At 46.4% G+C, this 144,179-nt stretch overlaps 2 protein-coding genes across 4 annotated transcripts; both read left to right on the top strand.

Annotated features, from left to right (window-relative positions):
* Window positions 1-1,257: 1,257 nt before the first annotated feature.
* LOC106564131 (uncharacterized) lies at window positions 1,258-32,634 on the top strand. 2 transcript variants are annotated; one of them, XM_014130146.3, is made up of 7 exons: window positions 1,258-1,675; window positions 17,972-18,191; window positions 21,566-22,491; window positions 25,638-25,722; window positions 25,909-26,924; window positions 28,574-28,820; window positions 29,023-32,634. In XM_014130146.3, the coding sequence occupies exons 1-7, from the start codon at window positions 1,667-1,669 to the stop codon at window positions 30,735-30,737; spliced, it is 4,218 nt and encodes a 1,405-aa protein (XP_013985621.3). In that variant the 5' UTR covers window positions 1,258-1,666; the 3' UTR covers window positions 30,738-32,634. The 2 variants fall into 2 exon arrangements, with proteins under 2 accessions (XP_013985621.3, XP_013985620.3); XM_014130145.3 differs by having other exon boundaries at window positions 25,614-25,722.
* Window positions 32,635-48,466: 15,832 nt separating this feature from the next.
* LOC106564132 (lysosomal alpha-glucosidase) lies at window positions 48,467-132,808 on the top strand. Of its 2 annotated transcripts, none has more exons than XR_014379587.1 (21): window positions 48,467-48,649; window positions 49,253-49,342; window positions 51,925-52,476; window positions 52,834-52,979; window positions 71,673-71,838; window positions 102,807-102,909; window positions 103,109-103,228; window positions 103,314-103,432; window positions 103,539-103,670; window positions 106,349-106,459; window positions 109,446-109,559; window positions 109,689-109,773; window positions 110,051-110,168; window positions 111,795-111,928; window positions 112,954-113,105; window positions 113,205-113,353; window positions 114,040-114,181; window positions 115,828-115,926; window positions 116,512-116,645; window positions 125,630-125,776; window positions 128,727-132,808. XR_014379587.1 is itself a non-coding variant. In XM_082958561.1 (21 exons), the coding sequence occupies exons 1-21, from the start codon at window positions 48,482-48,484 to the stop codon at window positions 128,787-128,789; spliced, it is 3,075 nt and encodes a 1,024-aa protein (XP_082814687.1). In that variant the 5' UTR covers window positions 48,467-48,481; the 3' UTR covers window positions 128,790-132,808. The 2 variants fall into 2 exon arrangements, 1 of the variants encoding a protein (XP_082814687.1); XM_082958561.1 differs by having other exon boundaries at window positions 116,512-116,676.
* The last annotated feature ends 11,371 nt before the right edge of the window (window positions 132,809-144,179 follow it).

Here is a 144,179-nt window from a genome sequence, read left to right as displayed (position 1 = left end):
TAATCTAATGTTTTGCTTTCGCTGTAAAGCCTTTTTGAAATCGGACAGTGTGGTTAGATAAAGGAGAGTCTTGTCTTTAAAATGGTGTAAAATAGTCATATGTTTGAAAAATTGAAGTTTTTGTATTTTTGAGGAATTTGTAATTCGCGCCACGCCTATCATTGGATATTGGAGCAGGTGTTCCGCTAGCGGAACGTCTAGATGTAAGAGGTTTAAGTTGTTGCGAGTTGTTAGGACACGTTACATCCCCGCAACTTTAAGAAAAAAAACACTATAAATCCGCGTTGTCTCAAGATGGCTATGCATATTCATGAAATGGGGCATAGCATCTCTCCCCATTGAATAACGGCGGTTGACGTCAACAACCCTCATTGAATATTCAGAACTGGATTACAATAATGAGATGTATCCACCAATCCAAAGAAAGGATAGACCGAAGCTTGACAGCCCGCGGTGCCGCTTTTGTGGACAACGAATCCCAACAGAGAGACATGTACTGTATCCTGTCAGTATATCCATAATCTTTGCTGTCGCTTTCACAGCAATTTCAATCCAGGAAGTAAATTCTAAGGCCCACCCACCAAAACAGGCTTCAGAAAATGTGTTTCATGGTCCAGGAAGCGGAACCGAAAAATTAAGACCATTAATTGATAATTGTATTAAGACTAAGAATTTGTGATCTACAACTTGTAAAAGTTGTTACTACTCGTTGCTTTTCTCCACTAGCGTTGCGTGAGAAGGGTTGGCTAAACCTCGCCAGAAGTATATTACTGGGATTTACAATACACTACTAATAATAATTTATTAAACTTCTATAGGGTTTTTCATAGAATCCCAAAACGCTTCAAAAACAACAACAACAAACTTGACAAGCAATATATCATGACAGGTCGACGAATATCGGCCAAGTCTTTGAACGCTGCATCCTCCGAAGAGGAGAGGGTCAGTTGATGGTTTGAACGGAGGGAGTGGTCAGAGGACGGTAAATGACGGTGATGGAATCCGCTGATAATCTTGTCGAGGGCAAGTCAGGGAAGCAGCCTGAGTCATGTAGCCACTGGACATCTCCTCTTCCACTCTGTGTATTACCCATTTAGGTGATGCCTCAGGAGCAGTCAACTCAGTATTATTATAATAACATTATTTGGATTAAGAAATTAAAATATACATTTTGTAAAACACCACTGCAGTGTGCTCCTGAACTGGTGGTGGCGGTATAGAGTCCACAACAGAAGATAATCCGGTCCGGAAATTAGACCGGAAGCAGAAAGACACTGATGTAGCTAGCCAGAAGCCTGGATTAGCTGTTCACGTAATTTTGTGGAAAATTCGTAAAATATCACAATGATATGGTTGAAAGATATGCTGTGACGTTGCCAAACTCGAACTGTAAACACGGAGCAGGCAATATTTCCAACGACTATTTTTATAATCGGGTTTAGCAAAGCAGTTAGCTAGCTTCCTGCTTGCTGTTACCCTAGCTAGCTAACCTTTGTCAAATTGTAATGGCAAGTGCTACTAGTAGCCAGGCTATTTAATTCGCTAGCTAACGCTCGGACCTCGTGGTGAACATTTAATTTCAGAGGAAGGACGTGGACGATTTCAGAAATTCATTTTCCGCTACAGCATTTAGCTACCTGCTTCAACAATTCCTGAAGGATTCAAGATGGATGAGGTGAGAACCATGACTTTGGTTGCTAGCAAACGAAACGTTCTCTAGCTAGCTAGTTGCGTCCCGTTTCTCCACCCTTTTCCCAAAGTGTGCACTCCCAGATTTAAAACAAGCATCGGATTGGTGTTAGCACAGTAGTAGTGGCTAGATGGAGATAGCTAGCGTTAGCTATCAGTAGCGGGGATTGATCTTGTGTAATCCAAATACACGTCGGCAGTATAGTAGCTAGCCTTTAGCATTCTCCACTCTTCTCCCGACATCTACTTGGTTTACACACGAACACGACCATTCCCCGCTGAGCTATTAGTTCTTTTTGAGGTCGGTTCGATTCAGAAAAATAAACTCTTTTCGGTTTCGATTATTGGGGTTGAATGCACAGGATTTTACTAATAATTAAAGTCCCATGATGGTAGTGAATGCCAGTTACAGCGTTTCACCTATTAAGCATTCATTTACTCTAATAAAATATGTCAGTTGTGTATATTACATGTTTTATTTTATGTCTTTCATTTCATGCCAAGTGATCTTATCAGAGCTGCTGCCCGACAATCACTATTTTGTAGTATTTAAAGTAAATAGGGAAAGGGGGTTACCTAGTCAGTTGTACAACTGAATGCCTTCACTGAAATGTGTCTTCTACATTTAACCCAACCCCTCTGAATCAGAGAGGTGCAGGGGGCTGCCTTAATCAACATCCACCATGTCAGGGTAGAAAGACAGATTTTTACCTTGTCAACTCAGGGATTCGATTCAGCAATCTTTCGGTTACTGGCCCAAAGCTCTAACCACAAGGCTACCTGCCTCCCCAAGCAACTATCAATCACTTAGATCATGCATTTTCAGGTAGAGAGAGCTCTCAAATCTTGCTGTAGCAGGCATAAAAGAAACACAGACCAGACAAATGGATGCACAATAGATTATGGTCATTGTAGTTTAGTGCATAAAATGTGGTAATTATGTAGAATATTAGCTTGTTGGAAACGACAACCCCCTACTACATCTCACAGTTCAGGCTGGATCTGGTGTATCTAGAGAAACTGCACGGTGCTCATTGAGCTCACAGAAAGAAATGAAACGTTGGTCCATTAGTTGTTTTAAAAATGAAGAATAACAGACATTTTGGTGAATTGCTCAGTACTAGTGGAATGCCTTGTTATTGGCGTTGGTTGGTCTACAGATCTCTCCCTGACCTAGCTAGGTTACTAAACTCAACTCCATGGTGAAGGAAGTTTCTGAAGAACTCCACCAATGGAGTTGAGCAGAGACCGGGCTTTGTGGAATTCAGCTCCCATGCCCTGAACCAGATCTAACTGGTCTCTGATTGTGTTGGTGGGGGAATAGAGATGTCTAAAGATTGCAGCGTCGTTGTATCTGTCTCATTAAGGCGTCTCTGAGCGCACGGGCAGCGCCATTGAGGCCATCTCCATTTTGAATTAGTCAATTTACTGCTACTTCTATGAGTTGGTAAACAAACTGAAAGGGTGCATACTGCCACCTGGCGCGTGTTATTTGAACAGACATGACGCCACGGTTGGCCTGCAGTTATGGTATGTTTGCTAATGAGTATAATTAATTGGCAGGTCCTTCCTGCCTACCTGGATATAATTATGTGATCCTTCTTTAAACCATAGGAAGTCCCACCCAGTTGACTACTTTCAAATTGTAAAATCAATCAAATGTATTTATAAAGCCATTTTTACATCGGCTGATGTCGCAAAGTGCTGTACAGAAACCCAGCCTAAAACCCCAAACAGCAAGCAATGCAGATGTAGAAGCACAGTGGCTAGGAAAACTCCCTAGAAAGGCAGGAACCACGGAAGAAACGTGGAGAGGAACCAGGCTATGAGGGGTGGCCAGTCCTCTTCTGGCTGTGCCGGGTGGAGATTATAACAGTACATGGCTAAGATGTTCAAACGTTCATAGATGACCAGCAGGGTCAAATAATAATAATCACAGTGGTTGTAGAGGGTGCAACAGGTCAGCACCTCAGGAGTAAATGTCAGTTGGCTTTTCAGAGAGGTCCCCAGAGAGAAGAAATTGAGTGAGAATTAGAGGGAGCGTGCTTAAATTCACACAGGACACTGGATAAGACAAGAGAATTACACCAGACTGACCCTAGTCTCTCAGCACGTAGACTATTACAGCATAAATACTGTAGGCTGAGACAGGAGCGATCGGGAGACACTGTGGCCCTGTCCGACAATACCCCCCAGACAGGGCCAACCAGGCAGGATATAACCCCACCCACTTTGCCAAAGCACAGCCCCCACACCACTAGATATCTTCAACCACCAACTTACCACCCTGAGACAAGGCTGAGTATAGCCCACGAAGATCTGCCCCATGGCACAAACCCGAGGGGGGGGGGGGGCAACCTGGACGGGAAGAACACGTCAGTGACTCAATCCACTCAAGTGACGCACCCTTCCTAGGGACGACATGGAAGAGCGCCAGTGACTCAGCCCCCGTAATAGTGTAAGAGGCAGACAATCCCAGTGGAGAGAAGGGAACCGGCCAGGCAGAGACAGCAAGGGCGGTTCGTGGCTCCAGAGCCTTTCCGTTCACCTTCACACTCCTGGGCCAGACTACACTCAATCATAGGACCTACTGAAGAGATGAGTCTTCAGTAAAGACTTAAAGGTTGAGACTGAGTCTGCGTCTCTCACATGGGTAGGAGGACCATTCCATAAAAATTGAGCTCTATAGGAGAAAGCCCAGCTGTTCTAGGGACAATAAGAAATATAAATTCTAGGGACAATAAGGAGTCCTGCGTCTTGTGACCGTAGCGTACGTGTAGGTATGTACCGCAGGACCAAATCAGAAAGATAGGTAGGAGCAAGCCCATGTAATGCTTTATCCGGGTAGCCAGAAAGTAGAGCATTGCAGTAGTCTAGTCTAGAAGTGACAGAAGCATGGATACATTTTTCTGCATAAGTTTTGGACAGAAAGTTTCTGATTTTTGCAAAGTTACGTAGATGGAAAAAGCTGTCCTTGAAACAGTCTTGATATGTTAGTCAAAAGAGAGATCAGGGTCCAGAGTAACGCAGAGGTCCTTCAGTTTTATTTGAGACGACTGTACAACCATCAAGATTAATTGTCAGATTCAACAGAAGATCTTTTTGTTTCTTGGGACCTAGAACAAGCATCTCTGTGTTGTCCGAGTTTAAAAGTAGAAAGTTTGCAGCCGTCCACTTCCTTATGTCTGAAACACAGGCTTCCAGCGAGGGCAATTTTGGGGCTTCACCATGTTTCATCTAAATGTACAGCTGTGTGTCATCCGCATAGCAGTGAAAGTTAACATTGTTTCCGAATGACATCGCCAAGAGGTAAAATATATAGTGGTCCTAAATGGAACCTTAAGGAACACCGAAATTTACAGTTGATTTGTCAGAGGACAAACCATTCACAGAGACAAACTGATATCTTTCTGACAGATAAGATCTAAACCAGGCCAGAATTTTTCCGTGGAGACCAATTTGGGTTTCCGATCTCTCCAAAAGAATGTGGTGATCGATAGGATGATCGACAAGCAGTCTTCGATACTGCACGGTACTGTCTTTCCAAGCTAATCGGAAGACTTCCAGTTTGGTGTAGCGCCATTTCCGTTCCAATTATCTGCGAACTTGCTTCAGGGCTCTGGTATTTTTTGTATACCAGGCAGCTAGTTTCTTATGACAAATGTTTTTTGTTTTTAGGTGTGCCTAGGGTATTACGCAAGGTTACATTTAGTTCCTCAGGTGGATAACTGATTTTTGTACTCTGACATCCTTGGGTAGGTGGAGGGAGTCTGGAAGGGCATCTAGGAATCTGGGTTGTCTGAGAATTTATAGCACGGCTTTTAATGATCCTTGGTTGGGGTCTGAGCAGATTATTTGTTGCGATTGCAAAATGTAATAAAATGGTGGTCCGATAGTCCAGGATTATGAGAAAAAAACATTAAGATCCATAACATTTATTCCACTGGACAAAACTAGGTCCAGACTATGACTATGGCAGTGAGTAGGTCCAGAGACATGTTGGACAAAACCCACTGAGTCGATGATGACTCCGAAAGCCTTTTGGAGTGGGTCTGTGGACTTTTCCATATGAATATTAAAGTCAGACAGTTTACTTTGGGAACGCTTTTCATCCAGACGTCAAAATACTGCCCCCTAGCCCAAAGAGGTTAATGCGTCAGGATGCGTCGATTCGGCTGGCGCCTACCTCGGCTAACCAACGACTCACATACTCCCTTTAAAAGACCTAAACTTGAAAAACGAGAAAAAAGCGGCACTAGTACTGTTTGTCCATTTTTAGACGCTGTAGCCAATATACACTTACTCAAAATAGTCCAAATTAATCTAAGATGACTCAAGAAATATGTCATAAATTGACGTTTTTGCCGAAGAGATCTTAGTCGTGCAAAAATTAGATGTTTGGTGTACTTTCGGTTATTTTAAAACAAAATCCTCTCCGAAATATCGCAATTTTTGAAACAAGCCATAGAAAGTTGGTTGCAATTTCAGTTTAATACACCAGAAAAGACAGAAGAAATAACACAACACATTTTATGGTTAAACTCAAATATACTAATTGATTAAAGAAATAAAATAAAAAAGTATTTTTTTTTGAAAAGGTATAATCTTTGTAAATTATATCATACGTAGGACTGGTGGAGTTATGTCACACATGCAGCTAGAGGTGAAACGGTATGAAAACTCCGTATCACGATTATAGTGACCAAAATTATCACGGTTATCAGGATTGTCAGTATTATCAGGGTATTGTTAAGATGGGCTGGACATTTTCAAAAATGACTGATACACTGAAATAATTTCAAGTTTTATACTGAAAACCAACAAACAACAAATAAAATTAGCAGCACTATGCACTTTTTTGTGTGCATAAACATTAAAATAATATCATTAACATTAAAGATGGCACCATGTGGCCATGAAAAGTCAGTTTCCTTATGTAAGCAAATCAAATGTGCATATAAAAGCAACAAGTAAAGCAATGTGCATGTAAGAACAATACAACCATATGTAAACACAGCCAATGTGCAGGTGTTGACATTAAAATAACACAATATGTAAACAAATCAAATGAACAGCACTGATTGTATGTCCGTTCTCTCCTTCATAAAGAAACAAGGTGCTGCTGGTCTAACATCCTATATGTATGTTCTCTCCTTCATAAAGAAGCAATGTGCTGCTGGCCTAACATCCTGTATGTCCGTTCTCTCCTTCATAAAGAAACAATGTGCTGCTGGCCTAACATCCTGTATGTATGTTCTCTCCTTCATAAAGAAACAAGGTGCTGCTGGCCTAACATCCTGTATGTATGTTCTCTCCTTCATAAAGAAACAAGGTGCTGCTGGCCTAACATCCTGTATGTATGTTCTCTCCTTCATAAAGAAACAAGGTGCTGCTGGTCTAACATCCTGTATGTATGTTCTCTCCTTCATAAAGAAACAAGGTGCTGCTGGTCTAACATCCTGTATGTATGTTCTCTCCTTCATAAAGAAACAAGGTGCTGCTGGCCTAACATCCTGTATGTATGTTCTCTCCTTCATAAAGAAACAAGGTGCTGCTGGCCTAACATCCTGTATGTATGTTCTCTCCTTCATAAAGAAACAAGGTGCTGCTGGCCTAACATCCTGTATGTATGTTCTCTCCTTCATAAAGAAACAAGGTGCTGCTGGCCTAACATCCTGTATGTATGTTCTCTCCTTCATAAAGAAACAATGTGCTGCTGGTCTAACATCCTGTATGTATGTTCTCTCCTTCATAAAGAAACAAGGTGCTGCTGGCCTAACATCCTGTATGTATGCATCTTTGTTCACTTGAGATTTAAATGAAAAAATGTCAGCATATTTACTTTGTCTGGTTTTAAGTAGTGATCTGCGAGGGGAGACAATGTGCCCGCTGGCACTGAACACTCTCTGATGGCACACTTGGTTGTTGGGGTGCACAAAAGCTACCTGGCAACCTTGGCAAGGCGAGGCAGCTCTGATACATGGCCCCTCCACAACACCAGTGGATCCTCTTCTGTTGTAATGGGTGGGGCCCCTCCACAACACCAGTGGATCCTCTTCTGCTGTAATGGATGGGGCCCCTCACCACACCAGTGGATCCTCTTCTGCTGGAATGGATGGGGCCCCTCCACCACACCAGTGGATCCTCTTCTGCTGGACTGGGTGGGGCCCCTCCACCACACCAGTGGATCCTCTTCTGCTGTAATGGTTGGGGCCCCTCACCACACCAGTGGCTCCTCTTCTGCTGTAATGGGTGGCAGAGACAGGTAGACCTTGATCTCTTCTTTCACTCTGTCTTCTGAGGAGGTCGGAATCTGACCCTCTTCACCTCTCTGCTGCCTTGTTGAGGTAATCCTTCTCAGCAACTCAGCCAGGCCTTTCCCCTCCGATGCTGCTGTGTTGGTGGTGGAGGTGCTGCTGGTGCTTTGTGGTTGTTCCCCGACTTGTGCAGTTGCCAGCTTCAAGGCCTCCTGGACACAGCTGTCCTTTTGCAGCCTCAGCCTCATCTATAAAGCTCCTTTTGAAGCATGGGTCAATGAAACAAGGCATGTGCATGACTCTTTGCCTTCTCGGTGTATCTGTTAAGGTCTTCTCTTATTTCCCTTTTCATCTCCTTGGTCAGGGATGGCTCCGTATCCTTTTCCACCAGAACATCACGGGTGATGTGGTCCAGGACAGGCTTGATGACTGACAGTGTCACTCTTGTCTCTGAGGCAATTGCATCTGTAAACTTGCTCAGAGGTTCAAGAAGCTGGCACAGTTGCTCCATGACACTTATGTCGGCATCCTTGGGCATCAGATGCCATGTTCCTCTTTCTCCAGCCAGTGTCGCACAGACCGGCTGCTGTTGGCTGAGGAAACGCTCAAGCATCTTGTGTGTAGATCCCCATCGGGTCACCACATCATGGATCAGAGCCTTCTGTGGCCTGTTGAGGGCAGCTTGCTTTTCTCTCAGTTCTCTCCTTCTCTTCCAGCTCCGTGAGAAGCCTTGGACCAGATGACGACAGGCCTTGACTGCTGTGTCAACTCTCTGAATTTTCAGAGCCTTTGAGATGGCCAGGTTCAAATGATGGCCAAAGCACCCAAGCCACAGATCTGGGAACTCTTCAAAAGCCTTGATCATGTTCGTTGCATTGTCTGGTTATGCAGACCAGATCTTTCTTGTTGATTCCCCCACTTTTCCAGCATATTCTCAAAAAACTGTGATTTTTTGTGAGCTGAGTGATCTTCTGGGAAGAATTGTTTCCAGGCAGTTTGATTCCTGTTGCCAGTCTGGGGTGAGGTAATGGATAGTGAAGCTGATGTAGGGTTGACCACCTCCGCTTTCACTGGTCCAGAGGTCAGTAGTTGCAGCGAACCATGTGCCTTGTTGCATGTTCTTCAGACAAGGTGACCATCTTCGATTAAGTTTCCTTCAGTGGTCTTGTAAAACCCAAAATACAACCGCAGTTCAGATTTGGTCCTCTTAGAAGGCTGAAAAATCTCCCAAGCCTTCCGCCAGGTTTTCAAACCAAACCCACGTTGCATGCTGCGCCTGCATCAGACTGTTGACAACTTTGGTTGATGTTGGACGGTATTTACCATGAGTTTTTCAAACCGCGGTAATCAAACACGGTTTTAATGATAATATACATTTGAAACGATAATACTAACCTTCGGGCATTTTTCCATGGTTTATCGTAAACCGGTAACCGTTTTATCCCTACATGCTGCTAACAAAAATATATGGCAATGTCTGCTCTACCCAAAATCACAACCAAATAATTGTAGCATTACCGCAACAATGGAAGAGGCAAGTGGAAGGGGGATTAGTAAGGAACTTATCTGTCGGCCCTGCATTAAAGAACTTAAATGGTTAAAGAAAATTGTAGTAAATAAAGTATACCAGTTTCATTTAAGGACCAAAAATTGACAGCTGTGCCATGTAGATTGCAAAATAGTTGGGAAGAGATTTTTGATGTACCAATTCCATAGCACATGGTTTATGAACTGAAACGCAAAACGACGTTAGATTCAAAACTTTACATTTTTCAATTTAAATTATTATACAGAATTCTTGCAACCAATAGAATGTTAAAGTGCATTCGGCAAGTATTCAGACCGCTGGACCTTTTCCACATTTTGTTACATTACAGCCTTATTTTAAAATGTATGAAATCATTTTTTCCCCTCATCAATCTACACAAAATATCCCATAATGACAAAGCAAAAACAAGTTTTTCAAAATGTTTGCTAAATTATTAAAAATACAACCATCCCAGCTGTGCAGATTTTGAGACGGAGACAAAATCATTAGATCATTTGTTTTGGTACTGTCCATATGTAGCTTGTTTTTGGTCACAGGTTCAGGAATGGCTGAAGAATTGCAACATTTACCTGGAGCTAACTCTGCAAATAGCATTGCTGGGTGATTTGAAAAGTCATAGTCAATTGATCAATAATATAATAATACTTTTAACAAAAATGTTTCTTTAATTTACAATCTGTAACTATGAGAATATAAAGGTTTAGAACTTTTGTGAAACAACACAGTTGAAAAATATATAGCGAATAGAAATCAAAAACTGGATGGTGTTAAGAGATAGATGGGAGGGGTTGAGCTGAAGGGTGGGATGAAAAACAAGACAACTAATGTAAGATATACTGTCAAATGTATATACCATGTATAAGCTGGAAGTGGAAGCCTAAGTGTTGTCCATTAGTTTACTCCAATTAGGGGAGGGGTGGTAGCGTTAGGGGAGGAGTGGCAGGGGAGGAGTGGCAGGGTTAGGAGAGGGGTGGTAGGGTTAGGGGAGGGGTGGTAGGGTTAGGAGAGGGCTGGTAGGGTTAGGGGAGGGGTGGTAGTGTTAGGAGAGGGGTGGCAGTGTTAGGAGAGGGGTGGCAGTGTTAGGGGAGGGGTGGCAGGGTTAGGAGAGGGGTGGTAGGGTTAGGAGAGGGGTGGCAGGGTTAGGAGAGGGGTGGCAGGGTTAGGGGAGGGGTGGCAGGGTTAGGGGAGGGGTGGTAGGGTTAGGAGAGGGGTGGTAGTGTTAGGAGAGGGGAGGTAGGGTTAGGAGAGGGGTGGTAGTGTTAGGAGAAAATAGTGAAGGAACATATATATACAAATATACACACACACACAGTACCAGTCAACAGTTTGGAGACACTTACTCATTTTTTTTCTTTATTTTTACTATTTTCTACATTGTAGAATAATAGTGAAGACATCAAAACTATGAAATAACACATGGAGTCACGTAGTAACTAAAAAAAGTGTTAAATAAATCAACATGTTTTAGATTCTTCAAAGTAGCCACCCTTTGCCTTGACAGCTTTGCACACTCTTGGCATTCTCTCAACCAGCTTCACCTGGAATGCTTTTCCAACATTCTTGAAGGAGTTCCCACATATGCTGAGCACTTGTTGGCTGCTTTTCCTTCACTCTGTGGTCCAACTCATCCCAAACCATCTCAATTGGGTTGAGGTCGGATGATTGGGGAGGCCAGGTCATCTGATGCAGCACTCCATCACTCTCCTTCTTGGTCAAATAGCCCTTACACAGCCTAGATTAGTTGGGTCATTGTCCTGTTGGAATAAAACTGATAGTCCCACTAAGCTCAAACCAGATGGGATGGCGTATCGCTGCAGAATGCTGTGGTAGCCATGCTGGTTAAGTGTGCCTTGAATTCTAAATAAATCACCAACAGTGTCACCAGTAAAGCATCCTCACACCATCACACCTCCTCCTCCATGCTTCACGTGGGAACCAGCCATGCAGAGATCACCTGTTCACCTACTCTGCATTTCACAAAGACATGGCGGTTGGAACCAAAAATCTCCAATTTGGACTCCAGACCAAAGGATAGATTTTTACCGGTCTAATGTCCATTGCTCATGTTTGTTGGCCCATGGAAGTCTCTTCTTATTATTGGTGTCTTTTAGTAGTGGGTTCTTTGCAGCAATTCGACCTTGAAGGTCTGATTCACGCAGTCTCCTCTGAACAATTAATGTTGATGTGTCTGTTACTTGAACTCTGTGAAGCATTTATTTGGGCTGTAATTTCTGAGGCAGTTAACTCTAATAAACTTATTATCTGCAGCAGAGGTAATTCTGGGTCTTCCTTTTCCCATGAGAGCCAGTTAAATCATATTAATGCGTTAAGAAGGAAAGAATTTTCCCAAATTAACTTTTAACAAATTGAAATGCATTCCAGGTGACTACCTCATGAAGCTGGTTGAGAGAATGCCTGGAGTGTGCAAAGGGTGGCTCCTTTGAAGAATCTCAAATATGAAATGTATTTACATTTGTTTAACACTTATTTTGGTTACTACATGATTCCATGTGTTATTTCATAGTTTTGATGTCTTCACTATTATTCTACAATGTAGAAAATAGTATAAATAAAGAAACCCTTGAATGAGTAGGTGTGTGTCATCTTTTGACTGGTACTGTGTGCGTATATATATTTACAAAAATATATATATTTACAAAAATATATATATATATATATTTACAAAAAAAAAATATATATATATATTTACAAAACAATATATATATTTACAAAAAAATATGATGGATTGGAAATGCAGACAATTCCATTAATTGAAGCTACAGTCTATCAATATTAAAGCTGATCTACACCCTATAATAACATTGTAACATGTTTGGTGCAGTATTTCTAAATGAAAATATTTCAACCAAGTCCTTACTGTTGTCCAATCACCGACAAAGGGGCGTAGACTTCGGCCACTGAATCAGGCCTAGAGAAAGAAGTGTTGTGCCCGAACAGCCGGGGGAAAATCCCATCATAATATATGCATGACGAACTCTTCCCAACTGTTTCGGCGGAGAAGCATTTAGACAACCCTATATAATATTGCACTAAATCATAGATTTGGCACATCATTGTACATGTTACACATCAGACAGTAGCCTACAATTAGCAAAATAGAAATTGATTGAAGATGATATGTATTTCAATGTGAGTTCTAGACCTATGTAGCCTAGACTCTGAGTCTTTTACTGCAGTCATCTCGGTTTTCATTTGAAGTTTGTTTTTATTCTTCACTTGTTTATAATAGGTGCGAAGTGGATGGCAACTTTGTAGGCCTATTTGAAGTCAATGTTGTTCTGAAGTTACTGGCGGTCAGAGAGACAGATGAACATCTTGATTCTATATTTAGGGGAGATCTATGTATATATATACTGCTCAAAAAAATAAAGGGAACACTTAAACAACACATCCTAGATCTGAATGAAAGAAATAATCTTATTAAATACTTTTTTCTTTGCATAGTTGAATGTGCTGACAACAAAATCACACAAAAATAATCAATGGAAATCCAATTTATCAACCCATGGAGGTCTGGATTTGGAGTCACACTCAAAATTAAAGTGGAAAACCACACTACAGGCTGATCCAACTTTGATGTAATGTCCTTAAAACAAGTCAAAATGAGGCTCAGTAGTGTGTGTGGCCTCCACGTGCTTGTATGACCTCCCTACAACGCATGGGCATGCTCCTGATGAGGTGGCAGATGGTCTCCTGAGAGATCTCCTCCCAGACCTGGACTAAAGCATCCGCCAACTCCTGGACAGTCTGTGGTGCAACGTGGCATTGGTGGATGGAGCGAGACATGATGTCCCAGATGTGCTCAATTGGTTCAGGTCTGGGGAATGGGCGGGCCAGTCCATAGCATCAATGCCTTCCTCTTGCAGGAACTGCTGACACACTCCAGCCACATGAGGTCTAGCATTGTCTTGCATTAGGAGGAACCCAGGGCCAACCGCACCAGCATATGGTCTCACAAGGGGTCTGAGGATCTCATCTCGGTACCGAATGGCAGTCAGGCTACCTCTGGCGAGCACATGGAGGGCTGTGCGGCCCCCCAAAGAAATGCCACCCCACATCATGACTGACCCACCGCCAAACCGGTCATGCTGGAGGATGTTGCAGGCAGCAGAACGTTCTCCACGGCGTCTCCAGACTCTGTCACGTCTGTCACGTGCTCAGTGTGAACCTGCTTTCATCTGTGACGAGCACAGGGCACCAGTGGCGAATTTGCCAATCTTGGTGTTCTCTGGCAAATGCCAAACGTCCTGCACGGTGTTGGGCTGTAAGCACAACCCCCACCTGTGGGCGTCGGGCCCTCATACCTCCCTCATGGAGTCTGTTTCTGACCGTTTGAGTAGACACATGCACATTTGTGGCCTGCTGGAGATCATTTTGCAGGGCTCTGGCAGTGATTCTCCTGCTCCTCCTTGCATAAAGGCAGACGTAGCTGTCCTGCTGCTGGGTTGTTGCCCTCCTACGGCCTCCTCCACGTCTCATGATGTACTGGCCTGTCTCCTGGTAGCGCCTCCATGCTCTGGACACTACGCTGACAGACACAGCAAACCTTCTTGCCACAGCTCGCATTGATGTGCCATCCTGGATGAGCTGCACTACCTGAGCCACTTGTGTGGGTTGTAGACTCCGTCTCATGCTACCACTAGAGTGAAAGCACCGCCAGCATTCAAAAGTGACCAAAACATCAGCCAGGAAGCATAGGAACTGAGAAGTGGTCTGTGGTCACCACCTGCTGAACCACTCCTTTATTGGGGGTGTCTTGCTAATTGCCTATAATTTCCACCTGTTGTCTATTCCATTTGCACAACAGCATGTGAAATGTATTGTCAATCAGTGTTGCTTCCTAAGTGGACAGTATGATTTCACAGAAGTGTGATTGACTTGGAGTTACATTGTGTTGTTTAAGTGTTCCCTTTATTTTTTTGAGCAGTGTATATAAAAAAGCATTAACGACGTACTTAGCTGTTCTGTGAGTGGTCTTAGGCAGTTAGTAAATAAGAAGCATTTTCAAGTGCAACTGAGAAACGGCTCAGAGATTTATTGATGCTCCTAAGAAGGTTCTAGTGACGTATTTAGTCCTACAGTGATGCTCCAGAGCTTTTGTTTAATATCAGCAAGTAGTTTTGAATGTAGTGTTCACGAGCCAAAACGAGGCCCCCCTGAAAATTGTGCACAATTGTGTAATACGTTGTACATAAAAATAAATCAATTCATAATATGATACAAATCCAATTCGTTCAATATGTTACACATTTGTGAGTGCTTAAGATCACGGACTGCATCTTCAAGGCACTGTTGGGAAACTGGGCCCAGGGGGAAAGAACAGTGTTGGCTGTGAAGGGAAAAGAACAGTGTTGGCTGTAATGATGTCTGTGAAGGGAAAAGAACAGTGTTGGCTGTAATGATGTCTGTGAAGGGAAAAGAACAGTGTTGGTTGTAATGATGTCTGTGAAGGGAAAAGAACAGTGTTGGTTGTAATGATGTCTGTGAAGGGAAAAGATCAGTGTTGGCTGTAATGATGTCTGTGAAGGGAAAATAACAGTTGGTTGTTTTACAGTAACGTCTTTCGTTGTAATATCAAAGGGACGTGTTAGTTTCACCATTTTTAAGGATTCCATCTTTATTGTCAGGGCCTGTAGTCATAAAGAGTCTTTATTGTCAGGGCCTGTAGTCATAGAGTCTTTATTGTCAGGGCCTGTAGTCATAAAGAGTCTTTATTGTCAGGGCCTGTAGTCATAAAGAGTCTTTATTGTCAGGGCCTGTAGTCATAAAGAGTATTTATTGTCAGGGCCTGTAGTCATAAAGAGTCTTTATTGTCAGGGCCTGTAGTCATAGAGAGTCTTTATTGTCAGGGCCTGTAGTCATAGAGTCTTTATTGTCAGGGCCTGTAGTCATAAAGAGCCTTTATTGTCAGGGCCTGTAGTCATAAAGAGTCTTTATTGTCAGGGCCTGTAGTCATAGAGTCTTTATTGTCAGGGCCTGTAGTCATAAAGAGTCTTTATTGTCAGGGCCTGTAGTCATAAAGAGTCTTTATTGTCAGGGCCTGTAGTCATAAAGAGTCTTTATTGTCAGGGCCTGTAGTCATAAAGAGTCTTTATTGTCAGGGCCTGTAGTCATAAAGAGTCTTTATTGTCAGGGCCTGTAGTCATAGAGTCTTTATTGTCAGGGCCTGTAGTCATAAAGAGTCTTTATTGTCAGGGCCTGTAGTCATAAAGAGTCTTTATTGTCAGGGCCTGTAGTCATAGAGAGTCTTTATTGTCAGGGCCTGTAGTCATAGAGTCTTTATTGTCAGGGCCTGTAGTCATAAAGAGTCTTTATTGTCAGGGCCTGTAGTCATAGAGTCTTTATTGTCAGGGCCTGTAGTCATAAAGAGTCTTTATTGTCACGGCCTATAGTCATAAAGAGTCTTTATTGTCAGGGCCTGTAGTCATAAAGAGTCTTTATTGTCAGGGCCTGTAGTCATAAAGAGTCTTTATTGTCAGGGCCTGTAGTCATAAAGAGTCTTTATTGTCAGGGCCTGTAGTCATAGAGAGTCTTTATTGTCAGGGCCTGTAGTCATAAAGAGTCTTTATTGTCAGGGCCTGTAGTCATAAAGAGTATTTATTGTCAGGGCCTGTAGTCATAAAGAGTCTTTATTGTCAGGGCCTGTAGTCATAGAGAGTCTTTATTGTCAGGGCCTGTAGTCATAGAGTCTTTATTGTCAGGGCCTGTAGTCATAAAGAGCCTTTATTGTCAGGGCCTGTAGTCATAAAGAGTCTTTATTGTCAGGGCCTGTAGTCATAGAGTCTTTATTGTCAGGGCCTGTAGTCATAAAGAGTCTTTATTGTCAGGGCCTGTAGTCATAAAGAGTCTTTATTGTCAGGGCCTGTAGTCATAAAGAGTCTTTATTGTCAGGGCCTGTAGTCATAAAGAGTATTTATAAAGAGTCTTTATTGTCAGGGCCTGTAGTCATAGAGTCTTTATTGTCAGGGCCTGTAGTCATAAAGAGTCTTTATTGTCAGGGCCTGTAGTCATAAAGAGTCTTTATCAGCACTCCTACTGCTGAGAGGTTTTATGAAACACAACCAAACTGATCCTAGATCAGCACTCCTACTGCTGAGAGGTTTTATGAAACACGACCAAACTGATCCTAGATCAGCACTCCTACTGCTGAGAGGTTTTATGAAACACGACCAAACTGATCCTAGATCAGCACTCCTACTGCTGAGAGGTTTTATGAAACACGACCAAACTGATCCTAGATCAGCACTCCAACTGCTGAGAGGTTTTATGAAACACGACCAAACTGATCCTAGATCAGCACTCCTACTGCTGAGAGGTTTTATGAAACACGACCAAACTGATCCTAGATCAGCACTCCTACTGCTGAGAGGTTTTATGAAACACGACCAAACTGATCCTAGATCAGCACTCCAACTGCTGAGAGGTTTTATGAAACACGACCAAACTGATCCTAGATCAGCACTCCTACTGCTGAGAGGTTTTATGAAACACAACCAAACTGATCCTAGATCAGCACTCCTACTGCTGAGAGGTTTTATGAAACACGACCAAACTGATCCTAGATCAGCACTCCTACTGCTGAGAGGTTTTATGAAACACGACCAAACTGATCCTAGATCAGCACTCCTACTGCTGAGAGGTTTTATGAAACACAACCAAACTGATCCTAGATCAGCACTCCTACTGCTGAGAGGTTTTATGAACACGGAACCCTGATCAGGTGGCTGCGGTGCAGGACGGTAATAAGAGACTGAACTGGACAGAAGAGTTTCTGGCAGCTCACTTACATCAATGCAAATCTGTCTTTCATGTACCAAGCTAATAATAATGTGGGTGGGGGGGGGTGATTATCTGTCCTGTTTCACACATGTACAAGTATGTATTAGTACACATGTACCAGTATGTATTAATACACGTGTAAATTGGAAATGTGTTTATTTTTTTGTGTGTGCATATTCCTACTCTCCCTGAGACTCCCTGAGGGAATAGGGTCAAGGGTCACCGTAGAATCCCTTTCAGACAGGCTTGTACTTGTAAACCTACAGCAGGCGAATGTGTGTGAATAGGGTCAAGGGTCACTGTAGAATATCTTTCAGACAGGCTTGTACTTGTAAACCTACAGCAGGCTAGTGTGTGAATAGGGTCAAGGGTCACTGTAGAATATCTTTCAGACAGGCTTGTACTTGTAAACCTACAGCAGGCTAGTGTGTGAATAGGGTCATGGGTCACTGTAGAATATCTTTCAGACAGGCTTGTAAACCCACAGCAGGCTAGTGTGTGAATAGGGTCAAGGGTCACTGTAGAATATCTTTCAGACAGGCTTGTAAACCCACAGCAGGCTAATGTGTCAGAAGAATGTGGTCCTTAAATGATGATGTCGTTTTTTAACTGACAACTGGCACTGGCTGTTTATGTTTGTGATTTAAATACAGTTTGATTTGATTCTGTATTCTAGGACTTTGGTGGGCCGTCCCCATCCTGCTCCACTGAACCCCAACCAACACTGTCACTAGGTCCTGACGGTAACCACGGTGACCGGGACTACACACCGCAGGGGCAGGAGATTGGTTACCCTGGAGGCCTTGACAGCTTCAGTGAAATACCTAGATTTAACATCGTAGTCAAAGAGGAGGAGGAGGAAGAAGATTTAGAGGAGTGGAGTTTTAATTATACAGGTAAGTAGCCGACTGAATGTTAACTAGAAATAAAATGGTTCTCTCAAGAGGACAGTTCAATTTGATGGGTCTTTTAAGATGGAATCCTCATTAGGGGAAACAGATCCACTGTTTGCCTCAGACACTTTGTTATTTTATTATGTTTTGTGTGGTATTTTTGGTTGTTGTTGCCGTATCTGCTGTTCTGTCACCCATGCAATGATGTGTGAGGAGGAAAATAACTGTTGGTTGTAGTGAGGAAAATAACAGTGTTGGTTTTAATGAGGAAAATAACAGTGTTGGTTTTAATGAGGAAAATAACAGTGTTGGTTGTAATGAGCTCTGAGGGGAGAAATAACAGTGTTGGTTGTAATGAGGTCTGAGGGGAGAAATAACAGTGTTGGTTGTAATGAGGTCTGAGGGGAGAAATAACAGTGTTGGTTGTAATGAGGTCTGAGGGGAGAAATAACAGTGTTGGTTGTAATGAGGTCTGAGGGGAGAAATAACAGTGTTGGTTGTAATGAGGTCTGAGGGGAGAAATAACAGTGTTGGTTGTAATGAGGTCTGAGGGGAGAAATAACAGTGTTGGTTGTAATGACGTCTGAGGGGGAAGAACAGTGTTGGTTGTTTACAGTAATGTCTTTCTTGTAATATTAAAGGGACGTGTTAGTTTCACCATTAAAGATTCCAGCTTTATTGTCCCATGTGGGCAATTTAATTAGCCTGGTCCCGGACCTGCTTTCCTTGTTGCCGGGGCGATTTTAATTCCACATGATGCCAACTTTCATCAACACGTCTCCTTCGCCACTAGGGGGCGATAAAGTTCTAGTCAGACACATCCAACTTTTGTTTTAAAGATGACAGATTTATTTATTTACTACCGAGCAATGAAAATGTGCGTGGTATCAAAGGAAGTTGCCGCATGAAGCCATTTTGTTTCCTGAAGTGCTGTAGCCTGTAGCACCCTGCTCCTCTAGCAGATCAGCTGCTGGACCATCAAACCACAGTTGGAAAGAGGGAGATCTAGAAAGTTTAATAGGCAAAACTAAGTTAGCAAAACAGTTTACATGAAAATATAGTTAATAATATTACATTTGAAATAAAATTCCTAAAATAAATGTTGGCCTATTTTAAATGGTTTTGATGGTTATTTTATTTTCATGATGGTCTTTCCGTCACAGCCCCCTACCTACAGCCTCCTACCCACAACCCCCTACCTACAGCCTCCTACCCACAACCCTCTACCCACAGCCCCATACCTACAGCCTCCTACCCACAACCCCCTACCTACAGCCTCCTACCCACAACCCTCTACCCACAGCCCCATAACTACAGCCTCCTACCCACAACCCTCTACCTACAGCCCCATACCTACAGCCTCCTACCTACAGCCTCCTACCCACAACCCCCTACCTACAGCCCCTACCTACAGCCTCCTACCTACAGCCCCCTACCTACAGCCTTCTACCCACAACCCCCTACCTACAGCCTCCTACCTACAGCCCCCTACCTACAGCCTCCTACCCACAACCCCCTACCTACAGCCTCCTACCCACAACTCCCTCCCTACAGCCCCTACCTACAGCCTCCTACCTACAGCCCCCTACCTACAGCCTCCTACCTACAGCCCCTACCTACAGCCTCCTACCTACAGCCCCTACCTACAGCCTCCTACCTACAGCCTCCTACCTACAGCCTCCTACCCACAACCCCCTACCTACAGCCCCTACCTACAGCCCCCTACCTACAGCCTTCTACCCACAGCTCCCTACCCACAGCCTCCTACCCACCCCCTACCCATAGCCTCCTACCCATAGCCTCCTACCCACAGCACCCTACCCACAGCTCCCTACCCACAACCCCCTACCCATAGCCTCCTACCCATAGCCGCCTACCCATAGCCTCCTACCCACAGCCTCCTACCCACACTCCGCTACCCACAACCACCTACCCATAGCCTCCTACCCACAGCCCCCTACCCACACTCCCCTACCCACACTCCCCTACCCACAACCCCCTACCCACAGCCTCTACCCACAACCCCCTACCCACAGCCCCTACCCACACTACCCTACACACAGCCTCCTACCCACACCCCCCTACCCACACCCCCCTACCCACAGCATCTTACCCACCACCCCTACCCACAGCCTCTACCCACAGCCCCTACCCACACTTCCCTACACACAGCCTCCTACCTACAGTGCCCTACCCACAGCCTCCTACCCACAACCACCTACCCATAGCCTCCTACCCACAGCCCCCTACCCACACTCCCCTACCCACACTCCCCTACCCACAACCCCCTACCCACAGCCTCTACCCACAACCCCCTACCCACAGCCCCTACCCACACTACCCTACACACAGCCTCCTACCCACACCTCCCTACCCACAGCCTCCTACCCACAGCCCCCTACCCACAGCTCCCTACCCACAGCCCTACCCACAACCTCCTACCCACAGCCCCTACCCACAGCCTCCTACCCACAGCCACCTACCCACAGCTACCTACCCACAGCCGCCTACCCACAACCCCCTACCCACAACCCTCTACCCACAACCCCCTACCCACTGCCCCTACCCACAGCCCCCTACCCACAGCCTCCTACCTACAGCCCCCTACCCACAGCTCCCTACCCACAGCCCCCTACCCACAACCTCCTACCCACAGCCCCTACCCACAGCCTCCTACCCACAGCCACCTACCCACAGCCCCCTACACACAGCCTCCTACCCACAACCCCCTACCCACAGCCCCCTACCCACAACCCTCTACCCACAACCCCCTACCCACAGCCTCTACCCATAGCCTCCTACCCACAGCCCCTACCCACAACCCCCTACCCACAGCCACTTACCCACAGCCCCTACCCACAGCCTCCTAAGCACAGCCCTCTACCCATAACCCCCTACCCACAACCCCCTACCCACAGCCTCTACCCATAGCCTCCTACCCACAACCCCCTACCCACAGCCCCCTACCCTCAACCCCCTACCCACAGCCTCTACCCATAGCCTCCTACCCACAGCCCCTACCCACAACCCCCTACCCACAGCTCCCTACCCACAACACCCTACCCACACCCTCTACCCACAGCCCCCTACCCACAGCCTCCTACCTACAGACCCCTACCCACAGCTCCCTACCCACAGCCTCTACCCACAGATGGTCAATACTTTTAATCCCACTGAGGATACTTTAATGCCCCTCGGGGAGATGATTTATTAGTTTAATACATGAACATAGAGCGTTACAGTAGATTATGATACCCTAGTTCCTGTATAGTGCACTACCCTTGACCAGGGTCCAGGTCAAAAGTAGTGCACTATATAGGAAATAGGGTGGCATCTGGGACGCACCATAACTTGTTTTATCCTTACTGTTGTAACAGGAGAGAGTCCAAACCCCAGCTCTAGTGATGAGGCATCAGCAGAACAACACCAGGAGAATCACACAGCTAAGAAGACCTTTTACTGCTGCCCGGAGTGTGGGAAAGAGTTTCCTCACCCATCAAAACTACAGAGACATCTGAGAACACACACAGGAGAGAAACCATATCCTTGCTCTGTGTGCGGGAAGAGATTCAGTGATACAGGGACCCTCAAAACACATGAGAGGTTGCACACAGGAGAGAAACCGTACACCTGCCCAGAAAAGGACTGTTGGAAGAGGTTTGTCAGCCAAGGAGAGTTAAAACTACACCATCGGACACACACCGGAGAGAAACCTTGCCACTGCTCTGTGTGTGGGAAGAGTTTCTCACGTATGTGGCACTTGAAGGTCCACATGATGACGCACGCCGGAGAGAAGCAGAGACTCAGCATGAAGAAACCTTTCCCATGCTCTGAGTGTGAGAGGGGCTGCAACTCTGCAGCAGAGCTCAAGATGCACCAGAGGATGCACACTGGGGAGAGACCTTACCAGTGTTCCACCTGCAAAAAGACCTTTGTTTTCCCAAGCTCTCTAACGAGACATGAACAATCCCATATAAGCGAAGCGAATAGTACCGCCAAGCCGTACAGCTGCTCAGAATGCGGGAAGGAATTCACTCAGCCATGGACCTTAAAGATACACATGCGCCAGCACACCGGAGAGAAACCGTACCACTGCTCTCAATGCGAGAAGAGGTTCTCATCATCGTCACTCCTTAAAAGACACCAGAGGGTTCACACCGGAGAGAAACCATTCCAGTGCTCCGACTGCGGGAAGAGTTTCTCCTCGTCAGCGAATAGAACTAGTCACCGTCGTCGTATCCATGAAGGTATACAGGGTGGGTCACAGCAGCAGGAGGCGTCTGCTGTGGATGGTACCAATAAGGTAGGTTTATATGGTGTATCCAGTGCAATTTTGTATTTATTTTCTTTCTTAAAAAGGTTTTTCTAGAAATCCGTGTTGGTGGATTCCAGATTTCCTGCTTATTTTCTTCTGATTCCAGGAATCTTCCAACCTGTATTTCTGGAAAACCTGGGAATTTTTAAGAAAGTTACTGGAATTTTGCACCCTTAAACCAGTCATTAACCTGTCTGGGCTAGGGGGCAGTATTTTCAAGTCCGGATAAAAAACGATCCCGATTTAAACTGGTTACTACTCTTGCCCAAAAACGAGAATATGCATATTATTAGTCGATTTGGATAGAAAACACTCTAAAGTTTCTAAAACTGTTTGAATGGTGTCTGTGAGTATAACAGAACTCATATGGCAGGCAAAAACCTGAGAAGATTCCATGCAGGAAGTGACCTGTCTGACAATTTGTAGTCCTTCTGTTGCATCTCTATCGAAATTACAGCATCTGTGCTGTTACGTGACACTTTCTAAGGCTTCCATTGGCTCTCTAAAGCCTTCAGAAAGCGGATTGACGCGTCTCCTGTCTCTGGGCAGATAACAGGAGCAGAGTTTGTCAGTGGTCTGCCTGGGGACAGAGAGACTGGAGATGCGCGTTCACGAGACCTCGCCATTTTTTTCTTTCCCTCTTTGAATGAATACAACGTTGTCCGGTTGGAATATTATCGCTATTTTACGAGAAAAATAGCATACAAATTGATTTTAAACAGCGTTTGACATGCTTCTAAGTACGGTAATGGAATATTTTGAAATTATTTGTCACGAAATGCGCTCGCGCATTACCCTTTGGATAGTGACCTGAACGCACGAACAAAACGGAGGTATTTGGATATAACTATGGATTATTTGGAACCAAAACAACATTTGTTGTTGAAGTAGAAGTCCTGGGAGTGCATTCTGACGAAGAACAGCAAAGGTAATCCAATTTTTCTAATAGTAATTCTGAGTTTAGGTTCCCTCGACGTTGGCGGGTGTCTGAATTGCTAGCCTGTGATGGCTGAGCTATGTACTCAGAATATTGCAAAATGTGCTTTCGCCGAAAAGCTATTTTAAAATCTGACATAACGGTTGCATAAAGGAGTTCTGTATCTATAATTCTTAAAATAATGTATGTATTTTGTCAACGTTTATGATGAGTAATTTAGTAAATTCACCGGAAGTTTTCGGTGGGTATGCTAGTTCTGAACATCACATGCTAATGTAAAAAGCTGGTTTTTGATATAAATATGAACTTGATTGAACAAAACATGCATGTATTGTATAACATAATGTCCTAGGAGTGTCATCTGATGAAGATCATCAAAGGTTAGTGCTGCATTTAGCTGTGGTTTTGGGTGCTTGCTTTGAAAATGGCTGTGTGATTATTTTTGGCTGGGTACTCTCCTGACATAATCTAATGTTTTGCTTTCACTGTAAAGACTTTTTGAAATCGGACAATGTGGTTGGATTAACGAAAGTCTTATCTTTCAAATGGTGTAAAATAGTCATATGTTTGAGAAATTGAAGTTATAGCATTTTTGAGGTATTTGTATTCGCGCCACGCGATTCCACTGGCTGTTGAATAGAGTGGGACGCTAACGTCCCACCTAGCCCAGAGAGGTTAACTTCTCTAGGGTATGTGGGACAGTATCATCCCACCTCGCCAACAGCCAGTGAAATTGCAGAGCGCCAAATTCAAAACAACAAAAATCTCATAATTCAAATTTCTCACACATACAAGTATTATACACCATTTTAAAGATAATCTTCTCATTAATCCAACCACACTGTCCGATTTCAAAAAGGCTTTACGGCGAAAGCATAGCAGTAGATTATGTTAGGACAGCACCTAGACAAGAAAAACCACACAGCCATTTGCCAAGCAAGAAGAGGCGTCACAAAAAACAGAAATACAGCTAAAATGAATCACTAACCTTTGATGATCTTCATCAGATGGCACTCATAGGACTTCATGTTACACAATACATGTATGTTTTGCTCAATAAAGTTCATATTTATATCCAAAAACCCCATTTTACATAGGCGTGTAATGTTCAGAAATGTTTTGCCTCCCAAAACGTCCGGTGAATGAGCACATCAATTTACAGAAATACTCATCATAAACGTTGATAAAATATTCAACTGTTATTCAAAGAATTATAGATACACTTCTCCTTAATGCAACCGCTGCGTCAGATTTCAAAAAAGCTTTACAGTGAAAGCAAACTTTGCAATAATCTGAGTACGGCGCTCAGTCACAAAACCAAACCAGCCATTTTGTGGAGTCAACAAAACTCAGAAATAGCATTATAAATATTCACTTACCTTTGATGATCTTCATCGGAATGCACTCCCAGGAATCCCAGTTCCACAATAAATGTTCATTTGTTTCGATAAAGTCCATCCTTTATGTCCAAATACCTCAATTTTGTTAGCGCGTTCAGTCGAGTAATCCAAATCCACTGTGCTCACGCAGTGAGTTCAGACGAAAAGTCAAAAAAGTTATATTACAGTTCGTAGAAACATGTCAAATGATGTAGAGAATCAATCTTTAGGATGTTTTTATCATAAATCTTCCATAATATTCCAACCGGACAATTCCAATGTCTTCAGAAAAGAAAAGGAACACAGCTAAGGCTCACGTGAGCGCGCGCCTCATCTGACTCCAGGACCTCTTATTCTCTCCCCATTCACAGTAGAAGCATGAAACAATGTTCTAAAGACTGTTGACATCTAGTGGAAGCCTAAGGAAGTGCAATATGACCCCCACACATTGGATCGGGAATCACTTGAAAATCTACAAACCTCAGATTTCCACACTTCCTGGTTGGATCTTTTCTCAGGTTTTTGCCTGCCATATGAGTTCTGTTATACTCACAGACATCATTCAAACAGTTTTAGAAACTCCAGAGTGTTTTCTATCCAAATCTACTAATAATATTCATATCTTAGCTTCTGGGACTGAGTAGCAGGCAGTTTACTCTGGGCACCTTCTTCATCCGGACATCAAAATACTGCCCCCTACCCAAGAGAGGTTAAGGCCCTTACAACAATATAACTAAGATTAATGCTGCTGTTGACATATTATATTGAATGAGTTGTCTGATTATTAATCCTAGGCTTGTGTTGACCAAAACGACCAGGTTGAACCCACAGCTGTAGAGGAGTCTGGTTTCAGTCTAGTACTGGATGTCAAAGTAAAAGAAGAGGAGGAAGATCCTGCTTTTGGTGAGTTCAAAGGTTAATTTGTTAAGGTATGGGTTAGCCTACACATGCGAGTTTACATTATTTTAGGAAATATAAATATATTGTGTATTTCCAATTACCCAAATTAAGAAACATCTATATTATTGACAGTCTCAAATCTTCACATATTTAAGGTGCTTACTTATCCATACTACCTCTTTACCACAGCAGAGAGACCTGACCATTGCTCTGACAGTGAGGAGAGTCCCTCTACATTAGGTGAACCTGACCAACACCAGGAGAACAACAAAGCTCTGGGCCCTCACATCTGTTCAACGTGTGGAAAAGAACTATCCAGCTCCTATAAACTAATGCTACACCAGAGAACACACACAGGAGAGAAGCCTTACGAGTGTATGGTGTGTGGGAAGGGCTTCTCCCAAGCCGCAAACCTGAAGACGCACCAGAAAGTGCACAGTGGAGAGAAACCGTACCCCTGCTCTGACTGTGGGAGCAGATTTACTCACATGGGAGACTTGAAGAGACACCAGTTGTTGCACTCGGGTGAGAAACCTTATAGCTGCCCCGAGTGCGGGAAGAGTTTTTCTCAGTTGGCGCACCTGAAATCTCACCAGCAGACACACACAGGGGAGAAACCTTTCCTCTGCGCTCACTGTGAAAAGACTTTCTCCACTGCGGCCAAGCTGAAGAACCATGAGAGAGTGCACACCGGCGAGAGACCTTACTGCTGCTCCTACTGCCCCAAGCGCTTTGCTCTATCTGGGACACTGGTGAAGCATGAACGACTCCACACCGGAGAAACACCGTACCAATGTGGAGAATGCGGTAAGGGATTTGCTCAACTGGTGTCCTTGAAGATACATGCCCAATCACACACTGGAGTCAACTTCTACAACTGTTTCCATTGTGACCAGAGCTTCTCCACTTCAACCAAGCTGAAGGAACATCAGAGAATCCACACTGGGGAGAACCTCTACCAATGCACCGAATGTGGGAAGAGTTTCACTATCGAGTCAAAGCTGCTGAAACACCAGAGAGTTCACACTGGAGAGAAACCGTACCAGTGCTCCAGTTGTGGAATGAGGTTCTCGCTCTCTGAGAACCTACTGAGACACCAGCGTAACTCTTCAGGGATCTGTGGGGCTGTGAGCCTTAATCAGGCTACTGGGAGTGGGATTCTACTTCTACAAGATGCTGCTGTCTTCCAGAATATACTGGTCAAGGTCGGTGGAAGTTATTATCCTATCAACCAAACATTTGTCCAAGTTGCAGCTAATCTTTTGTCCTTCATATAGGGCCAATCTTTCACCTTTAAATCTAAAGGCCCATATCCCAGACACAGATGAAGACTAGCCCTGGAGTAAGCATTAGCCTAGTGGTTAGAGCCTAGTGGTTAGAGCCTGGTGGTTAGAGCCTGGTGGTTAGAGCCTGGTGGTTAGAGCCTGGTGGTTAGAGGCTAGTGGTTAGAGCCTAGTGGTTAGAGCGTTGGGCCAGTAACCAAAAGTTTGCTGGATCAAATCTCTGAGCTGACAAGGTAAAAATCTGCCGTCTGCCCCTGAACAAGGCAGTTAACCCACTGTTCCCGGTAGGCTGTCATTTTAAGTAAGAATTTGTTCTTAACTGACTTGCCTAGTTAAATAAAGGTTAAATAAAATAAAACATTTACAAACATTCTCAATGCAGGACTGTGGTGCAGCAGGGCCAAGCCTGGATACCAGCTGAGCGTGGTCCCCTTAACGAAGGTGTGGCTAGTCCTGTCCTGCAGCTTTTGGCTAGTCCTGTTGACTTGATGGTTTTGTTAACTCAATTTTAAAGTGTGACCCTGTAGAGCTCTGGAAAAGCCAAGATTTAATCAGCCTTTTATCTTAATAAAAGCCAGTCTGTTTGCATCCCGCTGTCTCCTTCACCTTTGAGTCTCATTGACTCTGCCCGGCCCCCTAGACAGTGTGAAACCACTTGCACTGTCACAAGAACACAGAAGTTTAATCTGTATTCTGGTAAAGTGACTCCAATGTCTTATCATTCTGGTGGCCAGGGCCTAAAATGAACATCAACCATCTGCCAAATGCGGGTAGATTTTGGCTAAATGTCTTTTTCACAAGCCACGTTGGCGGGTGGTCAGGGCTTCACAGTGCCAGCATTTCACTTGCTTTTGTGAATATAAATAGTCAAGTATGATCACATTTATAGTCAGGTATGATCACATTTATAGTCAGGTATGATCACATTTATAGTCAGGTATGAAAAGGAAATGCTGCAGTAGCTGTTTTCGAAGTATTGCTGCCGTTTTGTTTCTTAAATGGAAAATGAATCGCACAAAGTCCAAGAACTGCGACTAATATAGCCTATCCCACCTCTTGCTGCAACACTGCGGGCTGTGCGCACGTGAAGAGCTGAGTAAAATATTCATTTTTAGAAGCGCTGCGCACAGGTTAAAAAGTTGGTCTAATTTACTTGAAAAGTCTACTGAAGTGTAACTTTGTCCTTGTGTTTCTTGGCTATTTACATGATTTTGTTCACAAGCTAGTTTGGTTTTTCAATGTTTGAGTTTCAACCGCCAGGGAAGAGAAGGTAGCACTTCTACTAGTCAGACTCAATCTCACAGGCACAAACATGACTCGAGTCCCGTTACCACGGTAACCCACAGCCCTTAAAGGGGTCACAAAAAAGTGAGTAATAAATGTATTGTTTTTGAAACGTTACGAAGCACATCTGTTTTTGTGTGTTTTGTTGGTGTCATTTAAGCAGAAAATAACTAATTTAGCTGGTAAATTCTTTTTGTGGCTGGTGGACCAAAAATAACATTTTAAGGCAATTTGAACCATTTTAATTGTTTTTCTCCATCCTAAATAAATGTTTATTTTCTCACCAGGCTGGGCACAAACCCACAGAGTCCCTGCCTTCTGACCAGAGCCATAGTGAAGCCTCCACTCAAACTGCTGGGATGACTGTTAACGTTAAAGAGGAGGACCGAACACTTGGACTGAAGATTAAAACTGAAGAACTGGAGGAGGAAGAAGAGGAGGAAGAAGAGGAGGAGGAGGAAGAAGAGGAGGAGGAATTTGTTGGGCTGATTAATTCTGATGGAGAAGAAATGGACTGGGATCCTTCTCTTCTTGGTAAGTTGAGATGAGTTTGTGAGTCGGATAAGTTTCCCAAAATGCCCAGGTTTTTCAGAAATCCTGGTTGGAAGATTCCCGGAATCAGGAGGTAATAAACAGGAAATCCGGAATACTCCAGCCAGGATATCAGGAAAGCCTGGGAATTTTCTCTTGACTTGTCTGCTGCTTTGTTTAACCCGTTCCAAATTTTTTCACGCAGGATATAATCCCAATCAGAGTTCTGACATTGAAGAGAGTCCCTCTACATCAGGAGTACCTGAACATCACCAGGAGAATCACACCGCTAAGAGCTCTCACTGCTGTTCAGTGTGTGGAAAAGACTGCCAAAAATTATCGGCACTACAAAAACACATGAGAATTCATACAGGAGAGAAGCCTTACCCCTGTACTTTGTGTGGAAACCAATTCCGTGAGAAAGGACACCTGAAAGCACACCTGAAAACACACACTGGAGAGAAACCTTACCACTGCCCGACCTGTGGGATGAAGTTTGCCCATTTGGGTGCCATGAAAATACACCTGCTGACACACACTGGAGAGAAACCTTACCCCTGCTCTGTGTGTGGGAAGAGTTTTACCCAATCATCACGTTTGACGCAACATTTCCGGACGCACACAGGAGAGAAACCTTACTCCTGCTCTGTATGCAGGAAGACTTTTGCAAGACCAGCAGACCTTAAAGTACACCACAGAGATCACACAGGTGAGAAACCTTACAGCTGCGCTGAATGTGGCCAGAGCTTCACCAGTTCCCACAACCTATGGAAACATCAGAAGACCCATCTACCACCTGGACTACCACTACCTGTTGAGTTTGACAACCACAACCAAACACCTGAGATGAATGCTAAAAACGAGGGACTGGAGGAGGAAGATGAGGAGGAATTTGGTGTCCTGATCAATTCTGATGGAGAAGAAGTTGGATTGGACTTGGATCCTCCTCGTCTCAATCGTCTGAGTTGTGAGGAAGAGGAGAGTCCGTCAACATCAGGAGAAACTGAACAACACCAGGTGAACCACAATACAGCTCTGAGGTACAGCTGCCATGTGTGTGGGAAGCAGTTCAACCACAAAGGACATCTGCGAAGACACGAGAGTGTACATTCAGTTGAAAAACCTTATGGTTGCTCAGACTGCGACAAGATGTTCGGTTCCACCATAGCTCTGAATAGACACAAGAAGTTACACAGAGAAGAGAAACCTCACACTTGCACAGTGTGTGGGAAAGGTTTCGTTCAACTGTCACGTCTGAAGGAACACTACCCGACACACTCGGGAGAGAAACCACACTGCTGCTCTGTGTGTGGGAAGCGCTTCACTACTGCGTCGTACCTCAAAACACACAGCAAAGTCCACCTGGGGGAGAGTCCTTATACCTGTAACATATGTAGGAGAGATTGCCAGAAGTTGTCCGCATTCAAGTTACACATGAGGATCCACACAGGAGAGAAGCCTTTCAGTTGCTCTGTGTGCGAGAAGCAGTTCACTCAGAAAAGACATCTGCAAGACCACCAGAAAGTACACACTGGAGAGAAACCGTACCCCTGCCCCCACTGTGACAAGCGGTTCAGCTTCTCCTCAGCCTTGAAAAGACACCAGCAGTTACACACAGGAGAAAAACCCCACTGCTGCTTTGTGTGTGGGAATAGTTTCTCTCAAGCAGGGCGCCTGAAAGAACACCTACGGACGCACTCGGGAGAGAGACCTTTCTCCTGCTCTGTCTGTGAGAAAACCTTCAGAAAAGCTTCTGAACTCACGATACACATCAGATCTCATACAGGAGAAAGACCGTACAGCTGTGCTGAATGTGGTAAGAGCTTCACCAGTTCTATGAAGCTGGGACGACACAAGAAGATCCATCAGAACACAAACACTGAAGAGGATCTGACTAAAGATGTGAAGAGGATTCCATGAGTATTGATGATGATGAAGAAGTGGAGGCTCCCTCCGCTGTTAGTGGATGCTAGTAGGGTGAAGAGGAGGAGGAGGAGCCTCTACAGTTAGTGGATGCTAGTAGGGTGAGGAGGAGGAGCCTCTACAGTTAGTGGATGCTAGTAGGGTGAAGAGGAGGAGGAGGAGCCTCTACAGTTAGTGGATGCTAGTAGGGTGAAGAGGAGGAGCCTCTACAGTTAGTGGATGCTAATAGGATGAAGAGGAAAAGGAGGAGCCTCTACAGTTAGTGGATGCTAGTAGGGTGGAGAGGAGGAGGAGGAGCCTCTACAGTTAGTGGATGCTAGTAGGGTGGAGAAGGGTGAAGAGGAAGAGGAGGAGCCTCTACAGTTAGTGGATGCTAGTAGGGTGGAGAAGGGTGAAGAGGAAGAGGAGGAGCCTCTACAGTTAGTGGATGCTAGTAGGGTGGAGAAGGGTGAAGAGGAGGAGCCTCTACAGTTAGTGGATGCTAGTAGGGTGGAGAAGGGTGAAGAGGAAGAGGAGGAGCCTCTACAGTTAGTGGATGCTAGTAGGGTGGAGAAGGGTGAAGAGGAAGAGGAGGAGCCTCTACAGTTAGTGGATGCTAGTAGGGTGGAGAAGGGTGAAGAGGAAGAGGAGGAGCCTCTACAGTTAGTGGATGCTAGTAGGGTGGAGAAGGGTGAAGAGGAAGAGGAGGAGCCTCTACAGTTAGTGGATGCTAGTAGGGTGGAGAAGGGTGAAGAGGAAGAGGAGGAGCCTCTACAGTTAGTGGATGCTAGTAGGGTGGAGAAGAGGAAGAGGAGGAGCCTCTACAGTTAGTGGATGCTAGTAGGGTGGAGAAGGGTGAAGAGGAAGAGGAGGAGCCTCTACAGTTAGTGGATGCTAGTAGGGTGGAGAAGAGGAAGAGGAGGAGCCTCTACAGTTAGTGGATGCTAGTAGGGTGGAGAAGGGTGAAGAGGAAGAGGAGGAGCCTCTACAGTTAGTGGATGCTAGTAGGGTGGAGAAGAGGAAGAGGAGGAGCCTCTACAGTTAGTGGATGCTAGTAGGGTGGAGAAGGGTGAAGAGGAAGAGGAGGAGCCTCTACAGTTAGTGGATGCTAGTAGGGTGGAGAAGGGTGATGATTGAGAGTGCCGCCTGATGACCATTGGTCTCCTAACGAGGTGCCGGTTTAGACTGGGAATGATGAACAATGATGACCTCATAATGTACAAAAATATATCTGCACACTGATGCATGTTTCCAAGAATTGTATTTTATTTTAAGTGAGCAAAGTTTTTGTGAAAGGTTAATGGTTTCGAGGTTAAGCCAATTTGTATCAAATACATTTAAACTCTAAAAAAAGCATGAAAAGGTGCATAAAGACAGCAGACTGAACAGTATAAAGCAGATAAACAACATACTGATACACAAGTCAATCAATCCAACGTAAGAAATGACAGCAAACTAGCTGGTGGTATCTATAAGCATTTTAATAAAAGTGATCAATGTTCTTTCTATTTTAGTAAGGTTCAGTCATGTGATAATATGCTAATTATGCAACAATCCAAATAGTAGGTTTGTAGTCCATAGAATAGCTCTTCTTCCCTGTTCTTTACACTTACAATAACTTGTCTTTTAATATCAATGTTCATAATCTTAGCAAACGATGTTAGTTATTTTAGAAAGTCGAGATTGTTCAGAGTAGGATATTGCTGAAAGAAGGTGTGTGTGTGTGTGTGTGTGTGTGTGTGTGTGTGTGTGTGTGTGTGTGTGTGTGTGTGTGGACAATCATTTCAGAATGAGGTGTTTGTGGAATATTGATATGGATAGTATGTCATAATCATGTTACCTGATGTCATAATCATGTAACGTGATGTCATAATCATGTTACGTGAACAATGTAAATAAAAGTATAGATAGTGAATGTGCTAGTCCTTTCATTGTCCAGAGTCAGCACGTGTTGTTAATGACATTTACATTATGGCATGCCACTATTACAACACCTCTCAACATATGTGTTTCTGGTTTTAGTGGAGAGGATCTGGCCTGGTACAACCACCCAGAGGTCTCGGGAGCTTGCATTCTGATTCGCTACAGTGGTAATCAGTCTGGAAATGCCATGTGCAGGTGGCGTCATCCTGCGTCATGCTTCCGGGGTCCTGTCCCCACCTAATCTTTTTTTGAATGGGCTTTGACAATTCTATCATCAAATTTGTGAAAGATTATAAACTTGGTGGTATATTGGCCATATACCACACCCCCTCGGGCTTTATTGCTTTAATATACCAAGGCTGTCAGCCAATCAGCATTGAGATTATATTCTTGTTTGTGGATGAATGTACTTCTCCCAGATGCATTTGATGATGTTTTTATAATGAAAACCATTCAAAACTCCTACGAAGGTGAATAGACTACAAGGCTACTTCCTGGAAAACGACAGATCACTTTCATACCGTATACACAAGGCTAGCATTGGAAGGGCGAGAAGTGTGGGGGATGATCAAGAGGATGAGTGGGGTCAGAAGGGATAGGATCCCGTGTTGACGAGTGGGAGGATATGGCAGTAACAGATGAGGAAGCGGAGACGATGGCTAAAGCGTTTCTCCTCTGTCAGAAGGAGAGAGAGAACGAGAGGGGAGCACCCTACTATGGCAGAGATGAAGAGGGCAATAGGCAAGGCTGGGTTCATTTTTTTGTACCTTTTATTTTTGACAGGGAGTCGAAGCTGAGACCAAGGTATCTTTCCCAGATGAGCCCTGGATAGCACCACAATACACATCAACACAGCTACACATTTCAAATACACGTTGTTATACACAACAATACATGAAAAGCAAAACGCAAATCATAAAAAACAGCCAGTCTTCAGTAACAAGGTCACCTAGCAACCGTCTGAAATACCTTCGAGGCATTAGGAGAGGCATCAGACAAGCCAGTTGTCTCTTGGGTCAACTTCACCTGAGCAGGATGAGCTGTGCTATGTCCTGTTGGCCCGTTTCCGTGACGAGGCGCTGGATAATGTCATGGAGTCCGTACTGGAACGAGGGAGTAGTGGTGCCAATCCAGAAGCCAGGGGAGCAGCCAACGAGGGCATCAAGCTATCGGCCAGTAGCCCTAATCATCGTGTTTAAGGTAGATTACAGAGAGGCAAACCAACTTTCTGGAGAGTTGGGGGGTTAGTATAGCCACAGAATTGAAGGGGAACTACGGGTCCCAGTGGTCTGCCTAGAAGCAGAGGTCAGGAAGGCCCAGGTGAAGAAGGGGAAGGTTGTGGCTGTCTTTGTTTGATGTGGAGATGGCGTGTGATATGGTCTGAAAGGAGGGGTTGCTAATCAAGCTTGATCTGTTGTAGCTAGAAGGAAGAACGTACAAGTGGATAAAGGTCAGGGTGGGGAAGTCTCTCTCGAGCAGCTACATAGTGGATAAAGGTCGGGGTGGGGAAGTCTCTATCGAGCAGCTACATAGTGGATAAAGGTCAGGGTGGGGAAGTCTCTATCGAGCAGCTACATAGTGGATAAAGGTCAGGGTGGGGAAGTCTCTATCGAGCAGCTACATAGTGGATAAAGGTCAGGGTGGGGAAGTCTATCGAGCAGCTACATAGTGGATAAAGGTCAGGGTGGGGAAGTCTCTATCGAGCAGCTACATAGTGGATAAAGGTCAGGGTGGGGAAGTCTAACGAGCAGCTACATAGTGGATAAAGGTCAGGGTGGGGAAGTCTAACGAGCAGCTACATAGTGGATAAAGGTCAGGGTGGGGAAGTCTATCGAGCAGCTACATAGTGGATAAAGGTCAGGGTGGGGAAGTCTCTATCGAGCAGCTACATAGTGGATAAAGGTCAGGGTGGGGAAGTCTCTATCGAGCAGCTACATAGTGGATAAAGGTCAGGGTGGGGAAGTCTCTATCGAGCAGCTACATAGTGGATAAAGGTCAGGGTGGGGAAGTCTCTATCGAGCAGCTACATAGTGGATAAAGGTCAGGGTGGGGAAGTCTAACGAGCAGCTACATAGTGGATAAAGGTCAGGGTGGGGAAGTCTCTATCGAGCAGCTACATAGTGGATAAAGGTCAGGGTGGGGAAGTCTCTATCGAGCAGCTACATAGTGGATAAAGGTCAGGGTGGGGAAGTCTCTATCGAGCAGCTACATAGTGGATAAAGGTCAGGTTGGGGAAGTCTCTATCGAGCAGCTACATAGTGGATAAAGGTCAGGGTGGGGAAGTCTAACGAGCAGCTACATAGTGGATAAAGGTCAGGGTGGGGAAGTCTAACGAGCAGCTACATAGTGGATAAAGGTCAGGGTGGGGAAGTCTAACGAGCAGCTACATAGTGGATAAAGGTCAGGGTGGGGAAGTCTCTATCGAGCAGCTACATAGTGGATAAAGGTCAGGGTGGGGAAGTCTCTATCGAGCAGCTACATAGTGGATAAAGGTCAGGGTGGGGAAGTCTCTATCGAGCAGCTACATAGTGGATAAAGGTCAGGGTGGGGAAGTCTCTATCGAGCAGCTACATAGTGGATAAAGGTCAGGGTGGGGAAGTCTCTATCGAGCAGCTACATAGTGGATAAAGGTCAGGGTGGGGAAGTCTAACGAGCAGCTACATAGTGGATAAAGGTCAGGGTGGGGAAGTCTAACGAGCAGCTACATAGTGGATAAAGGTCAGGGTGGGGAAGTCTCTCGAGCAGCTACATAGTGGATAAAGGTCAGGGTGGGGAAGTCTCTATCGAGCAGCTACATAGTGGATAAAGGTCAGGGTGGGGAAGTCTCTATCGAGCAGCTACATAGTGGATAAAGGTCAGGGTGGGGAAGTCTCTATCGAGCAGCTACATAGTGGATAAAGGTCAGGGTGGGGAAGTCTAACGAGCAGCTACATAGTGGATAAAGGTCAGGGTGGGGAAGTCTCTATCGAGCAGCTACATAGTGGATAAAGGTCAGGGTGGGGAAGTCTCTCGAGCAGCTACATAGTGGATAAAGGTCAGGGTGGGGAAGTCTCTATCGAGCAGCTACATAGTGGATAAAGGTCAGGGTGGGGAAGTCTCTATCGAGCAGCTACATAGTGGATAAAGGTCAGGGTGGGGAAGTCTCTATCGAGCAGCTACATAGTGGATAAAGGTCAGGGTGGGGAAGTCTCTCGAGCAGCTACATAGTGGATAAAGGTCAGGGTGGGGAAGTCTCTATCGAGCAGCTACATAGTGGATAAAGGTCAGGGTGGGGAAGTCTCTATCGAGCAGCTACATAGTGGATAAAGATCAGGGTGGGGAAGTCTCTATCGAGCAGCTACATAGTGGATAAAGGTCAGGGTGGGGAAGTCTCTATCGAGCAGCTACATAGTGGATAAAGGTCAGGGTGGGGAAGTCTCTATCGAGCAGCTACATAGTGGATAAAGGTCAGGGTGGGGAAGTCTAACGAGCAGCTACATAGTGGATAAAGGTCAGGGTGGGGAAGTCTCTAACGAGCAGCTACATAGTGGATAAAGGTCAGGGTGGGGAAGTCTCTATCGAGCAGCTACATAGTGGATAAAGGTCAGGGTGGGGAAGTCTCTATCGAGCAGCTACATAGTGGATAAAGGTCAGGGTGGGGAAGTCTCTATCGAGCAGCTACATAGTGGATAAAGGTCAGGGTGGGGAAGTCTCTATCGAGCAGCTACATAGTGGATAAAGGTCAGGTTGGGGAAGTCTCTATCGAGCAGCTACATAGTGGATAAAGGTCAGGGAAGTCTCTCTCGAGCAGCTACATAGTGGATAAAGGTCAGGTTGGGGAAGTCTCTATCGAGCAGCTACATAGTAGATAAAGGTCAGGGTGGGGAAGTCTAACGAGCAGCTACATAGTGGATAAAGGTCAGGGTGGGGAAGTCTATCGAGCAGCTACATAGTGGATAAAGGTCAGGGTGGGGAAGTCTCTATCGAGCAGCTACATAGTGGATAAAGGTCAGGGTGGGGAAGTCTAACGAGCAGCTACATAGTGGATAAAGGTCAGGGTGGGGAAGTCTAACGAGCAGCTACATAGTGGATAAAGGTCAGGGTGGGGAAGTCTCTATCGAGCAGCTACATAGTGGATAAAGGTCAGGGTGGGGAAGTCTCTATCGAGCAGCTACATAGTGGATAAAGGTCAGGGTGGGGAAGTCTCTATCGAGCAGCTACATAGTGGATAAAGGTCAGGGTGGGGAAGTCTCTATCGAGCAGCTACATAGTGGATAAAGGTCAGGTTGGGGAAGTCTCTATCGAGCAGCTACATAGTGGATAAAGGTCAGGGTGGGGAAGTCTAACGAGCAGCTACATAGTGGATAAAGGTCAGGGTGGGGAAGTCTAACGAGCAGCTACATAGTGGATAAAGGTCAGGGTGGGGAAGTCTAACGAGCAGCTACATAGTGGATAAAGGTCAGGGTGGGGAAGTCTCTATCGAGCAGCTACATAGTGGATAAAGGTCAGGGTGGGGAAGTCTCTATCGAGCAGCTACATAGTGGATAAAGGTCAGGGTGGGGAAGTCTCTATCGAGCAGCTACATAGTGGATAAAGGTCAGGGTGGGGAAGTCTCTATCGAGCAGCTACATAGTGGATAAAGGTCAGGGTGGGGAAGTCTCTATCGAGCAGCTACATAGTGGATAAAGGTCAGGGTGGGGAAGTCTAACGAGCAGCTACATAGTGGATAAAGGTCAGGGTGGGGAAGTCTAACGAGCAGCTACATAGTGGATAAAGGTCAGGGTGGGGAAGTCTCTCGAGCAGCTACATAGTGGATAAAGGTCAGGGTGGGGAAGTCTCTATCGAGCAGCTACATAGTGGATAAAGGTCAGGGTGGGGAAGTCTCTATCGAGCAGCTACATAGTGGATAAAGGTCAGGGTGGGGAAGTCTCTATCGAGCAGCTACATAGTGGATAAAGGTCAGGGTGGGGAAGTCTAACGAGCAGCTACATAGTGGATAAAGGTCAGGGTGGGGAAGTCTCTATCGAGCAGCTACATAGTGGATAAAGGTCAGGGTGGGGAAGTCTCTCGAGCAGCTACATAGTGGATAAAGGTCAGGGTGGGGAAGTCTCTATCGAGCAGCTACATAGTGGATAAAGGTCAGGGTGGGGAAGTCTCTATCGAGCAGCTACATAGTGGATAAAGGTCAGGGTGGGGAAGTCTCTATCGAGCAGCTACATAGTGGATAAAGGTCAGGGTGGGGAAGTCTCTCGAGCAGCTACATAGTGGATAAAGGTCAGGGTGGGGAAGTCTCTATCGAGCAGCTACATAGTGGATAAAGGTCAGGGTGGGGAAGTCTCTATCGAGCAGCTACATAGTGGATAAAGATCAGGGTGGGGAAGTCTCTATCGAGCAGCTACATAGTGGATAAAGGTCAGGGTGGGGAAGTCTCTATCGAGCAGCTACATAGTGGATAAAGGTCAGGGTGGGGAAGTCTCTATCGAGCAGCTACATAGTGGATAAAGGTCAGGGTGGGGAAGTCTAACGAGCAGCTACATAGTGGATAAAGGTCAGGGTGGGGAAGTCTCTAACGAGCAGCTACATAGTGGATAAAGGTCAGGGTGGGGAAGTCTCTATCGAGCAGCTACATAGTGGATAAAGGTCAGGGTGGGGAAGTCTCTATCGAGCAGCTACATAGTGGATAAAGGTCAGGGTGGGGAAGTCTCTATCGAGCAGCTACATAGTGGATAAAGGTCAGGGTGGGGAAGTCTCTATCGAGCAGCTACATAGTGGATAAAGGTCAGGTTGGGGAAGTCTCTATCGAGCAGCTACATAGTGGATAAAGGTCAGGGAAGTCTCTCTCGAGCAGCTACATAGTGGATAAAGGTCAGGTTGGGGAAGTCTCTATCGAGCAGCTACATAGTAGATAAAGGTCAGGGTGGGGAAGTCTAACGAGCAGCTACATAGTGGATAAAGGTCAGGGTGGGGAAGTCTATCGAGCAGCTACATAGTGGATAAAGGTCAGGGTGGGGAAGTCTCTATCGAGCAGCTACATAGTGGATAAAGGTCAGGGTGGGGAAGTCTAACGAGCAGCTACATAGTGGATAAAGGTCAGGGTGGGGAAGTCTAACGAGCAGCTACATAGTGGATAAAGGTCAGGGTGGGGAAGTCTCTAACGAGCAGCTACATAGTGGATAAAGGTCAGGGTGGGGAAGTCTAACGAGCAGCTACATAGTGGATAAAGGTCAGGGTGGGGAAGTCTAACGAGCAGCTACATAGTGGATAAAGGTCAGGGTGGGGAAGTCTCTATCGAGCAGCTACATAGTGGATAAAGGTCAGGGTGGGGAAGTCTCTATCGAGCAGCTACATAGTGGATAAAGGTCAGGGTGGGGAAGTCTCTATCGAGCAGCTACATAGTGGATAAAGGTCAGGGTGGGGAAGTCTAACGAGCAGCTACATAGTGGATAAAGGTCAGGGTGGGGAAGTCTAACGAGCAGCTACATAGTGGATAAAGGTCAGGGTGGGGAAGTCTCTCTCGAGCAGCTACATAGTGGATAAAGGTCAGGGTGGGGAAGTCTCTATCGAGCAGCTACATAGTGGATAAAGGTCAGGGTGGGGAAGTCTAACGAGCAGCTACATAGTGGATAAAGGTCAGGGTGGGGAAGTCTAACGAGCAGCTACATAGTGGATAAAGGTCAGGGTGGGGAAGTCTAACGAGCAGCTACATAGTGGATAAAGGTCAGGGTGGGGAAGTCTAACGAGCAGCTACATAGTGGATAAAGGTCAGGGTGGGGAAGTCTAACGAGCAGCTACATAGTGGATAAAGGTCAGGGTGGGGAAGTCTCTATCGAGCAGCTACATAGTGGATAAAGGTCAGGGTGGGGAAGTCTCTATCGAGCAGCTACATAGTGGATAAAGGTCAGGGTGGGGAAGTCTAACGAGCAGCTACATAGTGGATAAAGGTCAGGGTGGGGAAGTCTAACGAGCAGCTACATAGTGGATAAAGGTCAGGGTGGGGAAGTCTCTATCGAGCAGCTACATAGTGGATAAAGGTCAGGGTGGGGAAGTCTCTATCGAGCAGCTACATAGTGGATAAAGGTCAGGGTGGGGAAGTCTAACGAGCAGCTACATAGTGGATAAAGGTCAGGGTGGGGAAGTCTAACGAGCAGCTACATAGTGGATAAAGGTCAGGGTGGGGAAGTCTCTATCGAGCAGCTACATAGTGGATAAAGGTCAGGGTGGGGAAGTCTCTCGAGCAGCTACATAGTGGATAAAGGTCAGGGTGGGGAAGTCTAACGAGCAGCTACATAGTGGATAAAGGTCAGGGTGGGGAAGTCTCTATCGAGCAGCTACATAGTGGATAAAGGTCAGGGTGGGGAAGTCTCTATCGAGCAGCTACATAGTGGATAAAGGTCAGGGTGGGGAAGTCTCTATCGAGCAGCTACATAGTGGATAAAGGTCAGGGTGGGGAAGTCTAACGAGCAGCTACATAGTGGATAAAGGTCAGGGTGGGGAAGTCTCTATCGAGCAGCTACATAGTGGATAAAGGTCAGGGTGGGGAAGTCTCTATCGAGCAGCTACATAGTGGATAAAGGTCAGGGTGGGGAAGTCTCTATCGAGCAGCTACATAGTGGATAAAGGTCAGGGTGGGGAAGTCTCTATCGAGCAGCTACATAGTGGATAAAGATCAGGGTGGGGAAGTCTCTATCGAGCAGCTACATAGTGGATAAAGGTCAGGGTGGGGAAGTCTCTATCGAGCAGCTACATAGTGGATAAAGGTCAGGGTGGGGAAGTCTCTATCGAGCAGCTACATAGTGGATAAAGGTCAGGGTGGGGAAGTCTAACGAGCAGCTACATAGTGGATAAAGGTCAGGGTGGGGAAGTCTCTAACGAGCAGCTACATAGTGGATATAGGTCAGGGTGGGGAAGTCTCTATCGAGCAGCTACATAGTGGATAAAGGTCAGGGTGGGGAAGTCTCTATCGAGCAGCTACATAGTGGATAAAGGTCAGGGTGGGGAAGTCTCTATCGAGCAGCTACATAGTGGATAAAGGTCAGGGTGGGGAAGTCTCTATCGAGCAGCTACATAGTGGATAAAGGTCAGGTTGGGGAAGTCTCTATCGAGCAGCTACATAGTGGATAAAGGTCAGGGAAGTCTCTCTCGAGCAGCTACATAGTGGATAAAGGTCAGGTTGGGGAAGTCTCTATCGAGCAGCTACATAGTGGATAAAGGTCAGGGTGGGGAAGTCTAACGAGCAGCTACATAGTGGATAAAGGTCAGGGTGGGGAAGTCTATCGAGCAGCTACATAGTGGATAAAGGTCAGGGTGGGGAAGTCTCTATCGAGCAGCTACATAGTGGATAAAGGTCAGGGTGGGGAAGTCTAACGAGCAGCTACATAGTGGATAAAGGTCAGGGTGGGGAAGTCTAACGAGCAGCTACATAGTGGATAAAGGTCAGGGTGGGGAAGTCTCTAACGAGCAGCTACATAGTGGATAAAGGTCAGGGTGGGGAAGTCTAACGAGCAGCTACATAGTGGATAAAGGTCAGGGTGGGGAAGTCTAACGAGCAGCTACATAGTGGATAAAGGTCAGGGAAGTCTCTATCGAGCAGCTACATAGTGGATAAAGGTCAGGGTGGGGAAGTCTCTATCGAGCAGCTACATAGTGGATAAAGGTCAGGGTGGGGAAGTCTCTATCGAGCAGCTACATAGTGGATAAAGGTCAGGGTGGGGAAGTCTAACGAGCAGCTACATAGTGGATAAAGGTCAGGGTGGGGAAGTCTAACGAGCAGCTACATAGTGGATAAAGGTCAGGGTGGGGAAGTCTCTCTCGAGCAGCTACATAGTGGATAAAGGTCAGGGTGGGGAAGTCTCTATCGAGCAGCTACATAGTGGATAAAGGTCAGGGTGGGGAAGTCTAACGAGCAGCTACATAGTGGATAAAGGTCAGGGTGGGGAAGTCTAACGAGCAGCTACATAGTGGATAAAGGTCAGGGTGGGGAAGTCTAACGAGCAGCTACATAGTGGATAAAGGTCAGGGTGGGGAAGTCTAACGAGCAGCTACATAGTGGATAAAGGTCAGGGTGGGGAAGTCTAACGAGCAGCTACATAGTGGATAAAGGTCAGGGTGGGGAAGTCTAACGAGCAGCTACATAGTGGATAAAGGTCAGGGTGGGGAAGTCTCTATCGAGCAGCTACATAGTGGATAAAGGTCAGGGTGGGGAAGTCTCTATCGAGCAGCTACATAGTGGATAAAGGTCAGGGTGGGGAAGTCTAACGAGCAGCTACATAGTGGATAAAGGTCAGGGTGGGGAAGTCTCTCGAGCAGCTACATAGTGGATAAAGGTCAGGGTGGGGAAGTCTCTATCGAGCAGCTACATAGTGGATAAAGGTCAGGGTGGGGAAGTCTCTATCGAGCAGCTACATAGTGGATAAAGGTCAGGGTGGGGAAGTCTATCGAGCAGCTACATAGTGGATAAAGGTCAGGGTGGGGAAGTCTCTCGAGCAGCTACATAGTGGATAAAGGTCAGGGTGGGGAAGTCTCTATCGAGCAGCTACATAGTGGATAAAGGTCAGGGTGGGGAAGTCTCTATCGAGCAGCTACATAGTGGATAAAGGTCAGGGTGGGGAAGTCTAACGAGCAGCTACATAGTGGATAAAGGTCAGGGTGGGGAAGTCTCTATCGAGCAGCTACATAGTGGATAAAGGTCAGGGTGGGGAAGTCTCTATCGAGCAGCTACATAGTGGATAAAGGTCAGGGTGGGGAAGTCTCTATCGAGCAGCTACATAGTGGATAAAGGTCAGGGTGGGGAAGTCTAACGAGCAGCTACATAGTGGATAAAGGTCAGGGTGGGGAAGTCTAACGAGCAGCTACATAGTGGATAAAGGTCAGGGTGGGGAAGTCTCTATCGAGCAGCTACATAGTGGATAAAGGTCAGGGTGGGGAAGTCTCTCGAGCAGCTACATAGTGGATAAAGGTCAGGGTGGGGAAGTCTAACGAGCAGCTACATAGTGGATAAAGGTCAGGGTGGGGAGGTCTCTATCGAGCAGCTACATAGTGGATAAAGGTCAGGGTGGGGAAGTCTCTATCGAGCAGCTACATAGTGGATAAAGGTCAGGGTGGGGAAGTCTCTATCGAGCAGCTACATAGTGGATAAAGGTCAGGGTGGGGAAGTCTAACGAGCAGCTACATAGTGGATAAAGTTCAGGGTGGGGAAGTCTCTATCGAGCAGCTACATAGTGGATAAAGGTCAGGGTGGGGAAGTCTCTATCGAGCAGCTACATAGTGGATAAAGGTCAGGGTGGGGAAGTCTCTATCGAGCAGCTACATAGTGGATAAAGGTCGGGGTGGCCTGGACAAAACACATTGACACTAGGCTGGTTATACTATGCTGACCTGGACAGAACACATTGACACTATGCTGACCTGAACAAAACACATTGACACTATGCTGACCTGGACAAAACACATTGACACTATGCTGACCTGGACAAAACACACTAGACTGGTCTAGACAGAACACACTAGGCTGGTTATACTAGGCTGACCTGGACAGAACACATTGACACTATGCTGACCTGGACAAAACACATTGACACTATGCTGACCTGGTCAGAACACATTGACACTATGCTGACCTGGACAAAACCCATTGACACAATGCTGACCTGGACAAAACACATTGACACTATGCTGACCTGGACAAAACACATTGACACTGTGCTGACCTGGACAAAACACATTGACACTATGCTGACCTGGACAAAACACATTGACACTATGCTGACCTGGACAAAACACATTGACACTATGCTGACCTGGACAAAACACATTGACACTATGCTGACCTGGTCAGAACACATTGACACTATGCTGACCTGGACAAAACACATTGACACTATGCTGACCTGGACAAAACACATTGACACTATGCTGACCTGGACAGAACACATTGACACTATGCTGACCTGGACAAAACCCATTGACACTATGCTGACCTGGACAGAACACATTGACACTAGGCTGGTTATACTATGCTGACCTGGACAGAACACATTGACACTATGCTGACCTGGTCAGAACACATTGACACTATGCTGACCTGGACAAAACCCATTGACACAATGCTGACCTGGACAAAACACATTGACACTATGCTGACCTGGACAAAACACATTGACACTATGCTGACCTGGACAAAACACATTTGTATTTATTAGGGATCCCCATTAGTTCCTGCCAAGGCAGCAGCTACTCTTCCTGGACTCCGGTTAAATTAAGGCAGTCATACAATTTTTAAAACATGACAATAGATTCTCAACAGATTTCACAACACACTGTGTGCCCTCATTGACACTAGGCTGACCTAGACAGAACACACTAGACTGGTCTAGACAGAACACAATAGGCTGACCTAGACAGAACACACTAGGCTGACCTAGACAGAACACACTAGACTGGTCTAGACAGAACACACTAGACTGGTCTAGACAGAACACACTAGACTGGTCTAGACAGAACACACTAGGCTGACCTAGACAGAACACACTTGGCTGACCTAGACAGAACACACTAGGCTGGTCTAGACAGAACACACTAAGCTAGTCTAGACAGAACACACTAGGCTGGTCTAGACAGAACACACTAGACAGGTCTAGACAGAACACACTAGACAGGTCTAGACAGAACACACTAGGCTGACCTAGACAGAACACACTAGGCTGGTCTAGACAGAACACACTAAGCTAGTCTAGACAGAACACACTAGGCTGGTCTAGACAGAACACACTAGACAGGTCTAGACAGAACACACTAGGCTGACCTAGACAGAACACACTAGGCTGACCTAGACAGAACACACTAGGCTGACCTAGACAGAACACACTAGGCTGACCTAGACAGAACACACTAGGCTGACCTAGACAGAACACACTAGGCTGACCTAGACAGAACACACTAGGCTGGTCTAGACAGAACACACTAGGCTGGTCTAGACAGAACACACTAGGCTGGTCTAGACAGAACACACTAAGCTAGTCTAGACAGAACACACTAGGCTGGTCTAGACAGAACACACTAGACAGGTCTAGACAGAACACACTAGGCTGACCTAGACAGAACACACTAGGCTGACCTAGACAGAACACACTAGGCTGACCTAGACAGAACACACTAGGCTGACCTAGACAGAACACACTAGGCTGACCTAGACAGAACACACTAGGCTGACCTAGACAGAACACACTAGGCTGGTCTAGACAGAACACACTAGGCTGGTCTAGACAGAACACACTAGGCTGGTCTAGACAGAACACACTAGGCTGACCTACATTGACACTAGGCTGCAGGAGTCTTGTCATTTATCCTATCAGGGTGGCAGGTAGCCTAGTGGTTAGAGCGTTGGACTAGTAACAGAAAGGTTGCTAGATCGAATCCCCGAGCTGACAAGGTAAAAAATCTGTCGTTCTGCCCCTGAACAAGGCAGTTAACCCACTGTTCCTAGGCCGTCATTGAAAATAAGAATTTGTTCTTAACTGACTTGCCTAATTAAATAAAGGTTAAATAAAAAATTCTACCTATACTGAACAAAAATATCAACGTAAAATGTTTGTCCCATCTTTCATGAGCTGAAATAAGATCTCTGAAATGTTCCATATGGTTATTTAGCACAAATTTGTTTACATTCCTGTTAGTGAGCATTTCTCATTTGCCAAGATAATCCATCCACCTGACAGGTGTGGCATATCAAGAAGCTGATTAAACAGCATGATCATTACACAGGTGCACCTTGTGCTGGGGACAATAAAAAGCCACTCTAAAATGTGCAGTTTTGTCACACTAGACAATGCTAGAGATGTCTCAAGTTTTGAGGCAGCGCGCAATTGGCATGCTGCCCGCAGGAATGTCCACCAGAGCTGTTGCCAGAGAATTGAACATTTCTCTACCATAATGTTGTTTTAGAGAATTTGGCAGTACATTCAGAACAACAGACCACTTGTAACCACGGCAGCCCAGGACCTTTCTTCACCTTTTGGATCGTCTGAGACCAGCCACCTGGACAGCTAATGAAACTGTGGGTTTGCACAACTGAATAATTTCTGCACAAACTGTCAGAAACCGTCTCATGAAAGCTCATCTGCGTGCTCGTCATCCTCACCAGGGTCTTGACCTGACTGCAGTTCGGCATCGTAACTGACTTCAGTGGGCAAATGCTCACCTTCGTTTTCCACTGGCACGCTAGAGAAGTGTACTCTTCATGAATGAATCCCGGTTTTAACTGTACTGGGAAGATGGCATATAATGTGTATGGCGTCATGTGGATCTGCCACCATCACCTAATGTTTCCGCATGATAATACACAGCCCCATGTCGCAAGAATCTGGACACAATTCCTGGAAGCTGAAAATGTCCGTCCATCCGTGGCCTGCATACTCACCAGACATGTCACCCATTGAGCATGTTTGGGATGCTCTGCATTGACATGTACGACAGAGTGTTCCAGTTCCTGCCGATATCCAGCAACTTCACACAGCCATTTGCTCTCTGGTAATGATCCTATGTGGCTAAGTCAAGCTCTCTGGTAATGATCCTCTGTGGCTAAGTCAAGCTCTCTGGTAATGATCCTCTGTGGCTAAGTCAAGCTCTCTGGTAATGATCCTCTGTGGCTAAGTCAAGCTCTCTGGTAATGATCCTCTGTAGCTAAGTCAAGCTCTCTGGTAAAGTATTTTGAATGATTTTACTTAGACAGGAGGAGTAATTATATAATTTTAACAGAAGATACATTTACTTTAGGGGAAGCCAGAATCCAAACTGCGTACCTGCCAATTGACCTATCTTATTAGCAAATGGCTGAAACCAGAGATCTGTAAATAATGACGAGATGCGAATCGTCGTCCCAAATGCGGGAACGCAGGCGACAAGTTTAGGTCTGCATATTATGCACATAGAAACGCATTGGGCTTATTCAGGACAGATTTTGGTGTGCGAGCCGTCTCTCTTCGCCTCTTCCTCCCTGCTGAAACTAGCCAGTGAAACAGCGCCCCTCTGTCTTACTATATGTAGCCCATGTATTTGATGCTGTCTGGCCAGAAAAAGTATCACATGCCACACTACTTGTGTCCAGACAGCATCAGATACAGGTCTATTTCTATGGGCACAAGCACTGTTCATGACACACACATTTTACACGCCTGTTGTTGGTGGAGAGGATTTTGCAGGTTTAAAGTGTATTTCCTGCAAATTCGACACATTTTGTCATCGGGGTGCAAAGAAAATGTTGCTGTTTTAAAGCAAATTTTCTTGCAATTCTATACATTTACCATGTCTAATATGTATTAATTTGAGTGACAAAAAAATGACAACAATATCTATGTGCTAAAAAACCAACTATCCCATGCTGACATGGGCTAGTTGATCTGGACATTGCTGACAGGTTATAAATAGTTTTCCAAGGTATGTAATGACTGACATGACAACAGGAACTGATGATGAACTACCCAATTTCTACATCGCACCTTGTGCGTTCTATAGTACATTTAAAGCCAGACCTTTCAAAAAATGATGCATTCGGAAAGTATTCATCAACAATCTACACATAATACCTCATAATGACAAAGCAAAAACAGGTTTTTTAATTTTTTTTGCAAATGTATTAAAATACAAAACTGAAATATCACATTTACATAAGAATTCAGACCCTTTACTCAGTACTTTTTTCGAAGCACCTTTGGTAGCGATTACAGCCTCAAGTCTTCTTGGGTATGACGCTACAAGCTTGGCACACCTGAATTTGGGGAGTTTCTCCCATTCTTCTCTGCAGATCCTCTCAAGTTCTGTCAGGTTGGATGGAGAGCATTGTGGCACAGCTATTTCCAGGTTTCTCCAGAGATGTTCAATCGGGTTCAAGTCCGGACTCTGGCTTGGTGGCCAGCTCTAGGAAGAGAGACCAATGGGTATACAGGTGAGATGTGCTTGAGTCCCAGCCCATGTGGAGGTGGAGGGGAATGAGGTAGTTGATGTGCTGGCTAAATGGGCCCTGAGGGGAGGTGGAAGTGGAGATTTCAATAAGCAATGCAGAGGCTTTAGGGACTGATATGGGCAGTAATGGTACAGAGATTGCAGGAGTAGTGGAATAGAGAAGCAGGGCAGCATCTATTCCAAGTACAGAGGAAGTCGGGGAGGATGGCAGGAAGAGATGGAAGTGAGGAGGCCATCCTTTACTTCAGGGTTTCCCTACTCGAGTTGAAACCCTGTTTTACCAGTCTTGGGGTGGGAAACGGCCGGTTGAATAAGTCATTACATCTGATAGGAAAACCAAATCACTTCAGAACATATTATTTGATATATTTGCGTTCATACATTTAATGTGCATGCTGCCACATACTTAACATTAGAATTATTCCCCAATACTGATGATGTTTCAGCTCAGCTCTGTCTCTGATTTGACTCAAACAGCGCTACAAGCAAGGCTGCCATTTTCTGCATGGTCAAAGCACCTCACCAGAGACGGAAGCAACCCCACAACCAATTTTTTTTCCTGGTCCATATATGGTTAATGAACTTCGCAGACTAGCTTTAGCTGCTAATGCATTGGTGTCTAAGGGAGAGCCAACCTGTTGAGCAGAACAGAACCGAATGTTTTGTTTCAATGGGAAACAGCCTGAGTGGGACATCATTTATCCACCATCTTTGACCTCACTGCCTGGGACTTGCCTGGGCACAAAGTGTAAAGAGTTAACTGGGTAGAACCTCGACAGATGCAGTATCCAATCTTTTGTTTTCTTTTTTAAGAGACACAGGGCTGGCAGATTTGATTTAGTTCTTCCGTTTCTCTGGCCCACACTCCAGTACAGTAGGTGGCGGTAATGCACCATTAACGGTGAATGCCGACCGCCGTTACATTCACCGAAGAAGAACAGAAGCCTGAGAGGACAACAACTTGTTTCTGGAAGGAGAGACGACGGCATGCTAGACAAGTTTTGAAAACCTACATCGAGGGAACGTGTATTATTATTTGTGAAAACCCCTCGCTTCCGAGTCAAACAGTCGAGGTAAGCAACTTTCGTGGTGTCGTTTGCTTTTCCTTGTTATCCAAGGGATTCAAACTAACGTTAACTAGCTACGCCAACAAACCAGCTAATGTTACTGTCCTTACAATTCCTTGTCCTAGCTTCACCACCATGTGCTATGTGGCAGATGACGTTAAATCAATAACACCTTTATTGTGGATACTTTGGTAAACGGCACGCAAGCTAAGTTAGAGGGATACTACTAGCTAGTTGTCTAGGTAACGTTATTACGTCCGCAGCCTAGTTTTTGTTAATTAAATCCCTGTAATACGATATCGTGGAGTTGAGTCAACTCCGCTAGTACCCTCAACCGAGGTGGCCAGCTAAATTAACCTTTGGCATTTACAGCAACGGTTGTGTTCGCTATCTACGGGTCGAAGTCTAGCAAGGCTATTCGGCACTGTCCAATTTATGAAGCTATGAATGCAATCTTATCTAACTATATGATACAGTCGGCTTACTAGAGATTTGTGTTCACAAGTCTTTACAATATCTGTAAACCAAACACTGGATTTGATATGCCGCTACCTGTGACGGGTTTCTGTAGTGTCCTCATCCTTCCACTTTGTCCTGGTCTCTGTGTAGATGGTGTCTTATAAGAGACTGAGTCCAGAGGATGTCCAGTTCTCCAACGCTGCTGCTTCAGAGGAGGCTCCTGTACAGGAGATGGAGGAGGTGAGAACTACCTAACACTCTTGTGGGATTCTGTCATGTATAATAATGTATTGTCATGTAGTACCTAGTCACATTTTACCCCAACCTACAGTACCAGTCAAAAGTTTGGACATACCGACTCATTCAATGGTTTTTCTTTATTTTTACTATTGTCTACATTGTAGGATAATAGTGAAGACATCAAAACTATGAAATAACACATGGAATCATGTAGTAACCAAAAAAGTGTTAAACAAATCAAAATATATTTGATGTTGAGATGTCTGTTACTTGAACTCTGTGAAGGATTTATTTGGCTGCAATCTGAGGTGCAGTTAAATCTAATGAACTTATCCTCTGCAGCAGAGGTAACGCTGGGTCTTCCTTTCCTGTGGTGGTCCTCATGAGAGCCAGTTTCATCATAGCACTTGATAGTTTTTGCGACTGCACCCGAAGAACCTTTTAAAGTTCTTGACATTCTCCGGATTGACTGACCTTCATGTCTTAAAGTAATGATGAACTGTTGTTTCTCCTTCCTTATTTGAGCTGTTCTTGCCGTAATATGGTATTTTACCAAATAGGGCTATCTTCTGTATACCCCCCCCGCCTTGTCACAACACAACTGATTGGCTCAAACGCATTAAGAAGGAAAGAAATTCCACAAATGTACTTTTAAGAAGGCACACCTGTTAATTGAAATGCATTCCAGGTAACTACCTCATGAAGCTGGTTGAGAGAATGCCAAGAGTGTGCAAAGCTGTCATCAAGGCAAAGGGTGGCTACTTTGAAGAATCTCAAATATATTTGGATTTGTTCAACACTTTTTTTTTGTTCTTGCTTACTACATGATTCCATATGTGATATTTCATGGTTTTGATATCTTCACTATTATTCTACAATGTAGAAAATAGTAAAAATTTAAGAAAACTCTTGAATGAGTAGGTGTGTCCAAACTTTTGACTGGTACTGTATATGTAGATATTACCTCAGCTGCTTCGCACCCCTGTGTTTTTTACAAAAAAGCAGAAACAGACTGGCAGTCAGATGATAGACTTGTGTCCTGTCTAGAGGGTGGACTGTACATCAAGCTGCCTCACGCTGCAGAAACAGACTGGCACTCAGATGATAGACTTGTGTCCTGTCTAGAGGGTGGACTGTACATCAAGCTGCCTCACGCTGCAGAAACAGACTGGCACTCAGATGATAGACTTGTGTCCTGTCTAGGGGGTGGACTGTACATCAAGCTGCCTCACGCTGCAGAAACAGACTGGCACTCAGATGATAGACTTGTGTCCTGTCTAGGGGGTGGACTGTACATCAAGCTGCCTCACGCTGCAGAAACAGACTGGCACTCAGATGATAGACTTGTGTCCTGTCTAGGGGGTGGACTGTACATCAAGCTGCCTCACGCTGCAGAAACAGACTGGCACTCAGATGATAGACTTGTGTCCTGTCTAGGGGGTGGACTGTACATCAAGCTGCCTCACGCTGCAGAAACAGACTGGCACTCAGATGATAGACTTGTGTCCTGTCTAGGGGGTGGACTGTACATCAAGCTGCCTCACGCTGCAGAAACAGACTGGCACTCAGATGATAGACTTGTGTCCTGTCTAGGGGGTGGACTGTACATCAAGCTGCCTCACGCTGCAGAAACAGACTGGCACTCAGATGATAGACTTGTGTCCTGTCTAGAGGGTGGACTGTACATCAAGCTGCCTCACGCTGCAGAAACAGACTGGCACTCAGATGATAGACTTGTGTCCTGTCTAGAGGGTGGACTGTACATCAAGCTGCCTCACGCTGCAGAAACAGACTGGCACTCAGATGATAGACTTGTGTCCTGTCTAGGGGGTGGACTGTACATCAAGCTGCCTCACGCTGCAGAAACAGACTGGCACTCAGATGATAGACTTGTGTCCTGTCTAGGGGGTGGACTGTACATCAAGCTGCCTCACGCTGCAGAAACAGACTGGCACTCAGATGATAGACTTGTGTCCTGTCTAGGGGGTGGACTGTACATCAAGCTGCCTCACGCTGCAGAAACAGACTGGCACTCAGATGATAGACTTGTGTCCTGTCTAGAGGGTGGAGTGTACATCAAGCTGCCTCACGCTGCAGAAACAGACTGGCACTCAGATGATAGACTTGTGTCCTGTCTAGAGGGTGGAGTGTACATCAAGCTGCCTCACGCTGCAGAAACAGACTGGCACTCAGATGATAGACTTGTGTCCTGTCTAGAGGGTGGACTGTACATCAAGCTGCCTCACGCTGCAGAAACAGACTGGCACTCAGATGATAGACTTGTGTCCTGTCTAGAGGGTGGAGTGTACATCAAGCTGCCTCACGCTGCAGAAACAGACTGGCACTCAGATGATAGACTTGTGTCCTGTCTAGAGGGTGGAGTGTACATCAAGCTGCCTCACGCTGCAGAAACAGGAGATAGGCTCCTGCCCCTATGAGCTGTTCTGACTCGCACAAGCCAAGGCTCCTGCATGGCTTATTTTCTTACCCAGACTACACCTAGTGTTCTGTACTGTCTTGCACTCTACTGTTTAGTATTGTGTAGTATTGCAGTCAAACTGTAACTGTAGTTCTGATTTCAGGGGAAGGACCCAGAGGAGACAGAGCGCCCCCTGCTGCCTTGGAGGCCCTCCTGTTCTGCCACCACGGCCCTCATCTCCCTGGGCTCCCTGCTGCTCCTGGTCTGTGGCCTCTGGCTTCTGGTGACCATCTTCTGGCTCCAAGCCCCCTCTAACAGCGTCTCCCACAGGGCCCCGCCGCCTAGGGGCTCCCCAGGGACGGGTGGGGGAGACGGGGGTAGAGCCCTACCAGAGCCGCAGGCTTGTGGAGTGGTCCCAGAGGCCTGGAGGTTTGACTGCTACCCAGAGAGAGGGGTGGTGGTGACCAGGGAGTTGTGTGAGGCGAGGAACTGTTGCTTCATCCCTGCCTCCTCCTCCTCTGCCCCGGGGAGGAATGGTGTTCCCTGGTGTTTCTACCCTCCTGGGTTCCCCTCCTACTCCCTGGTGTCTGTTAAGGCCACAGAGTTGGGTCAGACAGGAACACTGGTGAAGACAGTGAAGACCTACTACCCTAAAGACATTCTGACCTTACATCTGGAGCTCCTCTATGAGACAGACCACAGGCTCCGAGTCAGGGTGAGGACACACATCAATACATGCAAACTGACGCACATGGATGTACTGCATACACACACATCAATACATACATGCATTCATACATACTGACATGAATGTACTGTGCGCACACACAAATTAATGCACACACACTCACACACACAGGCAGAAGTGCGCACACACACATAAATACAGACAGACGCACATTAATGTACTGTATAGACACACATTAATAATGCCCACACACACACACACACACACACACACACACACACACACAGGCAGAAGTACACACACACACACATGAATTCAGTCCCTGTGTCAGATCTCTGGGGTCTTTGGCCGTCATATCATTCATCTCTCTTTTGTTCTGTTCAGATCACCGACCCGTCTGAGTCGCGGTTCGAGGTGCCAATCGCCGTGCCCAAGGCCACAGAGAAGGCTTCTAGTCCCGCCTACTCTGTGGAGCTGTCCAATGAGCCGTTTGGCATCATCGTTAAGAGAACGTCCACAGGAGCTGTGCTGTACGCATGAGTTATTCTCTAGTCTCTACTCCCTCCCTCTCTCTGTAGTCTCTACTCTCCCTCTCTCTGTAGTCTCTACTCTCCCTCTCTCTGTAGTCTCTACTCTCCCTCTCTCTGTAGTCTCTACTCTCCCTCTCTCTGTAGTCTCTACTCTCCCTCTCTCTGTAGTCTCTACTCTCCCTCTCTCTGTAGTCTCTACTCTCCCTCTCTCTGTAGTCTCTACTCTCCCTCTCTCTGTAGTCTCTACTCTCCCTCTCTCTGTAGTCTCTACTCTCCCTCTCTCTGTAGTCTCTACTCTCCCTCTCTCTGTAGTCTCTACTCTCCCTCTCTCTGTAGTCTCTACTCTCCCTCTCTCTGTAGTCTCTACTCTCCCTCTCTCTGTAGTCTCTACTCTCCCTCTCTCTGTAGTCTCTACTCTCCCTCTCTCTGTAGTCTCTACTCTCCCTCTCTCTGTAGTCTCTACTCTCCCTCTCTCTGTAGTCTCTACTCTCCCTCTCTCTGTAGTCTCTACTCTCTCTCTCTCTCTGTAGTCTCTACTCTCCCTCTCTCTCTCTGTAGTCTCTACTCTCCCTCTCTCTCTCTGTAGTCTCTACTCTCCCTCTCTCTCTCTGTAGTCTCTACTCTCCCTCTCTCTCTGTAGTCTCTACTCTCCCTCTCTCTCTCTGTAGTCTCTACTCCCTCCCTCTCTCTGTAGTCTCTACTCTCCCTCTCTCTGTAGTCTCTACCCTCCCTCTCTCTGTAGTCTCTACCCTCCCTCCCTCTGTAGTCTCTACCCTCCCTCTCTCTGTAGTCTCTACTCCCTCCCTCTCTCTGTAGTCTCTACCCTCCCTCTCTCTGTAGTCTCTCCTCCCTCCCTCTCTCTGTAGTCTCTACTCCCTCCCTCTCTCTGTAGTCTCTACTCCCTCCCTCTCTCTGTAGTCTCTACTCCCTCCCTCTCTCTGTAGTCTCTACTCCCTCCCTCTCTCTGTAGTCTCTACTCCCTCCCTCTCTCTGTAGTCTCTACTCCCTCCCTCTCTCTGTAGTCTCTACTCCCTCCCTCTCTCTGTAGTCTCTACTCCCTCCCTCTCTCTGTAGTCTCTACTCTCCCTCTCTCTGTAGTCTCTACTCTCCCTCTCTCTGTAGTCTCTACTCCCTCCCTCTCTCTGTAGTCTCTTCTCCTTCCCTCTCTCTCTCTGTAGTCTCTACTCCCTCCCTCTCTCTCTCTGTAGTCTCTACTCCCTCCCTCTCTCTCTCTGTAGTCTCTACTCCCTCCCTCTCTCTCTCTGTAGTCTCTACTCTCCCTCTCTCTCTCTGTAGTCTCTACTCTCCCTCTCTCTCTCTGTAGTCTCTACTCTCCCTCTCTCTCTCTCTAGTCTACTCTCCCTCTCTCTCTCTCTCTAGTCTAGTCTCCCTCTCTCTCTCTCTAGTCTAGTCTCCCTCTCTCTCTAGTCTCTAGTCTCCCTCTCTCTGTAGTCTCTACTCTCCCTCTCTCTGTAGTCTCTACTCTCTCTCTCTCTGTAGTCTCTACTCCCTCTCTCTCTGTAGTCTCTACTCCCTCTCTCTCTCTGTAGTCTCTACTCCCTCTCTCTCTCTGTAGTCTCTACTCCCTCCCTCTCTCTCTCTGTAGTCTCTACTCCCTCCCTCTCTCTCTCTGTAGTCTCTACTCCCTCCCTCTCTCTCTGTGTAGTCTCTACTCCCTCCCTCCCTCTCTCTGTAGTCTCTACTCCCTCCCTCTCTCTCTCTGTAGTCTCTACTCCCTCCCTCTCTCTCTCTGTAGTCTCTACTCCCTCCCTCTCTCTCTCTGTAGTCTCTACTCCCTCCCTCTCTCTCTCTGTAGTCTCTACTCTCCCTCTCTCTGTAGTCTCTACTCTCCCTCTCTCTGTAGTCTCTACTCTCCCTCTCTCTGTAGTCTCTACTCTCCTTCTCTCTCTCTGTAGTCTCTACTCCCTCCCTCTCTCTCTCTGTAGTCTCTACTCCCTCCCTCTCTCTCTCTGTAGTCTCTACTCCCTCCCTCTCTCTCTCTGTAGTCTCTACTCCCTCCCTCTCTCTCTCTGTAGTCTCTACTCCCTCCCTCTCTCTCTCTGTAGTCTCTACTCCCTCCCTCTCTCTCTCTGTAGTCTCTACTCCCTCCCTCTCTCTCTCTGTAGTCTCTACTCCTCCCTCTCTCTCTCTGTAGTCTCTACTCTCCCTCTCTCTCTCTGTAGTCTCTACTCTCCCTCTCTCTCTGTAGTCTCTACTCTCCCTCTCTCTCTGTAGTCTCTACTCTCCCTCTCTCTCTCTGTAGTCTCTACTCCCTCCCTCTCTCTGTAGTCTCTACTCCTCCCTCTCTCTGTAGTCTCTACTCTCCCTCTCTCTGTAGTCTCTACCCTCCCTCTCTCTGTAGTCTCTACTCCCTCCCTCTCTCTGTAGTCTCTACTCCCTCCCTCTCTCTGTAGTCTCTACTCCCTCCCTCTCTCTGTAGTCTCTACTCCCTCCCTCTCTCTGTAGTCTCTACTCCCTCCCTCTCTCTGTAGTCTCTACTCCCTCCCTCTCTCTGTAGTCTCTACTCCCTCCCTCTCTCTGTAGTCTCTACTCCCTCCCTCTCTCTGTAGTCTCTACTCCCTCCCTCTCTCTGTAGTCTCTACTCCCTCCCTCTCTCTGTAGTCTCTACTCCCTCCCTCTCTCTGTAGTCTCTACTCCCTCCCTCTCTCTGTAGTCTCTACTCCCTCCCTCTCTCTGTAGTCTCTACTCCCTCCCTCTCTCTGTAGTCTCTACTCCCTCCCTCTCTCTGTAGTCTCTACTCTCCCTCTCTCTGTAGTCTCTACTCTCCCTCTCTCTGTAGTCTCTACTCTCCCTCTCTCTGTAGTCTCTACCCTCCCTCTCTCTCTCTGTAGTCTCTACCCTCCCTCTCTCTCTCTGTAGTCTCTACTCCCTCCCTCTCTCTCTCTGTAGTCTCTACCCTCCCTCTCTCTCTCTGTAGTCTCTACTCTCCCTCTCTCTCTCTGTAGTCTCTACTCTCTCCCTCTCTCTCTCTCTGTAGTCTCTACTCCCTCCCTCTCTCTCTCTCTGTAGTCTCTACTCCCTCCCTCTCTCTCTCTCTGTAGTCTCTACTCCCTCCCTCTCTCTCTCTCTGTAGTCTCTACTCCCTCCCTCTCTCTCTCTCTGTAGTCTCTACTCCCTCCCTCTCTCTCTCTCTGTAGTCTCTACTCCCTCCCTCTCTCTCTCTCTGTAGTCTCTACTCCCTCCCTCTCTCTCTCTCTCTGTAGTCTCTACTCCCTCCCTCTCTCTCTCTCTCTGTAGTCTCTACTCCCTCCCTCTCTCTCTCTCTCTCTCTGTAGTCTCTACTCCCTCCCTCTCTCTCTCTCTCTCTCTGTAGTCTCTACTCCCTCCCTCCCTCTCTCTCTCTCTCTGTAGTCTCTACTCCCTCCCTCTCTCTCTCTCTCTGTAGTCTCTACTCCCTCCCTCTCTCTCTCTCTCTGTAGTCTCTACTCCCTCCCTCTCTCTCTCTCTGTAGTCTCTACTCCCTCCCTCTCTCTCTCTCTGTAGTCTCTACTCCCTCCCTCTCTCTCTCTCTGTAGTCTCTACTCCCTCCCTCTCTCTCTCTCTGTAGTCTCTACTCCCTCCCTCTCTCTCTCTCTGTAGTCTCTACTCCCTCCTCTCTCTCTCTCTGTAGTCTCTACTCCCTCCCTCTCTCTCTCTCTGTAGTCTCTACTCCCTCTCTCTCTCTCTGTAGTCTCTACTCCCTCTCTCTCTCTGTAGTCTCTACTCCCTCTCTCTCTCTGTAGTCTCTACTCCCTCTCTCTCTCTGTAGTCTCTACTCCCTCTCTCTCTCTGTAGTCTCTACTCCCTCCCTCTCTCTCTCTGTAGTCTCTACTCCCTCCCTCTCTCTCTCTGTAGTCTCTACTCCCTCCCTCTCTCTCTCTGTAGTCTCTACTCTCCCTCTCTCTCTCTGTAGTCTCTACTCTCCCTCTCTCTCTCTGTAGTCTCTAGTCTCCCTCTCTCTCTCTGTAGTCTCTAGTCTCCCTCTCTCTCTCTGTAGTCTCTAGTCTCCCTCTCTCTCTCTGTAGTCTCTAGTCTCTCTCTCTCTGTAGTCTCTACTCCCTCCCTCTCTCTCTCTCTGTAGTCTCTACTCTCCCTCTCTCTCTCTCTGTAGTCTCTACTCTCCCTCTCTCTCTCTCTGTAGTCTCTACTCTCCCTCTCTCTCTCTGTAGTCTCTACTCTCTCTCTCTCTCTCTGTAGTCTCTACTCCCTCCCTCTCTCTCTCTCTGTAGTCTCTACTCCCTCCCTCTCTCTCTCTCTGTAGTCTCTACTCCCTCCCTCTCTCTCTCTCTGTAGTCTCTACTCCCTCCCTCTCTCTCTCTCTGTAGTCTCTACTCCCTCCCTCTCTCTCTCTCTGTAGTCTCTACTCCCTCCCTCTCTCTCTCTGTAGTCTCTACTCCCTCTCTCTCTCTGTAGTCTCTACTCCCTCTCTCTCTCTGTAGTCTCTACTCCCTCTCTCTCTCTGTAGTCTCTACTCCCTCCCTCTCTCTCTCTGTAGTCTCTACTCCCTCCCTCTCTCTCTCTGTAGTCTCTACTCCCTCCCTCTCTCTCTCTGTAGTCTCTACTCCCTCCCTCTCTCTCTCTGTAGTCTCTACTCCCTCCCTCTCTCTCTCTGTAGTCTCTACTCTCCCTCTCTCTCTCTGTAGTCTCTACTCTCCCTCTCTCTCTCTGTAGTCTCTAGTCTCCCTCTCTCTCTCTGTAGTCTCTAGTCTCCCTCTCTCTCTCTGTAGTCTCTAGTCTCCCTCTCTCTCTCTGTAGTCTCTAGTCTCCCTCTCTCTCTCTGTAGTCTCTAGTCTCCCTCTCTCTCTCTGTAGTCTCTACTCCCTCCCTCTCTCTCTCTCTGTAGTCTCTACTCCCTCCCTCTCTCTCTCTCTGTAGTCTCTACTCTCCCTCTCTCTCTCTCTGTAGTCTCTACTCTCCCTCTCTCTCTCTCTGTAGTCTCTACTCTCCCTCTCTCTCTCTGTAGTCTCTACTCTCCCTCTCTCTCTCTGTAGTCTCTACTCTCCCTCTCTCTCTCTGTAGTCTCTAGTCTCCCTCTCTCTCTCTGTAGTCTCTACTCTCCCTCTGTAGTCTCTACTCTCTCTCTATAGTCTCTACTCCCTCTCTCTCTCTGTAGTCTCTACTCTCCCTCTCTCTCTCTGTAGTCTCTACTCTCCCTCTCTCTCTCTGTAGTCTCTACTCTCCCTCTCTCTCTCTGTAGTCTCTACTCTCCCTCTCTCTCTCTGTAGTCTCTACTCTCCCTCTCTCTCTCTGTAGTCTCTACTCTCCCTCTCTCTCTCTGTAGTCTCTACTCCCTCCCTCTCTCTCTCTGTAGTCTCTACTCCCTCTCTCTCTCTCTCTGTAGTCTCTACTCCCTCCCTCTCTCTCTCTGTAGTCTCTACTCCCTCCCTCTCTCTGTAGTCTCTACTCCCTCCCTCTCTCTGTAGTCTCTACTCCCTCCCTCTCTCTGTAGTCTCTACTCTCCCTCTCTCTGTAGTCTCTACTCTCCCTCTCTCTGTAGTCTCTACTCTCCCTCTCTCTGTAGTCTCTACTCCTCCCTCTCTCTCTCTGTAGTCTCTACCCTCCCTCTCTCTCTCTGTAGTCTCTACTCCCTCCCTCTCTCTCTCTGTAGTCTCTACCCTCCCTCTCTCTCTCTGTAGTCTCTACTCTCCCTCTCTCTCTCTGTAGTCTCTACTCCTCCCTCTCTCTCTCTCTGTAGTCTCTACTCCCTCCCTCTCTCTCTCTCTGTAGTCTCTACTCCCTCCCTCTCTCTCTCTCTGTAGTCTCTACTCCCTCCCTCTCTCTCTCTCTGTAGTCTCTACTCCCTCCCTCTCTCTCTCTCTGTAGTCTCTACTCCCTCCCTCTCTCTCTCTCTGTAGTCTCTACTCCCTCCCTCTCTCTCTCTCTCTGTAGTCTCTACTCCCTCCCTCTCTCTCTCTCTCTGTAGTCTCTACTCCCTCCCTCTCTCTCTCTCTCTCTGTAGTCTCTACTCCCTCCCTCTCTCTCTCTCTCTCTCTGTAGTCTCTACTCCCTCCCTCTCTCTCTCTCTCTCTCTGTAGTCTCTACTCCCTCCCTCCCTCTCTCTCTCTCTCTGTAGTCTCTACTCCCTCCCTCTCTCTCTCTCTCTGTAGTCTCTACTCCCTCCCTCTCTCTCTCTCTCTGTAGTCTCTACTCCCTCCCTCTCTCTCTCTCTGTAGTCTCTACTCCCTCCCTCTCTCTCTCTCTGTAGTCTCTACTCCCTCCCTCTCTCTCTCTCTGTAGTCTCTACTCCCTCCCTCTCTCTCTCTCTGTAGTCTCTACTCCCTCCCTCTCTCTCTCTCTGTAGTCTCTACTCCCTCCCTCTCTCTCTCTCTGTAGTCTCTACTCCCTCCCTCTCTCTCTCTCTGTAGTCTCTACTCCCTCTCTCTCTCTCTGTAGTCTCTACTCCCTCTCTCTCTCTGTAGTCTCTACTCCCTCTCTCTCTCTGTAGTCTCTACTCCCTCTCTCTCTCTGTAGTCTCTACTCCCTCTCTCTCTCTGTAGTCTCTACTCCCTCCCTCTCTCTCTCTGTAGTCTCTACTCCCTCCCTCTCTCTCTCTGTAGTCTCTACTCCCTCCCTCTCTCTCTCTGTAGTCTCTACTCTCCCTCTCTCTCTCTGTAGTCTCTACTCTCCCTCTCTCTCTCTGTAGTCTCTAGTCTCCCTCTCTCTCTCTGTAGTCTCTAGTCTCCCTCTCTCTCTCTGTAGTCTCTAGTCTCCCTCTCTCTCTCTGTAGTCTCTAGTCTCCCTCTCTCTCTCTGTAGTCTCTAGTCTCTCTCTCTCTGTAGTCTCTACTCCCTCCCTCTCTCTCTCTCTGTAGTCTCTACTCTCCCTCTCTCTCTCTCTGTAGTCTCTACTCTCCCTCTCTCTCTCTGTAGTCTCTACTCTCTCTCTCTCTCTCTGTAGTCTCTACTCTCTCTCTCTCTCTCTGTAGTCTCTACTCCCTCCCTCTCTCTCTCTCTGTAGTCTCTACTCCCTCCCTCTCTCTCTCTCTGTAGTCTCTACTCCCTCCCTCTCTCTCTCTCTGTAGTCTCTACTCCCTCCCTCTCTCTCTCTCTGTAGTCTCTACTCCCTCCCTCTCTCTCTCTCTGTAGTCTCTACTCCCTCTCTCTCTCTGTAGTCTCTACTCCCTCTCTCTCTCTGTAGTCTCTACTCCCTCTCTCTCTCTGTAGTCTCTACTCCCTCTCTCTCTCTGTAGTCTCTACTCCCTCCCTCTCTCTCTCTGTAGTCTCTACTCCCTCCCTCTCTCTCTCTGTAGTCTCTACTCCCTCCCTCTCTCTCTCTGTAGTCTCTACTCCCTCCCTCTCTCTCTCTGTAGTCTCTACTCCCTCCCTCTCTCTCTCTGTAGTCTCTACTCTCCCTCTCTCTCTCTGTAGTCTCTACTCTCCCTCTCTCTCTCTGTAGTCTCTAGTCTCCCTCTCTCTCTCTGTAGTCTCTAGTCTCCCTCTCTCTCTCTGTAGTCTCTAGTCTCCCTCTCTCTCTCTGTAGTCTCTAGTCTCCCTCTCTCTCTCTGTAGTCTCTAGTCTCCCTCTCTCTCTCTGTAGTCTCTACTCCCTCCCTCTCTCTCTCTCTGTAGTCTCTACTCCCTCCCTCTCTCTCTCTCTGTAGTCTCTACTCTCCCTCTCTCTCTCTCTGTAGTCTCTACTCTCCCTCTCTCTCTCTCTGTAGTCTCTACTCTCCCTCTCTCTCTCTGTAGTCTCTACTCTCCCTCTCTCTCTCTGTAGTCTCTACTCTCCCTCTCTCTCTCTGTAGTCTCTAGTCTCCCTCTCTCTCTCTGTAGTCTCTACTCTCCCTCTGTAGTCTCTACTCTCTCTCTTAGTCTCTACTCCCTCTCTCTCTCTGTAGTCTCTACTCTCCCTCTCTCTCTCTGTAGTCTCTACTCTCCCTCTCTCTCTCTGTAGTCTCTACTCTCCCTCTCTCTCTCTGTAGTCTCTACTCTCCCTCTCTCTCTCTGTAGTCTCTACTCTCCCTCTCTCTCTCTGTAGTCTCTACTCTCCCTCTGTAGTCTCTACTCTCTCTCTATAGTCTCTACTCCCTCTCTCTCTCTGTAGTCTCTACTCTCCCTCTCTCTCTCTGTAGTCTCTACTCTCCCTCTCTCTCTCTGTAGTCTCTACTCCTCCCTCTCTCTCTCTGTAGTCTCTACTCTCCCTCTCTCTCTCTGTAGTCTCTACTCTCCCTCTCTCTCTCTGTAGTCTCTACTCCTCCCTCTCTCTCTCTGTAGTCTCTACTCCCTCCCTCTCTCTCTCTGTAGTCTCTACTCCCTCCCTCTCTCTCTCTGTAGTCTCTACTCCCTCCCTCTCTCTCTCTGTAGTCTCTACTCCCTCCCTCTCTCTCTCTCTGTAGTCTCTACTCCCTCCCTCTCTCTCTCTCTGTAGTCTCTACTCCCTCCCTCTCTCTCTCTCTGTAGTCTCTACTCCCTCCCTCTCTCTCTCTCTGTAGTCTCTACTCCCTCCCTCTCTCTCTCTCTGTAGTCTCTACTCCCTCCCTCTCTCTCTCTCTGTAGTCTCTACTCCCTCCCTCTCTCTCTCTGTAGTCTCTACTCCCTCTCTCTCTCTCTCTCTGTAGTCTCTACTCCCTCCCTCTCTCTCTCTGTAGTCTCTACTCCCTCCCTCTCTCTCTCTGTAGTCTCTACTCCCTCCCTCTCTCTCTCTGTAGTCTCTACTCTCCCTCTCTCTCTCTGTAGTCTCTACTCTCCCTCTCTCTCTCTGTAGTCTCTACTCTCCCTCTCTCTCTCTGTAGTCTCTACTCTCCCTCTCTCTCTCTGTAGTCTCTACTCTCCCTCTCTCTCTCTGTAGTCTCTACTCTCCCTCTCTCTCTCTGTAGTCTCTAGTCTCCCTCTCTCTGTAGTCTCTACTCTCCCTCTCTCTGTAGTCTCTACTCTCCCTCTCTCTGTAGTCTCTACTCCCCCTCTCTCTCTCTGTAGTCTCTACTCCCTCCCTCTCTCTCTCTGTAGTCTCTACTCCCTCCCTCTCTCTCTCTGTAGTCTCTACTCTCTCTCTCTCTCTCTCTGTAGTCTCTACTCCCTCCCTCTCTCTCTCTGTAGTCTCTACTCCCTCCCTCTCTCTCTCTGTAGTCTCTACTCCCTCCCTCTCTCTCTCTGTAGTCTCTACTCCTCCCTCTCTCTCTCTGTAGTCTCTACCCTCCCTCTCTCTCTCTGTAGTCTCTACTCCCTCCCTCTCTCTCTCTGTAGTCTCTACTCCCTCCCTCTCTCTCTCTCTGTAGTCTCTACTCCCTCCCTCTCTCTCTCTCTGTAGTCTCTACTCCCTCCCTCTCTCTCTCTCTGTAGTCTCTACTCCCTCCCTCTCTCTCTCTCTGTAGTCTCTACTCCCTCCCTCTCTCTCTCTCTGTAGTCTCTACTCCCTCCCTCTCTCTCTCTGTAGTCTCTACTCCCTCCCTCTCTCTCTCTCTCTGTAGTCTCTACTCCCTCCCTCTCTCTCTCTCTGTAGTCTCTACTCCCTCCCTCTCTCTCTCTCTGTAGTCTCTACTCCCTCCCTCTCTCTCTCTGTAGTCTCTACCCTCCCTCTCTCTCTCTGTAGTCTCTACTCTCCCTCTCTCTCTCTGTAGTCTCTACTCTCCCTCTCTCTCTCTGTAGTCTCTACTCTCCCTCTCTCTCTCTGTAGTCTCTACTCTCCCTCTCTCTGTAGTCTCTACTCTCCCTCCCTCTGTAGTCTCTACTCTCCCTCTCTCTGTAGTCTCTACTCCCTCCCTCTCTCTGTCGTCTCTACTCTCCCTCCCTCTCTCTGTAGTCTCTACTCCCTCTCTCTCTCTGTAGTCTCTACTCTCCCTCTCTCTCTCTGTAGTCTCTACTCTCCCTCTCTCTCTCTGTAGTCTCTACTCTCCCTCTCTCTCTCTGTAGTCTCTACTCCCTCCCTCTCTGTAGTCTCTACTCTCCCTCTCTCTGTAGTCTCTACTCTCCCTCTCTCTCTCTGTAGTCTCTACTCTCCCTCTCTCTCTCTGTAGTCTCTACTCCCTCCCTCTCTCTCTCTGTAGTCTCTACTCCCTCCCTCTCTCTCTCTGTAGTCTCTACTCCCTCCCTCTCTCTCTCTGTAGTCTCTAGTCCCTCCCTCTCTCTCTCTGTAGTCTCTACTCCCTCCCTCTCTCTCTCTGTAGTCTCTACTCCCTCCCTCTCTCTCTCTGTAGTCTCTACTCCCTCCCTCTCTCTCTCTGTAGTCTCTACTCCCTCCCTCTCTCTCTCTGTAGTCTCTACTCCCTCCCTCTCTCTCTCTGTAGTCTCTACTCCCTCCCTCTCTCTCTCTGTAGTCTCTACTCCCTCCCTCTCTCTCTCTGTAGTCTCTACTCCCTCCCTCTCTCTCTCTCTGTAGTCTCTACTCCCTCCCTCTCTCTCTCTCTGTAGTCTCTACTCCCTCCTCTCTCTCTCTCTGTAGTCTCTACTCCCTCCCTCTCTCTCTCTGTAGTCTCTACTCCCTCCCTCTCTCTCTCTCTGTAGTCTCTACTCCTCCCTCTCTCTCTGTAGTCTCTACTCTCCCTCTCTCTCTCTGTAGTCTCTACTCTCCCTCTCTCTCTCTGTAGTCTCTACTCTCCCTCTCTCTCTCTGTAGTCTCTACTCTCCCTCTCTCTCTCTGTAGTCTCTACTCTCCCTCTCTCTCTCTGTAGTCTCTACTCCCTCCCTCTCTCTCTCTGTAGTCTCTACTCCCTCCCTCTCTCTCTCTGTAGTCTCTACTCCCTCCCTCTCTCTCTCTGTAGTCTCTACTCCCTCCCTCTCTCTCTCTGTAGTCTCTACTCCCTCCCTCCCTCTCTCTGTAGTCTCTACTCCCTCCCTCTCTCTCTCTGTAGTCTCTACTCCCTCCCTCTCTCTCTCTGTAGTCTCTACTCCCTCCCTCTCTCTCTCTGTAGTCTCTACTCCCTCCCTCTCTCTGTAGTCTCTACTCCCTCCCTCTCTCTCTCTGTAGTCTCTACTCCCTCCCTCTCTCTCTCTGTAGTCTCTACTCCCTCTCTCTCTCTCTCTGTAGTCTCTACTCCCTCTCTCTCTCTGTAGTCTCTACTCCCTCCTCTCTCTCTGTAGTCTCTACTCCCTCCCTCTCTCTCTCTGTAGTCTCTACTCCCTCCCTCTCTCTCTCTGTAGTCTCTACTCCCTCCCTCTCTCTCTCTGTAGTCTCTACTCCCTCCCTCCCTCTCTCTGTAGTCTCTACTCCCTCCCTCTCTCTCTCTGTAGTCTCTACTCCCTCCCTCTCTCTCTCTGTAGTCTCTACTCCCTCCCTCTCTCTCTCTGTAGTCTCTACTCTCCCTCTCTCTCTCTGTAGTCTCTACTCTCCCTCTCTCTCTCTGTAGTCTCTACTCTCCCTCTCTCTCTCTGTAGTCTCTACTCTCCCTCTCTCTCTCTGTAGTCTCTACTCTCCCTCTCTCTCTCTGTAGTCTCTACTCCCTCCCTCTCTCTGTAGTCTCTACCCTCCCTCTCTCTGTAGTCTCTACCCTCCCTCTCTCTGTAGTCTCTAGTCTCCCTCTCTCTCTCTGTAGTCTCTACTCTCCCTCTCTCTGTAGTCTCTACTCTCCCTCTCTCTGTAGTCTCTACTCTCCCTCTCTCTCTCTGTAGTCTCTACTCCCTCCCTCTCTCTCTCTCTGTAGTCTCTACTCCCTCCCTCTCTCTCTCTCTGTAGTCTCTACTCCCTCCCTCTCTCTCTCTGTAGTCTCTACTCCCTCCCTCTCTCTCTCTGTAGTCTCTACTCCCTCCCTCTCTCTCTCTGTAGTCTCTACTCCCTCCTCTCTCTCTCTCTGTAGTCTCTACTCCCTCCTCTCTCTCTCTCTGTAGTCTCTACTCCCTCTCTCTCTCTCTCTCTGTAGTCTCTACTCCCTCCCTCTCCTCTCTCTCTCTGTAGTCTCTACTCCCTCCCTCTCTCCTCTCTCTCTGTAGTCTCTACCCTCTCTCTCTCTCTCTCTGTAGTCTCTACCCTCCCTCTCTCTCTCTCTGTAGTCTCTACTCTCCCTCTCTCTCTCTGTAGTCTCTACTCTCCCTCTCTCTCTCTGTAGTCTCTAGTCTCCCTCTCTCTCTCTGTAGTCTCTAGTCTCCCTCTCTCTCTCTGTAGTCTCTAGTCTCCCTCTCTCTCTCTGTAGTCTCTAGTCTCCCTCTCTCTCTCTGTAGTCTCTAGTCTCCCTCTCTCTCTCTGTAGTCTCTACTCTCCCTCTCTCTCTCTGTAGTCTCTACTCTCCCTCTCTCTCTCTGTAGTCTCTACTCTCCCTCTCTCTCTCTGTAGTCTCTACTCCCTCCCTCTCTCTCTCTGTAGTCTCTACTCCCTCCCTCTCTCTCTCTGTAGTCTCTACTCCCTCCCTCTCTCTCTCTGTAGTCTCTACTCCCTCCCTCTCTCTCTCTGTAGTCTCTACTCCCTCCCTCTCTCTCTCTGTAGTCTCTACTCCCTCCCTCTCTCTCTCTGTAGTCTCTACTCCCTCCCTCTCTCTCTCTGTAGTCTCTACTCCCTCTCTCTCTCTGTAGTCTCTACTCCCTCCCTCTCTCTGTAGTCTCTACTCCCTCCCTCTCTCTCTCTGTAGTCTCTACTCCCTCCCTCTCTCTCTCTGTAGTCTCTACTCCCTCCCTCTCTCTCTCTGTAGTCTCTACTCCCTCCCTCTCTCTCTCTGTAGTCTCTACTCCCTCCCTCCCTCTCTCTGTAGTCTCTACTCCCTCCCTCTCTCTCTCTGTAGTCTCTACTCCCTCCCTCTCTCTCTGTAGTCTCTACTCTCCCCCTCTCTCTCTGTAGTCTCTACTCTCCCTCTCTCTCTCTGTAGTCTCTACTCTCCCTCTCTCTCTCTGTAGTCTCTACTCTCCCTCTCTCTCTCTGTAGTCTCTACTCTCCCTCTCTCTCTCTGTAGTCTCTACTCTCCCTCTCTCTCTCTGTAGTCTCTACTCTCCCTCTCTCTCTCTGTAGTCTCTACTCTCCCTCTCTCTCTCTGTAGTCTCTACTCTCCCTCTCTCTCTCTGTAGTCTCTACTCTCCCTCTCTCTCTCTGTAGTCTCTACTCTCCCTCTCTCTCTCTGTAGTCTCTACTCCCTCCCTCTCTCTGTAGTCTCTACCCTCCCTCTCTCTGTAGTCTCTACTCCCTCCCTCTCTCTCTCTCTCTCTGTAGTCTCTACTCCCTCCCTCTCTCTCTCTCTGTAGTCTCTACTCCCTCCCTCTCTCTCTCTGTAGTCTCTACTCTCCCTCTCTCTCTCTGTAGTCTCTACTCTCCCTCTCTCTCTCTGTAGTCTCTAGTCTCCCTCTCTCTCTCTGTAGTCTCTAGTCTCCCTCTCTCTCTCTGTAGTCTCTAGTCTCCCTCTCTCTCTCTGTAGTCTCTAGTCTCCCTCTCTCTGTAGTCTCTACTCTCCCTCTCTCTGTAGTCTCTACTCTCCCTCTCTCTCTCTGTAGTCTCTACTCCCTCCCTCTCTCTCTCTCTGTAGTCTCTACTCCCTCCCTCTCTCTCTCTCTCTGTAGTCTCTACTCCCTCCCTCTCTCTCTCTCTCTCTCTGTAGTCTCTACTCCCTCCCTCTCTCTCTCTCTCTCTGTAGTCTCTACCCTCCCTCTCTCTCTCTCTGTAGTCTCTACTCTCCCTCTCTCTCTCTCTGTAGTCTCTACTCTCCCTCTCTCTCTCTCTGTAGTCTCTACTCTCCCTCTCTCTCTCTCTGTAGTCTCTACTCTCCCTCTCTCTCTCTGTAGTCTCTACTCTCCCTCTCTCTCTCTGTAGTCTCTAGTCTCCCTCTCTCTCTCTGTAGTCTCTAGTCTCCCTCTCTCTCTCTGTAGTCTCTAGTCTCCCTCTCTCTCTCTGTAGTCTCTACTCTCCCTCTCTCTCTGTAGTCTCTACTCTCCCTCTCTCTCTCTGTAGTCTCTACTCCCTCCCTCTCTCTCTCTGTAGTCTCTACTCCCTCCCTCTCTCTCTCTGTAGTCTCTACTCCCTCCCTCTCTCTCTCTGTAGTCTCTACTCTCCCTCTCTCTCTCTGTAGTCTCTACTCTCCCTCTCTCTCTCTGTAGTCTCTACTCCCTCCCTCTCTCTGTAGTCTCTACCCTCCCTCTCTCTGTAGTCTCTACCCTCCCTCTCTCTGTAGTCTCTACTCCCTCCCTCTCTCTCTCTCTCTCTGTAGTCTCTACTCCCTCCCTCTCTCTCTCTCTCTGTAGTCTCTACTCCCTCCCTCTCTCTCTCTGTAGTCTCTACTCTCCCTCTCTCTCTCTGTAGTCTCTACTCTCCCTCTCTCTCTCTGTAGTCTCTAGTCTCCCTCTCTCTCTCTGTAGTCTCTAGTCTCCCTCTCTCTCTCTGTAGTCTCTAGTCTCCCTCTCTCTCTCTGTAGTCTCTAGTCTCCCTCTCTCTGTAGTCTCTACTCTCCCTCTCTCTGTAGTCTCTACTCTCCCTCTCTCTCTCTGTAGTCTCTACTCCCTCCCTCTCTCTCTCTCTGTAGTCTCTACTCCCTCCCTCTCTCTCTCTGTAGTCTCTACTCCCTCCCTCTCTCTCTCTCTGTAGTCTCTACTCCCTCCCTCTCTCTCTCTCTCTGTAGTCTCTACTCCCTCCCTCTCTCTCTCTCTCTCTGTAGTCTCTACTCCCTCCCTCTCTCTCTCTCTCTGTAGTCTCTACTCCTCCCTCTCTCTCTCTCTGTAGTCTCTACTCTCCCTCTCTCTCTCTCTGTAGTCTCTACTCTCCTCTCTCTCTCTCTGTAGTCTCTACTCTCCCTCTCTCTCTCTGTAGTCTCTACTCTCCCTCTCTCTCTCTGTAGTCTCTAGTCTCCCTCTCTCTCTCTGTAGTCTCTAGTCTCCCTCTCTCTCTCTGTAGTCTCTAGTCTCCCTCTCTCTCTCTGTAGTCTCTACTCTCCCTCTCTCTCTCTGTAGTCTCTACTCTCCCTCTCTCTCTCTGTAGTCTCTACTCCCTCCCTCTCTCTCTCTGTAGTCTCTACTCCCTCCCTCTCTCTCTCTGTAGTCTCTACTCCCTCCCTCTCTCTCTCTGTAGTCTCTACTCCCTCCCTCTCTCTCTCTGTAGTCTCTACTCCCTCCCTCTCTCTCTCTGTAGTCTCTACTCCCTCCCTCTCTCTCTCTGTAGTCTCTACTCCCTCCCTCTCTCTCTCTGTAGTCTCTACTCTCCCTCTCTCTCTCTGTAGTCTCTACTCTCCCTCCCTCTCTCTCTCTGTAGTCTCTACTCCCTCCCTCTCTCTCTCTGTAGTCTCTACTCCCTCCCTCTCTCTCTCTCTGTAGTCTCTACTCCCTCCCTCTCTCTCTCTCTGTAGTCTCTACTCCCTCCCTCTCTCTCTCTCTGTAGTCTCTACTCCCTCCCTCTCTCTCTCTCTGTAGTCTCTACTCCCTCCCTCTCTCTCTCTCTGTAGTCTCTACTCCCTCCCTCTCTCTCTCTCTGTAGTCTCTACTCCCTCCCTCTCTCTCTCTCTGTAGTCTCTACTCCCTCCCTCTCTCTCTCTGTAGTCTCTACTCCCTCCCTCCCTCTCTCTGTAGTCTCTACTCCCTCCCTCCTCTCTCTCTGTAGTCTCTACTCCCTCCCTCTCTCTCTCTGTAGTCTCTACTCCCTCCCTCCCTCTCTCTGTAGTCTCTACTCCCTCCCTCCCTCTCTCTGTAGTCTCTACTCTCCCTCTCTCTCTCTGTAGTCTCTACTCTCCCTCTCTCTCTCTGTAGTCTCTACTCCCTCCCTCTCTCTCTCTGTAGTCTCTACTCCCTCCCTCTCTCTCTCTCTGTAGTCTCTACTCCCTCCCTCTCTCTCTCTCTGTAGTCTCTACTCTCCCTCTCTCTCTCTCTGTAGTCTCTACTCTCCCTCTCTCTCTCTCTGTAGTCTCTACTCTCCCTCTCTCTCTCTGTAGTCTCTACTCTCCCTCTCTCTCTCTGTAGTCTCTACTCTCCCTCTCTCTCTCTGTAGTCTCTACTCCTCCCTCTCTCTCTCTGTAGTCTCTACTCCCTCCCTCTCTCTCTCTCTGTAGTCTCTACTCCCTCCCTCTCTCTCTCTCTGTAGTCTCTACTCCCTCCCTCTCTCTCTCTCTGTAGTCTCTACTCCCTCCCTCTCTCTCTCTGTAGTCTCTACTCCCTCCCTCCCTCTCTCTGTAGTCTCTACTCCCTCCCTCTCTCTCTCTGTAGTCTCTACTCCCTCCCTCTCTCTCTCTGTAGTCTCTACTCCCTCCCTCCCTCTCTCTGTAGTCTCTACTCCCTCCCTCCCTCTCTCTGTAGTCTCTACTCTCCCTCTCTCTCTCTGTAGTCTCTACTCTCCCTCTCTCTCTCTGTAGTCTCTACTCCCTCCCTCTCTCTCTCTGTAGTCTCTACTCCCTCCCTCTCTCTCTCTCTGTAGTCTCTACTCCCTCCCTCTCTCTCTCTCTGTAGTCTCTACTCTCCCTCTCTCTCTCTCTGTAGTCTCTACTCTCCCTCTCTCTCTCTCTGTAGTCTCTACTCTCCCTCTCTCTCTCTGTAGTCTCTACTCTCCCTCTCTCTCTCTGTAGTCTCTACTCTCCCTCTCTCTCTCTGTAGTCTCTACCCTCCCTCTCTCTCTCTGTAGTCTCTACTCCCTCCCTCTCTCTCTCTGTAGTCTCTACTCCCTCCCTCTCTCTCTCTGTAGTCTCTACTCCCTCCCTCTCTCTCTCTGTAGTCTCTACTCCCTCCCTCTCTCTCTCTCTGTAGTCTCTACTCCCTCCCTCTCTCTCTCTCTGTAGTCTCTACTCCCTCCCTCTCTCTCTCTCTGTAGTCTCTACTCCCTCCCTCTCTCTCTCTCTGTAGTCTCTACTCCCTCCCTCTCTCTCTCTCTGTAGTCTCTACTCCCTCCCTCTCTCTCTCTGTAGTCTCTACTCCCTCCCTCTCTCTCTCTCTGTAGTCTCTACTCCCTCCCTCTCTCTCTCTGTAGTCTCTACTCTCCCTCTCTCTCTCTGTAGTCTCTACTCTCCCTCTCTCTCTGTAGTCTCTACTCCCTCCCTCTCTCTCTCTCTGTAGTCTCTACTCCCTCCCTCTCTCTCTCTCTGTAGTCTCTACTCCCTCCCTCTCTCTCTCTGTAGTCTCTACTCCCTCCCTCCCTCTCTCTGTAGTCTCTACTCCCTCCCTCCCTCTCTATGTAGTCTCTACTCCCTCCCTCTCTCTCTCTGTAGTCTCTACTCCCTCCCTCCCTCTCTCTGTAGTCTCTACTCCCTCCCTCCCTCTCTCTGTAGTCTCTACTCTCCCTCTCTCTCTCTGTAGTCTCTACTCCCTCCCTCTCTCTCTCTGTAGTCTCTACTCCCTCCCTCTCTCTCTCTGTAGTCTCTACTCCCTCCCTCTCTCTCTCTCTCTGTAGTCTCTACTCTCCCTCTCTCTCTCTGTAGTCTCTACTCCCTCCCTCTCTCTCTCTCTGTAGTCTCTACTCCCTCCCTCTCTCTCTCTCTGTAGTCTCTACCCTCCCTCTCTCTCTCTCTGTAGTCTCTACTCTCCCTCTCTCTCTCTCTGTAGTCTCTACTCTCCCTCTCTCTCTCTGTAGTCTCTACTCTCCCTCTCTCTCTCTGTAGTCTCTACCCTCCCTCTCTCTCTCTGTAGTCTCTACTCCCTCCCTCTCTCTCTCTGTAGTCTCTACTCCCTCCCTCTCTCTCTCTGTAGTCTCTACTCCCTCCCTCTCTCTCTCTCTGTAGTCTCTACTCCCTCCCTCTCTCTCTCTCTGTAGTCTCTACTCCCTCCCTCTCTCTCTCTCTGTAGTCTCTACTCCCTCCCTCTCTCTCTCTCTGTAGTCTCTACTCCCTCCCTCTCTCTCTCTCTGTAGTCTCTACTCCCTCCCTCTCTCTCTCTCTGTAGTCTCTACTCTCCCTCTCTCTCTCTGTAGTCTCTACTCTCCCTCTCTCTCTCTGTAGTCTCTACTCTCCCTCTCTCTCTCTGTAGTCTCTACTCTCCCTCTCTCTCTCTGTAGTCTCTACTCCCTCCCTCCCTCTCTCTGTAGTCTCTACTCCCTCCCTCTCTCTCTCTCTGTAGTCTCTACTCCCTCCCTCTCTCTCTCTCTGTAGTCTCTACTCCCTCCCTCTCTCTCTCTGTAGTCTCTACTCCCTCCCTCCCTCTCTATGTAGTCTCTACTCCCTCCCTCCCTCTCTATGTAGTCTCTACTCCCTCCCTCTCTCTCTCTGTAGTCTCTACTCCCTCCCTCCCTCTCTCTGTAGTCTCTACTCCCTCCCTCCCTCTCTCTGTAGTCTCTACTCTCCCTCTCTCTCTCTGTAGTCTCTACTCCCTCCCTCTCTCTCTCTGTAGTCTCTACTCCCTCCCTCTCTCTCTCTGTAGTCTCTACTCCCTCCCTCTCTCTCTCTCTCTGTAGTCTCTACTCTCCCTCTCTCTCTCTGTAGTCTCTACTCCCTCCCTCTCTCTCTCTGTAGTCTCTACTCCCTCCCTCTCTCTCTCTGTAGTCTCTACTCTCCCTCTCTCTCTCTGTAGTCTCTACTCCCTCCCTCTCTCTCTCTGTAGTCTCTACTCCCTCCCTCTCTCTCTCTGTAGTCTCTACTCTCTCTCTCTCTCTGTAGTCTCTACTCCCTCTCTCTCTCTGTAGTCTCTCTGTAGTCTCTACTCTCTCTCTCTCTCTCTCTCTGTAGTCTCTACTCTCCCCCTCTCTCTCTGTAGTCTCTCTGTAGTCTGGTTGGAGTAATCTGGGAATTGGGATAGTTTCTTTTGACTTAACATAATGTCTGTGCTTGTGTGTCTGTCTTCATGTTGTGTGTGTGTCTGTCTTCATGTTGTGTGTGTGTGTGTGTGTGTGTCTGTCTTCATGTTGTGCGTGTCTCTCTGCCCCCCCCCCCCCCCCCCCCCCCCCCCAGCCTCAACACCACGGTAGCACCTCTGTTCTACTGTGACCAGTTCCTCCAGCTGTCCAGCAGTCTGTCCAGTCAGTACATCTATGGGCTGGGAGAACACCGCTCCTCCTTCCTTCACGACATCCACTGGAACACTCTCACCATGTGGGCTAGAGACGTACCACCCACGGTAATGACTCCAGTCCTGTCTCCAGACCACATATTGCCCATCTCTAACACTGACATGTAGTGTTGTAGTACTCCAGTCCTGTCTCCAGACCACATATTGACCATCTCAGTCTCTAACACTGATATGTAGTGTTGTAGTACTCCAGTCCTGTCTCCAGACCACATATTGACCGTCTCAGTCTCTAACACTGACATGTAGTGTTGTAGTACTCCAGTCCTGTCTCCAGACCACATATTGACCGTCTCAGTCTCTAACACTGACATGTAGTGTTGTAGTACTCCAGTCCTGTCTCCAGACCACATATTGCCCATCTCTAACACTGACATGTAGTGTTGTAGTACTCCAGTCCTGTCTCCAGACCACATATTGACCGTCTCAGTCTCTAACACTGACATGTAGTGTTGTAGTACTCCAGTCCTGTCTCCAGACCACATATTGACCGTCTCGGTCATGTCTTGGTGTCTGATACATTTGTACTGGTTCTAGACTCGGTCATGTCTTGGTGTCTGATACATATGTACTGGTTCTAGACTCGGTCATGTCTTGGTGTCTGATACATATCTACTGGTCTAGACTCGGTCATGTCTTGGTGTCTGATACATTTGTACTGGTTCTAGACTCTGTCATGTCTTGGTGTCTGATACATATGTACTGGTCTAGACTCTCTGACAGTGAGGACTGGTAATATCTTACTGAGACCAGAGACCAAAAGCTCATTATCGGCTTCCATTCAATCAGCACATAAAACCTCTTCTCCAGGCCAAATATATACACTCCTTTCTGGAAACATTAATACAGTGTCTAAACAGCCTTTATATCTATTTTAGACATGTTTACACAGTGGTGGACCTTCGGGGTGTGAGAACCTACAGAGGGCCTTCAGGGTGTGAGAACCTCCAGAGGGCCTTCAGGGTGTGAGAACCTCCAGAGGGCCTTCAGTGTGTGAGAACCTCCAGAGGGCCTTCAGGGTGTGAGAACCTCCAGAGGGCCTTCAGGGTGTGAGAACCTACAGAGGGCCTTCAGGGTGTGAGAACCTACAGAGGGCCTTCGGGGTGTGAGAACCTCCAGAGGTCCTTCGGGGTGTGAGAACCTCCAGAGGTCCTTCGGGGTGTGAGAACCTCCAGAGGTCCTTCGGGGTGTGAGAACCTCCAGAGGTCCTTCGGGGTGTGAGAACCTCCAGAGGGCCTTCGGGGTGTGAGAACCTCCAGAGGGCCTTCGGGGTGTGAGAACCTCCAGAGGTCCTTCGGGGTGTGAGAACCTCCAGAGGGCCTTCAGGGTGTGAGAACCTCCAGAGGTCCTTCGGGGTGTGAGAACCTCCAGAGGTCCTTCGGGGTGTGAGAACCTCCAGAGGTCCTTCGGGGTGTGAGAACCTCCAGAGGTCCTTCGGGGTGTGAGAACCTCCAGAGGGCCTTCGGGGTGTGAGAACCTACAGAGGGCCTTCGGGGTGTGAGAACCTCCAGAGGGCCAGTGGTGTCAACTGGGTTTGGCATTTAGCAGTTCAGTGGAATGACAGTAGCTGTAGCGCTGGGCTGTATACAGTTTTTTTGTGATATTCCGGTATTGATGCAGGGACCGGTTTGGGTTTTTACTTTACCTTCTATAAACGGTATTTGAATGTTTGGTTTGTTAAATGTGATACGCCGTGTGTAATGTACATTTTTGTAGTTTACTTCGCTCCTTGAGTCATCTCTCTCCATGCCGCTTTCCACACAGACCAAGCCCTGGCTCCTGTCACTCAAGGAGGGCATCTTGTTTTTCCTCGACCACGAGACACTTGCGTACTGTCTGCATGGTCAATGCAGCATATGCAACACTGTTGATGACAACGATGCAGTTGTCACTTTGCTTCTTAATATAAATCTACTAGCGTTCTATAATTACACTATTAGCTTGTGTTTCTTACATCTGCAAACGGCTAGTTTGTCTTTTCTTACCAAGTTGTTCCTAAATCTTGTTAGCCGCTAATGCTAATAGGTGGAGGCCTAAATCAGCATGTTGTTTGTGCAACAGTATCTTCTAAATCAAAAATATGTTAGCTACATGAAGTAGCTAAGAGAAAGCATGCAATCTTGACGGGGGGGGGGCAGGTAGCCTAGTGGTTAGAGCGTTGGACTAGTAACTGAAAGGTTGCAAGATCGAATCCCCGAGCTGACAAGGTAAAAAATCTGTCGTTCTGCCCCTGAACAAGGCAGTTAACCCACTGTTCCTAGGCCGTCATTGAAAAATAAGAATTTGTTCTTAACTGACTTGTCTAGTTAAATAAATAAAAACATTAATTATAGGGTCCCCTAGGAAACACCAATCAACACTTTTAGTTCCTACCCTGTCACAATAACTCCTCCCTGGTATTTTCATTCGTTGTCAAACACTGTATTCAAAGTGCCCACTATTATATTCTAACTATATAATTAGAATAGACATTCTATTTCCATGATTCCAACAGTTAACCAAATGTTTTGCTCTAAATCGCAAGTCAAATTGCAACATTTGGTTTAAAATAAGGCCCAGATTACTTGTGCATATCGTGGAAATGATCTCAAATGCAGAAATGTATGACTTTTTTGGGGGGTTGAAGTTGAATTGAACAGTATAAACCAATCAGAATGGAGAAAGACCCATTGAAATCACTTAGAACGTATGTGTTGTCTCCCCAGGGTCACAATACTACTCATAAAGAACATTTACAACTTAGAACGTATGTGTTGTCTCCCCAGGGACACAATACTACTCATAAAGAACATTTACAACTTAGAACGTATGTGTTGTCTCCCCAGGGTCACAATACTACTCATAAAGAACATTTACAACTTAGAACGTATGTGTTGTCTCCCCAGGGTCACAATACTACTCATAAAGAACATTTACAACTTTTATTATTAAAACACATAAAATACCGTCATTAAAAAAAAAATCCCTGTATTCTATTCTATATCCTGTGTCTGTACGGACCTCATCCCTTCTACCTGACCATGACTCTATTCTATATCCTGTGTCTGTAGGACTTCATCCCTTCTACCTGACCATGACTCTATTCTATATCCTGTGTCTGTAGGACCTCATCCCTTCTACCTGACTATGACTCTATTCTATATCCTGTGTCTGTAGGACCTCATCCCTTCTACCTGACCATGACTCTATTCTATATCCTGTGTCTGTAGGACCTCATCCCTTCTACCTGACTATGACTCTATTCTATATCCTGTGTCTGTAGGACTTCATCCCTTCTACCTGACCATGACTCTATTCTATATCCTGTGTCTGTAGGACCTCATCCCTTCTACCTGACCATGACTCTATTCTATATCCTGTGTCTGTAGGACCTCATCCCTTCTACCTGACCATGACTCTATTCTATATCCTGTGTCTGTAGGACCTCATCCCTTCTACCTGACCATGACTCTATTCTATATCCTGTGTCTGTAGGACTTCATCCCTTCTACCTGACCATGACTCAATTCTATATCCTGTGTCTGTAGGACTTCATCCCTTCTACCTGACCATGGCTCTATTCTATATCCTGTGTCTGTTCGGACCTCATCCCTTCTACCTGACCATGACTCTATTCTATATCCTGTGTCTGTAGGACCTCATCCTTTCTACCTGACCATGACTCTATTCTATATCCTGTGTCTGTAGGACTTCATCCCTTCTACCTGACCATGACTCTATTCTATATCCTGTGTCTGTAGGACCTTGTCCCTTCTACCTGACCATGACTCTATTCTATATCCTGTGTCTGTAGGACTTCATCCCTTCTACCTGACCATGACTCTATTCTATATCCTGTGTCTGTAGGACCTCATCCCTTCTACCTGACCATAGCTCTATTCTATATGACCTCATCCCTTCTACCTGACTATGACTCTCTTCTATATCCTGTGTCTGTAGGACTTCATCCCTTCTACCTGACCATGACTCTATTCTATATCATGTGTCTGTAGGACCTCATCCCTTCTACCTGACCATGACTCTATTCAATATCCTGTGTCTGTAGGACCTCATCCTTTCTACCTGACCATGACTCTATTCTATATCCTGTGTCTGTAGGACTTCATCCCTTCTACCTGACCATGACTCTATTCTATATCCTGTGTCTGTAGGACCTCATCCCTTCTACCTGACCATGGCTCTATTCTATATCCTGTGTCTGTAGGACTTCATCCCTTCTACCTTACCATGGCTCTATTCTATATCCTGTGTCTGTAGGACCTCATCCTTTCTACCTGACCATGACTCTATTCTATATCCTGTGTCTGTAGGACCTCATCCTTTCTACCTGACCATGACTCTATTCTATATCCTGTGTCTGTAGGACTTCATCCCTTCTACCTGACCATGGCTCTATTCTATATCCTGTGTCTGTACGGACCTCATCCCTTCTACCTGACCATGACTCTATTCTATATCCTGTGTCTGTAGGACTTCATCCCTTCTACCTGACCATGACTCTATTCTATATCCTGTGTCTGTAGGACCTCATCCCTTCTACCTGACCATGGCTCTATTCTATATGACCTCATCCCTTCTACCTGACTATGACTCTATTCTATATCCTGTGTCTGTAGGACCTCATCCCTTCTACCTGACCATGACTCTATTCTATATCCTGTGTCTGTAGGACCTCATCCCTTCTACCTGACCATGGCTCTATTCTATATGACCTCATCCCTTCTACCTGACTATGACTCTATTCTATATCCTGTGTCTGTAGGACCTCATCCCTTCTACCTGACCATGACTCTATTCTATATCCTGTGTCTGTAGGACCTCATCCATTCTACCTGACCATGACTCTATTCTATATCCTGTGTCTGTAGGACCTCATCTATTCTACCTGACCATGACTCTATTCTATATCCTGTGTCTGTAGGACCTCATCCCTTCTACCTGACCATGGCTCTATTCTATATGACCTCATCCCTTCTACCTGACTATTACTCTATTCTATATCCTGTGTCTGTAGGACCTCATCCTTTCTACCTGACCATGACTCTATTCTATATCCTGTGTCTGTAGGACTTCATCCCTTCTACCTGACCATGGCTCTATTCTATATCCTGTGTCTGTACGGACCTCATCCCTTCTACCTGACCATGACTCTATTCTATATCCTGTGTCTGTAGGACTTCATCCCTTCTACCTGACCATGACTCTATTCTATATCCTGTGTCTGTAGGACCTCATCCCTTCTACCTGACCATGGCTCTATTCTATATGACCTCATCCCTTCTACCTGACTATGACTCTATTCTATATCCTGTGTCTGTAGGACCTCATCCCTTCTACCTGACCATGACTCTATTCTATATCCTGTGTCTGTAGGACCTCATCCCTTCTACCTGACCATGGCTCTATTCTATATGACCTCATCCCTTCTACCTGACTATGACTCTATTCTATATCCTGTGTCTGTAGGACCTCATCCCTTCTACCTGACCATGACTCTATTCTATATCCTGTGTCTGTAGGACCTCATCCATTCTACCTGACCATGACTCTATTCTATATCCTGTGTCTGTAGGACCTCATCTATTCTACCTGACCATGACTCTATTCTATATCCTGTGTCTGTAGGACCTCATCCCTTCTACCTGACCATGGCTCTATTCTATATGACCTCATCCCTTCTACCTGACTATTACTCTATTCTATATCCTGTGTCTGTAGGACTTCATCCCTTCTACCTGACCATGACTCTATTCTATATCCTGTGTCTGTAGGACCTCATCCCTTCTACCTGACCATGACTCTATTCTATATCCTGTGTCTGTACGGACCTCATCCCTTCTACCTGACCATGACTCTATTCTATATCCTGTGTCTGTACGGACCTCATCCCTTCTACCTGACCATGACTCTATATCCTGTGTTTGTAGGACCTCATCCTTTCTACCTGACCATGGCTCTATTCTATATCCTGTGTCTGTAGGACCTCATCCCTTCTACCTGACCATGACTCTATTCTATATCCTGTGTCTGTAGGACCTCGTCCCTTCTACCTGACCATGACTCTATTCTATATCCTGTGTCTGTAGGACCTCGTCCCTTCTACCTGACCATGACTCTATTCTATATCCTGTGTCTGTACGGACCTCATCCCTTCTACCTGACCATGACTCTATATCCTGTGTTTGTAGGACCTCATCCTTTCTACCTGACCATGGCTCTATTCTATATCCTGTGTCTGTAGGACCTCATCCCTTCTACCTGACCATGACTCTATTCTATATCCTGTGTCTGTAGGACCTCATCCTTTCTACCTGACCATGACTCTATTCTATATCCTGTGTCTGTAGGACTTCATCCCTTCTACCTGACCATGACTCTATTCTATATCATGTGTCTGTAGGACCTCATCCCTTCTACCTGACCATGGCTCTATTCTATATCCTGTATCTGTAGGACTTCATCCCTTCTACCTTACCATGGCTCTATTCTATAACCTGTGTCTGTAGGACCTCATCCTTTCTACCTGACCATGACTCTATTCTATATCCTGTGTCTGTACGGACCTCATCCCTTCTACCTGACCATGACTCTATTCTATATCCTGTGTCTGTAGGACTTCATCCCTTCTACCTGACCATGACTCTATTCTATATCCTGTGTCTGTAGGACCTCATCCCTTCTACCTGACCATGGCTCTATTCTATATGACCTCATCCCTTCTACCTGACTATGACTCTATTCTATATCCTGTGTCTGTAGGACCTCATCCCTTCTACCTGACCATGACTCTATTCTATATCCTGTGTCTGTAGGACCTCATCCATTCTACCTGACCATGACTCTATTCTATATCCTGTGTCTGTAGGACCGCATCCCTTCTACCTGACCATGGCTCTATTCTATATGACCTCATCCCTTCTACCTGACTATGACTCTATTCTATATCCTGTGTCTGTAGGACCTCATCCCTTCTACCTGACCATGACTCTATTCTATATCCTGTGTCTGTACGGACCTCATCCCTTCTACCTGACCATGTCTCTATTCTATATGACCTCATCCCTTCTACCTGACTATGACTCTATTCTATATCCTGTGTCTGTAGGACCTCATCCCTTCTACCTGACCATGACTCTATTCTATATCCTGTGTCTGTAGGACCTCATCCATTCTACCTGACCATGACTCTATTCTATATCCTGTGTCTGTAGGACCTCATCCCTTCTACCTGACCATGGCTCTATTCTATATGACCTCATCCCTTCTACCTGACTATGACTCTATTCTATATCCTGTGTCTGTAGGACCTCATCCCTTCTACCTGACCATGACTCTATTCTATATCCTGTGTCTGTAGGACCTCATCCTTTCTACCTGACCATGACTCTATTCTATATCCTGTGTCTGTAGGACCTCATCCCTTCTACCTGACCATGATTCTATTCTATATCCTGTGTCTGTAGGACCTCATCCATTCTACCTGACCATGACTCTATTCTATATCCTGTGTCTGTAGGACCGCATCCCTTCTACCTGACCATGACTCTATTCTATATCCTGTGTCTGTAGGACCTCATCCCTTCTACCTGACCATGGCTCTATTCTATATGACCTCATCCCTTCTACCTGACCATGACTCTATTCTATATCCTGTGTCTGTAGGACCGCATCCCTTCTACCTGACCATGGCTCTATTCTATATGACCTCATCCCTTCTACCTGACTATGACTCTATTCTATATCCTGTGTCTGTAGGACCTCATCCCTTCTACCTGACCATGACTCTATTCTATATCCTGTGTCTGTACGGACCTCATCCCTTCTACCTGACCATGGCTCTATTCTATATGACCTCATCCCTTCTACCTGACTATGACTCTATTCTATATCCTGTGTCTGTAGGACCTCATCCCTTCTACCTGACCATGACTCTATTCTATATCCTGTGTCTGTAGGACCTCATCCATTCTACCTGACCATGACTCTATTCTATATCCTGTGTCTGTACGGACCTCATCCCTTCTACCTGACCATGGCTCTATTCTATATGACCTCATCCCTTCTACCTGACTATGACTCTATTCTATATCCTGTGTCTGTAGGACCTCATCCCTTCTACCTGACCATGACTCTATTCTATATCCTGTGTCTGTAGGACCTCATCCATTCTACCTGACCATGACTCTATTCTATATCCTGTGTCTGTAGGACCTCATCCCTTCTACCTGACCATGGCTCTATTCTATATGACCTCATCCCTTTTACCTGACTATGACTCTATTCTATATCCTGTGTCTGTAGGACCTCATCCCTTCTACCTGACCATGACTCTATTCTATATCCTGTGTCTGTAGGACCTCATCCTTTCTACCTGACCATGACTCTATTCTATATCCTGTGTCTGCAGGACCTCATCCCTTCTACCTGACCATGACTCTATTCTATATCCTGTGTCTGTACGGACCTCATCCCTTCTACCTGACCATGACTCTATTCTATATCCTGTGTCTGCACGGACCTCATCCCTTCTACCTGACCATGACTCTATATTCTGTGTTTGTAGGACCTCATCCTTTCTACCTGACCATGGCTCTATTCTATATCCTGTGTCTGTAGGACCTCATCCCTTCTACCTGACCATGACTCTATTCTATATCCTGTGTCTGTAGGACCTCGTCCCTTCTACCTGACCATGACTCTATTCTATATCCTGTGTCTGTAGGACCTCGTCCCTTCTACCTGACCATGACTCTATTCTATATCCTGTGTCTGTAGGACCTCATCCCTTCTACCTGACCATGGCTCTATTCTATATGACCTCATCCCTTCTACCTGACTATGACTCTATTCTATATCCTGTGTCTGTAGGACCTCATCCCTTCTACCTGACCATGACTCTATTCTATATCCTGTGTCTGTAGGACCTCATCCATTCTACCTGACCATGACTCTATTCTATATTCTGTGTCTGTAGGACCGCATCCCTTCTACCTGACCATGGCTCTATTCTATATGACCTCATCCCTTCTACCTGACCATGACTCTATTCTATATCCTGTGTCTGTACGGACCTCATCCCTTCTACCTGACCATGGCTCTATTCTATATGACCTCATCCCTTCTACCTGACTATGACTCTATTCTATATCCTGTGTCTGTAGGACCTCATCCATTCTACCTGACTATGACTCTATTCTATATCCTGTGTCTGTAGGACCTCATCCCTTCTACCTGACCATGACTCTATTCTATATCCTGTGTCTGTAGGACCTCATCCTTTCTACCTGACCATGACTCTATTCTATATCCTGTGTCTGTAGGACCTCATCCCTTCTACCTGACCATGATTCTATTCTATATCCTGTGTCTGTAGGACCTCATCCATTCTACCTGACCATGACTCTATTCTATATCCTGTGTCTGTAGGACCGCATCCCTTCTACCTGACCATGGCTCTATTCTATATGACCTCATCCCTTCTACCTGACTATGACTCTATTCTATATCCTGTGTCTGTAGGACCTCATCCCTTCTACCTGACCATGACTCTATTCTATATCCTGTGTCTGTAGGACCTCATCCCTTCTACCTGACCATGACTCTATTCTATATCCTGTGTCTGTAGGACCTCGTCCCTTCTACCTGACCATGACTCTATTCTATATCCTGTGTCTGTAGGACCTCGTCCCTTCTACCTGACCATGACTCTATTCTATATCCTGTGTCTGTACGGACCTCATCCCTTCTACCTGACCATGACTCTATATCCTGTGTCTGTAGGACCTCATCCATTCTACCTGACCATGACTCTATTCTATATCCTGTGTCTGTAGGACCGCATCCCTTCTACCTGACCATGGCTCTATTCTATATGACCTCATCCCTTCTACCTGACTATGACTCTATTCTATATCCTGTGTCTGTAGGACCTCATCCCTTCTACCTGACCATGACTCTATTCTATATCCTGTGTCTGTAGGACCTCATCCCTTCTACCTGACCATGACTCTATTCTATATCCTGTGTCTGTAGGACCTCGTCCCTTCTACCTGACCATGACTCTATTCTATATCCTGTGTCTGTAGGACCTCGTCCCTTCTACCTGACCATGACTCTATTCTATATCCTGTGTCTGTACGGACCTCATCCCTTCTACCTGACCATGACTCTATATCCTGTGTTTGTAGGACCTCATCCTTTCTACCTGACCATGGCTCTATTCTATATCCTGTGTCTGTAGGACCTCATCCCTTCTACCTGACCATGACTCTATTCTATATCCTGTGTCTGTAGGACCTCATCCTTTCTACCTGACCATGACTCTATTCTATATCCTGTGTCTGTAGGACTTCATCCCTTCTACCTGACCATGACTCTATTCTATATCATGTGTCTGTAGGACCTCATCCCTTCTACCTGACCATGGCTCTATTCTATATCCTGTATCTGTAGGACTTCATCCCTTCTACCTTACCATGGCTCTATTCTATAACCTGTGTCTGTAGGACCTCATCCTTTCTACCTGACCATGACTCTATTCTATATCCTGTGTCTGTACGGACCTCATCCCTTCTACCTGACCATGACTCTATTCTATATCCTGTGTCTGTAGGACTTCATCCCTTCTACCTGACCATGACTCTATTCTATATCCTGTGTCTGTAGGACCTCATCCCTTCTACCTGACCATGGCTCTATTCTATATGACCTCATCCCTTCTACCTGACTATGACTCTATTCTATATCCTGTGTCTGTAGGACCTCATCCCTTCTACCTGACCATGACTCTATTCTATATCCTGTGTCTGTAGGACCTCATCCATTCTACCTGACCATGACTCTATTCTATATCCTGTGTCTGTAGGACCGCATCCCTTCTACCTGACCATGGCTCTATTCTATATGACCTCATCCCTTCTACCTGACTATGACTCTATTCTATATCCTGTGTCTGTAGGACCTCATCCCTTCTACCTGACCATGACTCTATTCTATATCCTGTGTCTGTACGGACCTCATCCCTTCTACCTGACCATGTCTCTATTCTATATGACCTCATCCCTTCTACCTGACTATGACTCTATTCTATATCCTGTGTCTGTAGGACCTCATCCCTTCTACCTGACCATGACTCTATTCTATATCCTGTGTCTGTAGGACCTCATCCATTCTACCTGACCATGACTCTATTCTATATCCTGTGTCTGTAGGACCTCATCCCTTCTACCTGACCATGGCTCTATTCTATATGACCTCATCCCTTCTACCTGACTATGACTCTATTCTATATCCTGTGTCTGTAGGACCTCATCCCTTCTACCTGACCATGACTCTATTCTATATCCTGTGTCTGTAGGACCTCATCCTTTCTACCTGACCATGACTCTATTCTATATCCTGTGTCTGTAGGACCTCATCCCTTCTACCTGACCATGATTCTATTCTATATCCTGTGTCTGTAGGACCTCATCCATTCTACCTGACCATGACTCTATTCTATATCCTGTGTCTGTAGGACCGCATCCCTTCTACCTGACCATGGCTCTATTCTATATGATCTCATCCCTTCTACCTGACTATGACTCTATTCTATATCCTGTGTCTGTAGGACCTCATCCCTTCTACCTGACCATGACTCTATTCTATATCCTGTGTCTGTACGGACCTCATCCTTTCTACCTGACCATGGCTCTATTCTATATGACCTCATCCCTTCTACCTGACTATGACTCTATTCTATATCCTGTGTCTGTAGGACCTCATCCCTTCTACCTGACCATGACTCTATTCTATATCCTGTGTCTGTAGGACCTCGTCCCTTCTACCTGACCATGACTCTATTCTATATCCTGTGTCTGTAGGACCTCATCCCTTCTACCTGACCATGGCTCTATTCTATATGACCTCATCCCTTCTACCTGACTATGACTCTATTCTATATCCTGTGTCTGTAGGACCTCATCCCTTCTACCTGACCATGACTCTATTCTATATCCTGTGTCTGTAGGACCTCATCCATTCTACCTGACCATGACTCTATTCTATATTCTGTGTCTGTAGGACCGCATCCCTTCTACCTGACCATGGCTCTATTCTATATGACCTCATCCCTTCTACCTGACTATGACTCTATTCTATATCCTGTGTCTGTAGGACCTCATCCCTTCTACCTGACCATGACTTTATTCTATATCCTGTGTCTGTACGGACCTCATCCCTTCTACCTGACCATGGCTCTATTCTATATGACCTCATCCCTTCTACCTGACTATGACTCTATTCTATATCCTGTGTCTGTAGGACCTCATCCATTCTACCTGACTATGACTCTATTCTATATCCTGTGTCTGTAGGACCTCATCCCTTCTACCTGACCATGACTCTATTCTATATCCTGTGTCTGTAGGACCTCATCCTTTCTACCTGACCATGACTCTATTCTATATCCTGTGTCTGTAGGACCTCATCCCTTCTACCTGACCATGATTCTATTCTATATCCTGTGTCTGTAGGACCTCATCCATTCTACCTGACCATGACTCTATTCTATATCCTGTGTCTGTAGGACCGCATCCCTTCTACCTGACCATGGCTCTATTCTATATGACCTCATCCCTTCTACCTGACTATGACTCTATTCTATATCCTGTGTCTGTAGGACCTCATCCCTTCTACCTGACCATGACTCTATTCTATATCCTGTGTCTGTACGGACCTCATCCCTTCTACCTGACCATGGCTCTATTCTATATGACCTCATCCCTTCTACCTGACTATGACTCTATTCTATATCCTGTGTCTGTAGGACCTCATCCCTTCTACCTGACCATGACTCTATTCTATATCCTGTGTCTGTAGGACCTCATCCCTTCTACCTGACCATGACTCTATTCTATATCCTGTGTCTGTAGGACCTCATCCCTTCTACCTGACCATGGCTCTATTCTATATGACCTCATCCCTTCTACCTGACCATGACTCTATTCTATATCCTGTGTCTGTACGGACCTCATCCCTTCTACCTGACCATGGCTCTATTCTATATGACCTCATCCCTTCTACCTGACTATGACTCTATTCTATATCCTGTGTCTGTAGGACCTCATCCCTTCTACCTGACCATGACTCTATTCTATATCCTGTGTCTGTAGGACCTCATCCTTTCTACCTGACCATGACTCTATTCTATATCCTGTGTCTGCAGGACCTCATCCCTTCTACCTGACCATGACTCTATTCTATATCCTGTGTCTGTACGGACCTCATCCCTTCTACCTGACCATGATTCTATTCTATATCCTGTGTCTGCACGGACCTCATCCCTTCTACCTGACCATGACTCTATATTCTGTGTTTGTAGGACCTCATCCTTTCTACCTGACCATGGCTCTATTCTATATCCTGTGTCTGTAGGACCTCATCCCTTCTACCTGACCATGACTCTATTCTATATCCTGTGTCTGTAGGACCTCGTCCCTTCTACCTGACCATGACTCTATTCTATATCCTGTGTCTGTAGGACCTCGTCCCTTCTACCTGACCATGACTCTATTCTATATCCTGTGTCTGTACGGACCTCATCCCTTCTACCTGACCATGACTCTATATCCTGTGTTTGTAGGACCTCATCCTTTCTACCTGACCTTGGCTCTATTCTATATCTTGTGTCTGTAGGACCTCATCCCTTCTACCTGACCATGACTCTATTCTATATCCTGTGTCTGTAGGACCTCATCCCTTCTACCTGACCATGACTCTATTCTATATCATGTGTCTGTAGGACCTCATCCCTTCTTCCTGACCATGGCTCTATTCTATATCCTGTGTCTGTAGGACTTCATCCCTTCTACCTTACCATGGCTCTATTCTATATCCTGTGTCTGTAGGACCTCATCCTTTCTACCTGACCATGACTCTATTCTATATCCTGTGTCTGTACGGACCTCATCCCTTCTACCTGACCATGACTCTATTCTATATCCTGTGTCTGTAGGACTTCATCACTTCTACCTGACCATGACTCTATATCCTGTGTCTGTAGGACCTCATCCCTTCTACCTGACCATGGCTCTATTCTATATGACCTCATCCCTTCTACCTGACCATGACTCTATTCTATATCATGTGTCTGTAGGACCTCATCCCTTCTTCCTGACCATGGCTCTATTCTATATCCTGTGTCTGTAGGACTTCATCCCTTCTACCTTACCATGGCTCTATTCTATATCCTGTGTCTGTAGGACCTCATCCTTTCTACCTGACCATGACTCTATTCTATATCCTGTGTCTGTACGGACCTCATCCCTTCTACCTGACCATGACTCTATTCTATATCCTGTGTCTGTAGGACTTCATCCCTTCTACCTGACCATGACTCTATTCTATATCCTGTGTCTGTAGGACCTCATTCCTTCTACCTGACCATGGCTCTATTCTATATGACCTCATCCCTTCTACCTGACCATGACTCTATTCTATATCCTGTGTCTGTAGGGCCTCATCCCTTCTACCTGACCATGACTCTATTCTATATCCTGTGTCTGTAGGACCTCATCCCTTCTACCTGACCATGACTCTATTCTATATCCTGTGTCTGTAGGACCTCATCCCTTCTACCTGACCATGACTCTATTCTATATCCTGTGTCTGTAGGACCTCATCCATTCTACCTGACCATGACTCTATTCTATATCCTGTGTCTGTAGGACCTCATCCATTCTACCTGACCATGGCTCTATTCTATATGACCTCATCCCTTCTACCTGACTATGACTCTATTCTATATCCTGTGTCTGTAGGACCTCATCCCTTCTACCTGACCATGACTCTATTCTATATCCTGTGTCTGTAGGACCTCATCCATTCTACCTGACCATGACTCTATTCTATATCCTGTGTCTGTAGGACCGCATCCCTTCTACCTGACCATGGCTCTATTCTATATGACCTCATCCCTTCTACCTGACTATGACTCTATTCTATATCCTGTGTCTGTAGGACCTCATCCCTTCTACCTGACCATGACTCTATTCTATATCCTGTGTCTGTACGGACCTCATCCCTTCTACCTGACCATGTCTCTATTCTATATGACCTCATCCCTTCTACCTGACTATGACTCTATTCTATATCCTGTGTCTGTAGGACCTCATCCCTTCTACCTGACCATGACTCTATTCTATATCCTGTGTCTGTAGGACCTCATCCATTCTACCTGACCATGACTCTATTCTATATCCTGTGTCTGTAGGACCTCATCCCTTCTACCTGACCATGGCTCTATTCTATATGACCTCATCCCTTCTACCTGACTATGACTCTATTCTATATCCTGTGTCTGTAGGACCTCATCCCTTCTACCTGACCATGACTCTATTCTATATCCTGTGTCTGTAGGACCTCATCCTTTCTACCTGACCATGACTCTATTCTATATCCTGTGTCTGTAGGACCTCATCCCTTCTACCTGACCATGATTCTATTCTATATCCTGTGTCTGTAGGACCTCATCCATTCTACCTGACCATGACTCTATTCTATATCCTGTGTCTGTAGGACCGCATCCCTTCTACCTGACCATGGCTCTATTCTATATGACCTCATCCCTTCTACCTGACTATGACTCTATTCTATATCCTGTGTCTGTAGGACCTCATCCCTTCTACCTGACCATGACTCTATTCTATATCCTGTGTCTGTACGGACCTCATCCCTTCTACCTGACCATGGCTCTATTCTATATGACCTCATCCCTTCTACCTGACTATGACTCTATTCTATATCCTGTGTCTGTAGGACCTCATCCCTTCTACCTGACCATGACTCTATTCTATATCCTGTGTCTGTAGGACCTCATCCCTTCTACCTGACCATGACTCTATTCTATATCCTGTGTCTGTAGGACCTCATCCCTTCTACCTGACCATGGCTCTATTCTATATGACCTCATCCCTTCTACCTGACCATGACTCTATTCTATATCCTGTGTCTGTAGGACCGCATCCCTTCTACCTGACCATGGCTCTATTCTATATGACCTCATCCCTTCTACCTGACTATGACTCTATTCTATATCCTGTGTCTGTAGGACCTCATCCCTTCTACCTGACCATGACTCTATTCTATATCCTGTGTCTGTACGGACCTCATCCCTTCTACCTGACCATGGCTCTATTCTATATGACCTCATCCCTTCTACCTGACTATGACTCTATTCTATATCCTGTGTCTGTAGGACCTCATCCCTTCTACCTGACCATGACTCTATTCTATATCCTGTGTCTGTAGGACCTCATCCATTCTACCTGACCATGACTCTATTCTATATCCTGTGTCTGTACGGACCTCATCCCTTCTACCTGACCATGGCTCTATTCTATATGACCTCATCCCTTCTACCTGACTATGACTCTATTCTATATCCTGTGTCTGTAGGACCTCATCCCTTCTACCTGACCATGACTCTATTCTATATCCTGTGTCTGTAGGACCTCATCCATTCTACCTGACCATGACTCTATTCTATATCCTGTGTCTGTAGGACCTCATCCCTTCTACCTGACCATGGCTCTATTCTATATGACCTCATCCCTTTTACCTGACTATGACTCTATTCTATATCCTGTGTCTGTAGGACCTCATCCCTTCTACCTGACCATGACTCTATTCTATATCCTGTGTCTGTAGGACCTCATCCTTTCTACCTGACCATGACTCTATTCTATATCCTGTGTCTGCAGGACCTCATCCCTTCTACCTGACCATGACTCTATTCTATATCCTGTGTCTGTACGGACCTCATCCCTTCTACCTGACCATGACTCTATTCTATATCCTGTGTCTGCACGGACCTCATCCCTTCTACCTGACCATGACTCTATATTCTGTGTTTGTAGGACCTCATCCTTTCTACCTGACCATGGCTCTATTCTATATCCTGTGTCTGTAGGACCTCATCCCTTCTACCTGACCATGACTCTATTCTATATCCTGTGTCTGTAGGACCTCGTCCCTTCTACCTGACCATGACTCTATTCTATATCCTGTGTCTGTAGGACCTCGTCCCTTCTACCTGACCATGACTCTATTCTATATCCTGTGTCTGTAGGACCTCATCCCTTCTACCTGACCATGGCTCTATTCTATATGACCTCATCCCTTCTACCTGACTATGACTCTATTCTATATCCTGTGTCTGTAGGACCTCATCCCTTCTACCTGACCATGACTCTATTCTATATCCTGTGTCTGTAGGACCTCATCCATTCTACCTGACCATGACTCTATTCTATATTCTGTGTCTGTAGGACCGCATCCCTTCTACCTGACCATGGCTCTATTCTATATGACCTCATCCCTTCTACCTGACCATGACTCTATTCTATATCCTGTGTCTGTACGGACCTCATCCCTTCTACCTGACCATGGCTCTATTCTATATGACCTCATCCCTTCTACCTGACTATGACTCTATTCTATATCCTGTGTCTGTAGGACCTCATCCATTCTACCTGACTATGACTCTATTCTATATCCTGTGTCTGTAGGACCTCATCCCTTCTACCTGACCATGACTCTATTCTATATCCTGTGTCTGTAGGACCTCATCCTTTCTACCTGACCATGACTCTATTCTATATCCTGTGTCTGTAGGACCTCATCCCTTCTACCTGACCATGATTCTATTCTATATCCTGTGTCTGTAGGACCTCATCCATTCTACCTGACCATGACTCTATTCTATATCCTGTGTCTGTAGGACCGCATCCCTTCTACCTGACCATGGCTCTATTCTATATGACCTCATCCCTTCTACCTGACTATGACTCTATTCTATATCCTGTGTCTGTAGGACCTCATCCCTTCTACCTGACCATGACTCTATTCTATATCCTGTGTCTGTAGGACCTCATCCCTTCTACCTGACCATGACTCTATTCTATATCCTGTGTCTGTAGGACCTCGTCCCTTCTACCTGACCATGACTCTATTCTATATCCTGTGTCTGTAGGACCTCGTCCCTTCTACCTGACCATGACTCTATTCTATATCCTGTGTCTGTACGGACCTCATCCCTTCTACCTGACCATGACTCTATATCCTGTGTTTGTAGGACCTCATCCTTTCTACCTGACCATGGCTCTATTCTATATCCTGTGTCTGTAGGACCTCATCCCTTCTACCTGACCATGACTCTATTCTATATCCTGTGTCTGTAGGACCTCATCCTTTCTACCTGACCATGACTCTATTCTATATCCTGTGTCTGTAGGACTTCATCCCTTCTACCTGACCATGACTCTATTCTATATCATGTGTCTGTAGGACCTCATCCCTTCTACCTGACCATGGCTCTATTCTATATCCTGTATCTGTAGGACTTCATCCCTTCTACCTTACCATGGCTCTATTCTATAACCTGTGTCTGTAGGACCTCATCCTTTCTACCTGACCATGACTCTATTCTATATCCTGTGTCTGTACGGACCTCATCCCTTCTACCTGACCATGACTCTATTCTATATCCTGTGTCTGTAGGACTTCATCCCTTCTACCTGACCATGACTCTATTCTATATCCTGTATCTGTAGGACTTCATCCCTTCTACCTGACTATGACTCTATTCTATATCCTGTGTCTGTAGGACCTCATCCCTTCTACCTGACCATGACTCTATTCTATATCCTGTGTCTGTACGGACCTCATCCCTTCTACCTGACCATGTCTCTATTCTATATGACCTCATCCCTTCTACCTGACTATGACTCTATTCTATATCCTGTGTCTGTAGGACCTCATCCCTTCTACCTGACCATGACTCTATTCTATATCCTGTGTCTGTAGGACCTCATCCATTCTACCTGACCATGACTCTATTCTATATCCTGTGTCTGTAGGACCTCATCCCTTCTACCTGACCATGGCTCTATTCTATATGACCTCATCCCTTCTACCTGACTATGACTCTATTCTATATCCTGTGTCTGTAGGACCTCATCCCTTCTACCTGACCATGACTCTATTCTATATCCTGTGTCTGTAGGACCTCATCCTTTCTACCTGACCATGACTCTATTCTATATCCTGTGTCTGTAGGACCTCATCCCTTCTACCTGACCATGATTCTATTCTATATCCTGTGTCTGTAGGACCTCATCCATTCTACCTGACCATGACTCTATTCTATATCCTGTGTCTGTAGGACCGCATCCCTTCTACCTGACCATGGCTCTATTCTATATGATCTCATCCCTTCTACCTGACTATGACTCTATTCTATATCCTGTGTCTGTAGGACCTCATCCCTTCTACCTGACCATGACTCTATTCTATATCCTGTGTCTGTACGGACCTCATCCTTTCTACCTGACCATGGCTCTATTCTATATGACCTCATCCCTTCTACCTGACTATGACTCTATTCTATATCCTGTGTCTGTAGGACCTCATCCCTTCTACCTGACCATGACTCTATTCTATATCCTGTGTCTGTAGGACCTCGTCCCTTCTACCTGACCATGACTCTATTCTATATCCTGTGTCTGTAGGACCTCATCCCTTCTACCTGACCATGGCTCTATTCTATATGACCTCATCCCTTCTACCTGACTATGACTCTATTCTATATCCTGTGTCTGTAGGACCTCATCCCTTCTACCTGACCATGACTCTATTCTATATCCTGTGTCTGTAGGACCTCATCCATTCTACCTGACCATGACTCTATTCTATATTCTGTGTCTGTAGGACCGCATCCCTTCTACCTGACCATGGCTCTATTCTATATGACCTCATCCCTTCTACCTGACTATGACTCTATTCTATATCCTGTGTCTGTAGGACCTCATCCCTTCTACCTGACCATGACTTTATTCTATATCCTGTGTCTGTACGGACCTCATCCCTTCTACCTGACCATGGCTCTATTCTATATGACCTCATCCCTTCTACCTGACTATGACTCTATTCTATATCCTGTGTCTGTAGGACCTCATCCATTCTACCTGACTATGACTCTATTCTATATCCTGTGTCTGTAGGACCTCATCCCTTCTACCTGACCATGACTCTATTCTATATCCTGTGTCTGTAGGACCTCATCCTTTCTACCTGACCATGACTCTATTCTATATCCTGTGTCTGTAGGACCTCATCCCTTCTACCTGACCATGATTCTATTCTATATCCTGTGTCTGTAGGACCTCATCCATTCTACCTGACCATGACTCTATTCTATATCCTGTGTCTGTAGGACCGCATCCCTTCTACCTGACCATGGCTCTATTCTATATGACCTCATCCCTTCTACCTGACTATGACTCTATTCTATATCCTGTGTCTGTAGGACCTCATCCCTTCTACCTGACCATGACTCTATTCTATATCCTGTGTCTGTACGGACCTCATCCCTTCTACCTGACCATGGCTCTATTCTATATGACCTCATCCCTTCTACCTGACTATGACTCTATTCTATATCCTGTGTCTGTAGGACCTCATCCCTTCTACCTGACCATGACTCTATTCTATATCCTGTGTCTGTAGGACCTCATCCCTTCTACCTGACCATGACTCTATTCTATATCCTGTGTCTGTAGGACCTCATCCCTTCTACCTGACCATGGCTCTATTCTATATGACCTCATCCCTTCTACCTGACCATGACTCTATTCTATATCCTGTGTCTGTACGGACCTCATCCCTTCTACCTGACCATGGCTCTATTCTATATGACCTCATCCCTTCTACCTGACTATGACTCTATTCTATATCCTGTGTCTGTAGGACCTCATCCCTTCTACCTGACCATGACTCTATTCTATATCCTGTGTCTGTAGGACCTCATCCTTTCTACCTGACCATGACTCTATTCTATATCCTGTGTCTGCAGGACCTCATCCCTTCTACCTGACCATGACTCTATTCTATATCCTGTGTCTGTACGGACCTCATCCCTTCTACCTGACCATGATTCTATTCTATATCCTGTGTCTGCACGGACCTCATCCCTTCTACCTGACCATGACTCTATATTCTGTGTTTGTAGGACCTCATCCTTTCTACCTGACCATGGCTCTATTCTATATCCTGTGTCTGTAGGACCTCATCCCTTCTACCTGACCATGACTCTATTCTATATCCTGTGTCTGTAGGACCTCGTCCCTTCTACCTGACCATGACTCTATTCTATATCCTGTGTCTGTAGGACCTCGTCCCTTCTACCTGACCATGACTCTATTCTATATCCTGTGTCTGTACGGACCTCATCCCTTCTACCTGACCATGACTCTATATCCTGTGTTTGTAGGACCTCATCCTTTCTACCTGACCTTGGCTCTATTCTATATCTTGTGTCTGTAGGACCTCATCCCTTCTACCTGACCATGACTCTATTCTATATCCTGTGTCTGTAGGACCTCATCCCTTCTACCTGACCATGACTCTATTCTATATCATGTGTCTGTAGGACCTCATCCCTTCTTCCTGACCATGGCTCTATTCTATATCCTGTGTCTGTAGGACTTCATCCCTTCTACCTTACCATGGCTCTATTCTATATCCTGTGTCTGTAGGACCTCATCCTTTCTACCTGACCATGACTCTATTCTATATCCTGTGTCTGTACGGACCTCATCCCTTCTACCTGACCATGACTCTATTCTATATCCTGTGTCTGTAGGACTTCATCACTTCTACCTGACCATGACTCTATATCCTGTGTCTGTAGGACCTCATCCCTTCTACCTGACCATGGCTCTATTCTATATGACCTCATCCCTTCTACCTGACCATGACTCTATTCTATATCATGTGTCTGTAGGACCTCATCCCTTCTTCCTGACCATGGCTCTATTCTATATCCTGTGTCTGTAGGACTTCATCCCTTCTACCTTACCATGGCTCTATTCTATATCCTGTGTCTGTAGGACCTCATCCTTTCTACCTGACCATGACTCTATTCTATATCCTGTGTCTGTACGGACCTCATCCCTTCTACCTGACCATGACTCTATTCTATATCCTGTGTCTGTAGGACTTCATCCCTTCTACCTGACCATGACTCTATTCTATATCCTGTGTCTGTAGGACCTCATTCCTTCTACCTGACCATGGCTCTATTCTATATGACCTCATCCCTTCTACCTGACCATGACTCTATTCTATATCCTGTGTCTGTAGGGCCTCATCCCTTCTACCTGACCATGACTCTATTCTATATCCTGTGTCTGTAGGACCTCATCCCTTCTACCTGACCATGACTCTATTCTATATCCTGTGTCTGTAGGACCTCATCCCTTCTACCTGACCATGACTCTATTCTATATCCTGTGTCTGTAGGACCTCATCCATTCTACCTGACCATGACTCTATTCTATATCCTGTGTCTGTAGGACCTCATCCATTCTACCTGACCATGGCTCTATTCTATATGACCTCATCCCTTCTACCTGACTATGACTCTATTCTATATCCTGTGTCTGTAGGACCTCATCCCTTCTACCTGACCATGACTCTATTCTATATCCTGTGTCTGTAGGACCTCATCCATTCTACCTGACCATGACTCTATTCTATATCCTGTGTCTGTAGGACCGCATCCCTTCTACCTGACCATGGCTCTATTCTATATGACCTCATCCCTTCTACCTGACTATGACTCTATTCTATATCCTGTGTCTGTAGGACCTCATCCCTTCTACCTGACCATGACTCTATTCTATATCCTGTGTCTGTACGGACCTCATCCCTTCTACCTGACCATGTCTCTATTCTATATGACCTCATCCCTTCTACCTGACTATGACTCTATTCTATATCCTGTGTCTGTAGGACCTCATCCCTTCTACCTGACCATGACTCTATTCTATATCCTGTGTCTGTAGGACCTCATCCATTCTACCTGACCATGACTCTATTCTATATCCTGTGTCTGTAGGACCTCATCCCTTCTACCTGACCATGGCTCTATTCTATATGACCTCATCCCTTCTACCTGACTATGACTCTATTCTATATCCTGTGTCTGTAGGACCTCATCCCTTCTACCTGACCATGACTCTATTCTATATCCTGTGTCTGTAGGACCTCATCCTTTCTACCTGACCATGACTCTATTCTATATCCTGTGTCTGTAGGACCTCATCCTTTCTACCTGACCATGACTCTATTCTATATCCTGTGTCTGTAGGACCTCATCCATTCTACCTGACCATGACTCTATTCTATATCCTGTGTCTGTAGGACCGCATCCCTTCTACCTGACCATGGCTCTATTCTATATGACCTCATCCCTTCTACCTGACTATGACTCTATTCTATATCCTGTGTCTGTAGGACCTCATCCCTTCTACCTGACCATGACTCTATTCTATATCCTGTGTCTGTACGGACCTCATCCCTTCTACCTGACCATGGCTCTATTCTATATGACCTCATCCCTTCTACCTGACTATGACTCTATTCTATATCCTGTGTCTGTAGGACCTCATCCCTTCTACCTGACCATGACTCTATTCTATATCCTGTGTCTGTAGGACCTCATCCCTTCTACCTGACCATGACTCTATTCTATATCCTGTGTCTGTAGGACCTCATCCCTTCTACCTGACCATGGCTCTATTCTATATGACCTCATCCCTTCTACCTGACCATGACTCTATTCTATATCCTGTGTCTGTAGGACCGCATCCCTTCTACCTGACCATGGCTCTATTCTATATGACCTCATCCCTTCTACCTGACTATGACTCTATTCTATATCCTGTGTCTGTAGGACCTCATCCCTTCTACCTGACCATGACTCTATTCTATATCCTGTGTCTGTACGGACCTCATCCCTTCTACCTGACCATGGCTCTATTCTATATGACCTCATCCCTTCTACCTGACTATGACTCTATTCTATATCCTGTGTCTGTAGGACCTCATCCCTTCTACCTGACCATGACTCTATTCTATATCCTGTGTCTGTAGGACCTCATCCATTCTACCTGACCATGACTCTATTCTATATCCTGTGTCTGTACGGACCTCATCCCTTCTACCTGACCATGGCTCTATTCTATATGACCTCATCCCTTCTACCTGACTATGACTCTATTCTATATCCTGTGTCTGTAGGACCTCATCCCTTCTACCTGACCATGACTCTATTCTATATCCTGTGTCTGTAGGACCTCATCCATTCTACCTGACCATGACTCTATTCTATATCCTGTGTCTGTAGGACCTCATCCCTTCTACCTGACCATGGCTCTATTCTATATGACCTCATCCCTTTTACCTGACTATGACTCTATTCTATATCCTGTGTCTGTAGGACCTCATCCCTTCTACCTGACCATGACTCTATTCTATATCCTGTGTCTGTAGGACCTCATCCTTTCTACCTGACCATGACTCTATTCTATATCCTGTGTCTGCAGGACCTCATCCCTTCTACCTGACCATGACTCTATTCTATATCCTGTGTCTGTACGGACCTCATCCCTTCTACCTGACCATGACTCTATTCTATATCCTGTGTCTGCACGGACCTCATCCCTTCTACCTGACCATGACTCTATATTCTGTGTTTGTAGGACCTCATCCTTTCTACCTGACCATGGCTCTATTCTATATCCTGTGTCTGTAGGACCTCATCCCTTCTACCTGACCATGACTCTATTCTATATCCTGTGTCTGTAGGACCTCGTCCCTTCTACCTGACCATGACTCTATTCTATATCCTGTGTCTGTAGGACCTCGTCCCTTCTACCTGACCATGACTCTATTCTATATCCTGTGTCTGTAGGACCTCATCCCTTCTACCTGACCATGGCTCTATTCTATATGACCTCATCCCTTCTACCTGACTATGACTCTATTCTATATCCTGTGTCTGTAGGACCTCATCCCTTCTACCTGACCATGACTCTATTCTATATCCTGTGTCTGTAGGACCTCATCCATTCTACCTGACCATGACTCTATTCTATATTCTGTGTCTGTAGGACCGCATCCCTTCTACCTGACCATGGCTCTATTCTATATGACCTCATCCCTTCTACCTGACCATGACTCTATTCTATATCCTGTGTCTGTACGGACCTCATCCCTTCTACCTGACCATGGCTCTATTCTATATGACCTCATCCCTTCTACCTGACTATGACTCTATTCTATATCCTGTGTCTGTAGGACCTCATCCATTCTACCTGACTATGACTCTATTCTATATCCTGTGTCTGTAGGACCTCATCCCTTCTACCTGACCATGACTCTATTCTATATCCTGTGTCTGTAGGACCTCATCCTTTCTACCTGACCATGACTCTATTCTATATCCTGTGTCTGTAGGACCTCATCCCTTCTACCTGACCATGATTCTATTCTATATCCTGTGTCTGTAGGACCTCATCCATTCTACCTGACCATGACTCTATTCTATATCCTGTGTCTGTAGGACCGCATCCCTTCTACCTGACCATGGCTCTATTCTATATGACCTCATCCCTTCTACCTGACTATGACTCTATTCTATATCCTGTGTCTGTAGGACCTCATCCCTTCTACCTGACCATGACTCTATTCTATATCCTGTGTCTGTAGGACCTCATCCCTTCTACCTGACCATGACTCTATTCTATATCCTGTGTCTGTAGGACCTCGTCCCTTCTACCTGACCATGACTCTATTCTATATCCTGTGTCTGTAGGACCTCGTCCCTTCTACCTGACCATGACTCTATTCTATATCCTGTGTCTGTACGGACCTCATCCCTTCTACCTGACCATGACTCTATATCCTGTGTTTGTAGGACCTCATCCTTTCTACCTGACCATGGCTCTATTCTATATCCTGTGTCTGTAGGACCTCATCCCTTCTACCTGACCATGACTCTATTCTATATCCTGTGTCTGTAGGACCTCATCCTTTCTACCTGACCATGACTCTATTCTATATCCTGTGTCTGTAGGACTTCATCCCTTCTACCTGACCATGACTCTATTCTATATCATGTGTCTGTAGGACCTCATCCCTTCTACCTGACCATGGCTCTATTCTATATCCTGTATCTGTAGGACTTCATCCCTTCTACCTTACCATGGCTCTATTCTATAACCTGTGTCTGTAGGACCTCATCCTTTCTACCTGACCATGACTCTATTCTATATCCTGTGTCTGTACGGACCTCATCCCTTCTACCTGACCATGACTCTATTCTATATCCTGTGTCTGTAGGACTTCATCCCTTCTACCTGACCATGACTCTATTCTATATCCTGTGTCTGTAGGACCTCATCCCTTCTACCTGACCATGGCTCTATTCTATATGACCTCATCCCTTCTACCTGACTATGACTCTATTCTATATCCTGTGTCTGTAGGACCTCATCCCTTCTACCTGACCATGACTCTATTCTATATCCTGTGTCTGTAGGACCTCATCCATTCTACCTGACCATGACTCTATTCTATATCCTGTGTCTGTAGGACCGCATCCCTTCTACCTGACCATGGCTCTATTCTATATGACCTCATCCCTTCTACCTGACTATGACTCTATTCTATATCCTGTGTCTGTAGGACCTCATCCCTTCTACCTGACCATGACTCTATTCTATATCCTGTGTCTGTACGGACCTCATCCCTTCTACCTGACCATGTCTCTATTCTATATGACCTCATCCCTTCTACCTGACTATGACTCTATTCTATATCCTGTGTCTGTAGGACCTCATCCCTTCTACCTGACCATGACTCTATTCTATATCCTGTGTCTGTAGGACCTCATCCATTCTACCTGACCATGACTCTATTCTATATCCTGTGTCTGTAGGACCTCATCCCTTCTACCTGACCATGGCTCTATTCTATATGACCTCATCCCTTCTACCTGACTATGACTCTATTCTATATCCTGTGTCTGTAGGACCTCATCCCTTCTACCTGACCATGACTCTATTCTATATCCTGTGTCTGTAGGACCTCATCCTTTCTACCTGACCATGACTCTATTCTATATCCTGTGTCTGTAGGACCTCATCCCTTCTACCTGACCATGATTCTATTCTATATCCTGTGTCTGTAGGACCTCATCCATTCTACCTGACCATGACTCTATTCTATATCCTGTGTCTGTAGGACCGCATCCCTTCTACCTGACCATGGCTCTATTCTATATGATCTCATCCCTTCTACCTGACTATGACTCTATTCTATATCCTGTGTCTGTAGGACCTCATCCCTTCTACCTGACCATGACTCTATTCTATATCCTGTGTCTGTACGGACCTCATCCTTTCTACCTGACCATGGCTCTATTCTATATGACCTCATCCCTTCTACCTGACTATGACTCTATTCTATATCCTGTGTCTGTAGGACCTCATCCCTTCTACCTGACCATGACTCTATTCTATATCCTGTGTCTGTAGGACCTCGTCCCTTCTACCTGACCATGACTCTATTCTATATCCTGTGTCTGTAGGACCTCATCCCTTCTACCTGACCATGGCTCTATTCTATATGACCTCATCCCTTCTACCTGACTATGACTCTATTCTATATCCTGTGTCTGTAGGACCTCATCCCTTCTACCTGACCATGACTCTATTCTATATCCTGTGTCTGTAGGACCTCATCCATTCTACCTGACCATGACTCTATTCTATATTCTGTGTCTGTAGGACCGCATCCCTTCTACCTGACCATGGCTCTATTCTATATGACCTCATCCCTTCTACCTGACTATGACTCTATTCTATATCCTGTGTCTGTAGGACCTCATCCCTTCTACCTGACCATGACTTTATTCTATATCCTGTGTCTGTACGGACCTCATCCCTTCTACCTGACCATGGCTCTATTCTATATGACCTCATCCCTTCTACCTGACTATGACTCTATTCTATATCCTGTGTCTGTAGGACCTCATCCATTCTACCTGACTATGACTCTATTCTATATCCTGTGTCTGTAGGACCTCATCCCTTCTACCTGACCATGACTCTATTCTATATCCTGTGTCTGTAGGACCTCATCCTTTCTACCTGACCATGACTCTATTCTATATCCTGTGTCTGTAGGACCTCATCCCTTCTACCTGACCATGATTCTATTCTATATCCTGTGTCTGTAGGACCTCATCCATTCTACCTGACCATGACTCTATTCTATATCCTGTGTCTGTAGGACCGCATCCCTTCTACCTGACCATGGCTCTATTCTATATGACCTCATCCCTTCTACCTGACTATGACTCTATTCTATATCCTGTGTCTGTAGGACCTCATCCCTTCTACCTGACCATGACTCTATTCTATATCCTGTGTCTGTACGGACCTCATCCCTTCTACCTGACCATGGCTCTATTCTATATGACCTCATCCCTTCTACCTGACTATGACTCTATTCTATATCCTGTGTCTGTAGGACCTCATCCCTTCTACCTGACCATGACTCTATTCTATATCCTGTGTCTGTAGGACCTCATCCCTTCTACCTGACCATGACTCTATTCTATATCCTGTGTCTGTAGGACCTCATCCCTTCTACCTGACCATGGCTCTATTCTATATGACCTCATCCCTTCTACCTGACCATGACTCTATTCTATATCCTGTGTCTGTAGGACCGCATCCCTTCTACCTGACCATGGCTCTATTCTATATGACCTCATCCCTTCTACCTGACTATGACTCTATTCTATATCCTGTGTCTGTAGGACCTCATCCCTTCTACCTGACCATGACTCTATTCTATATCCTGTGTCTGTACGGACCTCATCCCTTCTACCTGACCATGGCTCTATTCTATATGACCTCATCCCTTCTACCTGACTATGACTCTATTCTATATCCTGTGTCTGTAGGACCTCATCCCTTCTACCTGACCATGACTCTATTCTATATCCTGTGTCTGTAGGACCTCATCCTTTCTACCTGACCATGACTCTATTCTATATCCTGTGTCTGCAGGACCTCATCCCTTCTACCTGACCATGACTCTATTCTATATCCTGTGTCTGTACGGACCTCATCCCTTCTACCTGACCATGATTCTATTCTATATCCTGTGTCTGCACGGACCTCATCCCTTCTACCTGACCATGACTCTATATTCTGTGTTTGTAGGACCTCATCCTTTCTACCTGACCATGGCTCTATTCTATATCCTGTGTCTGTAGGACCTCATCCCTTCTACCTGACCATGACTCTATTCTATATCCTGTGTCTGTAGGACCTCGTCCCTTCTACCTGACCATGACTCTATTCTATATCCTGTGTCTGTAGGACCTCGTCCCTTCTACCTGACCATGACTCTATTCTATATCCTGTGTCTGTACGGACCTCATCCCTTCTACCTGACCATGACTCTATATCCTGTGTTTGTAGGACCTCATCCTTTCTACCTGACCTTGGCTCTATTCTATATCTTGTGTCTGTAGGACCTCATCCCTTCTACCTGACCATGACTCTATTCTATATCCTGTGTCTGTAGGACCTCATCCCTTCTACCTGACCATGACTCTATTCTATATCATGTGTCTGTAGGACCTCATCCCTTCTTCCTGACCATGGCTCTATTCTATATCCTGTGTCTGTAGGACTTCATCCCTTCTACCTTACCATGGCTCTATTCTATATCCTGTGTCTGTAGGACCTCATCCTTTCTACCTGACCATGACTCTATTCTATATCCTGTGTCTGTACGGACCTCATCCCTTCTACCTGACCATGACTCTATTCTATATCCTGTGTCTGTAGGACTTCATCACTTCTACCTGACCATGACTCTATATCCTGTGTCTGTAGGACCTCATCCCTTCTACCTGACCATGGCTCTATTCTATATGACCTCATCCCTTCTACCTGACCATGACTCTATTCTATATCATGTGTCTGTAGGACCTCATCCCTTCTTCCTGACCATGGCTCTATTCTATATCCTGTGTCTGTAGGACTTCATCCCTTCTACCTTACCATGGCTCTATTCTATATCCTGTGTCTGTAGGACCTCATCCTTTCTACCTGACCATGACTCTATTCTATATCCTGTGTCTGTACGGACCTCATCCCTTCTACCTGACCATGACTCTATTCTATATCCTGTGTCTGTAGGACTTCATCCCTTCTACCTGACCATGACTCTATTCTATATCCTGTGTCTGTAGGACCTCATTCCTTCTACCTGACCATGGCTCTATTCTATATGACCTCATCCCTTCTACCTGACCATGACTCTATTCTATATCCTGTGTCTGTAGGGCCTCATCCCTTCTACCTGACCATGACTCTATTCTATATCCTGTGTCTGTAGGACCTCATCCCTTCTACCTGACCATGACTCTATTCTATATCCTGTGTCTGTAGGACCTCATCCCTTCTACCTGACCATGACTCTATTCTATATCCTGTGTCTGTAGGACCTCATCCATTCTACCTGACCATGACTCTATTCTATATCCTGTGTCTGTAGGACCTCATCCATTCTACCTGACCATGGCTCTATTCTATATGACCTCATCCCTTCTACCTGACTATGACTCTATTCTATATCCTGTCTCTGTAGGACCTCATCCCTTCTACCTGACCATGACTCTATTCTATATCCTGTGTCTGTAGGACCTCATCCTTTCTACCTGACCATGACTCTATTCTATATCCTGTGTCTGTAGGACCTCATCCCTTCTACCTGACCATGATTCTATTCTATATCCTGTGTCTGTAGGACCTCATCCATTCTACCTGACCATGACTCTATTCTATATCCTGTGTCTGTAGGACCTCATCCCTTCTACCTGACCATGGCTCTATTCTATATGACCTCATCCCTTCTACCTGACTATGACTCTATTCTATATCCTGTGTCTGTAGGACCTCATCCCTTCTACCTGACCATGACTCTATTCTATATCCTGTGTCTGTAGGACCTCATCCTTTCTACCTGACCATGACTCTATTCTATATCCTGTGTCTGTAGGACTTCATCCCTTCTACCTGACCATGACTCTATTCTATATCCTGTGTCTGTAGGAGCTGACTAACCTGTACGGGGCTCATCCCTTCTACCTGGCCATGGAGGAGGGAGGGACGGGGACAGCACATGGATTCTTCCTGCTCAACAGCAACGCTATGGGTCAGTGGCCACGTCCCATTACTACCATTACTACCTTTACTCTAGCTCCTGTTTATTTGGGACACGATGAGTCAAGAACTGGCCTATTCCATATCTTCCCCTTTTATTTTCAATATCTTGAATCTACGTTGATGTTTGAGTGATGTTATGTCGTCTTTATGGCGTGTTTATGAATGCTTTGTGAATGTTGGTTCTGCAGACGTGGCCCTCCAGCCGGGCCCTGCCATCACCTGGCGTACCATTGGTGGGATCCTGGACTTCTACGTCTTTCTGGGTCCCGATCCGGCCTCTGTGATTGGACAGTATTTGGAGGTCGTAGGTCAGTCTACAGAAAGACAAGGACCCTTTTCTTCCTCATATCCTTGAAGTCATCACTGTCTGACTCTCACCGTCATCTCTCTCAGGTTACCCCACCATGCCAGTCTACTGGGCGTTGGGGTACCATCTCTGTCGCTGGGGTTACGGAAGTAGCAATGCCACCTGGGACGTCGTCAAGAACATGAGGAATTATGGAATACCTCAGGTACGTTCCTCTGACTCACTTGGTGTGTGTTCACGGTTCTCTTCTGCATGTAACAGGGACTGTCTTCCTTGACAGGCAGGGAAATAACATTGTGTGTGTGTTGCAGGATGTGCAGTGGAATGATATAGACTACATGGACCGTTCTCTAGACTTCACCTTTGACCCCGCGGTCTTCTCGACCCTGCCTGACATGGTGAAAGACCTGCACAGCCACGGACAGCGCTATGTCATGATGCTGGTACGTTAACCCTCTCCTCCCCCCTCTAGGACCCAGGGGTGGGTATTAACCCTCTCCTCCCCCCTCTAGGACCCAGGGGTGGGTATTAACCCTCTCCTCCCCCCTCTAGGACCCAGGGGTGGGTATTAACCCTCTCCTCCCCCCTCTAGGACCCAGGGGTGGGTATTAACCCTCTCCTCCCCCCTCTAGGACCCGGGGGGGGGGGGGGGGGGTGTATTAACCCTGTAGGACCCGGGGGGGTGGTATTACCCCTTCCCGTTCGGTTCCCGATTATGGGATTGCTAGACAAGATACAACGTGCGAAATTCAAAACAGAATAAATCGAATAATTTACATTTCTCAAACAATCAACTATCTTACACCCTTTGAAAGATAAACATCTCCTTAATCTAACCACGTTGTCCGATTTCAAAAAGGCTTTACGGTGAAAGCATAAAGTTAGATTATGTTAGGACAGTACATTGAAAATAGCTGTGTGTAATGTTTTGTCAATGCAAAGACAGCGCGTCACCAAAAGCAGAAAACCAGCTAAAATGCAGCACTAACCTTTGACAATCTTCATCAGATGACACTCCTAGGACATTATCTTCTTGGGGCTATGTGGGACGCTAGCGTGCCACCCGTGGTGCACCCTATCAACAGCAGGTGCATTTCAAGAGCGGCAAATTTGAAACCAAATAAATGTCAAAATTCAAATTTTTCAAACATACAACTATCTTACACCCTTTGAAAGATAAACATCTCCTTAATCTAACCACGTTGTCCGATTTCAAAAAGGTTTTACGGCGAAAGCATAAAGTTAGATTATGTTAGGAGAGTACATTGACAATAGATGTGTGTAATGTTTTGTCAATTCAAAGACAGGGTCACCAAAACCATAAAACCAGCTAAAATGATGCACTAACCTTTTACAATCTCCATCAGATGACACTCCTAGGACATTATGTTAGACAATGCATGCATTTTTAGTTCTATCAAGTTCATATTTATATCCAAAAACAGCGTTTTACTATGGCATTGATGTTGAGGAAATCGTTTCCCTCCAATAACCGGCAGTCAAGTCAGCACCACAAATTAAATAATTAAAATTAGAAAACATTGGTAAAATATTATATTGTCATTTAAAGAATTATAGATTTACATCTCTTGAACGCAATCCACTTGCCAGATTTAAAAATAACCTTACTGGGAAATCACACTTTGCAATAATCTGAGCACTGCGCCCAGAAAAATATGCTTTGCTATACAGACAAACGGCCATGTTGGAGAGATCGAAAATACTATGTAAATAATCCATTACCTTTGATTCTCTTCATCAGATGTCACTTCCCGGAATCCCAGGTCCATAACGAATGTAGTTTTGTTCAAAAAAGCTCATCATTTATATCCAAAAAGATCCGTGTTGTTAGCACATGATCTAAGCCAGCCGGACTTCTCGTCATGAACGAGGGGGAAAAATATATTTACGTTCGTTCAAACATGTCAAACGTTGTATAGCATAAATCATTAGGGCCTTTTTTAACCAGAACATGAATAATATTCAAGGTGGACGAATGCATTCTCTTTTAAAACGTTTTGGAACGAGGGTACCCAACATGACCTCGCGCGCCAGAGTCTAATCGGCCATCACCGTTCCAAGGCTCTTGTTCGGTCAGATCTCATAGTAGAAGATTCAAAACACTTTGTAAAGGCTGGTGACATCTAGTGGAAGCAATAGGAAGTGCCAAAACATTAATCAGCCCCTGTGTGTTTCAATGGCATAGGCTTAAAGGTAATTCAACACATCAGGTATCCACTTCCTGTCAGAAAATGTCTCAGGGTTTTGCCTGCCAAATGAGTTCTGTTATACTCACAGACACCATTCAAACAGTTTTAGAAACTTTAGGGTGTTTTCTATCCATATATAATACGTATATGCATATTCTAGTTACTGGGTAGGATTAGTTAACCAGATTAAATCGGGTACGTTTTTTTATCCAGCCGTGAAAATACTGCCCCCTGGTTATTAACCCTGTAGGACCCGGGGGGGGGGGGGGGGGGTATTAACCCTGTAGGACCCGGGGGGGGGGGGGTGTATTAACCCTGTAGGACCCGGGGGGGGGGGGGGGGGTGTATTAACCCTGTAGGACCCGTGGGGGGGGGGGGGGGGGGGTATTAACCCTGTAGGACCCGGGGGGGTATTAACCCTGTTGGACCCGGGGGTGTGTGTCATTTTAATTGAAGAAATCTGTTCCCAAGTATTTCTACACATAAACAGACAAGGTTTGAAATATTTGTTTTAGTCATATTATATATGTTTGGGCTTCTTGCGGTCAATTTGCAGTCTACAAATGATTTGTAAATTTGTTCCAGCCCCCAGCTGAAACCCTCTCCTCCCTCTACAGGACCCAGGTATCAGTAGTGTCCAGTGTTAACCCTCTCCTCCCCCTACAGGACCCAGGTATCAGTAGTGTCCAGTGTTAACCCTCTCCTCCCCCTACAGGACCCAGGTATCAGTAGTGTCCAGTGTTAACCCTCTCCTCCCCCTACAGGACCCAGGTATCAGTAGTGTCCAGTGTTAACCCTCTCCTCCCCCTACAGGACCCAGGGATCAGTAGTGTCCAGTGTTAACCCTCTCCTCCCCCTACAGGACCCAGGTATCAGTAGTGTCCAGTGTTAACCCTCTCCTCCCTCTACAGGACCCAGGTATCAGCAGTGTCCAGCCAGAAGGAGAGTACTGGCCGTATGACGAAGGTCTGAGGAGAGGAGTCTTCATCAACCACACAGATGGAAGCACACTCATCGGGAAGGTAAGGACCTCTAAAGGTTCCAATCCAAGGTTCTGTGGACATTCTTTATGTTTGGTACTTACTCACACCTAGAGGTTAGAGAGAGAGAGATGGACCAGCAGCTGGAGGTCTCCTAGAGGTTAGAGAGAGAGATGGACCAGCAGCTGGAGGTCTCCTAGAGGTTAGAGAGAGAGATGGACCAGCAGCTGGAGGTCTCCTAGAGGTTAGAGAGAGAGATGGACCAGCAGCTGGAGTTCTCCTAGAGGTTAGAGAGAGAGATGGACCAGCAGCTGGAGGTCTCCTAGAGGTTAGAGAGAGAGATGGACCAGCAGCTGGAGGACTCCTAGAGGTTAGAGAGAGAGATGGACCAGCAGCTGGAGGTCTCCTAGAGGTTAGAGAGAGAGATGGACCAGCAGCTGGAGGTCTCCTAGAGGTTAGAGAGAGAGATGGACCAGCAGCTGGAGGACTCCTAGAGGTTAGAGAGAGAGATGGACCAGCAGCTGGAGGACTCCTAGAGGTTAGAGAGAGATGGACCAGCAGCTGGAGGACTCCTAGAGGTTAGAGAGAGATGGACCAGCAGCTGGAGGACTCCTAGAGGTTAGAGAGAGATGGACCAGCAGCTGGAGGTCTCCTAGAGGTTAGAGAGAGAGATGGACCAGCAGCTGGAGGACTCCTAGAGGTTAGAGAGAGAGATGGACCAGCAGCTGGAGGTCTCCTAGAGGTTAGAGAGAGAGATGGACCAGCAGCTGGAGGTCTCCTAGAGGTTAGAGAGAGATGGACCAGCAGCTGGAGGTCTCCTAGAGGTTAGAGAGAGATGGACCAGCAGCTGGAGGACTCCTAGAGGTTAGAGAGAGAGATGGACCAGCAGCTGGAGGACTCCTAGAGGTTAGAGAGAGAGATGGACCAGCAGCTGGAGGTCTCCTAGAGGTTAGAGAGAGATGGACCAGCAGCTGGAGGTCTCCTAGAGGTTAGAGAGAGAGATGGACCAGCAATTGGAGGACTCCTAGAGGTTAGAGAGAGATGGACCAGCAGCTGGAGGTCTCCTAGAGGTTAGAGAGAGATGGACCAGCAGCTGGAGGTCTCCTAGAGGTTAGAGAGAGATGGACCAGCAGCTGGAGGACTCCTAGAGGTTAGAGAGAGATGGACCAGCAGCTGGAGGTCTCCTAGAGGTTAGAGAGAGAGATGGACCAGCAGCTGGAGGACTCCTAGAGGTTAGAGAGAGAGATGGACCAGCAGCTGGAGGTCTCCTAGAGGTTAGAGAGAGAGATGGACCAGCAGCTGGAGGTCTCCTAGAGGTTAGAGAGAGAGATGGACCAGCAGCTGGAGGTCTCCTAGAGGTTAGAGAGAGAGATGGACCAGCAGCTGGAGGACTCCTAGAGGTTAGAGAGAGATGGACCAGCAGCTGGAGGACTCCTAGAGGTTAGAGAGAGATGGACCAGCAGCTGGAGGACTCCTAGAGGTTAGAGAGAGAGATGGACCAGCAGCTGGAGGACTCCTAGAGGTTAGAGAGAGATGGACCAGCAGCTGGAGGTCTCCTAGAGGTTAGAGAGAGAGATGGACCAGCAGCTGGAGGACTCCTAGAGGTTAGAGAGAGATGGACCAGCAGCTGGAGGTCTCCTAGAGGTTAGAGAGAGAGATGGACCAGCAGCTGGAGGTCTCCTAGAGGTTAGAGAGAGATGGACCAGCAGCTGGAGGTCTCCTAGAGGTTAGAGAGAGAGATGGACCAGCAGCTGGAGGTCTCCTAGAGGTTAGAGAGAGAGATGGACCAGCAGCTGGAGGTCTCCTAGAGGTTAGAGAGAGAGATGGACCAGCAGCTGGAGGTCTCCTAGAGGTTAGAGAGAGAGATGGACCAGCAGCTGGAGGTCTCCTAGAGGTTAGAGAGAGAGATGGACCAGCAGCTGGAGGTCTCCTAGAGGTTAGAGAGAGATGGACCAGCAGCTGGAGGTCTCCTAGAGGTTAGAGAGAGAGATGGACCAGCAGCTGGAGGTCTCCTAGAGGTTAGAGAGAGAGATGGACCAGCAGCTGGAGGTCTCCTAGAGGTTAGAGAGAGAGATGGACCAGCAGCTGGAGGTCTCCTAGAGGTTAGAGAGAGAGATGGACCAGCAGCTGGAGGTCTCCTAGAGGTTAGAGAGAGAGATGGACCAGCAGCTGGAGGACTCCTAGAGGTTAGAGAGAGATGGACCAGCAGCTGGAGGTCTCCTAGAGGTTAGAGAGAGAGATGGACCAGCAGCTGGAGGTCTCCTAGAGGTTAGAGAGAGAGATGGACCAGCAGCTGGAGGTCTCCTAGAGGTTAGAGAGAGAGATGGACCAGCAGCTGGAGGTCTCCTAGAGGTTAGAGAGAGAGATGGACCAGCAGCTGGAGGACTCCTAGAGGTTAGAGAGAGAGATGGACCAGCAGCTGGAGGTCTCCTAGAGGTTAGAGAGAGATGGACCAGCAGCTGGAGGACTCCTAGAGGTTAGAGAGAGAGATGGACCAGCAGCTGGAGGTCTCCTAGAGGTTAGAGAGAGATGGACCAGCAGCTGGAGGACTCCTAGAGGTTAGAGAGAGAGATGGACCAGCAGCTGGAGGACTCCTAGAGGTTAGAGAGAGAGATGGACCAGCAGCTGGAGGTCTCCTAGAGGTTAGAGAGAGATGGACCAGCAGCTGGAGGACTCCTAGAGGTTAGAGAGAGAGATGGACCAGCAGCTGGAGGTCTCCTAGAGGTTAGAGAGAGATGGACCAGCAGCTGGAGGACTCCTAGAGGTTAGAGAGAGAGATGGACCAGCAGCTGGAGGAAGTGGGCTGGCAGCTACATGCCATATCCTGCCTGCAGTTGTGCCCTTGAGCAAGACCATTAACCTATAAAACGGCTTACTGTGCCTGCCCTCTGCCCCAGCCTCTTTAACCTGTGTTTGTTTCTGTGGGATAAGCAGAAGGCACATTGCTGTTGATCAATAAAGTCAACTACCTCTCTTTTACCTTGCCCTCTCTCTCTCTCTCCTCTCCTATGTTGTTCATCTCTCTCAGGTGTGGCCAGGTCTGACAGCGTTTCCTGATTTCTCTGATGATGTGACCCATGAGTGGTGGTATGACAATCTCAAGAGGTTCCACGACAAAGTTCCCTTCGATGGACTCTGGATCGTACGTAAGAGTGTGTGTGTGTGTGTGTGTGTGTGCTGTCGTCTAACCATGTGCGTGCTTTCCTGTTTCAGTCTGGAATCAGATATTGTGAACGGCTTTGCCCTCTGACCCTTCTCACTTCCTGCCTAGGACATGAACGAGCCATCTAGCTTCGTGGACGGGTCGACCGTTGGTTGTCCTGACACCGAGCTGGAGAACCCTCCTTACACACCTGGTGAGAGACACACACCTCTCTCACCTTGCTCTCTTTCTCTCTCGCCTCTCTCTCTCACCTCTCGTTCTCCCTCCTCTCTTTCTCTCACCTCTCTCTCCCTCTCCTCCCTCCATGGTCTTCCCTGTGGCTCAGTTGGTAGAGCATGGTGTGTGCAACGCCAGGGTTGTGGGTTCGATTCCCACGGGGGGCCAGTGCATTCACTACTGTAAGTCGCTCTGGATAAGAGCGTCTGCTAAATGACTAAAATGTAAATGTCTCTCTCTCTCTCTCTCTCTAGGTATATTAGGAGGGTTGTTGAGGGCTAAGACTCTGTGTGCCTCTTCTGTCCAGAAGACCTCGTCTCACTACAACATGCACAGCCTGTATGGACTTCTAGAAGCTAAGGCCTCGGCATGGTCAGTACGACACATACTCACTCTTTCACTGACTCACTTTCACTTTTAACTTCTCTATGGTCGGGGGCAGTATTTTGACATCCGGATGAAAGGCGTGCCCAAATTAAACTTCCTTCTACTCAGGCTCAGAAGGTAGGATATGCATATTATTAGTAGATTTGTATAGAAAACACTGTAGTTTCTAGAACTGTTTGAATGATGTCTGTGAGTATAACATAACTCATATGGCAGTCAAAAACCTGCGATAAATCCAACCAGGAAGTGTGGAAATCTGAGGTTTGTAGTTTTTCAAGTGATTGCATATACAGTGACTTAGGGTTCATTTTGCACTTCCTAAGGCTTCCACTAGATGTCAACAGTCTTTAGAACGTTGTTTCATGCTTCTACTGTGAATGGGGAGAGAATAAGAGGTCCTGGAGTCAGATGACTGAGAGAATGACATGAGCTCAGAGGCGCGCGCTCACATGAGCCTTAGCTGTGTTCCTTTTCTTTTCTGAAGACATTGGAATTGTCCGGTTGGAATATTACTGAAGATTTATGTTAAAAACATCCTAAAGATTGATGCTATACATCGTTTGACATATTTCTACGAACGTAAATATAACTTTTTTTGACTTTTCTTTGTGACATTTTGCATGCGCTTCCTGCATTTGGAGTAGTGGACTGAACGCGCAAACAAAAAGGAGGTATTTGGACACAAATGATGGACTTTATCGAACAAAACAAACACCTGGGAGTGCATTCTGATGAAGATCATCAAAGGTAAGTGAATATTTCTAATATTATTTCAGAGTTTTGTTGACTCCACAAAATGGCGGGTTTGGTTTCGTGTCTGAACACTGTACTCAGATTGTTGCAAAGTGTGCTTTCGCAGTTTTTTTTGCAATCTGACACAGCGGTTGCATTAAGGAGAAGTGTATCTATAATTCTTTGAATAACATTTTAATATTTTATCAATGTTTATGATGAGTATTTCTGTAAATTGATGTGCTCATTCACCGGAGGTTTTGGGAGGCAAAACATTTCTGAACATTACACGCCAATGTAAAATGGGGTTTATGGATATAAATATGAACTTTATCGAACAAAACATACATGTATTGTGTAACATAAAGTCCTATGAGTGCCATCTGATGAAGATCATCAAAGGTTAGTGATTAATTTTAGCTGTATTTCTGTTTTTTGTGACGCCTCTCCTTGCTTGGAAAATGGCTGTGGTTTTTCTTGTTTAGGTGCTGTCCTAACATAATCTACTGCTATGCTTTCGCCGTAAAGCCTTTTTGAAATCGGACAATGTGGTTACATTAAGGAGAAGTGTATGTTTGAGAAATGTCAATTATGAGATTTTTGTTGTTTTGAATTTGCTGCCCTGCTATTTCACTGGCTGTTGAATAGTGTGTCCTGCAGGTGGGTTAGCGTCCCACATACCCCAGAGAGGTTAAAGATGTGACCGACACACCACCTAAGACGTGACCGACACGCCACCTAACTTGGATACAGTCAGACGTGACCGACACGCCACCTAACTTGGATACAGTCAGACGTGACCGACACGCCACCTAACTTGGATGCATTTGAGTTTTCTTTGACGGCCCAATACCAATGTTTTCTCTTCTCCCTCCCCAGTGCCCTGAAGCGTATGTTGGGGAAGAGAGCGTTTGTGATCTCTCGCTCCACCTTCCCCAGTCAAGGCCAATACTCTGGACACTGGCTAGGAGACAACAGGAGTCACTGGAAAGACATGTACACCTCGATAGCAGGTACACACACACACACTCACACTAGGGCTGGGTGATATGGCCAAAATATCTTATCCGGATATTTGTTATTTTTGACAGTATTTGATGTTTCTGCATGATGAAAGTTGTAAATATGTTTTTTGAGTAGTACAGGACCATTCTCCATTCTGATGGTTTTCTACTCAACCAAACTAGGACTAAACTGACAGTAACGTTGTTAAAATGGATACAACTTTTCATTTCTTTAGGACTGTAGCAAAATACCTTTTATATAGATGGTATTGTCAAAAGAGCTAATGATGAGGCTATTAGGTTCTGTTCTAGGCTTTGTATCAGACCGTCTGTCTCTCTATCTCTCTCTCTCCATCTCTCGAGGTCACATGGAACTAGGCCTGGTGTCTATCTAGAGGTCACATGGAACTAGGCCTGGTATCTAATCATGTCTATCTAGAGGTCACATGGAACTAGGCCTGGTATCTAATCATCTCTCTAGAGGTCACATGGAACTCGGCCTGGTATCTAATCATCTCTCTCTAGAGGTCACATGGACCTAGGCCTGGTATCTAATCATCTCTCTCTAGAGGTCACATGGAACTAGGCCTGGTATCTAATCATCTCTCTCTAGAGGTCACATGGAACTAGGCCTGGTATCTAATCATCTCTCTCTAGAGGTCACATGGAACTAGGCCTGGTATCTAATCATCTCTCTCTAGAGGTCACATGGAACTAGGCCTGGTATCTAATCATGTCTATCTAGAGGTCACATGGAACTAGGCCTGGTATCTAATCATCTCTCTCTAGAGGTCACATGGAACTAGGCCTGGTATCTAATCATGTCTATCTAGAGGTCACATGGAACTAGGCCTGGTATCTAATCATCTCTCTCTAGAGGTCACATGGAACTAGGCCTGGTATCTAATCATCTCTCTAGAGGTCACATGGAACTAGGGCTGGTATCTAATCATCTCTCTCTAGAGGTCACATGGAACTAGGCCTGGTATCTAATCATGTCTCATCTCAATCCCTCTCCCTCCCTCCCCCTCCAGGTATGTTAACCTTTAACCTCCTGGGTGTTCCCCTGGTGGGGGCGGATGTCTGTGGCTTCAGTGACCAGACTGAGGAGGAGCTGTGTGTACGCTGGACTCAGCTAGGAGCCTTCTACCCTTTCACACGCAACCACAACTCTATCGACCAGAAGGTAAGGCCCCCAATGTGGCCCTGACACACACTGTCATTGAAAAGTCATTTTATCTGTATTTTCTGTGTGCTCTGCGTCTCTGTGTCTCTCTCCTCCCAGCCTCAGGACCCTCCAGCGTTCAGCCCTCTAGCCCGTTCAGCCATGAAACAGTCTCTCCTGCTACGCTACTCTCTCTTCCCTCTGCTCTACACACTGTTCCACCGTGCACACACACACGGACACACTGTCGCTCGCCCTCTGCTGTTCGAGTGAGTTCCAGACACACACTGGGACACACACACACACAATTACTACACATGTTGTGTTCTTCTATTGTCATGGAGACCTAAAATGAATTTCTATTCCATATCCTATTTTCCCTAACCTTAATTATAAACTGGGTGGTTCGAGCCCTGAATGCTGACAGCCGTGTTATATCAGACCATATACCACGGGGTATGACAAAACATGTATATTTACTGTTCTAATTTCATTGGGAACCCGTTTATAATATCAATAAGGCACCTCGGAGGATCCGGCCCACTGCGTCGTGCCTGGACACAGTTCTTAGCCGTGGTATATTGGTCATATACCACACCCCCTCAGGCCTTAATTGTAACCCTAAACCTAATCCCTAAGTTTAAAATGGCCTTTGTCCTCATGGGGATGTGGGAAATGTCTCTACAAGGGAGAATTTTCCTTGTTTCACTATCCTTGTGGGGGATTTTAGGTCCCCACAAGGATAGAAGAACCAACACACACACACAAGGATAGAAGAACCAACACACACACACAAGGATAGAAGAACCAACACACACACACAAGGATAGAAGAACCAACACACACACACAAGGATAGAAGAACCAACACACACACACAAGGATAGAAGAACCAACACAAAGACACACAGAGCTCTTTCAGGATGTTCCTGACCAATGTGTGTTCATATTTTTAGGTTCCCCAAGGATGTGAGAACGTATGGGATAGACAGACAGTTCCTATGGGGGAAGAGTTTGATGGTGACACCAGTATTAGATCCAGGTGTGGACTTTGTTGTGGGCTACTTCCCTCAGGGTCTCTGGTACGACTACTACACGGTAAGAACCCAGCTATATATATATATATATATATTAACTATACATAACCCTAACCCCAGGTCTCTGGTACGACTACTACACGGTAAGAACACAGCTATATATATTAACTATACATAACCCTAACCCCAGGACTCTGGTACGACTACTACACGGTAAGAACACAGCTATATATATTAACTATACATAACCTAACCCCAGGACTCTGGTACGACTACTACACGGTAAGAACACAGCTATATATATTAACTATACATAACCCTTAATAACCCTAACCCAGGACTCTGCTACCTCTACTACACGGTAAGAACACAGCTATATATATTAACTATACATAACCCTTAATAACCCTAACCCCAGGACTCTGGTACGACTACTACACGGTAAGAACACAGCTATATATATTAACTATACATAACCCTTAATAACCCTAACCCCAGGACTCTGGTACCTCTACTACACGGTAAGAACACAGCTATATATATTAACTATACATAACCCTTAATAACCCTAACCCCAGGACTCTGGTACCTCTACTACACGGTAAGAACACAGCTATATATATTAACTATACATAACCCTTAATAACCCTAACCCCAGGACTCTGGTACCTCTACTACACGGTAAGAACACAGCTATATATATTAACTATACATAACCCTTAATAACCCTAACCCCAGGACTCTGGTACCTCTACTACACGGTAAGAACACAGCTATATATATTAACTATACATAACCCTTAATAACCCTAACCCCAGGACTCTGGTACCTCTACTACACGGTAAGAACACAGCTATATATATATTAACTATACATAACCCTAACCCCAGGACTCTGCTACCTCTACTATACGCTAAGAACACAGCTATATATATTAACTATACATAACCCGTAATAACCCTAACCCCAGGACTCTGGTACCTCTACTACACGGTAAGAACCCAGCTATATATATTAACTATACATAACCCTTAATAACCCTAACCCCAGGACTCTGGTACCTCTACTATACGCTAAGAACACAGCTATATATATATTAACTATACATAACCCTTAATAACCCTAACCCCAGGACTCTGGTACCTCTACTATACGCTAAGAACACAGCTATACATATTGGACTCTACAAGGTGTAGAAAGCGTTCCACAGGGATGCTGGTCCACTTTTGACTCCAATGCTTCCCACAGTTGTGTCAAGTTGGCTAGATGTCCTTTGGGTGGTGGACCATTCTTGATCAACACAGGAAACTGTTGCGCAGGAAAAACCCAGCAGCGTTGCAGTTCTTGACAAAAACCGGTGCACCTACTACCATACCCTGTTCATAGGCGCTTAAATATTTTGTCTTGTCCATTCACCCTCTGAATGGCACACATTCTCAACTGTCTCAAGGCTTAAAAATCCTTCTTTAACCTGTCTCCTCCCCTTCATCTACTCTGATGAAGTGGATTTAACAAGTGACATCAATAAGGGATCATAGCTTTCACCTGGTCAGTCTGTGTCATGGAAAGAGCAGGTGTTCTTAATGTTTTGTTCAGTGTATAATTCACATGCTGAATATTGAATCTCTCCTGTCTCTCTCTGTCTCTTTCTGCTCTCTCTGCTCTCTCTCCCTCGGTCTCCCTGTCTCTGTGTGTGTCCTCTGTCAGGGTGATTCTATCCGTAGTAAAGGAGAAGAGTTGAGGCTGAAGGCTCCTCTAGAGCATATCAACCTTCACCTGAGAGAAGGAGCTGTCATACCTACACAGGTAAACAGACAGACAATAGATCGTCAAGTAGCTGGATCATCCATATTATTGGGGCTCCCGAGGAGGCGCGGCGGTCTAAGGCACTGCATTTCAGTGCTAGAGGCGGAACTACAGACCCTGGTTCGATTCCAGGCTGTATCACAACCGGCTGTGATTGGGAGTCCCATAGCACGGCACACAATTGGCCCAGCGTCACTAGGGTTTTGCCCGGGGTTGGCTGTCACTGTAAATAAGAATTTGTTCTTAACCTTTATTTAACTAGGAAAGTCAGTTAAGTCAGAATTATTATGACAGAGTTTCTAGAGGGTTAATAAGAAGATGTCACAGTGGATGGTCAGGCATCTATATCGAAATAATAAATCACTGTGTGTGTCTCTTTCTCTGTCTCTTTCGTTCTCTCTGTGTCTCTCTGTGTTTCTCTGTGTCTCTCTGTGCGTGTCGCTCCCTGTGTCTGTGCGTGTCGCTCCCTGTGTCTGTGCGTGTCGCTCCCTGTGTCTGTGCGTGTCGCTCCCTGTGTCTGTGCGTGTCGCTCCCTGTGTCTGTGCGTGTCGCTCCCTGTGTCTGTGCGTGTCGCTCCCTGTGTAGCGTCCCAACACAACGCTGTTTGTGAGCAGTGGTCAGCCGCTCCACCTCGTGTCCAGTCTGTCTGAAGACGGCTCGGCCGGAGGAGAGCTGTTCTGGGACGACGGAGAGACCATCGACACCTTGGAGACCGACCAGTACGCTCACATAGTGTTCACTGTGGTGAAGGTACACTCCGACCACTACAGACCAGTACGCTCACATAGTGTTCACTGTGGTGAAGGTACGCTCCGACCACTACAGACCAGTACGCTCACATAGTGTTCACTGTGGTGAAGGTACGCTCCGACCACTACAGACCAGTACGCTCACATAGTGTTCACTGTGGTGAAGGTACGCTCCGACCACTACAGACCAGTACGCTCACATAGTGTTCACTGTGGTGAAGGTACGCTCCGACCACTACAGACCAGTACGCTCACATAGTGTTCACTGTGGTGAAGGTACGCTCCGACCACTACAGACCAGTACGCTCACATAGTGTTCACTGTGGTGAAGGTACGCTCCGACCACTACAGACCAGTACGCTCACATAGTGTTCACTGTGGTGAAGGTACGCTCCGACCACTACAGACCAGTACGCTCACATAGTGTTCACTGTGGTGAAGGTACGCTCCGACCACTACAGACCAGTAAGTCACATAGTGTTCACTGTGGTGAAGGTACGCTCCGACCACTACAGACCAGTACGCTCACATAGTGTTCACTGTGGTGAAGGTACGCTCCGACCACTACAGACCAGTACGCTCACATAGTGTTCACTGTGGTGAAGGTACGCTCCGACCACTACAGACCAGTACGCTCACATAGTGTTCACTGTGGTGAAGGTACGCTCCGACCACTACAGACCAGTACGCTCACATAGTGTTCACTGTGGTGAAGGTACGCTCCGACCACTACAGACCAGTACGCTCACATAGTGTTCACTGTGGTGAAGGTACGCTCCGACCACTACAGACCAGTACGCTCACATAGTGTTCACTGTGGTGAAGGTACGCTCCGACCACTACAGACCAGTACGCTCACATAGTGTTCACTGTGGTGAAGGTACGCTCCGACCACTACAGACCAGTACGCTCACATAGTGTTCACTGTGGTGAAGGTACGCTCCGACCACTACAGACCAGTACGCTCACATAGTGTTCACTGTGGTGAAGGTACGCTCCGACCACTACAGACCAGTACGCTCACATAGTGTTCACTGTGGTGAAGGTACGCTCCGACCACTACAGACCATAATACAACACAACCACTTGATAAACTACTGTACACAGTGACTACTGTTGTCAAAGAATGGTTCTACCACTACTAACAGTATAGCCGTCAAAGAATGGTTCTACCACTACTAACAGTATAGCCGTGACAGCTGGTTCTACCACTACTAACAGTATAGCCGTGACAGCTGGTTCTACCACTACTAACAGTATAGCCGTGACAGCTGGTTCTACCACTACTAACAGTATAGCCGTGACAGCTGGTTCTACCACTACTAACAGTATAGCCGTGACAGCTGGTTCTACCACTACTAACAGTATAGCCGTGACAGCTGGTTCTACCACTACTAACAGTATAGCCGTGACAGCTGGTTCTACCACTACTAACAGTATAGCCGTGACAGCTGGTTCTACCACTACTAACAGTATAGCCGTGACAGCTGGTTCTACCACTACTAACAGTATAGCCGTGACAGCTGGTTCTACCACTACTATCGCTATAGCCGTGACAGCTGGTTCTACCACTACTAACAGTATAGCCGTGACAGCTGGTTCTACCACTACTAACAGTATAGACGTGACAGCTGGTTCTACCACTACTAACAGTATAGCCGTGACAGCTGGTTCTACCACTACTAACAGTATAGCCGTGACAGCTGGTTCTACCACTACTAACAGTATAGCCGTGACAGCTGGTTCTACCACTACTAACAGTATAGCCGTGACAGCTGGTTCTACCACTACTAACAGTATAGACGTGACAGCTGGTTCTACCACTACTAACAGTATAGACGTGACAGCTGGTTCTACCACTACTAACAGTATAGCCGTGACAGCTGGTTCTACCACTACTAACAGTATAGCCGTGACAGCTGGTTCTACCACTACTAACAGTATAGCCGTGACAGCTGGTTCTACCACTACTAACAGTATAGACGTGACAGCTGGTTCTACCACTACTAACAGTATAGACGTGACAGCTGGTTCTACCACTACTAACACTATAGCCGTGACAGCTGGTTCTACCACTACTAACAGTATAGCCGTGACAGCTGGTTCTACCACTACTAACAGTATAGCTGTGACAGCTGGTTCTACCACTACTAACAGTATAGATGTGACAGCTGGTTCTACCACTACTAACAGTATAGCCGTGACAGCTGGTTCTACCACTACTAACAGTATAGATGTGACAGCTGGTTCTACCACTACTAACAGTATAGCCGTGACAGCTGGTTCTACCACTACTATCGCTATAGCCGTGACAGCTGGTTCTACCACTACTAACAGTATAGCCGTGACAGCTGGTTCTACCACTACTAACAGTATAGACGTGACAGCTGGTTCTACCACTACTAACAGTATTGCCGTGACAGCTGGTTCTACCACTACTAACAGTATAGCCGTGACAGCTGGTTCTACCACTACTAACAGTATAGCCGTGACAGCTGGTTCTACCACTACTAACAGTATAGCCGTGACAGCTGGTTCTACCACTACTAACAGTATAGCCGTGACAGCTGGTTCTACCACTACTAACAGTATAGCCGTGACAGCTGGTTCTACCACTACTATCGCTATAGCCGTGACAGCTGGTTCTACCACTACTAACAGTATAGCCGTGACAGCTGGTTCTACCACTACTAACAGTATAGCCGTGACAGCTGGTTCTACCACTACTAACAGTATAGCCGTGACAGCTGGTTCTACCACTACTAACAGTATAGCCGTGACAGCTGGTTCTACCACTACTAACAGTATAGCCGTGACAGCTCGTTCTACCACTACTAACAGTATAGCCGTGACAGCTGGTTCTACCACTACTATCGCTATAGCCGTGACAGCTGGTTCTACCACTACTAACAGTATAGCCGTGACAGCTGGTTCTACCACTACTAACAGTATAGCCGTGACAGCTCGTTCTACCACTACTAACAGTATAGCCGTGACAGCTGGTTCTACCACTACTAACAGTATAGCCGTGACAGCTGGTTCTACCACTACTAACAGTATAGCCGTGACAGCTGGTTCTACCACTACTAACAGTATAGCCGTGACAGCTGGTTCTACCACTACTAACAGTATAGATGTGACAGCTGGTTCTACCACTACTATCGCTATAGCCGTGACAGCTGGTTCTACCACTACTAACAGTATAGACGTGACAGCTGGTTCTACCACTACTAACAGTATAGATGTGACAGCTGGTTCTACCACTACTAACAGTATAGACGTGACAGCTGGTTCTACCACTACTAACAGTATAGACGTGACAGCTGGTTCTACCACTACTAACAGTATAGACGTGACAGCTGGTTCTACCACTACTATCGCTATAGCCGTGACAGCTGGTTCTACCACTACTAACAGTATAGCCGTGACAGCTGGTTCTACCACTACTAACAGTATAGCCGTGACAGCTGGTTCTACCACTACTAACAGTATAGCCGTGACAGCTGGTTCTACCACTACTAACAGTATAGCCGTGACAGCTGGTTCTACCACTACTATCGCTATAGCCGTGACAGCTGGTTCTACCACTACTATCGCTATAGCCGTGACAGCTGGTTCTACCACTACTAACAGTATAGCCGTGACAGCTGGTTCTACCACTACTAACAGTATAGCCGTGACAGCTGGTTCTACCACTACTAACAGTATAGCCGTGACAGCTGGTTCTACCACTACTAACAGTATAGCCGTGACAGCTGGTTCTACCACTACTAACAGTATAGCCGTGACAGCTGGTTCTACCACTACTATCGCTATAGCCGTGACAGCTGGTTCTACCACTACTAACAGTATAGCCGTGACAGCTGGTTCTACCACTACTAACAGTATAGCCGTGACAGCTGGTTCTACCACTACTAACAGTATAGACGTGACAGCTGGTTCTACCACTACTATCGCTATAGCCGTGACAGCTGGTTCTACCACTACTAACAGTATAGACGTGACAGCTGGTTCTACCACTACTAACAGTATAGCCGTGACAGCTGGTTCTACCACTACTAACAGTATAGCCGTGACAGCTGGTTCTACCACTACTAACAGTATAGATGTGACAGCTGGTTCTACCACTACTAACAGTATAGCCGTGACAGCTGGTTCTACCACTACTAACAGTATAGCCGTGACAGCTGGTTCTACCACTACTAACAGTATAGCCGTGACAGCTGGTTCTACCACTACTAACAGTATAGCCGTGACAGCTGGTTCTACCACTACTAACAGTATAGCCGTGACAGCTGGTTCTACCACTACTAACAGTATAGACGTGACAGCTGGTTCTACCACTACTAACAGTATAGCCGTGACAGCTGGTTCTACCACTACTATCGCTATAGCCGTGACAGCTGGTTCTACCACTACTATCGCTATAGCCGTGACAGCTGGTTCTACCACTACTATCGCTATAGCCGTGACAGCTGGTTCTACCACTACTATCGCTATAGCCGTGACAGCTGGTTCTACCACTACTATCGCTATAGCCGTGACAGCTGGTTCTACCACTACTAACAGTATAGCCGTGACAGCTGGTTCTACCACTACTAACAGTATAGCCGTGACAGCTGGTTCTACCACTACTAACAGTATAGCCGTGACAGCTGGTTCTACCACTACTAACAGTATAGACGTGACAGCTGGTTCTACCACTACTAACAGTATAGCCGTGACAGCTGGTTCTACCACTACTAACAGTATAGACGTGACAGCTGGTTCTACCACTACTATCGCTATAGCCGTGACAGCTGGTTCTACCACTACTAACAGTATAGCCGTGACAGCTGGTTCTACCACTACTAACAGTATAGCCGTGACAGCTGGTTCTACCACTACTAACAGTATAGACGTGACAGCTGGTTCTACCACTACTATCGCTATAGCCGTGACAGCTGGTTCTACCACTACTAACAGTATAGCCGTGACAGCTGGTTCTACCACTACTAACAGTATAGCCGTGACAGCTGGTTCTACCACTACTAACAGTATAGCCGTGACAGCTGGTTCTACCACTACTAACAGTATAGACGTGACAGCTGGTTCTACCACTACTAACAGTATAGACGTGACAGCTGGTTCTACCACTACTAACACTATAGCCGTGACAGCTGGTTCTACCACTACTAACACTATAGCCGTGACAGCTGGTTCTACCACTACTAACAGTATAGATGTGACAGCTGGTTCTACCACTACTAACAGTATAGCCGTGACAGCTGGTTCTACCACTACTATCAGTATAGCCGTGACAGCTGGTTCTACCACTACTAACAGTATAGACGTGACAGCTGGTTCTACCACTACTATCGCTATAGCCGTGACAGCTGGTTCTACCACTACTAACAGTATAGCCGTGACAGCTGGTTCTACCACTACTAACAGTATAGCCGTGACAGCTGGTTCTACCACTACAAACAGTATAGACGTGACAGCTGGTTCTACCACTACTATCGCTATAGCCGTGACAGCTGGTTCTACCACTACTAACAGTATAGCCGTGACAGCTGGTTCTACCACTACTAACAGTATAGCCGTGACAGCTGGTTCTACCACTACTAACAGTATAGCCGTGACAGCTGGTTCTACCACTACTAACAGTATAGACGTGACAGCTGGTTCTACCACTACTAACAGTATAGACGTGACAGCTGGTTCTACCACTACTAACACTATAGCCGTGACAGCTGGTTCTACCACTACTAACACTATAGCCGTGACAGCTGGTTCTACCACTACTAACAGTATAGCCGTGACAGCTGGTTCTACCACTACTAACAGTATAGATGTGACAGCTGGTTCTACCACTACTAACAGTATAGCCGTGACAGCTGGTTCTACCACTACTAACAGTATAGCCGTGACAGCTGGTTCTACCACTACTAACAGTATAGACGTGACAGCTGGTTCTACCACTACTAACAGTATAGCCGTGACAGCTGGTTCTACCACTACTAACAGTATAGCCGTGACAGCTGGTTCTACCACTACTAACAGTATAGCCGTGACAGCTGGTTCTACCACTACTAACAGTATAGCCGTGACAGCTGGTTCTACCACTACTAACAGTATAGCCGTGACAGCTGGTTCTACCACTACTAACAGTATAGACGTGACAGCTGGTTCTACCACTACTAACAGTATAGCCGTGACAGCTGGTTCTACCACTACTATCGCTATAGCCGTGACAGCTGGTTCTACCACTACTATCGCTATAGCCGTGACAGCTGGTTCTACCACTACTATCGCTATAGCCGTGACAGCTGGTTCTACCACTACTATCGCTATAGCCGTGACAGCTGGTTCTACCACTACTAACAGTATAGCCGTGACAGCTGGTTCTACCACTACTAACAGTATAGCCGTGACAGCTGGTTCTACCACTACTAACAGTATAGACGTGACAGCTGGTTCTACCACTACTAACAGTATAGGCGTGACAGCTGGTTCTACCACTACTAACAGTATAGACGTGACAGCTGGTTCTACCACCACTATCGCTATAGCCGTGACAGCTGGTTCTACCACTACTAACAGTATAGCCGTGACAGCTGGTTCTACCACTACTAACAGTATAGCCGTGACAGCTGGTTCTACCACTACTAACAGTATAGCCGTGACAGCTGGTTCTACCACTACTAACAGTATAGCCGTGACAGCTGGTTCTACCACTACTAACAGTATAGCCGTGACAGCTGGTTCTACCACTACTATCGCTTTAGCCGTGACAGCTGGTTCTACCACTACTAACAGTATAGCCGTGACAGCTGGTTCTACCACTACTAACAGTATAGCCGTGACAGCTGGTTCTACCACTACTAACAGTATAGCCGTGACAGCTGGTTCTACCACTACTAACAGTATAGCCGTGACAGCTGGTTCTACCACTACTAACAGTATAGCCGTGACAGCTGGTTCTACCACTACTAACAGTATAGCCGTGACAGCTGGTTCTACCACTACTAACAGTATAGCCGTGACAGCTGGTTCTACCACTACTAACAGTATAGACGTGACAGCTGGTTCTACCACTACTAACAGTATAGACGTGACAGCTGGTTCTACCACTACTAACGCTATAGCCGTGACAGCTGGTTCTACCACTACTAACAGTATAGCCGTGACAGCTGGTTCTACCACTACTAACAGTATAGCCGTGACAGCTGGTTCTACCACTACTAACAGTATAGCCGTGACAGCTGGTTCTACCACTACTAACAGTATAGCCGTGACAGCTGGTTCTACCACTACTAACAGTATAGCCGTGACAGCTGGTTCTACCACTACTAACAGTATAGCCGTGACAGCTGGTTCTACCACTACTAACAGTATAGCCGTGACAGCTGGTTCTACCACTACTAACAGTATAGCGTGACAGCTGGTTCTACCACTACTAACAGTATAGACGTGACTGCTGGTTCTACCACTACTAACAGTATAGACGTGACAGCTGGTTCTACCACTACTATCGCTATAGCCGTGACAGCTGGTTCTACCACTACTATCGCTATAGCCGTGACAGCTGGTTCTACCACTACTATCGCTATAGCCGTGACAGCTGGTTCTACCACTACTATCGCTATAGCCGTGACAGCTGGTTCTACCACTACTAACAGTATAGCCGTGACAGCTGGTTCTACCACTACTAACAGTATAGCCGTGACAGCTGGTTCTACCACTACTAACAGTATAGCCGTGACAGCTGGTTCTACCACTACTAACAGTATAGCCGTGACAGCTGGTTCTACCACTACTAACAGTATAGCCGTGACAGCTGGTTCTACCACTACTAACAGTATAGCCGTGACAGCTGGTTCTACCACTACTAACAGTATAGCGTGACAGCTGGTTCTACCACTACTAACAGTATAGACGTGACAGCTGGTTCTACCACTACTAACAGTATAGACGTGACTGCTGGTTCTACCACTACTAACAGTATAGACGTGACAGCTGGTTCTACCACTACTATCGCTATAGCCGTGACAGCTGGTTCTACCACTACTATCGCTATAGCCGTGACAGCTGGTTCTACCACTACTAACAGTATAGCCGTGACAGCTGGTTCTACCACTACTAACAGTATAGCCGTGACAGCTGGTTCTACCACTACTAACAGTATAGCCGTGACAGCTGGTTCTACCACTACTAACAGTATAGCCGTGACAGCTGGTTCTACCACTACTAACAGTATAGCCGTGACAGCTGGTTCTACCACTACTAACAGTATAGCGTGACAGCTGGTTCTACCACTACTAACAGTATAGACGTGACAGCTGGTTCTACCACTACTAACAGTATAGACGTGACTGCTGGTTCTACCACTACTAACAGTATAGACGTGACAGCTGGTTCTACCACTACTATCGCTATAGCCGTGACAGCTGGTTCTACCACTACTATCGCTATAGCCGTGACAGCTGGTTCTACCACTACTATCGCTATAGCCGTGACAGCTGGTTCTACCACTACTAACAGTATAGCCGTGACAGCTGGTTCTACCACTACTAACAGTATAGCCGTGACAGCTGGTTCTACCACTACTAACAGTATAGACGTGACAGCTGGTTCTACCACTACTAACAGTATAGACGTGACAGCTGGTTCTACCACTACTAACAGTATAGACGTGACAGCTGGTTCTACCACTACTAACAGTATAGACGTGACAGCTGGTTCTACCACTACTAACAGTATAGGCATGACAGCTGGTTCTACCACTACTAACAGTATAGACGTGACAGCTGGTTCTACCACTACTAACAGTATAGCCGTGACAGCTGGTTCTACCACTACTAACAGTATAGACGTGACAGCTGGTTCTACCACTACTAACAGTATAGGCGTGACAGCTGGTTCTACGACTACTAACACAATAGCCTTCTTCCCTTCCTATTGTGTTCTAGAACACGATGACATCGGAGGTGCTGCACGACCACGTTGAGGCTTCCTACATCACCGTGGAAACAGCCTCCTTCTACGGCGTGAAGGTGGAGCCTACCAGGGTCACGGTCAACTCCCAGGATGCTGCATTCACCTACAGAGCCAATCAGGTGAGGCTTGGTGTCAGGAGTCAGAGGTTAAGTGTTTTATAAAGTTCAGATAATGTTTTAGAGCAGCCGTACTCACAATAAAACATTTGATAAAGTTCAGATAATGTTTTAGAGCAGCCGTACTCACAATAAAACATTTGATAAAGTTCAGATAATGTTTTAGAGCAGCCGTACTCACAATAAAACATTTTTTGAAAGGAATGTATGTACCTCCCGAGTGGCGCCGTGGTCTAAGGCATTGATCAGTGCTAGAGGCGTCAGCACAGATCCGGGTTCGATCCCGGGCTGTGTCGCAGCCAGGCGCGACCGGGAGACCAGCGTCGTCCTGGTTAGGGGAGGGTTTGGCCGGCTGGGATGTCGTTGTCTCATCGCGCTCTAGCGACTCCTTGTGGGGGGCCGGGCGCAGTGCACGCTGACTTCGGTCGTCAGCTGGTACATTGTTTGTGTCTTCCGACTGTGTCAAGAAGCAGTGTGGCTTGGCGGGGTCATGTTTCGGAGGACGCATGCTTCTCGACCTTCGCCTCACCCGAGTTCTTACGGGAGTTGCAGCGATGGGACAACACTGTAACTACCAATTGGCTATCACGAAGAAGAGGATCAAAAAACTAAGGAATGTAGTCGGGCTTTCAATTGAATGCTGTTGAGAGTTGTAATAGTAGGAAGCACAAGGTGCCATGTGTAAATGTGGTAGTGGTGGTGCTGCTGCACGGAGAGTTCTCCTCTCATGTCATTCACTAACAGACCTTAGACAGCTGTTTATAACCTGTCAGGAATCTCCAGTTGATCTACTACTAGCCCACGTTACAGCTGTTTATAACCTGTCAGGAATCTCCAGTTGATCTACTACTAGCACACGTTACAGCTGTTTATAACCTGTCAGGAATCTCCAGTTGATCTACTACTAGCCCACGTTACAGCTGTTTATAACCTGTCAGGAATCTCCAGTTGATCTACTACTAGCACACGTTACAGCTGTTTATAACCTGTCAGGAATCTCCAGTTGATCTACTACTAGCACACGTTACAGCTGTTTATAACCTGTCAGGAATCTCCAGTTGATCTACTACTAGCCCACGTTACAGCTGTTTATAACCTGTCAGGAATCTCCAGTTGATCTACTACTAGCCCACATTAGATAGCTGCTTATTCCAACTTACCTTCCCAAATACACCATTGATGTTGTTAAGTCAACAGGTATCATTTGAACACACGTAAGACATGGTAAACTGGGTAGACATTACCTTAGACCTAAAAAATATACACTACATGATCAAAAGTATGTGGACACCTGCTGTCCAACATCTCATTTCAAAATCATGGGCATTAATATTTAGGTGGTCCCCCCTTTGCTGCTATAACAGCCTCCACTCTTCTTTTTAAATTTACTTTTTTGCACTTTGAACTTTGACACCTTTTTCTCCCCAATTTTGTGATATCCAATTGGTAGTTACAGTCTTGTCCCATCGCTGCAACTCCCGTACGGACTCGGGAGAGGCGAAGATCGAGAGTCGTGCGTCCTTCAAAACAAGACCCCGCCAAGCCCCACTGCTTCTTGACACAGTGGTCGCTTAACCCGGGAGCCAACCGCACCAATGTGTCGGAGGAAACGCCGTACACCTGGCGACCATGTCAGCATGGCCCGCCACAGGAGTCACTAGAGCGCGATGGGACAAGGACATCCCAGCCGGCCAAACCCTCCCCTAACCCAGACGACGCTGGGCCAATTGTGTGTCACCTCATGGGTCTCCCAGTGTGACACATGCAGTGCCTTAGACTGCTCTGCCGCTCGGGAGACCCCCAGCCTCCACTCTTCTGGGAAGGCTTTCCACTAGATGTTGGAACATTGCTGCGGGGACTTGCTTCCATTCAGCCACAAGAGCATTAGTGAGGTTGGGCACTGATGTTGGGCGATTAGACCTGGCTCGCAGTCGGCGTTCCAATTCATCACAAAGGTGTTCGATGGGGTTAAGGTCAGGGCTCTGTACAGGCCAGTCATGTTCTTCCACACCAATCTCAACAAACCATTTCTGAATGGACCTCGCTTTGTGCACGGGGGGGCATTGTCATGCTGAAACAGGAAAGGGCCTTCCTCAAGTTGTTGGAAGCACAGAATCATCTAGAATGTCATTGTATGCTGTAGCGTTGAGGTTTTCTATCACTGGAACTAAGGGGGCAGAACCATGAAAAACAGCCCCAGACCATTATTCTTCCTCCACCAAACTACAGTTGGCACTATGCATTGGGGCAGGTAGTTTTCTCCTGGCATCCACCAAACCCAGATTCGTCCTTCGGACTGCTAGATGGTGAAGCGTGATTCATCACTCCAGAGAACGTGTTTCCACTGCTCCAGAGTCCAATGGCGGCGAGCTTTACACCACTCCAGCTGACTCTTGGTATTGCACATGGTGATCTTAGGCTTGTGTGCTGCTGCTCGGCCATGAAAACCCATTTCATGAAGCTCACGACGAACAGTTCTTGTGCTGACGTTGCTTCCAGAGGCAGTTTGGAACTCGGTAGTGAGTGTTGCAGCCGAGGACAGGTGATTTTTACACGCTTCAGCACTCGGCTGTCCCGTTCTGCTGAGCCCTCGTTGCTCCTAGATGTTTCCACTTCACAATAACAGCACTTAGTTAGTTGACCGGGGCAGCTCTAGCAGGGCTGAAATTTGACTAACTGACTTGTTGGAAAGGTGGCATCTTATGACGGTGCCACATTGAAAGTCACCGAGCTCTTCAGTAAGTCTTTTCTACTGCCAATATTTGTGTATGGAGATTGCAAGGCTGTGTGCTCGATTTTATACACCTGTCAGCAAGGAGTGTGGCTGAAATAGCCCCCTAGGAAATGTGTGAGTTGAGTCTCCCCATGTTTAGAGAAAATGATATCTGTGGTTTGTTATTAATGTATCTCTCTGTTTCTCCATTTGTCTCCCTCTCTGTCTCCCTCCCTCTAGGTGTTGACTGTAACAGACCTAGGACTGAATCTCAGCCAGAACTTCACCATCAGTTGGATCTAACAGGTTTTCCCAAAAATGGGAATTCTGACCTTTGGAATGTTGTTGGTTTTCCTTCCCTGACGGTCTCTACTGCTTTACTCCCCATGTCTGTGACCCAAATGGCAACCTATTCCCTATATGGTGTACTATCAGGGCTCAAAAGACGCTCACTATAGGACACACACCATATGTTGCTCCGGGTAGAGTTGAATCCTAACCTGAACCATTAGATACTAACCTAACCACAGATCTACGACCAGATTACCCTCCTAAAATCCTAACCTGAACCATTAGATACTAACCTAACCACTGATCTAGGACCAGTCCTAAAACCAGTGTCTAGGACTGAGTTCCCCAACTGGCAGCCAACTGATTTTATTTGACCCCCCCCAAGTTTTCTGAGGAGAATATTTTAAATTTTTTTATCAAAATAATATTTCATTTTTATTGTTAGACATAAGAAACTGTAACACCAGTTATTTTTATTTTGGAAATCTGTTCCCAAGTATTCCCATGCATAATAGAGAGACACGTGATTGTATACAAATGTAGGCAAGGTTTGAAATGATTGTTTTAGTCAAATTATTATATCTGTTTGTTTGGGCTTGTTGCAGTGAAATTAGTCTACAAATGATTTGTAATTATATTCCGGCCCCAACTATCCGCTCACGAAAAAAATCAGCCCGTGGCTACTACTTCCTCCCTGTCTGAATCTAGTTGATGATCCCTGGTCTAGGGGACTACTTCCTTCCTGTCTGAATCTAGTTGATGATCCCTGGTCTAGGGGACTACTTCCTCCCTGTCTGAATCTAGTTGATGATCCCTGGTCTAGGGGACTACTTCCTCCCTGTCTGAATCTAGTTGATGATCCCTGGTCTAGGGGACTACTTCCTCCCTGTCTGCTGTAACTGTGCCAAAAGTAGCCTGTGTCCCAAATACCACCCTATCCCCTATATAGTGTACTACCAATGACCAGGGCCCTTGTATATAGGGTATAGGGTGCCATTTGAGACAGGTATAGTCTCTGTGAAGCTTTATAGTGGTGGTGATGACAGTATTTATTTTTGCTGATTTATGGTATAAACATCTATGAAAAATTACATTTTATATAGTATTTAAATGATAAATGTCTATAATAATGCACAAACTACCACCACACAGTGTAACCAGCCCAGCCAACAGTACAGCCAGACCCGGTTACCGGGATTTACCTCCCAAAACCACTCCCTTTTCCCTGGATTAATAACATTGAGACACTGATAAATGTTAAATGATATGCCCTGTCTGAATCTGGCTTCTATATGGCCTCTGCATAATGAATCAGCGCTCAGGGTGGGGACAGACGGGGCCCGTCTCAGGGTGGGGACAGATGTGTAGATCTATCATCTCATCATGGTAGATTTTTTTTCTTGTGACAGGTAGGCCTACACTTGCTGAGGCACAGCCAATGCTACAGTAATATAAAGACTGAATAAGTATCAAATTTACCCATCTCTATCTGGCTTTCAGGGTCACCTTGTTTTTTTAATTGTAAAGATTTTTAAGTTTTTTTTAAAACTGCCTGTCACTCGAATATCAGTGCATGAAATATTCTGAAAGATATTTGTCAGCCTGCTAATTATACAAAAGGCCCTATTATATTTCAAAGTTAAAATAAAATCCACTAGCCTATACTAGCCGCATGTTCTCTTGTGCTTTATCATGGTTTGAACGATGTGCGTAATTCTAGTCCGTATAATACAATACAGTACAGTAATACAGTTCACACTCAAATAGTCTACTGGAGCTAGTTTCATTTATTTAGCCAACAGAGCATATAGCTAGCTACATCTATGGGCTTTTATGTTTTTCTGTCGTGCAGTAGCCTATATCATATATGTATTGGATAACGGCACAATCTTTTGGCCTTTTTTGGTCTTGGGCTCATTAGATGTCTTTAATGTAGGGCTCATTAAATGTCTTTAATGTAAGGCTCATTAAATGTCTGTCATGTAAGGCTCATTAAATGTCTTTAATGTAAGGCTCATTAAATGTCTATAATGTAGGGCTCATTAAATGTCTTTAATCTAGGGCTCATTAAATGTCTTTAATCTAGGGCTCATTAAATGTCTTTAATGTAGGGCTCATTAAATGTCTTTAATGTAGGGCTCATTAAATGTCTTTAATGTAAGGCTCATTAAATGTCTTTAATGTAGGGCTCATTAAATGTCTTTAATGTAGGGCTCATTAAATGTCTTTAATGTAGGGCTCATTAAATGTCTTTAATGTAGGGCTCATTAAATGTCTTTAATGTAGGGCTCATTAAATGTCTTTAATGTAGGGCTCATTGGCTCATTAAATGTCTTTAATGTAGGGCTCATTAAATGTCTTTAATGTAGGGCTCATTAAATGTCTTTAATGTAGGGCTCATCGGGCTCCGGTAGCATCAGGCTTGAATATTTTTTTTTATCAAAGCTCTAATCAAATCCAGACAGGTCTGTTTATATGCTTTATAATGCTTTTGAATGACCGTTCTGGTTTGGACTGGAATTACTGGTTTAGCCGGAAGGAAAGTGATTTATTCCCAGGATGGAACATTTGTAAAATACTATGAAAATATTAAAACGTAAGCCAGACGCCAGCATTAGTTTGAAAGGCCTCCTGTGTATTTTACTGGTTAGTAAAATATGAAGTCTAGTAGTTCTGCCACTGGTCATTACTACAGTAAAGAGCCAACTTTTATTTGCTGTTTTCATTTCTCAGAGGAAAGGTGAATATGTGCAATAAAAAGGAGAGGAACTTTTCTTTCCCTCAGAACAAGACTAGAATGGGGTGAAATGGATCTTAGTGTATTTGGGGAGTTTCATGATAATAATCAGTGATTGTTGTTATTGATCCTGATATGTACATATTGTTGTTGACAAGCTTGTTTGCACTGAATCAGGACATATTGAAGGTACAGAGAAGTGCCTTACGAATGATCAAACTGTGTCTCTTCTATAACAGCTCTGTTTTAACTCTATTCTAGAATTCTAGTTTCAGAACACCTCTAGAACAGCTCAGTTTTAACTCTGTTCTAGAATTCTAGTTTCAGAACACCTCTAGAACAGCTCTGTTTTAACTCTGTTCTAGTTTCAGAACACCTCTAGAACAGCTCAGTTTTAACGCTGTTCTAGAATTCTAGTTTCAGAACACCTCTAGAACAGCTCTGTTTTAATTCTGTTCTAGTTTCAGAGCACCTCTAGAACAGCTCTGTTTTAACTCTGTTCTAGTTTCAGAACACCTCTAGAACAGCTCAGTTTTAATTCTGTTCTAGTTTCAGAACACCTCTAGAACAGCTCAGTTTTAACTCTGTTCTAGTTTCAGAACACCTCTAGAACAGCTCTGTTTTAACTCTGTTCTAGTTTCAGAACACCTCTAGAACAGCTCTGTTTTAACTCTGTTCTAGTTTCAGAACACCTCTAGAACAGCTCAGTTTTAACTGTTCTAGTTTCAGAACACCTCTAGAACAGCTCTGTTTTAACTCTGTTCTAGAATTCTAGTTTCAGAACAGCTCTACATTGTTCTAAAAGTAGAATTCTAGTTTCAGTTGGTTTTCTAACTGCTTTACTGTGACTCTAAAACAGGGTCTTTCTCTCTAAAACACTGAATAATGATATTCAAGGCTTTTTAAAGTATTGTCAAGCTTTCTTAGACATACAGTTGTCTTTACTAGATAATGGAAGAGGATTGTCGTTGACATTTGAAGTATTATTGGTAATGCAACGTTTGAAATTGATTGGTTGAAATGTTTGACAAAAAAAACATATATATATATTTTTGTTGATTTAAGTGGTAAAATGAAGACTATGTAAGGGAAGACATATTTTCAGAGTGAAAGATTATTTATCTTGCCTTTATGTTGGTCAGTTCTGCCAGTGGGTATATCTATCTGGCATGAATATTACAATGACTGTTGATGCTGTAATGCCTGCCTCTCCATTTCCATTTGTGTTAAGTTGATTGGGACATGCTCAGACATGCTCATTTCAAATGATGACTTGATTAAATATGAATCCTGACTCCCATGTGTCTGTTAGATCTGTTTCTCCAATGGATGGATGGGATGGGAGGGACGTATATTACCTGGGTGTAGTTTAATCCGGTGTATTACTACTGCTTGGCTGGAACAGAATCCTGCACCCATCAAATATGCTGTTTTATTTCATTCCATTGTCCTCTAATCATTTTTGTTGTTGTGGGGGGGGGGCAGGTAGATTGTGGTTTCGATCAATGTAATTGTCTGCATCATTTCCAATCCCCTATATATTTATTTGTAAATATATAAAGTACCAGTCAAAAGTTTGGACATGCCTACTAATTCCAGGGTTTACTATTAAAATAGTACTATTTTCTACATTGCAGAATAATAGTGAGGACATCAAAACTATGAAATAACACTTGTGGAAATGTGAAAGGAATGTAGGAGAATAACAATAGATCTGGTAAAAGATAATACTTTTTTTCTATTTTTTTGTACCATCTTTGAAATGCAAGAGAAAGGCCATAATGTATTATTCCAGCCCAGGTGCAATTTAGATGTTGTTCACTAGATGGCAGCAGTGCATGTGCAAAGTTTTAGACTGATCCAATGAACCATTGCATTTCTGTTAAATGTTGTATGAAGACTGCCCATATGTGCCTAATATGTTTATTAATACATGTTCAAAATAATGCATCCTCCTCAAACACTACCATGGTATTTTTTCACTGTAATAGCAACTGTAAATTGGACAGTGCAGTTAGATTAACAAGAATTTAAGCTTTCTGCCAATAACAGATATGCGTATCCTGGGAAATGGTCTTGTTACTTACAACCTCATGCTAATCGAATTAGCCTACGTTAGCTCAACCGTCCCATGGAAGGGACACTGATCCCAAAGAAGTTTTAATGCGTTTGAGCCAATCAGTTGTGTTGTGACAAGGTAGGGGTGGTATACAGAAGATAGCCCTATTTGGTAAAAGACCATATTATGGCAAGAACAGCTCAAATAAGCAAAGAGAAACAACAGTCCATTACTTTAATAAGACATGAAGGTCAGTCAATATGGAACATTTCAAGAACTTTGGAAGTTTATTCAAGTGCAGTCACAAAAACCATCAAGCGCTATGATGAAACTGTCTCTCATGAGGACCGCCAGAGGAGGAGACTACATGAATCAGGCCTTCATGGTTGAATTGCTGCAAAGAAACCAGTACTAAAGGATACCAATAATAATAAGAGACTTGCTTGGGCCAAGAAACACGAGCAATTGAGCAATTTTGTTCTCTCTCTGTGTGTGTGTGTGTGTGTATTTACTTTCTACACGTTGTTACAGCCTTATTTTGAAATTGATTAAAAAATATATATAATTAAATCCTCAATCGGACACACAATACCCCATAATGACAAAGCGAAAACACAGAAATACCTTATTTACGTAAGTATTCAAACCCTTTGCTATGATCCTGTTTCCATTGCTCATCCTTGAGATGTTTCTACAACTTGGAGTCCACCTCTGGTAAATTCAATTGATTGGACATGATTTGGAAAAGCACACAGCTGTCTATATAAGGTCCCACAGTTGACAGTGCGTGTCAGAGCAAAAACCAAGACATGAGGTCGAAAGAATTGTTCGTAGAGCTCAGAGACGTGATTGTGTCGAGGCACAGATCTGGGGAAGGGTACCAAAACATGTCTACAGCATTGAAAGTCCCCAAGAACACAGTGGCCTCCATCATTCTTAAATGGAAGAAGTTTGGAACCACCAAGACTCTTCCTAGAGCTGGCCGACCGGCCAAACTGAGCAATCAGGGAGAAGGGCCTTGGTCAGAGAGGTGACCAAGAACCCGATGGTCACTCTGACAGAGCTCCAGAGTTCCTCTGTGGAGATGGCGGTACCTTCCAGAAGGACAACCATCTCCGCAGCACTTCACCAATCAAGCCTTTATGGTAGAGAGGCCAGACGGAAGCCACTCCTCAGTAAAAGGCACATGACAGCCCGTTTGGAATTTGCCAAAAGGCACCTAGACTCTCAGACCATGAGAAACAAGATTCTCTGGTCTGATGAAACCAAGATTGAACTCTTTGGCCTGAATGCTGAGCGTCACATCTGGAGGAAACCTGGCACCATCCCTACGGTGAAGCATGGTGGTGACAGCATAGTGATGTAGGTATGTTTTTCAGCGGCAGGGATTGGTAGACTAGTTAGGATTGAAGGAAAGATGAACGGCGCAAAGTACAGAGAGATCCTTGATGAAAACCTTCTCCGGAGCACTCAGGACCTGAGACTGGGGCGAAGGTTCACCTTCCAACAGGACAACGACCCTAAGCACACAGCCAAGACAACGCAGGACTGGCTTTGGGACAAGTGTCTGAATGTCCTCGAGTGGCCCAGCCAGACCTGGACTTGAACCAGATCTAACATCTATGGAGAGAACTGAAAATAACTGTACGGCGACGCTCCTCATCCAACCTGACAGAGCTTGAGAGGATCTGCAGAGAAGAATGGAAGAAACTCCCCAAATACAGGTGTGCCAAGGTTGTAGGGTCATTTCCAAGAATACTTGAGGCTGTCATCGATGCCAAAGGTGCTTCAACAAAGGACTGAGTAAAGGGTCTGAATACTTATGTAAATGTGATATTTCAGTTTTCTTTTTTATAAATTTGCAAACATTTCAAAAAACTGTTTTTGCTTTGTCATTTATGAGGTATTGTGTTTAGATTGATGAGGGGAAAAAACAATATTCAATTTTAAGAACAAAGCTGTGATGTAACATAATGTGGAAAAAGTGAAGGGGTCTGAATACTTTCTGAATGCACTGTATATTTTTTTTGTATTTTTCTCCTAACCCCGCCACCCCTCTCCTAACCCCGCCACCCCTCTCCTAACCCCGTCACCCCTCCCCTAACCATACCACCCCTCTCCGAACCCCACCACCCCTCTCCTAACCCTACCACCCCTCTCCTAACCCTACCACCCCTCTCCTAACCCTACCACCCCTCTCCTAACCCTACTACCCCTCTCCTAACCCTGCCACCTCTCCCCTAATCCTGCCACCCCTCCCCTAACCCTACCACCCCTCCCCTAACCCTGCCACCCCTCCCCTAACCCTACCACCCCTCTCCTAACCCTACCACCCCTCCCCTAACCCTGCCACCCCTCTCCTAACCCTGCCACCTCTCCCCTAATCCTGCCACCCCTCCCCTAACCCTACCACCCCTCCCCTAACCCTACCACCCCTCTCCTAACCCTACCACCCCTCTCCTAACCCTGCCACCTCTCCCCTAATCCTGCCACCCCTCCCCTAACCCTACCACCCCTCCCCTAACCTTACCACCCCTCCCCTAACTGGAGTAAACTAATGGACAACAACACTAGGGCTTCTACTTCCAGCTTCTACTATATATATATTTGACAGTAGTTATCTTTTGCTGATTTTTAGTTCCATCCTTCAGCTCCCCTCAACCCCTCTCATTTATCTCTGAAGACCTTCCAGTCCCATCCTTCAGCTCCCCTCAACCCCTCCCATCTATCTCTGAAGACCTTCCAGTCCCAGCCTTCAGCTCCCCTCAACCCCTCCCATCTATCTCTGAAGACCTTCCAGTCCCAGCCTTCAGCTCCCCTCAACCCCTCCCATCTATCTCTGAAGACCTTCCAGTCCCAGCCTTCAGCTCCCCTCAACCCCTCCCACCTATCTCTGAAGACCTTCCAGTTTAGATTTCTACTGGTCATATTTTCCCACTGTGTTGTGATGTTTCACAAAAGTTCTGAACATTTCTTATCCTCCAAGAGTTTCTGAATCTTCTCTCACCCTCATCGGTCTTCGCTGGGTCAGTTGGTCCTCATGAGCCACTGACATATGTTCACCTGTAGAGGGCGCTGTGCTGTCACAATTCAACCCCCTTACTGTTCTAGGTACAGTTTGGTGTTAGCTTGTGGAGTACAGGGCTGATGCTGGACATCTGTGTCTTGAACCAGGAAGGACATCTGTTCTCTGTTATTCTGAATGCTGCTGTTCTCACCTCTACTGAACACACTGGTCACAGTTAATCATCTCTCACACAGCACATTACAGATATGAACAACTGTGTTTATGTTCATCTCTGATACAGCACATTACAGATATGAACAACTGTGTTTATGTTCATCTCTGATACAGCACATTACAGATATGAACAACTGTGTTTATGTTAATCTCTCACACAGCACATTACAGATATGAACAACTGTGTTTATGTTCATCTCTGATACAGCACATTACAGATATGAACAACTGTGTTTATGTTCATCTCTGATACAGCACATTACAGATATGAACAACTGTGTTTATGTTCATCTCTGATACAGCACATTACAGATATGAACAACTGTGTTTATGTTAATCTCTCACACAGCACATTACAGATATGAACAACTGTGTTTATGTTCATCTCTGATAAACACAGTTGTTCATATCTGTAATGTATGTTCATCTCTCACACAGCACATTACAGATATGAACAACTGTGTTTATGTTCATCTCTCACACAGCACATTACAGATATGAACAACTGTGTTTATGTTCATCTCTGATACATTACAGATATGAACAACTGTGTTTATGTTCATCTCTGATACATTACAGATATGAACAACTGTGTTTATGTTCATCTCTCATACAGCACATTACAGATATGAACAACTGTGTTTATGTTAATCTCTCACACAGCACGTTACAGATATGAACAACTGTGTTTATGTTCATCTCTGATACATTACAGATATGAACAACTGTGTTTATGTTCATCTCTGATACAGCACATTACAGATATGAACAACTGTGTTCATCTCTCACACAGCATATTACAGGTATGAACAATTGTGTCCCCCCTCTCTGCCCCCCCCCTCTTCTCTCTCCTCCCCCTCTGCTCTCCTCCTCCCCCTTCTCTTCCCCCTCTCTGCTCTCTCTTCTCCCTCCTCCCCCTCTCACTCTTCACCTCTGTGAGCTCTGTTATTATAATGGTAGTGGGGGCCCAGGATGTGTTGAAGTCTAATAAACAAACCTAATCACACAGTCTGCACCCCTATCCCACCACACAGTCTGTACCCCTATCCCACCACAGTCTGTACCCCTATCCCACCACACAGTCTGTACCCCTATCCCACCACACAGTCTGTACCCCTATCCCACCACACAGTCTGTACCCCTATCCCACCACACAGTCTGTACCCCTATCCCACCACACAGTCTGTACCCCTATCCCACCACACAGTCTGTACCCCTATCCCACCACACAGTCTGTACCCCTATCCCACCACACAGTCTGTACCCCTATCCCACCACACAGTCTGTACCCCTATCCCACCACACAGTCTGCACCCCTATCCCACCACACAGTCTGTACCCCTATCCCACCACACAGTCTGTACCCCTATCCCCCCACAGTCTGTACCCCTATCCCACCACACAGTCTGTACCCCTATCCCACCACACAGTCTGTACCCCTATCCCACCACACAGTCTGTACCCATATCCCACCACACAGTCTGTACCCCTATCCCACTACACAGTCTGTACCCCTATCCCACTACACAGTCTGTACCCCTATCCCACCACAAAGTCTGCACCCCTATCCCACCACACAGTCTGTACCCCTATCCCACCACACAGTCTGTACCCCTATCCCACCACACAGTCTGTACCCCTATCCCACCACAGTCTGTACCCCTATCCCACCACACAGTCTGTACCCCTATCCCACCACAGTCTGTACCCCTATCCCACCACACAGTCTCACTTAATCCATACTCACAGAGGGAGGAGAACGAGAGAGAGAGGGGCTCTGTTCACAAACAGACACAAACACACCCCACAGAGCCCCAGGACAGCAACACAATTAGACCCAACCAAATCATGAGAAAACAAAAAGAGAATTCTTTCCAATGTGCCAAATAATTAACAAAAAAACAGAGCAAACTAGAATGCTATTTGGCCCTAAACAGAGAGTACACAGTGGCAGAATACCTGACCACTGTGACTGACCCAAACTTAAAGAAAGCTTTGACTATGTACAGACTCAGTGAGCATCGGTCCCGTGTGGCTCAGTTGGTAGAGCGAGAGAGAGAGGGAGGCTGACAGAGGGTAGAGAGAGGGGGAGGCTGACAGAGGTAGAGAGAGAGAGAGAGGGAGGCTGAGAGAGGTAGAGAGAGAGAGAGGGAGGCTGAGAGAGGTAGAGAGAGAGAGAGGGAGGCTGACAGGTAGAGCGAGAGAGGCTGACAGGTAGAGAGAGAGGCAGACAGAGGTAGAGAGAGAGAGGCAGACAGAGGTAGAGAGAGAGAGGCAGACAGAGGTAGAGAGAGAGAGGCTGACAGAGGTAGAGAGAGAGAGGCTGACAGAGGTAGAGAGCGAGGCAGACAGACGTAGAGAGAGAGTGAGGCAGACAGACGTAGTGGGAGGGAGAGAGAGGCAGACAGACGTAGTGGGAGGGAGGGAGAGAGGCAGACAGACGTAGTGGGAGTGAGAGAGAGAGGCAGACAGACGTAGTGGGAGGGAGAGAGAGAGAGAGACAGACGTAGTGGGAGGGAGAGAGAGAGAGAGACAGACGTAGTGGGAGGGAGAGAGAGAGAGAGACAGACGTAGTGGGAGGGAGAGAGAGAGAGAGACAGACGTAGTGGGAGGGAGAGAGAGAGAGAGACAGACGTAGTGGGAGGGAGAGAGAGAGAGAGACAGACGTAGTGGGAGGGAGAGAGAGACAGACGTAGTGGGAGGGATAGAGAGAGAGGCAGACAGACAGACGTAGTGGGAGGGAGAGAGAGAGAGGCAGACAGACGTAGTGGGAGGGAGAGAGAGAGGCAGACAGACGTTAGTGGGAGGGAGAGAGAGAGAGGCAGACAGACGTAGTGGGAGGGAGAGAGAGAGAGAGACAGACGTAGTGGGAGGGAGAGAGAGAGAGAGACAGACGTAGTGGGAGGGAGAGAGAGAGAGGCAGACAGACGTAGTGGGAGGGAGAGAGAGAGAGAGACAGACGTAGTGGGAGGGAGAGAGAGAGAGAGACAGACGTAGTGGGAGGGAGAGAGAGACAGACGTAGTGGGAGGGATAGAGAGAGAGGCAGACAGACAGACGTAGTGGGAGGGAGAGAGAGAGAGGCAGACAGACGTAGTGGGAGGGAGAGAGAGAGAGGCAGACAGACGTAGTGGGAGGGAGAGAGAGAGAGAGACAGACGTAGTGGGAGGGAGAGAGAGAGGCAGACAGACGTAGTGGGAGGGAGAGAGAGAGAGGCAGACAGACGTAGTGGGAGGGAGGGAGAGAGGCAGACAGACGTAGCGGGAGGGAGAGAGAGAGAGGCAGACAGACGTAGCGGGAGGGAGAGAGAGAGGCAGACAGACGTAGCGGGAGGGAGGGAGAGAGGCAGACAGACGTAGCGGGAGGGAGAGAGAGAGGCAGACAGACGTAGCGGGAGGGAGAGAGAGAGGCAGACAGACGTAGTGGGAGGGAGGGAGAGAGGCAGACAGACGTAGTGGGAGGGAGAGAGAGAGGCAGACAGACGTAGTGGGAGGGAGGGAGAGAGGCAGACAGACGTAGTGGGAGGGAGGGAGAGAGGCAGACAGACGTAGTGGGAGGGAGAGAGAGAGGCAGACAGACGTAGTGGGAGGGAGGGAGAGAGGCAGACAGACGTAGTGGGAGGGAGAGAGAAAGGCAGTCAGACGTAGTGGGAGGGAGGGAGAGAGGCAGACAGACGTAGTGGGAGGGAGAGAGAGAGGCAGACAGACATAGTGGGAGGGAGAGAGAGAGGCAGACAGACGTAGTGGGAGGGAGAAAGGAACTACTCATGGTTCTACTTCCTGACTGCTCTGCATCAGGCAGGGGGGAATGTTGATAGTGTGTGTGGGTGGGTAGGGGGAATGTTGATAGTGTGTGTGGGTGGGTAGGGGGAATGTTGATAGTGTGTGTGTGTGTGGGTAGGGGGGAATGTTGATAGTGTGTGTGGGTGGGTAGGGGGGAATGTTGATAGTGTGTGTGTGTGTGTGTGGGTAGGGGGGAATGTTGAGTGTGTGTGTGTGGGTGGGTAGGGGGGAATGTTGAGTGTGTGTGTGTGGGTGGGTAGGGGGGAATGTTGAGTGTGTGTGTGGGTGGGTAGGGAGGAATGTTGATAGTGTGTGTGTGGGTGGGTAGGGGGGAATGTTGATAGTGTTTGTGGGTGGGTAGGGTGGAATGTTGATAGTGTGTGTTGGTGGGTAGGAGGGGAATGTTGATAGTGTGTGTGTGTGGGTGGGTAGGGGGGGAATGTTGATAGTGTGTGTGTGGGTGGGTAGGGGGGAATGTTGATAGTGTGGGTGGGTAGGGGGGAATGTTGATAGTGTGTGTGGGTGGGTAGGGGGGGAATGTTGATAGTGTGTGTGTGGGTGGGTAGGGGGGGAATGTTGATAGTGTGTGTGGGTGGGTAGGAGGGGAATGTTGATAGTGTGTGTGGGTGGGTAGGGGGGGAATGTTGATAGTGTGTTTGTGGGTGGGTAGGGGGGAATGTTGATAGTGTGGGTGGGTAGGGGGGAATGTTGATAGTGTGTGTGGGTGGGTAGGGGGGAATGTTGATTGTGTGTGGGTGGGTAGGGGGAATGTTGATTGTGTGTGTGTGTGTGGGTAGGGGGAATGTTGATAATGTGTGTGTACACTGCCAGCGCTCTTACAGGAACCCTCTTTATTCCTCAGTCTGTTGCTCTGTCGAAGTGGACAGAGGTTAGACAGAGAGAATGTTCTAGAACATAAAACTCCTTCAATCTGGCTGTGAATGTTCTGCATGTTCAATCTGTGCTTCCTGTGGTGCTCTCTTCACCTGTATTTACTTCTCCAGGTACATCCTCCTTAACCACAGATCTAGGATCAGATTACTCTTCCCTACTCCTAACCTGAACCGTTAGATACTAACCTAACCACAGACCTAGGATCAGATTACTCTTCCCTACTCCTAACCTGAACCGTTAGATACTAACCTAACCACAGATCTAGGATCCGATTACTCTTCCCTACTCCTAACCTGAACCATTACATACTAACCTAACCACAGATCTAGGATCAGATTACTCTTCCCTACTCCTAACCTGAACCATTAGATACTAACCTAACCACAGATCTAGGATCAGATTACTCTTCCCTACTCCTAACCTGAACCATTAATGGGACAAAACTAGTTAATAGTACTGGAGTAGTTCCTCCCATATCTACCTGGAAACAGGATCTCAGATCAGTATCTAGGTTATAGTACTGTAGTAGTTCCTACCATATCTACATGGAAACAGGATCTCAGATCAGTATCTAGGTTATAGTACTGTAGTACTTCCATATCTACCTGGAAACAGGATCTCAGATCAGTATCTAGGTTATAGTACTGTAGTACTTCCATATCTACATGGAAACAGGATCTCAGATCAGTATCTAGGTTATAGTACTGTAGTACTTCCATATCTACATGGAAACAGGATCTCAGATCAGTACCTAGGTTATAGTACTGTAGTAGTTCCTCCCATATCTACATGGAAACAGGATCTCAGATCAGTATCTAGGTTATAGTACTGTAGTAGTTCCTCCCATATCTACCTGGAAACAGGATCTCAGATCAGTATCTAGGTTATAGTACTGTAGTACTTCCATATCTACCTGGAAACAGGATCTCAGATCAGTATCTAGGTGATAGTACTGTAGTAGTTCCTCCCATATCTACCTGGAAACAGGATCTCAGATCAGTATCTAGGTTATAGTACTGTAGTAGTTCCTCCCATATCTACATGGAAACAGGATCTCAGATCAGTATCTAGGTGATAGTACTGTAGTAGTTCCTCCCATATCTACATGGAAACAGGATCTCAGATCAGTATCTAGGTGATAGTACTGTAGTAGTTCCTCCCATATCTACCTGGAAACAGGATCTCAGATCAGTATCTAGGTGATAGTATTGTAGTAGTTCCTCCCATATCTACCTGGAAACAGGATCTCAGATTAGTATCTAGGTGATAGTACTGTAGTAGTTCCTCCCATATCTACCTGGAAACAGGATCTCAGATCAGTATCTAGGTGATAGTACTGTAGTAGTTCCTCCCATATCTACCTGGAAACAGGATCTCAGATCAGTATCTAGGTTATAGTACTGTAGTAGTTCCTCCCATATCTACCTGGAAACAGGATCTCAGATCAGTATCTAGGTGATAGTACTGTAGTAGTTCCTCCCATATCTACATGGAAACAGGATCTCAGATCAGTATCTAGGTTATAGTACTGTAGTAGTTCCTACCATATCTACATGGAAACAGGATCTCAGATCAGTATCTAGGTGATAGTACTGTAGTAGTTCCTCCCATATCTACCTGGAAACAGGATCTCAGATCAGTATCTAGGTTATAGTACTGTAGTAGTTCCTCCCATATCTACCTGGAAACAGGATCTCAGTATGGTATGCGGAAGGTGTCAGGTAACTTTGCAGGTTGGGCACACATACACACAATCTCCTGGCAGGACAGGTAAGTTAAGGTTGAGCAGACCAGGGACCACCTGGTAGCTTTAAGGGCTCTCCACAGTGATTTTCTACGGAGCTCCGTTTGTGTCGTGTTGCAAAAATGCAGTCGCACAAAAGTACGTTGAGAGCTACGCAAACAAACCCCGTAGACTGTGTAGAACCCTTTAGTGTTACATAAAGCCACACCCACTGTGAGTCAGCTGTTTTACTGCGTCTGCCTCCTTCATCTAGGCCAAGATCAGACACAGATCCTCCTTCATCTAGGCCAAGATCAGACACAGATCCTCCTTCATCTAGGCCAAGATCAGATACAGATCCTCCTTCATCTAGGCCAAGATCAGACACAGATCCTCCTTCATCTAGGCCAAGATCAGATACAGATCCTCCTTCATCTAGGCCAAGATCAGACACAGATCCTCCTTCATCTAGGCCAAGATCAGACACAGATCCTCCTTCATCTAGGCCAAGATCAGACACAGATCCTCCTTCATCTAGGCCAAGATCAGACACAGATCCTCCTTCATCTAGGCCAAGATCAGATACAGATCCTCCTTCATCTAGGCCAAGATCAGACACAGATCCTCCTTCATCTAGGCCAAGATCAGATACAGATCCCCCTTCATCTAGGCCAAGATCAGACACAGATCCTCCTTCATCTAGGCCAAGATCAGACACAGATCCCCCTTCATCTAGGCCAAGATCAGATACAGATCCCCCTTCATCTAGGCCAAGATCAGATACAGATCCTCCTTCATCTAGGCCAAGATCAGACACAGATCCCCCTTCATCTAGGCCAAGATAAGACACAGATCCCCCTTCATCTAGGCCAAGATCAGACACAGATCCCCTTTCAAAAGGAAAGTCACAGCTTTATGTCAAATTCACTACTGATATTTACCATGTTCTTGCAACAAAATCACTGTAA

This window comes from Salmo salar, chromosome 12 (assembly GCF_965601325.2).
Source record: "Salmo salar chromosome 12, fSalSal1, whole genome shotgun sequence".
NCBI lineage: Eukaryota > Metazoa > Chordata > Actinopteri > Salmoniformes > Salmonidae > Salmo > Salmo salar.
This window is presented reverse-complemented; position numbering and strand designations above follow the sequence as displayed.

What these genes read in the sequence shown, in the direction of transcription:
- LOC106564131 (XM_014130145.3), top strand. An exon ending in CTGTGGATGGTACCAATAAG is followed by an intron (nt 22,492 to 25,613) that starts GTAGGTTTATAT and finishes TATTAATCCTAG; the next exon opens with GCTTGTGTTGACCAAAACGA. An exon ending in CTGGGATCCTTCTCTTCTTG is followed by an intron (nt 28,821 to 29,022) that starts GTAAGTTGAGAT and finishes TTTTTCACGCAG; the next exon opens with GATATAATCCCAATCAGAGT.
- LOC106564132 (XM_082958561.1), top strand. Translation starts at nt 48,482, where the DNA reads ATGCCGACCGCCGTTACATTCACCGAAGAAGAACAGAAGCCTGAGAGG. An exon ending in CTAGAGACGTACCACCCACG is followed by an intron (nt 71,839 to 102,806) that starts GTAATGACTCCA and finishes CTGTGTCTGTAG; the next exon opens with GAGCTGACTAACCTGTACGG. An exon ending in ACAACTCTATCGACCAGAAG is followed by an intron (nt 113,106 to 113,204) that starts GTAAGGCCCCCA and finishes CTCTCCTCCCAG; the next exon opens with CCTCAGGACCCTCCAGCGTT.